We start from the raw sequence: 117716 nt of genomic DNA, 5'->3' as shown, positions 1-117716 counted from the left end.
ATTTACCCGACCATAGATATTTAGTGATGTGAAAACCTAGAACCTAGTCCAAAATCATTAATCTGTTCAGTAAATAGATTAATTTATTAATTGAATAGATCAAAGTATTTTGTCTATTTTATTATTTATAATACTTGATTTAATTCCAAGACTGTTTATTCAATTATAAAATCAGTAACTATTTTTTATTTTAACGTAAGTAAATAAAAGTCGCTTATTAATTACAGCATTCATCGATTTTTAATATGTCAAATTTTTCACCATCTCTACGTTAGTCTGTGCTACTACAGATTATATTTACCTCTGTTTCATTCCAGAAATAACGTCAGATTTTGACGAAGATTTTTCAAATGAAAATGAAATATCGAAATCAAGTGAATTTTGGTGTAAAAAGTAATTATATGTCTAGTTTAAAGACACGAATTACTGATGAATGTGTTATTGATGCGATCCACTGGGTTACAAGAATGTTGATAAAATCGATTTGTTTACACTTTATATAAATTGGATTGATATAAACCATAATACGCTCTAAGTCCCTAGTTTTGTAATTATAATTTTGAGATGCTTTCTAATTACGAGTATATTGCTTTTCGCTTATAACTGCTGAAACTCCCGGGATCTCATTACGTATTCGAGGTAATTGTAAAGCCCAATTTACACCGCGAGCGAGTTTAACTTACATCGACCAACTTCATAGAGGTCAGGTGTACTTAAGCACTTTCATGCACCCCATCGATCGTTAAACTAAATCATTAATGAGTCCGCTCCACTCGCGATGGAAACCAGGCTTAACAGTATTTCATTATTAATACTCATTCTTTCATTTATTGAGATTCTTATTTCATCATGTCAGCCGAAACACGTCCACTGCTGGACATAGGCCTCCCCCAAGGCTCTCCACTCAGACCGGTCTTGTGCTTCCCGGTTTTGAGGTTCTCGAATGCCGTCCGCGGACCGGGAGACGAGCTGTCGGTAGGCCTCCAACAAGATGGAGCGACGACTTGGTTAAGATCGCGGGATCGCGGTGGATGCTGAGATTGTTATTTATAAATTATTTAATCTTGTTTATTAATGGAAAGCAAAGTTTAAATTAGTCAGAGACGTACGAGTACGGTGGGCGCAAAACTACTAGGAAGTCTGACTCCAAATAAACAGGCAATAAGGAAAGGAGAAAGTTAAAAAGAATAAACTTTTTCTAAAAATGTATTGACATTTAATTTTATTCCAATATTTTTTTATTCTTTACTTCCTTTTTTCATTAAAAAAAACTGCGGGTGTATTTTCCACCGAAAACACCACAAGCTATTTCAGACACAATAAAAAAAGTCCGGAGCTCCAACAAAATAACTGCAATACAAGCTATTTCAGTTGGCTGTATACGACTTGTGCCAATGCTTCATGATCATGCTCTTGAGCTTGAAACTCCCGTGAATAAATATTGGAATTTGATTTTTTCTCTAGCCTGTCTCTGCCTGTGTTTTCTGCACTAGGTACCTACTATTTTTTTTTATTGTAATTTACCTTTTACAGATTAAAGAACACTGTAGACTTGCAAGCATCTGCGAAGACAATAGTGTCAATAAAACTCGGAATTGGAACTACAAAGAGTACCAGATATAAAGGCAACAACAAAATGATGGCTACGAAACATTACCATGCCAAAGTGGTTATTTAACCGACTTCAGAAAAGGAGATTCTGTTTTCATCTGTGTGTATTTTTCATACACACACACAAACATCACGCCTGTATTCCCAAATGGGGTAGGCAGAGCACACGAAACGTTACCGCTTCGGAGCCATGTATTTTTCATAAATATAACATAATTTAATTATAGACTATCAGAAAATATTCCCTTGCAAATGCAACAAAAAAATATGAAGATATACACCTTGTTTTTTTTTGATATCCGTTAACTTAGGAAGACCACTCAGTTCATTGTTATGAACTACCTGAAAATTAACGCGTCAGTGTAGAGTGGTGGTGGTGATAGATGGGTTTGTGTGATTTGTGTGTGTTTTTACAGTGTGGAGGTGGAGGAACTGCATGAACACGCATATCATGCATAAAACTTAGCTACTATTTTTTAAACAGTAAGAGTTAGGCCACTAGTGTCTTAGAGAAATTAACTCCATTTGACCTGAAGATTGTCCCCTTCAAGTTAACGGATACCCAAAAATAACATTGTGTAGAAAGTTAAAGTTTCGCGTGACGTACGACGTCCGGCACTCCCGAACTTTGACGCGCTTTATTTTTATTTTGTTTTATTAACAAAATAATAAAATACGTATCCTATATTTATTTTATTTTGACTAAATAGAACAATATTTTTTTACTTAAGAAACTACCCTGCTGATTGACGACGAAGCATGTTGTGTATGTTGATGTTGAAATTTAGTGTGTAAGGCCATTTACCTCTAATTAGTTGTTCAATTGTTTTATTTTTATTGTACTTAGTGCTTTTGAAATAAATTAAAAGTTATTTGTCCCTACATTTGTCCTGATATTTGTACTGTGAAGTTACAAAATTGATTTGTTTAAAATAATATAATCTCTCCTGCGGGTTCCATATTCTATTCCTTTCACATTTGAAGTCGGTTAATGTACAAGGATAAAGTTATTTCTAATTATAGCATAAACGCTTTGTAAATTAACACAAAAAACTTACTGTGATTATTAACTTACTATAAAGAAAATATAAAGTTTAAAATAAGAATCAGGTAAGAAGTAAAACTTCATAAAAGATGAAGAGTTAAAGAAATTTGCAAATTGCAATATTACGAGTGATATTGTTAATGATAAAAGGAGGAAGTAGAATTAACTTTTAATTGCTTTTAATTACTTGTTACGAAATCATTTCTTTATAAATTTTAATTATTTATTTTTTACATGTGATAACTGTAAGTAATAAATTCTGTTAGGCACCTAAATTAAATATTTGATGCAAGTAGATCTGATGCTTAATGTTTTAAATACTTTTCTCTCTCGTGAATCAGATTGTACTTAGTTTTCAGAGTATTATATAGGTAAATAGAAATGCTGAGTTTGTATTAAAAATACGTTGTTTTAGAGTAAAGAAGAAAACAAATAATAATAAACAGGCAACCCTCGCGCCGGCAATAACGTTCAAGGCGGGAATGCTGCCTGCGTGATGGGCACCATGCCAAGAGGCCCACCTCTCTTTTTTAATTAAAGTTTTAGTTTTAGTTATTTTAATTTAATAGTAGTTTTAGTTCTATGGATATTTGGAACAGTAGGTAATACTAACTGCTAAAAACATTTTTCAGGATTTTACAAAATTCCCACGAGATACTGAATAAATAATAATAATAAAAAAATGTATCTAAATTTTAGTTTATTTTGAATGGGGCACTTGGTGACCTTAATGCATTGGAACTATTAGTTCTTGTTAGCGCTTTTTGCTCATACATTGTATAAGATACAACTTCTACTTAAGTAACAATTTACTGTCTAGATTAAGTCTTTGAGAATATTTCATATGTAATAATTGTTGAACTTCAAATGTCTATTACAAATAAACGGTTACAAGTTTGTTTATAAGTACAATCGTTAGAGTACGAACTAAATTTTGAATTAGACAAGATCGAAACATATAAATCATATAATGCGATCATTTATTTATTATTATTTTATAGGTAGTTTATTTATCGCAGTCCTGCGGGAAGTATGCAAATTCCGGGATAAAAAACTATCCTAATAGCCTTCCCTGGGACTCAAAATATCTGTATACCGAATATTATCAAAATCAGTTCAGCTATTTAAACTAAAAAGGTAACAAACATACTGACTTACAAACTTTCAAATTTATATGTATAACATTATTGTGATTTAAACTTTTTTAAGGCAGCTGGTGTTTTTGGTTTGTTTTATAGTTTTGTAAAATGTGCAAGTGGCAAATGGTCTTTGGGATTCCTTCAAGCCAAATGTTCGCATCATCAGTGTCGATCTTTGTATTAATAAATCACCATAATCAATTATGTAAAACACCCAAATGAGAAATCGGAATAAAATTCGTCTCCCTCAATGTTTTTTTTCTCGTGCAAATGTTAATTTAGGGTGAAATTGCGATATTTTATTGCCTTCGAGATTTTTGCGAAAATAAAAATGAGTAATTTTGAAATTTGTGATTCGATTATTCGTTTCGTCCAAAACAGTGACAGGCTACGAAGAGGAGTCGTCTTAATGAACTACAATAATTATACCTTTTTCCTTTCCTTTTCTTCTGTGGTAAACCCTGGACGCAATAATAGTTATGACCAGAGCAAGGAATTTTCGCGGCATTTTTGATCTATCATAGTGACTTCTCACCTCGACTCTCTAAATGATATCGTAAAATTATAAAGACACTAATGTATCGCTTATTAGCACTACAACAGACTTTGAATATGAAATTGAATTATTTTAATTAAAAATTGTTAACTATTCATTGTTTTCATTGCATAATGCATATTTTTGTCTATTTCAAGTTTCCTACTGCTCAAAAGTTAGTTGTAAGAGATCGCTCTTTAACGATAAAACTGTCTATTGTTGACCTAAACTTTTAATCTTTTTTAACATGTTGTGTAATCGATATATCCATATTGAATATCGGAAGTCGGTAAGGTGAGAAGTCACTATGATAGATCGAAAATGCCGTGAAAATTCCGGGCTTTGGATATGACTGAAGAAAGTTTATAACATTATATTTATAGGAACCAAAAAATTAGCTATTCAGAGAGGGAACGCTGCTAGTATCCTTGGAACCTTGCCAAATGAGACTACTTTAAACATTTTGTTTGGGTTCCGTAACCAAAGGATGCCAATGGAGCCCTATTACTGAGACTCCGCTGTCTGTCTGTCTGTCTGTCCGTCCGTCACAGGGCTCTATCCGCGCTATCTCTTGAGCCATAATAACTGGACGCTTGAAATTTTCACAGATTATGTACTTATTACCTACTGTGTGTGCCTATAAGCTGTGAAACCCCGGCTTCTGAGTTTTTCCAAATTCATGCATTTGAAATTTACCACGAGCTTTTCGGTGATCGTGACCTGCACTAACCTGCGAAGCAATGGTGCGTGTGGCAAACTAAAGCCATGTGCCAGCAGTAATAGTAAAAAAAACAAGTATTAAAAATAAAATAAAGTAAAAAAAAATTTAATCTTCGGGGGTCGTCAATCGTCATACTAGAAAAGTCTTTTTTTCAGTCTGCTTTTGTCGTTGCTTAGGTCATACGCTAGTTAAATCGTCACCAAGGGCAAAAAGTACAGTCAGCAAAAAAGCTTGTATCTAGGTACTAGAATTTTAAACAAAAACTCATTACTGAACTGTTTTTATTTAATTTATGTGGTATGTGGTAGAGCCTTACTGTAACCACTTGCTGGCTGCAGTACAAATGGACCGGCTCGACCGATACAACACTCCCACAGAATACCGGCGTGAAATAGTAGTTTTGCTACTGTGTTTTGTACAGTGAGTGGGAGATCCGGAGGCCCAACTCCCCACCCCCTCTCCCCCTCCCCTTTAGCACCACCTCCTTTAGGCCGGCAACGCACCCGCAGTCCTAATAATGCTGTAAGTGTTCATGGGCGGTAGTGATCACTTACAGGTGACCCGCTTGCACGGTTGCATATATTTGAAAAAAAATGATATACATGGTTTGAGCTTTTTTTACATAATACGATTATTTATCCTCCTAACGCCCAGAGGCCTTTATAAAGGACTTATTGTAATTTGAACTTCAAACTCTATCATAAATGACATAAAGTTTAATGTTCATATATCAAACATTTTACTTGGACGTTAGGATCCTATAACAATATCTAATATTGTCTTTGTCCAAAGCTCTTCCCTTTCCAATATCGAAAATACAAACTGAGACATGGATGCACAGAAAAACCAGAAAAAGAGACCAGCACTGGGAATCGAACCCAGGTCCTCAGCGTTCCGTGCTGCGTGCTATAACCCCTACACCACTGCTGGACAGGAATCTAGACACTAATTTTTCCTATGCATACATATCTCAGGTTGCTTATTTCTACTTTGCTACTTAAGCAGCAGCACTAGCGACATCTATGTGGCGTCGGAACCAACCGCTCACCCAGACAAGAGATGTCGCTACTAAGCAATCAAATTAGGATTGGTTTTTTGGAGTATTTTTGTATTTTTTAGTCTTTTTGTATTCTTGTCTTTTTGTTGTCTTTTTGTGTGTTTTTGTATTTTTTGGAGTTGAAATAAAAAATACAAAAAGACTCTAAAAAACCATCCTTCCCATTTCAATCAAAAAGCGAAGCACTTATATTTCGCGCTTCCTCAATGCAGTCTCACCTGTTCCCCCCTTCCCCTTTCTCGACAGAGATTAATGACACCCCCACAGATAATTGAGTGCCGATATACCCTTGATTATTAAAACGCTTTCTCCACTAATGGACCCGTTTTAAATTTCCAAAAATTGATGATTGCTTTTTAAATGGAGTTAGACAAGTTGGAGTTGTTGAAGTTTGGGGCGTTACCCGACTGCGAAGAAGTATGGTTATTTTCTTACATAATTTATGAAAAACGGCGACGGTTGGTTAAGAAACGTGCTCGTGGGCATAGTCGCATAGTCTCACTTTTACATATACAGGTACAAAGAATATATTTCACATACAAAGATTTTTTTACAAGAATACAAAGAATATATTTCACATACAAGGAATAAAATGATATTGTGACGGATAACTCACGTCTTAAATCGAGTTTAGGTCGACATGTTTTGGTCTATTCCGTAGCCCTTCTTCACAGGAGCATACAAAAAAAAAGTAAATAAATAATATTTACATATAAAGAATATTATATTTCATACTATGTTAGTTAATCATAATCAATCATTCATTTAAATTACTTAGATAATAGGTCTGAACCATTAATAAAATTAAAAAATAAGTTGAATGTATAAAAATCACTTTTTTTAAGAAATAAGAAATGTATATATATATTACATATGTACTGATAAAGAAATTACTGAAATAATAGCTCTAAATGTTGTTTCTCTTTTCAGGTATGGTTTATTTTAGTTATTAATTATTGTTTAGCTTATGTTACGCCACATACTGTGTGAAGGAAAAGTTTATTTTTAATAAATTTCTTATCTCTTTTCAGAGCAATGCAATTTGACTTTTATTTCACCAAAGGTGCTTAATATTTGAAAACACATAATATATATATATAAGAGTTAAGGGTTTCATCAAAATGGCTAAACGGACTTCTAACTATTACATATATCTTTACTTTCCAGATTATAGCCTTCTGCAACATTACATCAAGTACTGCCCTGATATTTTATTTCCAAAAATATACAGCAAAAATATAACAAATTGTGCCCATAAATAATACATATTACGACACCTTGATTATTTATATTCAGTTGAACCCGTTCTGGTAATAAATTTGCCCGGATTATGCCATTTCACAGCTTCCGCACTATTTACCCGGTAAATGACTCATGAGGGAACATTTTTAACCCGAATGAAAAGGGTAAACTTTTAAGTTTTGCTTATTCGCCTTTAAGTATACCGTTTTATCTATCTGCATAAATCACATTTTCTTCTATTAAGTTGTTATGTAAATAAAATAATAAATTCATACAAATATCTGCCCCGGCTGGGAATCGAACACGGCACCTCAAGCTTCACATTTGCACTTCAAAGTTGAATAATTCGCGAGCAGATCACTGAATCGAAAAATCGTCTTGGAAGCCCCCCAATGGTTTAAAAAACCTATCCAACAATACCCCACACTATAGGGTTAGTCGAGAAAAAAAACACCCCCACTTTAGGTAGGTACGTCTGTCTATGGGAGGTAACGGTCACGAGCGTCAATTTGGGATCCATTTCTTCAAAAAGTCATACAAAAATACTTTGTAATATATTATATATTAAGATATTATACATTGAGATATTCAATCTTAAGTGTCGCTTGTGATTGAACCCAAAAAAATATATTTTTTATTTTAGCACTTTGTACTAGCGGTCTCTGAGCTTAGCCGCGGACAGACAGACAGACATGGCGAAACTATAGGGGTTCCTAGTTGACTACGGAACACTCAAAATGCCAGTGCAACCGTGCAGTCACCTGCAATAATATCTGCCACAGCGGAACATGCAAAAATATCTGACACATGACACTGCCCTAGAAATAGAGTCATATCAGATATTTATGCACGCTTGTTGTGTCAGGTATTGGTGCTGTACATACCTACTAAGTTTATAGACATGAAATTTGTAAATAATAAGTACCTAATAACTTGTTTTAATATAATAAAGAAAAATGTTGAAGAGTTAATAAGCTCGACCTAGCGACAAATTATGAATCAACGCCTGAAGTTCCGGAACAAATTATTTTTAATTGTTTCTTTAAATTTCATAATTTAAATGCTTTATTAGAACAAGTCAGGCCAATAAACGTGGCTTTGATTAAAAATATCGGAACACGACTCTATTGTTAACGGCGTAGAAGCGTGTTCAGATATTTTTGATCAAATTTTGCTCACAAGTTTATGAACTTGACTGTACAAAAAGCACAAGAAATTAACAAATAACAAGTAATAAACAATATTGCAAACAAGACACGCGCGAAAAACATATACCTCCTCGCAGCTGGGTAAATAATATGTTGAAACTTGAAATTATCTCTTAGAAGAAGGAAAAAAAATATTAATAACATCACATTACACAGGCAATAAAAATACATAACAAATTCTCAGATTTTCGGAGTTTTAGACATATTTCTTCCAGTAAATCTGTGAACAATTCACAAGAGACAGACACTTCAATGAGACGATAAAAAGCACTGAAAATTAAAAATTTAACTAAATAAAATAAACAGTGCATAATTTAATTCCGACTGAAAGCAGTGGGCATGGCTAGAGGTTTGGTCATCTTAGCCTATGCGTCCCACTGTTGGGCACAGGACTCTCTTACAAGTTTCAAACGGATATTAAAAATTAAGATGACCATATTTTTAAGTTAAAAACATTTCTTATTCAAATAAATTTCCGTAAATTTTATAGTTGCAAGCCCATGTTGGATCCCACAGTCTGTTTGAGAGGTAAACCACTAATTCACGAATATGTACACACGATGCATCTAAAATTCTATCTATCAACAAAAATGAAATTTAAAAATATCTAAAATTCTATGTATTCTATGACAGATGGATCCGAGACGTGGTGCTTCACTTGTAATATCGGGAGTTGAGTGAAACACAAGTGACGAGTAAATACTGCCTTTATTGTATGGCTTACAACTGTTATATAATACATAATAGGAGAGTGTGTGTGGCGCACACACTACGCCTCTCCCCTAGAAGAAAAAAACATTACTTGTTTTTTTTTGTTTAATAATAAGTGTCACAGAAAAAAATGACAAATATTTAATTAATTTGTTTTTGGAATAAGATTCAACGAAGGCGTATTATAAAGTTGATGATTATATCATGGACAGGGATATTTGGATATAATTCCGATCCGCATTAGCGATCCCTTCAAATAGCGAACCTACTGTGTTACAAATAAAGTTGTGTTGTGTTGTGGTTGACGACCGGATGGCTAAGTGGTTAGAGCACCTGACTACGAAGCTTGAGGTCCTGGGTTCGAATCCCGGCCGGGGCAGATATTTGTGTGAATAACACGAATGTTTGTTCTCGGGTCTTGGATGTTTAATATGTATTTAAGTATGTATTTATCTATATAAGTATGTTTATCCGTTGCCTAGTATCCATAGTACAAGCTTTGCTTAGTTTGGGACTAGGTCAATTAGTGTCAAGTGTCCCATGATATTTATTTATTTATTTATTTAAATACTTGTGATGCATAGATATCATTTAATAATATTGTAAATCTGTTTAAAAAAATATACCCCGTTGAGTTTCTTGCCGGATTATTCTCAACAGAGGTTTTTCCGAACCGGTGGTAGATTTTTTTGACATTCATGAGTGCTTGTTATAGCCTAAATTGAATAAAGATATTTTGACTTTGACTTTGAGCTCGTTGAAGTGGCAATGGGCAGGCCATATAGCACGGAGAACAGATGGTCGTTGGGGCCGAAAGGTTCTCGAGTGGAGACCGCGGATCGGCAAGCGCAGCGTAGGACGTCCACCAACAAGATGGACGGATGACCTGGTTAAAGCCGCGGGTTCACGGTGGATGCAGGCCGCTGCCAACCGAAGCGACTGAAGGTCTATGGAGGAGGCCTATGTCCAACAGTGGACGTCCTACGGCTGAGATGATGATGATGAAAATTCTATAACAATACAAAATACAAGTAAATTCAATAATACGATTCCTCGCAAATCACCAAGTTTTAATTGATCAATAACGCTATTAAATTTCAAGAGCCATTTTTAGAATAAATTAACTTCTCTTCACCTTTTCATTACCAATTCTCTGGGAATTAGTTCATTAAAATAACATTGTTTTAGTAAGGTACGTGTCTGACTATCCCAGCGATGCTAGAGCTTCCTAGATAGAAGATCCGACCAAGTGTCGAACTAGCGCACCGAGAGTTTCGTAATTTTTTTTAAGGTATTTTTGTGAATATCCAGTGTTAGCCAGAATCTTATTTCTAAGCAAATATAGCCTGGTCATTCTACAGTTTTTTTTGGAAATAATTCGATACAAGACAAACTTTTGGTATACGGCTTTTATGTGTAATTTTAAGAACCTATATTTTCGAATCCACCAAAATTTGGTTCCGGAAGGTGGTAAAAAAATTGTAGCTTAAAATAGGTAATTTTTAGAGCAAAAATGTTATCAGCAAAATTTACTGCCAAAATATGTTTGAATAATTCAGTTTTTAGACCCGCAATCTGAATCCACCAATACATCTAACAGGAAATTAAAAAAAAACACTTAAGTGATTATTTCGTAACACGTCTAATTTCTATTAGGAAAAAAATATAATAAGATTTTTAAGTCACATATAACTAACAATAAATATGATTACGTATTTTGTTAAACCGATATAACAATAGCAGCAAAAATAAGTACCTACAAAATGTCTCAAAGGACGTTTAAAAGACATACTAAACCTTAACTATACTTACCTTAAATGCCACTATCGTAATTAATTTTTAATTTTTACTTTTGAAAATATGAAGACTTTTTTTAAGTTCCTTAAAAAAATAGGTGGATTTTTCATGTGTTACAAAGAGCATAAATAAAACTAGTAAATTATGAAGTAAATAGGCTTATAGCAATTGGGATGTCCCAATTTTTGACAACGTATAATAAATCGACAACCGTTTGGAGAAATAGGCTTTGTGAAGCGTTTTCAGAAATCAGATTCCAAAAATATGATAAACTGAATTAAATAGACAAAATTTAAGTAACGACCTTCATTTGACCCCTGCAGTGTCCCGACACAAAGGCAGTTATAAAGCAGGTCTACACTCTAAAGCAAATTGACAGTTTGAAATGTTCCTGTCCTGCTTATAATATAATAGCAAAGAGTGACAAAGATAGAACTTTAATCACATGATAAGCACCCGGCTTTAAACAGTTGTCATTATCGTAAAGTCCGAAATGTATACGAGTATTTCCAATGTATTTTTACAAATTAATTTATTAAATTACTACGTTACAAGTAAATATAAAAGAATTGAAATATCAGATTTTAATAAAAAATATCTATTTAAGTAATATCACACCATTAAACAAACAGAAATAATCGAAGCTAAAAGAAGAGAAATAAATGTAACTATTTGTCATGGTTCATTTAGGACCCTAAGCCGTGCTTGTATTATTGACACATAAATAAATAAATAATAAATATCACCGGACAATTCACACCAATTGACCTAGTCCCAAAGTAAGCTTAGCAAAGCTGTGTTATGGGTACTAAGCAACGGATAAATATAATTATATAGATAGATACATACTTAAATACATATTAAACACCCAAGACCCGAGAACAAACATTCGTATTTTTCATACAAATATCTGCCCGACACGGGAATCGAACCCGGGACTCAAACTTCGTAGTCAGGTTCTCTAACCACTAGGCCATCTGGTCGTCATTGTAATGCCACAGATTATGTTATGTACGACCGGAATTTTTCTAGGCAATGGAACGTGGCTGTCTCACTGTGACGTCATCCAGCGTATTTCGTAAAAAATATATAAAAAATTAAATACTCATCCAAATTCAAAATCGATGAAAATGGTATCTTAAAATATCCTATTCTTTCCAAAAATAAAATAAAAACTATAGATTTTTTTTGGTGCATCCCAATGAGGGCTATCGCGAATGAATTCGCCGCTAGAGGCGCTAGTGTAGCGTGAGGTCTCCGAAATGTCAAATCTCATAGTTTTTGGGTGAGCTACGCGGGTTTATTTATAAATAGAATAATTTTGTGAATATTTTGCAATATCTGAAATTAATTATGGCAAATATGCGTTCCGGGGCAATGAATGTCTGTGTTTGAGACAGTTTGTCTTTCGGAACCTTTGTCCTCCCTTTTTCCGAATAAAACGGGACTTTGCAACACTGTGGCATGCTCGATATTTTTATGCTACGGTTTAAAGGTGTATTAAATATGATTTTAATCTAAACTTTGTATTCACGCCCGTAATAACAGACTTTGAAAGCCATACTTAAAAACCTCACGCAACAGTGCGCCATCTAGTGAGACAAAAAACGATAGCCCTCATTTCGCCTGATTTTTACAGACCTATTAAAGATTTTTTTTTTAATTTTACTGTCGCGGTCATAAATTTTGGTGGATTATTGAAGAATATATTTGCAAATTACCTGACTTAATTTTTAATGCGAAAAAAAATTGCTTCTTACCCGACTGCCCGAAGGAGGGTTATGTTTTTTGATTTAATGTTGATTGAAAATGTTAGGTGACTGGGGTAATACCTACTACGCAGTGTGATCTCTAAAATAAACATTATAAATGTACTGTCAATTTAGCATTGTATTAAATACATTTATTATGAAAAAAAAACAATAAATACATGTCATGATTTTAAAAAGGCGCAAAAAATCTAACCTTTATAATATAATAGCCTCCTTTATCCTAATATTATAAATGCGAAAGTACTCGTAGGTATGTCTGGTGACATAGGATAGATTTATCCTGGAGAATTGTACATTAATTTTCTGCGGGATAAAAATAACCGGATTAATACGGTATTTGACTATTTTGTATATGTTTTATAAATTAAAACTACACAATGCCTGTTAACGAATAGAAAAACAATTTTTAAGCTACCTTTACAAATAACAAAGTTATAAAGGTTTGAAATTCAAGATTCGACAGAGAAAGACATACTGGCATGTGACGTCACACGCCAGTACCGCCATACTTGCTGCATAGAGAAAAGCGTTTGAGAAAAAGACAGGTATATAGATTTTTCAAAAAAACACTATAAATACAATTTTCAACCGATTTAATTTTTCTCTTCGCTGAACACTATCTGTATATCTATATTTTCATAATAATATTAAGATATGGCAAAATCAGGAGTAGTCAAATACCGTATTGCAGACAAAGTCGCGATCAACATCTAAGTAGTAAGCTATAATATAAATATTACTTTAATGTATCTCAAAAAATAACGCTATATAAAATTTCATCGCCTTCTTTTGTATATTTATAAAGCCACAGCCTTAAGCAACTGTCTGAGGGGGTATCGAATAGCGACCAATTATACCTTGATACCTATTTAATTAAGTCCGTAGAACACTCAGCCTGAAGGGACGTAGTTTCAGGTTCAGGTGTAATTACATACACCAATTTGATTGGCCTACCCACTTGGTGATTAGTCGCTACGTAATTTTAATTTTTAACCCCCTACGCAAAAAAGGGGTGTTACAAGTTTGACCGCTATGTGTCTGTGTTTCTGTGTATCTGTCTGTGGCACCGTAGCTCTTAAACGGGTATTTTTTTATTTGAAAGCAGATTTTTTAGCGACGGTTCTTAGACAAGTTTCAACAAAATCGGTTTATCCGTTTTTGAGGTAATGAACTTTGAAGGGATAAATTCGGGGGTTTTTCAACTTTTTTTGTTGGTTAGGTTATTAATTCTTTGTTCTCTCATTTTTTTATAATATGTATTTATTTACAAAACAATGGAAACTTACAGTTTACTTATACCAAATGCGATGTTAATTTAAAAATAATCACATGTAAAAGGGTAATAGGTAACAATACAAAATAATCACAAATACGAGCAATACTAACATAAATAAAGGAAATTTTTAACAAAAACGTAAACCGACTCCAAAAAAATAAAAAAATAAAAAATGGAACCGACTACAAAACCCTTGAAAATATTTTTCTAGCACTAAGTAGGTACAGTCACCAGCATTAATATCTACCACAGCGGAGCGTGCAAAAATATCTGACACGTCCTTCCGGCCCTAGAAATAGAGTCGTATCAGATATTTATGCACGCTTGTTGTGTCAGATATTGGTGCTGGTGACTGTACCTACTAGCTCGAAGTCGGTGCCTCAGCACGAGCCAGCAGGAATCGAACAATAGTTGTCTTTGTCTACCTCACCTAAATACTATGCGTTTCAATCCATCCTGCTGGGTCGTGCTGAGGCCTAGTGGTTTGACCTATCGCCTCTCATCTCTCAGAGGGTCGTGGGTTCAAACCCCGGCTCGCACCTCTGAGTCTTTCGAAATTCATGTGCGGAATTACATTTGAAATTTACCACGAGCTTTGCGGTGAAGGAAAACATCGTGAGGAAACCTGCACATACCTGCGAAGCAATTCACCGGTGCATGTGAAGTTCCCAATCCGCACTGGGCCCGCGTGGGAAGTACGGCCCAAGCCCTCTCATTCTGAGAGGAGGCCTGTGCCCAGCAGTGGGACGTAGGCTGGGATGATGATGATGACTTAAACCTTAATTTGGGTTCAGTTATAAGTTAAAGAGTTATACTGAGATAGACTCAATTCGATCTTCAATAACAAACTTTGTACCAAAACATAGATATACTTTAAAAAGGAGATTACGTTAAATTATGCTAGTATTTTGTTCATGACAGATCTACAATGTCGTTTAATTATTTGAATCCAAATTATCTCGACGTTCCAAGAATTATATTTTCCTTTCACAACCATCCAACGTTTTCGAGTCCGCTATCAAACAGCGCGGGAGTCGCCCCGAGCAAATCACTTACAACTGGGGACTATAAATATTGAATTGATTTGTATCGCGACTGCCGACGGCGCGGGATTTGTGAGATACAACGGGGCCAGGAAAACGGCACAAAAGTAATAAGTAATGCTTTATTTACATAGGAAAGAAAATAGTAAATAACCATTAACTTAAAATAAAACTAACCTTAACTTAAAATACCTACATATATTATTATTATAACCTAACAACCTGACCAACACAAAGTTGGAAAACACCCGACTTTGTCACTTCAAATTTCAATATCTCAAAAACGCCTAAACCGATTTTGATAAAACATATCTAAAAACTAACGCTAGAAAACCTGCTTTCAAATAAAAAAATCGCATCCAAATCGGTCCATCCGTTTAAGTGCTACGGTGCACAGACAGACACACAGCGGTCAATCTTATAACACCCCTCTTTTTGGCGTCGGGGGTTAAAAAAGAACTAAATAAAAGTAAAACAAATTATAGGTTGGTATTTAGAGTAGGTATTTTGAGTTTGGGATAGTTTTATTTTTTAAGCTAGAATCTTAGGCAAGGTTTTATTTATTTATTCTGCTGGATAGCAAACGAGCAAGTGGGTCTCCTAATGGTAAGAGATCACCACCGCCCATAGACACCTGCAACACCAGGGTGATGCGCGCGCATGATGGCGGTGAGTCCCGCCGTAATTTTAATCCTGTTTGCTGTCGGTAGCTGATTAACGCTACATTGCCGCGCGCCTTGGCTCTTAAAAAAGAAGACTGTTAGCGACACTTTTATAACTAACTAGAGTTGCAGCGGGTAGCAGCTTCGCACGCGTAAACTATTCGATCTGGTAGTTACAATTTAATTAGTTACAAAATTCCTGTAGGAAATCCCAAAATTTACATCGTAATCTTCATTGAGGTGTTGCGTAACAACTATCCCGTAGGAATATTGGAATAAAAGTAGCCTATGTGTTATTTCAGACATCCAGCTATCTACATACCAAATTTCATGACTCTAAGCCTAGCGTAATCTGGCGCGCGGCAATGAATGGGTAAAGAGCTTTACAGACTGCAATGCAGGATAATGAGTAGATTTCTTTTTCCCTGTATGGCAACACTGGCATAGATATTGTAAATCTGAATAATATTGTAAATCTGTTTTAAAAAAAATATACCTCGTTGAGTTTCTTGCCGGATTCTTCTCAGCAGAGGTTTTTCCGAACCGGTGGTAGATTTTTTTTGATATTCATAAGTTATAGCCTGCTCGTTTTTGGCTCGAAATTCGAACTTGTGATTTTATTTTGCTTAACATACAAAATGTACACACCCAATATCTATTTTCGCAAGTTTTTCGCGATTCCCAAGGTCAAAGAATCGAATTGCTTTAAAATTCCAGAGAAATAATGCGTTGTTTGGGAGAAACGTGTCAAAATAGTGTTGTAGAGCGCCATCCTGCTCTGTCTCGTTTTTTTGTCCCGTTCTGGCGGTTCACTTTTATATTATAGACTCTCGCTAGACAAAAAAAATGGCACGGCTGCGCTCGGTTTTGTAAAACACGAGTTTAACTATATTAACTGTGATTATCGACATTGTAAATAATTTTGTGCGTAAATATTAACAGACTTTGTACTTACTTCTTTCAAGCCTTTCCTTGAAGTGGTGGTGCGGTCTACTGCCATGGACTTCATTCGAGTCGGCTTCATTGAGTTATGCATACGGGTACATAACATACCCACATAGATATATAGGTACGAGTATACGCTAGAAAAACATAACCCACCTTCGGGGCAGTCGGGTGAAAGTTATCTCTATCGCGTTTTCCGTAGCCCAACACTGACCTTTCGAATGACAAAAAACTCTTTGTCATATTCTTTATCAGGGAACTTCCTTACTCAAATAATGGATAATAATAATGGTATATTCGTGCTATTTCCGAGCCCATTATCCGTCTCTTTCGTGCCCAGCCGAAATTTCCATTTGTTTGGCTAGAACATCAGTCTGAAAGTCAGTGTAAAAAACTTGTATAAGATATCCCTTGATGAGAAAAAACCGGCCAAGAGCGTATCGGACACGCCCGAAATAGGGTTTCGTAGCCATTACGAAAAAAAATAAGTAATATTTTTCTAAGGATTTCGTACTTTATACGGAATCTTCCAAGTTTAGGTACATTTTATACCTTAGGCTGCTATTTACTCTTAAACTACTAATAATTCTCAAGCAAACTTAGCCGTTATAGTTTTTCTTTGAAAGTTTAATATATTAACTACCATCCTGAATTTTTACAAATTTTTCCACTTACCGGTTTAGATTTTAGAGGGGGGGGACGCTCGATTTTAATGAAAATTTGCACTTTAAAGTTGAATATTTCGCAAACAAATCACTGAATCGAAAAATCGTCTTAGCAAACTTTTTAGGGTAGGTACCTCTCATAGACGTAAAGTAGAGGTGATATTTTTTTTTCCCATCCAACCTTATAGTGTGGGGTATCGTTGGATAGGTCTTTTAAAATCATTAGGGGGTTGCTATAACGATTTTTCGATTCAGTGATTAGTTTGCAAAATATTCAACTTTAATATGGAAATTTTCATTAAAATCGAGCGTCCTTTAAAATCAAAACTATCGGGTGGTAAAATTTGCAAAAATTGAGAATGGTAGTAAGTATATCAAATTTACAAGGAATATTATAACGGCTAAGGTTGCTTGAGAATTATTAGTAGGTAGTTTAAGAGTAAATAGTAGCCTAAGGTATTAAATGTACCTAAACATAGAAGATTCCGTACACAATACGAAATCCTTAGAAAAATATTACTTGATTTTTTCGTAATGGCTACGGAACCTTATCTTGGACGTGTCCGACACGCTTTTGGCTGGTTTTTATTGACTGTAAACTACGTAAAAGGTTTCACATGTCTTGTGTTGCGAATAAATTTATTTCTTTCTTTACATAAGTACAAATTCGTTAGTGTTACGTTTTAAAGACTCTTTATTTTTCACCTCTTTTTTCAAATTCCTCGGTCGCTAGTTTTAAATAAAGTACAGTGAATATTTTCAGTACTTACAAACTGTCTCCATTTAAGAGACAAAGTCAGGTCTCAAAGCATCCCTCCAGGCGGCGACTGGGTCTCCGTTAGTTCATAAATTAGTTTCGTTATTCTAACAACGCAGCCCTTTCGACCATAGCCTAAAGTGAAACACAAAGAAGGCACTTGTCCCACCGCGGACGATGAGCGAGAAGCGAGCAGAGCGAGTAACTAGAAACGAGTGGGCGAGCAGTGAAAAGCGAGTGTTCGAGCACGACGGGCGATTACTCGCTCCACTTGCTCGAGCCGGGCGGCCGCCAAGCTAACAGCGCTGAGCGAGTTTTTATAGCTCTTGTCGCTGCGATAAAAGATGTAAGAGCGAGTTCTCGCCGGCAGTGTGAACCGCCAGCGATCAACTATTAATATATGTCTCTTTTACTCACACAGGATCTTATATCTTTTGTTCGTTTCTTGAGCGAGAAAATAGTCGATAGCCAATCGTTTCCTCGCCGGCGGTGAGACAACTGCCTAACTACGACGAGAATTGCCCCTGCCCACTATCCTTAACCCGCGGCTTCTCCCGCATTTGAAATAGCTTAACGCCGTCTTAATTCAACTATTGTAAATTATGCCAGTGCAATTTTTAGGGTTCCGGAGCCAAAATGGCAAAAACGGAACCCTTATAGTTTCGCCATGTCTGTCGGTCTGTCCGTCCGCGGCTTTGCTCAGGGACTATCAATGCTAGAAAGCTGTAATTTTGCACGGATATATAATGTAAACTATGCCGACAAAATGGTACAATAAAAACTTCAAAAAAAAATTTGTAGGGTACCTCCCATAGACAAAGTGGAGGTGATTTTTTTTCTCAGCCAACCCTATAGTGTGGGATATCGTGGGATAGGTCTTTTAAAACCATTAGGCGATTTTTCGATTCAGTGATTTGTTTACAAAATATTCAACTTTAAAGAGAAAATAATTTTCATTAAAATCGAGTGTCCCCCCCCCCACTTCTAAAATCTAAACCGGTGGGTGGAAAATTAAAAAAAAAATCAGAATTGTAGTAAGTTTATCAAACTTTCAAGGAAAACTGTAACGGCTAAGTTTGCTTGAGAATTATTAGTAGTTTAAGTAAGAGTAAATAGCAGCCTAAGGTATAAAATATACCTAAACTTGGAAGATTCCATATAAAATACGAAATCTTTAGAAAAATATTACTTATTTTTTTTCGTAATGGCTACGGAGCCCTATTTTGGGCGTGTCCGACACGCTCTTGGCCGGTTTTTAAATATACAACGACAACCGCTTACACTCCGTGACCTCTTAAAAAAACCTTCGGATTTTAGAAGCATTCTTCGAGTATTGACGATAACACGCGATCGTGATAATAATATACGGTTCTGTTCTGTTATCTACTTGCAAAACTTTTCAAAGTTACCGTAAAAAGTTATGTAAAGATTAACCATCAGTATTTAAACTATTTCAAACTAATTGGACTATGCATAATAAAATTAATTCAACCTTAATATAATTAAATATGATAATTTTCGTAATCATTAATCGTGTTTCACGAAATTAAATCTTTTCTTTTATATTTTTGCACAATTTTATTGTCATTTTGACAGATAGAGAGAGAGAGAGAGAGAGAGAGAGAGAGAGAGACGCCATCACAATCGTCTAATATGGCTGTGACTGGCTGTTTAAAGGTTTCGCTTACAAAAAAAATTTACTTACTTTAATCCCTAGAGATTAATAAGGAGCTTTTAGTCCCGATATATGCAGAGACTAAAATAACATTTTAAGAGCATGAGAAGTGGAAAATCCGTTGTTTGCTCGTCTCAATATGTATTAATAAAGCATAAAATTTAAATCACTTTTAATGATAAATTTTGAAATTATTCCAAAATACTACGAAGAATCGCCCAAAGTAGTAAACTGTTTCAACAATGGACCACAAGGAAAAGCCGACGAGCATGCCAGCCAGTCCTCCAACGTTGCCTGCAACAAATAAAACATATCTAAGAACCATCGCTAGAAAACCTGCTTTCAAATAAAAAAAACCGCAAACAAATCGGCCCACCCGTTTAAAAAACGCACAGTTTGGCGCAAGCGTGTATTGGAGGGTCGCAAGTATTGCGATGAAGCCTGGCTCAAGGCACTTGCTGACAAGAGACAGAAACGACACCAAGGCGGTTCTGCACCAACATCTACAAACTTCTCTTGTCAGGCCTGTGGGCGAACATGTCGCTCTCGCATCGGTCTAGTCAGCCATCAAAGACGTTGTGCACAGGCAATACGACAAAATTCGTCCGGATCAGACGTGTAGGCCTGATGATGGTGACCTTTTATCTCGATATTTTAATCTGATATTCAATGTACCTAAAGTCTCATAATTTTCACTCCTAAATCTAAACTTCCGTAGAGACATACAATTTTGTACTGATGTTGGTCAAAACGAAAAAGAAGACCACGTGTAATTTTTTGGGAATTCCATGAAAATTTGGTAATCATGTCAGCCGAAAGACGTCCACTGCTGGACATAGGCCTCCCCAAGGCTCTCCACTCAGACCGGTCTTGTGCTTTCCACATCCAACGCGATCCCGCGATCTTAACCAGGTCGTCGCTCCATCTTGTTGGAGGCCTACCGACAGCTCGTCTCCCTGTCCGCGGACGCCATTCGAGAACCTTCTGACCCCATCGGCCATCAGTCCTGCGAGCAATTTGGTAATATCCCGAACGAAATTTCAATCATTCTTCTGGGGTTGTATCCGGCTCTTATTATTATTATTTTTTTTTATTCGACTGGATGGAAAACGATCAAGTGGGTCTCCTGATGGTAAGAGATCACCACCGCCCATAAACACCTACAACACTAGGGGTATTGCAGATGCGTTGCCAACCTAGAGGCCTAAGATGGGATACCTCAAGTGCCAGTGCCAGTCTTTAAACTAACGCGTGAGACAGCGGAGGAGCAACGTAGTTTTATTTTGATTCATCAAAATATACAAGGCTTCTCCAGCAAAATAACTGAAATCGGTTTATTCCTAGATGCGTTAAATGTAGGAGTAATGTGTATTACTGAGCACTGGTTAAAACAACATGAACTATTATTGAATATTTGTAATTATAGAATCGCCAGCTCTTTTACTAGAAAATCGGCTATACATGGAGGCTCTATGATTATTGTTAAGGACGATTACAAGAGCAAAGAACTAAAAAATGTAGTTCTTTGCTCTTGTAATTTCGTGTGTTGAATTAGAGAATCACATCATATTATGTGTATATAGGCCGCCGTCCTCAGACTTTTTGTCAGTTCGAACCCGTGATGGAAGATGCTTTGAAACAAGTTTTTGCTAGTAGTAAATCTGTCATCGTATGTGGAGATTTTAATGTAAATTTACTAGACTCGGCAAATAGATATTCTGGAAGACTTTTGAATTTATTTAAATCATTTAACTTGTTTCATCTTTTTGAGGAACCAACGAGAGTGACGGCTAACACAGCTACATGTTTAGATAATATTTTCTGCAAGTGTGATGCTATGGACAAGGAAATAATAAACTGTTTTAATTCCGATCACAGCGGCCAAAAAGCCTGTTTTACAATACTTACAGACAATGATCGAGTAATACCTACAGACCCGTTACAGAAGCTCGTGTAGAAAAATTCAAGGAAAATATTATCAACAGCGTTCCTGAGCTTACATGGAGGGAAGTGATCCTAACGTCCTATATAAGAACCTGTCTACAGTAATTAATCGAGAGTTCGAAAAAGTTTTCACATTAAGAACTAAAATGAGAAACGGTAACAAGGCAAAGTTTAGTGACTGGGCCACGGTGGGAATACATAAGAGTAGAACTAGGCTTTACGAACTTTATGAAATGAAAAGTCACAGTCAAGACCCCTCCTTTATAGACTACGTTAGAAAATATTCCAAATTATTTAAAAAAGTATGTATTGCCCAAGGCTGATTATCTAGTAATAAAGTTTAAATCCGCTGAAAGTAAAGTAAAAGCTGTATGGAATGTAATAAATACAGAAACAGGTAAATCTAAGCCCCGTAATTGTCAATTCCAATTAAAAGTGGATGATAGAATATTGACTTCAGATTTAGAAGTGGCGGGTGCTTTTGAAAATTTTTCTCAGATATAGCTGTAAATACGACTCGCGATCTAAAGTCTTCCACTGTGCTGGCTAGTTATCTAAATGAAATTGCGAAGGATAAACGTCTGATTTTGATTTTCAACATACTAACTCTGAAGAGAAATATAAAGACTTTAAATCTTTAAAACTGAAGAATACGGAGGATCTTTGGGGTATTTCTGTTCGAGTTATGCAATCTGTCATCCATATTGTGGCACCCGTACCTAGCCGTCATATTTAATAAGTGCATTGATGATGGTGTGTTCCGGACTTAATGAAATATTAGCCAAAGTGATTCCATTGTTTAAAGCTGGGAGCTCATCTGATCCTGGCAACTTTCGTCCGATATCTGTGCTGCCTGTGCTGAGTAAAGTGTTTGAAAAGATCATGCTTAACCAGCTGCTTCGTCACTTCAATGTAAACAACCTACTACACAGTCAGCAATTCGGTTTCACAAAAGGCCGTTCGACAACAGATGCAGCCGCAAGTCTCATGAAGTACATTTATGATGCATGGAAAATTCGCAAGATGCAATAGGAATATTTGCGACCTCTCAAGGGCCTTCGATTGCGTGAGCATGAGACTTATCCGCAAACTGCAACACTATGGACTTTCAGCTAAAGCACTTAACCTGGTAAGTCTTATCTCAGCCAAAGAATTCAAAAAGTGGACATAAATAGAACGCAGTCAGCTGGCTCAGCGGTGAGCTTGGAGTTCCACAAGGCTCCATTTTGGTCCATTTCTCTTTCTAGTATATATAAATGACCTGCCCCACTTGCTAGAACAGAAATGTAACATAGTATTGTTTGCAGATGATACTTCTTTGATATTCAAAGTAAACAGCAACAAGAAAGATCCAACCCACATCAATGAGACTTTAGCAGAGGCGCTAAACTGGTTCACCGCTAACAATTTATTACTAAATGCAGCTAAAACTAAGTGTATAAAATTTTCGTTGCCTAATGTGAGACAGTTTGAAACAACTATTTCCTTAAACGGAGTGAATCTGAAACTTGTGCATGAGACTGTTTTCTTGGTCTTACGTTGATCGTAATTTACAATGGAGCCCGCATATTTCTGGTCTTGCTGGTAGATTGAGCTCTGCCGCCTATGCTGTACGAAGAATCAGACAATTTACCAACGTTGAAACTGCCCGGCTAGTTTATTTCAGTTATTTTCACAGCATAATGTCCTATGGTATGCTGATTTGGGGCAAGGCAGCCGACATAGAAACTATCTTCATTCTACAGAAGAGGGCTCCGGTCTATCTACAACCTTGGCTCCCGAGATTCACTAAGAAACGCTTCAAGGAGATAAACATCCTCACAGTACTTCACAGTATATACATGATGTAATTGTATACACAACAGAATATCGAGTCCTTTAAAAAAGTGTCAGACGTACATTGATATCAATACTCGTAATAAGCACAACTTGCCGTTCCAAAATCCGTTTACGGAAAGTAAGCAAATCTTTTGGGGAAACTGTGTGAGATTTTACAATAAAGTTCCTGTAGAAGCATGGAAATTGCCACACAACCTCTTTAAAGAATACATAAAGAGTGCACTTCTGAAGAAAGCTTACTATAAAAGTTGAGGAGTACTTATGTGATGAGCATGGCCTAAACTGAAAGCCGATGAAAATTAGGATGTTGATGTGTGATGTGAATGTATTCGTGTTTGTGTATGTGTGTGTGTTTATGTCGGTGTATAAATAAGTGTTGAAGTGTGACTTGGCAGTGTCCCGGCGCATTTCGTGTTCCTTTCTGGTTCTGTTGCCGTTGTCCACGTTGCAGAATTTAATTTAAAAAATTTATTGGTTTGACATTTGGAGACCTTATACATCTCCATTTCTTATTTTAATAATTATTTTAGTTTTGACATTGGAGGCTTTTTACACCTCTGAAGATTGTATAATTTGGTTAATTAAATTAGTTACTTTGACATTCAGAGACTATATACATCTCTGAATTATTTAGATTAGAATTTATTTATTGTTAACTCAGGACTTTCTACATCCCCTTGCTATATAGTAAATTTATTATTAACTCAGGGACTTTATACATCCCCTTGCTATATTTAAGGCTGTATATTGTTAAGCTTATGGATTTTAAACGTGTATTTTTAGTTTAATTTCTAGCACAGGCCCGCGACTCGAAGCTCCCAAGACGATCCCATAGAGCTTATGGGAACGGAAGCAATACCATGCACTCGGTACCGCTCTGCTTTCAAAGCATGACATGACGTGTGAGCTAACTTGGGGCGGCAGACGTGAGCTTGCCTTCGGAATCCAAAAGTTTAATGGTTACTTGACCTGAAATGTTAATTTCAGAATTAAATTATTTATTATTTTTTTTTTTAATTTATGACGGTGGAAGCATTCTACACTTCCACCAGAGATTATAGTTAGAGTTAGTTGTGTAACTAAGGGACCCCATACATCCTGTATTATTATATTATTATTTTGTATTTCTTTTACTGTATAGGTACTCTAGTTTTTAAGTATTTTATTGTAATATTTTATGTTGAAAAAATGACTTTCTGCCAAGTTTCTTGCGCGGCGCATTCTTCTGGCCAATGATGGTCTTTCCGAAAGCGCTGGTAGTTTTAAAAAATGACGTGTAAAAGTGCCCATTGCGGCCTATTTACTGATATAAATGATTTTGATTTTGATTTTGATTTTTTCCCAGTAATTTTACCGGTGTCTTACTTCCAGCCGAAACACCAACAGTGCAAGCACTGCTGCTTACGGCAGGATTAGCGAGCAAGATGGGTAGCAATCCGGGCGGACCTTGCACAAGGTCCCTACCACCTGCCATTTATTATTTCTCCCACACCAATTAGTCAGTCATTCCACAAAATTGACAATACTTACTGATAATATTACAAACTAAATATATTTTTAACTGACTTCAAAAAGGAGGTTCTATGTTCGACTGAATGTATTTTTTTTACTTTTTTATGTATGTTCACCGATTACTCCGCCAATTATTAAACCGATTTTAAAAAAGCTTTTTTTGTTTGAATGGTATGCTTTCAAAGTAGTCCCACCATTGGCACTACGTTAAGATCTGATGAAGGGATCTGAGAAAAATCGAGGGCAACCTTAAAATTTCAAGGCACACCTACGGCGGTTTTGGCATTTTAGCATCAAGTCAAGCATTTACATTCAGAAAGTATCATTTGGTGAATTGGACCTGATGAAGAAGACCGTAGATGTAGATGGCCAACGGAACTCGTCAAAGCTAAGTAATGCTCGCGCGTCTATGGATGAATGTATACCTAGATAAGCGACTAAAAAGAAGCTTTAAGTTAATGATTCTTTCGAACTAATCTGATGCTGAAGCCGGAAGGTAGGCAACGGAGCTCTGTTATAAAACAACTTAACTAAGCCGTGTTTGAGCTTAATGGAATCGTTATGAGAAGTATTTTGACTAAAAATAACTAAAAAGTGATAAATAAAGAAAATAAAAAAAAAGGAAAACGACTCCAAAATATATATTTTTTTGCAAAAATGAAAGCGACTACAAAAACCTTGAAAATAATTTTCTAGGTACCTACCTATACTAGCTTGAAGTCGGTGCCTCAGCACGAACCAGCAGGAGTGATTGAAGCCGAATATAATTATAGTTGAGGTAGACGACTATAGTTCCACTCCTGCTGGCTCGTGCTATGCACGACTTCAAGCTAGTAGTACCTATAAAATTATTTTCAAGGTTTTGTAATCGGTTCCATTTTTTGTTTTTTTTTCCCCTTCAGGAATCTACCCAATCCTTTGACGAATTGGAAACTTACTCAACATCTCGTACCAATAGGAGACCACGTCGAGCCTGTTGAGAACCCCGTCCAGCGTTGGGTGGTAAAGCATCACTACACATACGTTTTTCTTATTCAAGCCAGCCCTGTAGAAAGAACTTGAGTTTAAAAGATCGACCACACGGCACTAAATTCATTGTAGAATCATATTATTATATAACCGTTAGGGGTGATTTCTTAAAGTGGCGACTGAGGACATCCTGAAAGTTGCAGGCAAAGAAGAGAGGTAGAAGCGGCGGATCCAAGAGACGAGTTATCGTTCGTTGCAGCGTTTATAGGGGGAAACATTTGTTCCGCAGTGGAAGACTTCTGGCTGATGATCGTAAATAAAGCGACGTGCTTCATGCGTCAAAACGTATACTTCCAAACCGGTGCTTGAAATACGGATTGATTGAGCGTAAACGTTTTTGAGCAATGGTGTGGAAACCGATAGAAATGTGACACGTGAGAAACGTTATTGCGTTTACATGTCCACAGCGTATTTTGAGCAGTGGCGTAGGCGGTACGAATAGAAATGTGTCGCATGAGGCACGTCATTGCGTTTACATTTCCACAGAGTATTTTGAGCAGTTGTGTGGAGGGCACGCGATAAATATGTGACGCATCATAAGGCACGTCATTGCGCTTACATATATTTTGACCAGTGGTGTGGTCAGAACGCGATAGAAATGGGAACCATGAGGCACTGTCATTGCGTTTAGGTACATAACAACAGCGTATGTTTAAGCAGTAGTATAGACGGCACGCGTCAAAAATGTAACGCATGAGGCACGTCATTGCGTTTAAATCATCATCGGCCTATCTTTCCACTGCTGGAGATAGGTTATAGTTACTTCTTACTTACTGGTACTCGTATTCTATCGCCTTGTTTGGGTAGTGGGCGAACTCGACAGGAGTCCAAAAGGACTTGAGGTCGTAACGCGTGAACTCGCAGTCGGGCAAGCAGTCCGGGCAGTCCAGGGAATCCTGGAGTTCCTCCTCCAGCCCTCTTGAGGACTCTCTGTCACGCGGGAACAAGTAGAAAAATTTGTCTGGAAGATCAAACAAATTCTATTAATATTGGCTATAGTGGCGCGGGCAATATGATTTTGCCTCCTAAGTGTTGATCTATCGCTATTCCGTGGAAACTATGCAATTTTTTGGGATAAGTCGCAAACCCCAAAGGACGGCAGCAGGTCGGGAGTGGGTCGGGTCGGGAGTGCGCGGGCCTATTTATGTAGCTACATATATATGAACAATATCCAGCGACGGCGGGCGCGGGGCGGGTTGTGCACGGGCGCCACGGTATCATGTTGTTCATATACAGCCACATAAATAGGCCTGCCGCGAACCCGACCCGCACCCGTCCTGTGTGTGTTTTCCGCTTCAGTGAGGTTAACGGAGAAGGAGGAGTTAGACTTACCCCTAAACTTGTTAAGACAGTGCAGATTCTCAAGCGTGCAGTTTGGTGCTTGAATGTCAGTCGGCAGGAAGTACGGGACACATCTGCAGAGCTTCAGGAAGGTTTTGATACGGCACTGCACGAGGCAGGCGCTGTAGGAGTACATATCCTTGTATATCTCCGGTTTTTCGTCTTTGAAAAGACATTTTCTCTGAAAAAAGTTGACAGATGAACCAGTTTGTTGAGGTTCATAGGTCAGCCGAAAGCTTGCTTTTAAACAAAGCCCTCTCCTTAAGAACGCCCTACACGGCGTGAATTGAGTTAGCAGCAGGGTAGACAACGCTAGTGCTGGTGGCGCGCTGCTGCGGCGCAATCTACCAAGTGCCTACACTCTGGAATCGACCCATCATCATCATCACCATCATCAGCCTATAGCAGTCCACTGCTGGACATAGGCCTCCCCCAAAGAGCGCCATTGCGCCCTGTCCTCGGCTAGACGCATCCAGCTTCTGCCAACAACCTTTGGCAAATCGTCACTCCACCTGGCCGGAGGGCGCCCTACACTACGTTTGCCAAGACGCGGTCCGGTTGTCGGTTCTTCAACAGATATGACCAGCCCACTGCCACTTCAACTTGCTAATTCTCTGAGCTATGTCGATGATTTCTGTGTCGGATAGCCTCGTTGCGGATTCTATCTTTCAGAAACTCCGAGCATAGCTCGTTCCATAGCTCGCTGAGCGACCTTTTTCTTTGGTTTTTGTTTTTAGCTTGAAATAAACAGCTTATTTTTTTTTTTTTTACCTTGATGTGGTGGATTAGCCGTGCTGTGAGTGTCCACGTTTCAGCTCCGACCCAATGCACACCAATGAGAAAGCCATTATGAACAACTCGCCACTTCTATAAAAACGTTACCTCTCACTTCGCTAGACATCCACTCACTCACTAAGACTTATTTTTCTTTTTAGTTTTTATTAAGGCAATCGAAGTTTTGATTTTTATAAATTTAGTACCTGGGCGAACGAGCTATGCTCGAGCTAAAACTCTACAATCGGCGTTTTCCTAGAGATAAGACCAAGCTAGGTCGATTTGTCATCACCGAAAGCCCCCACATACAAAATTTCATTGAAATAGTTGGAGCCGTTTCCGAGAATATATAATTGCTCGTATAAAGGTATTAGATAGATAGATTATTATAAATTTGACATTGATTCGATGATGAAGGCTACTTACGATGTGAGCTGGATACTTCCTGACCTCCGGGGCAGCTTCCTGCTTCGTCGAGTGTAACTGAAAGTAACAAATTTCGTTCGCCTGCACCGTTCGGTGCGCGATACGCCCAGTGCTCGGATCCGGATAATACGATGGATCAAATATAAAAAGCTAAAAAAACTTTGCCGATTAATGCTCAAGAACTGTCATTGGTGTCAATTTATTAACCCCCGACGCAAAAAGAGGAGTGATATAAGTTTGACCGCTACGTGTGTCTGTGTGTCTGTCTGTGGCACCGTAGATCTTAAACGGATAGACCGATTTGAATGCGTTTTTTTCATTTGAAATCAGATTTTCTAGCAATGGTTCTTAGACATGTTTCATCAAAATCGGTTTAGCCGTTTATGAGATATTGAACTTTGAAGTGACAAAGTTGGGGGGGGTTTCCAACTTTTTGTTGGTTAGGTTATATAAATGTGTCTAGTAAATAGTATTTTTTCTGTCTTATTTTGTCGGAAAGTTCGTACTTATTTATCTTGTTTTCTATCAATTTCGGGTACGGAACCCTGAAAAGGAGGTTCCGTTTCTGATACTTACTTCAAAACCTTCAAGACTGCGTACAGGGTAAGCATAGTCGTTGACTATAGGATCCAGGACTAAACCCAGACCATAGTGAGGGCCTGCGAGAGCCTGCTTCTTTACAAAACCTACGGTGTTTGAAGATTCTTTACTGAAAAAAAAATGCTATCAAGCCACTTACACCCTTAGAGCGATTTCAGATTTTCCGATCTGATATCGATATCGGACGCCGATACGATATCGGGGCAAGTAAAATGTGTGTATTTAATATGTACACTTTCATGTCCGACCCAATATCGGATATCGGAGCCGACACCGATTGTCTCGGAAAGATTTTGTCGGAAATATGTGAAAACAGCACATGGTGTTGGCTATCGGGTGTCGACCATCGTCATCTATATCAGATCGGATACCTATATCAGATCGGATAATCTGAAAATGCTCTTATTCCATCAGTTTTCTGTTAAGGCCCTGATCGACGGGCAAGTAAAACCGCGGTTTTGCGGCTCGTCACTCAAGCTCGCCGGTGTATCCATACAATACCGTGGTTTTATATGCCGACGAGCGCGAACGCGTGGAGGTATCAAGCTGAATATAATATCAAAATTACTTAAGTTGGCTAGTTGAGGCCTGCCAATGCTTCATCTTCCGATGCATGGTCGCCATTCGAAAACCCATCAGCCCCAACAGCCATCTGTTCTCCATAGCTCAGTGGTCCAATGATATTATTATTGGTAAAATGGCACTAGTGAGGTATTGGTTGGCAATGCAATGTGTAATTTTCATTACGAAATAAATCAATCTAATCTAAAGCTGGGATTGAAAGAAGGCTGAAGATTGAAGCCCGTGTGGGAGAGTCTTATGGCCATCAGTCGGCTAATGCAAGATGATGATGATAATTATGTCAGGCGTACCTGCCAGCAGAGTTTCGCTCAAGTACATAGTTGAAAACACAGCAGTGCCCGCGCGCGGTTCGACGTATTGTGAACAACTCGTTGCAATTTATAGAGAACGTTGCCCATGAGCATTTCTGTATTAACATACTGCAGTTTGGAGCTAGCTGGAAAAATAATTAATTTCGATACTAAGAACGCACTGGTATAAGCTGAGTCACTTAAAGTTTTAATAGTTTGTTCTTTTGAAAGATAGAAAAAAACAGTTAACATTTTAAATTGGAACTTAAGTTTTATTGAAAGTATACCTGTTCCATGCGTCCGATGACACGATCGGAGTCAAACGTCGCGTGATTGGGGCTATTGATAAGATACTCGAAATGGTTAATGAAATAGTCATCGTAACTAAAATCCAGTAACCTGCCAGTTTGCTTGACGAACTCTTCGATGTCTTCTAATAAAGCGTTGCGGAAGTATGGTGACGATCCTTGGCTGCAAAATGAACATTTTGTAATTCACCGTTCATAGGGTGTCTCGGCAGTTTTTGTGGGAACCATTTACTTTTTTACAATATAGTGGATAAGAGGGCACTGAGTTTTTAGCGCTGATCAATATAGAGGGGGAAGGAATGGGAGGGGAGGATAGAAGAGAAAGGAATTAGATAGACAGATCCTCAAATTATCTTACATTTTATGAGTTTAAAAACTAACTAGTAATGATACAGCAAGAGATTAAATGCAATAAATGCGCTAAAAGCTCGGCGCGTCTCATGCTAAAAGAAAAAAAAACGAGGTATGAATTATCTGACAATCTAAGCTAGACTTACATATCACGCGCTACAATTTTGACAGCCTCCTTGCTAATTCGGTTAATGCTGCAGACCGCGACAGCAGGGAAGTCGATCTCCGAGATAGGATAATTAGTGGAGGCCAAGGAGACGATCAAAGGGTTCGAGATGTTGTCAATGGCGAGGTATGCCACGTAAAAGCCAAAGAGAATGCACGAGAGAGAAAAAAGAACAGCCCACATCAATCTAAGAGACAGAAGAGAAACAAGTAACATAATAACAAATGTAATGCATAATGGATTTGCATTGTATTTTATCAGAAAAGTTCTTATTTATTCATCATCATTGTATCAGCCGCAAGACATCTACTGTTGGACATAGGCCTCCCCCATAGACCTCCGGTTGTCTCGATTGGAAGCGGCTTGCAGCCACTGTGAACCCGCGGCTTTAACCAAGTCATCCGTCCATCTCGTTGGTGGACGTCCTACGCTGCGCTTGCCGATCCGCGGTCTCCACTCGAGAACCTTTCAGCCCCAATCCGTGCTCCGTGCCTGCCCATTGCCACTTCAACGAGCTAATTCGTATTTATTGTGCTCTCTCGCTTAGATTCAGCACCCATAGTACCCGTAGACACATCATTACACCTCTCCATTTCTTCCATGGATATCGTAAGAGGCGACAAAGGATATAGGTTAAGGTATACCGTAGGCGACAGGCTAACAACCCGTCACTATTGTACCGTTTTTGTCAAACTTTAAACCTGAAATTGCTAAAAGTGGCTCCGAAGCTGTAACGTTTCGTGTGCTCTGCCTACCCCATTTGGGAATACAGGCGTGATGTTGGTATGTGTGTATTTAAATATTCGAGGAAACTGAACTACGTACCAGAGTGGGACCTTTTCATAATCAATTTCGCTATGATTTCTTTGGCAGATGTAGGGATGTCAACATGACTTAACAGCACAAAGGTTCCACCCTGATTCGTCATTCAGTTTCCTCCACTGTACATACTAACCGTTCTGTCATACGGATACCATCCCCAAATAACTTGCTTATGATTGACAATGACGGTTGCTTCACGTACTCTCTCATATTGTCCTTGAAGCTCTTCCACAATATTGCATCCAGGTGCAACTGGAGCCTAGCCTTGTGTTTTACGTATCTATACTTCTTCCACCATATTTCTTTGTTATTCATAGTTTCTATAGTCATCATTGTTATCCAAACACTGAACTGTGATTCATATATTCACTTTTTTATTACACTTTATATATACCTACGACTCCAATTAATTTTCGTATGACAAGGATGCGTAAATATTACACTTCCACTGAAGGTACTTAAATATATTTTATTTAAATGATATCATGATCGGCAATATCCTCTCTGAAGATGTTTAGAGTTCTTCCAGGTACCAGTTAGGTAAGAGTTAGGGGAACTAAAAGAATTTCTTTGCTCTTATGATGCAGTTCCTCCACCCAGCCCATCTATCACCAGAATACACTGACGCTTTTCGAATTCAACCAGAGCTCATCTTCAGAGCAACACAACCGTACACCATACTACCAGATGTTAGACTTAAAAATTATTTTAGTTCATTGATATGAGCCTCCGCAAAGTAACGCCTGATTAAATAAATTAGGAGTTAGGTTACCAAAGAACCCCCAACGTCCGTTCTAATAAAAAATATTTCTAATTTTCTTTATTTGTTAGTTAAAAGAATTGTAAACTTTATGTCAATCCAACTATGTGTATTCTATGTGTATTTGTTTACAGAAAATAAATTTTCACTTAAACCATTTAGCTGGGTTATTGACATTTTATTTTCCTTAAAATTAAAAAATAGTTACTGCTTTAATAATTGAATAAACAGTCTTTGGAATTAAATCAAGTATTATATATTATAATAAAATAGACAGAAATACTTTAATCTATTCAGTTGATAAATTAATCGATTTACTGAACAGATTAATTATTTTGCAATGTTCTAGGTTTTCACATCATTAAATGGCTGTGGCCGGGTTAATGGCGTCTTTGTTTACCCTTTCTATAAATTGGATTGACATAACGTATAATCCATTTTTTTAATTATATTCTGCCAAGTTTCTTGCGGCGCAGCTTCTTGACTTTGACAATGATGGTCTTACCGAGAGCGCTGATAGTACAAAAAAGTTATAGTTACTTGTCTTAAAAGAGCCTTTTGTGGTCTACTTACAAAATAAAATTAACAGAGTGAGTCTCTGGTATGGGAACTATAAATTTTACCGTCTTAACATAGATTGGGGAATAAGATAATGATAGCAATTCAGATAGACACAATATCCTACAACCCGCTAAATTCATGTTTAATAGGTTTTTCAATATTATTGAAAACAATAATAAATGTCAATGTCAGTATTCGACTGGAAGGCAAATATTATTGAAAACAATAATAAATGTCAATGTCAGTATTCCGACTGGACACATAATGTCTGCAGTACATTGCTGGCTCGATTACTTTTGTTAGGAACTTAGAAAAAAAAACATTTTCATTTATTGAAACCATTTAGACCTAATTACTGATTAATTAAAGGCTGTATATTTTAATTTTTTGCTTATATAACAGGCCACACCCTGTTTATTTAAAAGGTAATCTTGCGAAGAACTGACTGCAATGCACAGTAGGTCACCACCACAGACTAACAAGCGATAAGAATATCATAACAACCCTACATGAGTAAATAATAAGACTATTTATAAATAAATGGTCAATAGTGAAACGAAATGGTATTCGAAGGGTTCCGCTCCACTGTGCATACATTTAAAGATACACATTGATAGACACTCCATAAAAACAAAAGTTTTGTTAATATAGATAACTAATTGGTTAATTAGAATTTATTAATCTAAAGATACAGCCACATAGCTAAAAATGCAACCGCGCATAATATGACTAATAAGCCATTTTCAGTAAGAAAAGAGGAAAAGAGAGAGAGAGATTTACACATGTTTGATACACAGGGTAAACTACATTGAGAAGGAAAACATTATAAAAAACATTGGGCCCTAATTAGCATAATGTTGCAGCAAGCCGACACAGGTTTTCACCGTTAAAAACCTACGAAGATATGAAAAAAAATTGCCTTTCATAAAAAATGCTTCTTATAATTATAACAGATACAGATGATCACACAAACGGACAGAGTAACAGTTAAACCTTTGTAGCAAGATACCGATAATATTCTTATAAACTCATGAAGACAAAGTATTTATTGTTTAATATATCTTGGCATGGATCCCTAAAAATGATTAGCAATCTAGCGTTAAAACAATGGACTGGTAATTAGCCTATTGAGCGTCGCGTGTTTTATCTAGTGATAAGTATAAAGTACCTTTCGAATCGTGACCGTTTGCGGAACGTTTACATCAATACATACATTTCACCACTAAATAACCACGTTCAACTAACGACAAAGAACTAACAATGAAACCATATTTCCTAAATAAATAAATAAAGGAAGAAATAGTTCAAAAGTTCACATACAAAAATCATAGGAATCGGAATCTAAAGGGTACTTTTACTTTACTTTACTTACTTACTTTTACTTTTTCTTGTATTGACACACAATTATGATGTTCGTCAAAAATTGTACATGTAGTGTATACACTACTCTTGTGTCTGTTGTCCTTTCAATCGTTCAAAGTTTAACTGGAAGAGATCCCTTTAAGGGATAAGTTCGCCTTTGTACATCTTATTATCATATGTTCTGTTATTTTCATGTGTTTTATGTACAATAAAGTGTTTTACAATGCTATACAATACTCGTACAAAATATAGCTCCTGCCTAAAATAGCATTTATATTTTTCAATATACCTCCTTACTATGTCAAGAGTATAACGTCTTAGAATATTTGTACAACCAAAGGTTCAACAAGTTAAAGGAAAAAAGCGAAAATATCAGATTCGCAAAAGTTACTATTTTTCAAAAAAACACTATGAAACACGAACTTATTATTTGCCGTCTTCTAAAGTGCGCGAGTCTATAAACATTTGATAGTTTTTTTTTCCACAAAATAATAAAGCAAATACACTTATAACACAACCTTCTTGTAACCCTAAAGATGTGTCCACATTTGCAACTATTTTAGCGTGTTATATATCCAACGCTTAGCACCGAGAGTATCGTGATCGTTTTCGCGTAAAAACTAATTTACGCGAAAACATATACGTTATCATGAGAATGAGAATTAGCTAGAATACTTAATATAAATACGTGTGTGTGGAATATATGCAAGATATATTAAATACAAATGAAAGCAGAATAAATGCAGTTGAGATGAGGGCGTTAAGAAGTATGATAGGAGTTAAACTGAGTGACGGGATAAGAAATAGTGAGATAAGGAAACGTTGTGGTTGAGAAAATTGAGAAAGGTATGCTGAGATGGTTTGGCCATGTCGAGAGAATGTGAATGAAGCGAGTGTGAATGAAAGTGTTGGAAGGGGTAGACCTAGGAGGACGTTTCGAGATCAAATCAGGGACTTCTTGAAAAAAGGCCAGGTCAAGAGTACCCTAAACCGAAGAGCATGTATGAAGGGAATAATGAAAGTGGACGAAGCGAAAACAGTATGTAATCATCGTAGCAAGTAGAAAGAAGTGGTATCTGCCTACCCCTACGGGAAAGAGGCGCGATTATATGTATGTATGTATGTATATAGTAAATACTACACACCGAAATACGTAGGTATCATAATCGTTATAACCAAAGTAAACATTAGTATTGAGGATACGTGCCCACAATCAATACGTCTGATCTTCGATACGCTGCTGAAATGACACAAATGTGGACCCACCCTTACCGAACATATGTCCCGTGTAGGTCCATTCTGCGTCGATGGCATCCTTTCATGGAACCATTCGCATGATAACTGCGGCATTGTTAGCGAATGTCCCTTTGTGGCAATAATGGCAGCCATTTTGCTTTCTCGAACTTTCTAAGGTTTGATGGAAGATATCGTTCGGTTTTATTGACCTGAACTCTCTACTAGGTTTAAATATAAAATCTTTGAAGCGTGTAGTATTTAGGGTCCCGTATACAAAGAAACACAAATCATAGTAATCTAGTTGTTTGATTTATGAACTTTTGTGTATGTGAAGTTTCATATCCGCACCGGGCCCGCGTTTAAACCGCATCCCAAGCCATCTCATTTGGAGAGGAGGCCTGCTGTCCAGCAATGAACTGAGTGAACAGACAACTATTTAGACAATACATTTATTTGGAAATAATTGACTTACATACATGTTACGTATAGACTAAATAATATTATTACGAGTATACTGACTTTTTTTTTATTGTATTGTATTATGGTATCCAAATGGTTGTGTGGAAGAGATCGCTTTTAAGCGATAAGACCGCCTATTGTCTACCCTGAAATTATGTGTCTATATATTTTTTTTGTACTGATCTGTTACTCTTAATGAATGGATCCCTAATGCCGTCGTGCAATGTATAGTGAAGTTGTGCTAATCCTTTACTTTACAAGGCCAATAACAGAGGAAGTCTCAATCGACAGCGACAACGAGGAACTTATGGGAACTGCGAGATCACTTTTGACGCACTGTGGTTAAGATAGCAGCGGTTTTTGGATCAATAATCCAGTGTAACTTTTATTTTCTGTAGCAGTATTTTTGGATTACTAATTCATGAAAAAAAAATTTTTCCCAAAATACTCTGTCACATAGCAAACTATTTTACTCAAATTTTAATTTCGCAGAGAAATATTTGTCAAAACAACTAATCGAAATTTTAGCAAAAATCTTTTTTGACTAGTTATTGTTTAAGAATTAAGTTACTTGTTCATATTTCCTTACCTATATCAAGTTTTATTTAGTCAATTGTATCATCTGGCATAAGTTAGATAGTTAATAGTAGATTGATAAACAAGGGTTGTAATTGATAATTTACACTCGAGTTGAACACTACTTTTCATTACAAATGCGAGGAAATAAAGGAAAACCGTTATAACAGATTTGTTTATTCAAGAAACAACACCGGTACAATACGGTATTTGACTATTTTGTATATGTTTTATAAATTAAAACTACACAATGCCTGTTATCGTATAGAAAAAAAATTTTTAAGCTACCTTTACAAATAACAAAGTTATACAGTTTTGAAATTCAAGATTAGACAGAGAAACAAATACTGGCATGTGACGTCACACGCCAGTACCGCCATACTTGCTGCATAGACAAAAGCATTTAAGAAAGAGACAGGTATATAGATTTTTCAAAAAATCACTATAAATCCAATTTTCAACCGATTTAAATTTTCTCTTCGCTAAACACTATCTGTATATCTATATTTTCATTATAATATTAAGATATGGCAAAATCAGGAGTTGTCAAATACCGTATTTATAATAAAAATTAATTAAAATGGGAACAATTCGCAAGCGATAAAGTTACCGGTTTCCCTGGTATGTGAATATTTCCCTCCGGCGTCTTACGTCAAAGTCGTAAAATGTCCAGGTGTCCAGGTTGTAGAATGACCAGGTAGTACAATGTCAAGATCGTAAAATAACCAGGTGGTAGAATGTCAAGATCGTAAAATAACCAGGTGGTAGAATGTCAAGATCGTAAAATAACCAGGTTTCTGACAGTGCAGCTTGATTGCCTTGCATGTTGGATTTACCAGATTCTTCAGTAACACGCATTATTATCTGCGACACAGTTTTTAACTTCTGCAGGTGACATTGTTTTGCATTTTTGTAATGTACCAAATTGTTACTGTTCCAAATAAAAGTTTTATTTATTTTTTATTATTTTTGGCTGCTTGATAAGCTTAACGTCGTCACCTGCACCGTTGGATGAGCATGGGCGCGGCTGACTTGGACTACAACTTTAATAGTTTCCGTTATTTTGCTGGATATTGTGTTCTTATTTTCGAAGGAATCTTCTATATGACTCTCAGCAACGCCGCTGGATTTCCACCCCCCGTGGTTAGGTCCGCTCCCGAATCGGCCAACAAAGTTGCCGACGTTCTATGGAAACTGTGCCCCGTGTACTGTGGGTTTGGCAGATGTAGGTAATTTGCTATTAATTTGGGGACACTTGCCAACTTATTTTTTCCAATAACCTGTTTTATCCACTTTCCCTTATTATAATTCAGAAAAAATCTGTTGGATAGCATTTTGTCTGCTGGCAAAATTTTATATTTGTTTACAAACTGTGCAAACTCCTTTTTAACCACGAAGGTTCGGTTAATCTTTGTTTTGGTGTTAGGTAATTTTATTAATAGCAAATTGCCATGGCTTTCCACATCTGTTGTAGTCAAAGTCAGTTCGATTGTTCTACACGCACCGCTTATGCCGAAAACCATACAAACCTGAAAAAAATAAGTCATAATCAATTGTTTATTATTATATGTGGATAATATAATTGTTTTTTTTACGAACGTACCTTTGCTGCCAAATATATTTCATCAGGGGCCTCATTCAAGAATGTTTCTATTTGTTCTGCAGTAAAAACCTTAGATTTTTTGCATTTATAGCCAGCGGACTGTCTCTTTGAAAAAACCGTTCGAGGTCATGTCAAACACGTCCGAAATAGGATTCCGTAGCCATTACGAATAAATTAAGTAATATTTTTCTAAGGGTGTCGTATTTTGAACGGAATATTCCAAGTTTAGGTATATTTTATACTTTAGGCTGCTATTTACTCTTTAACTATTAATAATTCTCAAGCAAACTTAACCGTTATAGTTTTCCTTGTAAGTTTGATATACTTACTACCATCCTGAATTTTTTCAAATTTTTCCAACCACCGGTTTAGATTTTAGGGGGGGGGACGCTCGATTTTAATGTTTTTTTTTATTTTAAACTTGAATATTTCGCAAACACATCACTGAATCGTAAAATCGTCTTAGCAACCCCCTAATGGTTTTAAAAGGCCTATCTAACTATACCCCACACTATAGGGTTGGATGAGAAAAAAATCACCCCCATTTTACGTATAATATAAAAAAAATGAAATTTTCAATACAAACAAATACAAATACAAATATTTTATTCATATAACATTGTACACGGTAATTATTATTTAAATATACAATAGGAAATACTAGGACATATAAACGTGTGCCTGAACTAGGATTCCCTGTGTTTCAGGCTAAACAGATCAAAAAGTTTTATCTTAATTATTCACAATGCAGAATTTAAAACAAATTAGGTTCATAATAACTAGTAGTAGTCAATATACCTTTTTGTCGGCATAGTTTTCATATATACCCGTGCAAAATAACAGATTTCTATCATTGATAGTCCCTGAGGAAAGCCGCGGACGGACAGACAGACAGACAGACATGCCGAAACTATAAGGGTTCCCTTTTGGCAATTTTGGCTCCGGAAGCCTAAAAACGATATCAATTTGGCGTAATTTTTCAAATCTATGTCATGTTTCGTGGATTTTAACATTGAATAAATACTCCACAAAAAAGAGAGCTTTAGTTTCTTCGATAATTCATTGAAATACGTGATCAATACATTTTCCGACATAGATTTTATTTTCTTTTCCATGCGCCACTTAATAAAATCGTCATAAGCTTTTAAATATCTTTCCTTTCAAATCGGAGGTATTTAGTAAGTTTTTGTGACTGCCTTTGCCTCTAGTTTTATCGATTCAGGCGTCTAATCCAAATCGTCAGTTGAACTCGCCATTTTTGTTAAAAATGTATTCGCAGTTTGTAACAGAGGAAGAAAATTTATCGCACCATACCGTCTTTTGTTTTTCTTTAATGGCCTCGCGCTCTTTGGCTTTTGCACATTCAGCCAGCACTGGCCAGCAGCATTATGCCAGCATGAAGGTTTGGAGGAAAGTATTACGCATTACAATCTCCTTGTTTACCAGTTTGTGAATACAAAGGAGCATCCATTCGATTTTTAAATTTACTTACATCCCTAAAGATGTAAATCGAATTTACAACACGAATTTCAAGTTGAATGCAACCTACTTTCAGAGCTTAAGATGATGATATAAAATAAAAAAATATCATGATGACTTAAACAGAGTATACTCTTCCCGAAATATTGTATGGCATACGACTTACATCCTAATTTAGTACATACGTTATTGAAGAGCATCGAAAATCACAGAAACCTATAAGGGGACTTTATCCATAACATGGAAAGATTACTGAGTCGCAGAGATTTTATTTCAGGGCTGTTGAAATAGTTATTTGTGTCACAAGGGAGCAAAATGGTGTATTTACGGCGAGGGCGTACATTGAATCCGGAATGTAGCGAAGGATTCTACAATAGAATCCTGAGCGTAGCGAGGGATTCTAAAGTAGAATCGTGAGCGTAAAGAGGGATTCAAGTGTTAACGCCCAAGATGAAAATAATTTTGCTCCCGAGTCGCTCATACAACTTTTCACACCGAGCATTGAGAAACTTGAAAAAAAAAATTCTATATATTATTAAAGAACAACCAACATAGAAAATGGCGTGGCTTTCCAATTATCAACTTCAAAAAATGGCATTTGCAATAAAACACTTAGAAAAGCCTTGAACAGAAAAGTTGCACTTTGCTCCCTCTCGTCAGGGAGGAAAAGTTACTTTTCTGAAGGAGAGGTGTGAAAAACGTATAAGTAGCTGTTTAAAACGCAGCTTTTCACCCCTCAATACGTTAGATTAATTGAAGCCAACTTGTCGAGTGGCAAGTTGGGCTGTCCCAACTACTTACTTAGTGGCTAAAGGTTCCCAACTGGATGTTCATTACTTCATTTCCTCATGCAACGGATTCGGTTGTGACATGCTGCTATTGAATCGGCGATGAAGTTTCCCGTTTGAAGTGGCTCTATTCTAAGATTGGGTTGTTTACTGTAGAGGGGTCATTTGCAAAGTTAAATTATCAAAATCCTACTAATATTGTAAATGCGAAAGTTTGTCGGTGTGTTAATGTATCATCAAAAAGTTCTGAGCCTAAGGTTGAATATAATAAAAATAAAAAAACCGGCCAAGAGCGTGTCGGACACGCCCAAGATAGGGTTCCGTAGCCATTACGAAAAAAAACAAGTAATATTATGTGCGGTATAACACAATTAAAACACTTACTACATTCTTAAAATCTATTACCAAAAAAAGAGCGTATTTTCACGGCACTTACGTCCTTTTGTTGATTTGCGCAGTTTTTCGGAAATAACTCAAAAACGGTATATCCGATCATGTTGAAACCAATTTCCAACGTCCAGCAGTGGACTAAGATAGGCCGATGATGATGATGATGTTGAGTTAAGGTTAACTGAAAACGATCCTTTGAACATGAAGCTACCGGTTATTCACTCATTCATTCACTCTCGCTCTCATAGTGAAGGAAACCCGGATAACTCACGTCTTAAATCGAGTTTAGCGCGCGCAGTGCGCGTTTTGCAGCAGCCACCGTGGCGTGTGCTCCGGGAGGAAGTTCTATAAATTAGCCCGAAACATGTTGAGCTAAACTGAATTAAAAACGTTAGTTATCCGGTATTATTTCACTATAGAAGCCATCCCTTTATGGTGTATTGGCCAGTAAACCATTACCCCCCTAGCCGCCGTCGGTTCCACATGTTGGCAATAGTGTCGAAACATATGCACACTGGCGAGTGGAATTGCGCAGCGGATTTGGAATGATTTGAATTGCTCAAAAGGCCAGTCTAGCAGCGAGCCACATTCCTTCCAGCGACCTTCCCTGTCCTTTACGTGAAACTTATATTAATAACCTTCCGTTTTCTTACATTTCACATTTACTTAATTGTAAATACTTCCCCTTTTGATATTATTTTATTATACGTTTGTGTGCCTCAAACTTCTTCCTATTTAATCTTCGAAGCCTCAGGAGGCGAACCTACAATGGGATAAGTTCGCCTTTATTCATCTCTTTCTCGTGTTAACTATTAATTTCATTTTTCTTATGTACAATATAGAGTTATACAATAAATGTCTAAATAAATTTATTTCATCATCAGCACACTGACATATACCGGGTAATTTTCAAAACGTCGTTAATCATCGATATTCAACTGTTCAAAAGTGAACCAGAACAATACTCGCAGTGCAAGCGAGACAGGCCAACTTCGAAGCACCCTTTAATATTCTAGAATATTCCTCGACTCCAGCGCATTAGAGAAACTTAGAGCAGCTTGCTTTACACCGGCCAAATTAAATAAAACAAGTGTTCCAACTCTGCCCGCGCTCCCCAACTTTGCGCATAATGGGACCGTTCTTTAAGCTATGCGCAAGAATTTGTAGTTGGAGGAAGTTGGGGTGAGTTGGGTATGATTTGATGTTTGAGGGTAAAGGTGATAAGGCTTGTAAACTGACGTGCAGAAATAACTCATGATTTCACGTAGTAAATTGTATAAAAAGGATCCATTTGTTTTCATAAATAAATAAATAATTAAATAAATAAATATCACGGGACAATTCACACCAATTGACCTAGTCCCAAAGTAAGCTTAGCAAAGCTTGTGTTATGGGTACTAAGCAACGGATAAATATAATTATATAGATAGATACATACTTAAATACATAGTAAACACCCAAGACCCGAGAACAAACATTCGTATTTTTCATACAAATATCTGCCCGACACGGGAATCGAACCCGGGACCTCAAGCTTCGTAGTCAGGTTCTCTAACCACTAGGCCATCTGGTCGTCTGGTTTCATAGATAGAAAAAACTTTTATTTGGTATTAATGCAAACACACTGTAGTCAATAATAAAGAAATACAGAATTTGTTGTTTGTGTACGCCACTTCCAACCGAGGCAACTGGAGGTCTATGGGGGAGGCCTATGTCCAACAGTGGACGTCCTACGGCTGAGATGATGATGTTGATGATGATGTAGTAAGAAAAGTGAATGCAATTGTGTTTACAGTGAAGGAAAATACGGTGTGTGCTCTGGAGCTGCTTGAGAACTACAGCCTAAGTAGTGGGATGATGATTAATGATGAGCAGTATTGTAAATATCAATAAAACAGCTACAGTTTTATATTCGGCATTTAATTATTATTCATAAATATTATTATTGTGTCCAGTCCAACGGTTATTATGGACGTCATCTTTTGCACCGACATATTCTTTTTAACGCACGTTTGATGGCCGCGAAGTAGTGTCTCACTTGTTCCTGAAAGAGAAAAAAATCAGGTGTTACTATTACGTATTTCCATACTAGGACTTACACGTGGCTTCGCACGCGTCAAGTCATTAGATCCACTATTTTAATTAAAACTCCTTGATTTTATTAAATTCCCGTGGGAGTTACTAAAAGCCATATTGTAGTCTTTATTGACGTTGCATTATTAACAGTGCCAAATTTCATCTCACTTGTCACTTGCATCCAACTCTCACGATGTCGTCAGCCACCTAGTGGGAGGCCTGCCAACGCTTCGCCTTCCGGTGCGTCGTCTCCACTCGAGGACTTTTCCTCCCCCAATTTATCTGTCCTTCGAGCGATGTGGCCCGCCCATTCAAATTCAAATTCAAATTAAAATAATTTATTCAGTAAATAGGCCACAATGGGCACTTTTACACGTCATTTTTTAAACTACCAGCGCTTTCGGTAAGACCATCATTGCCAAGAAGAACGCGCCGCATGAAACTAGGCAGACTTTCAAAATAAAATAATTACAAATAAAATACTTGAAACTACAGTATAAAATTAATGAAAAAATTACAAAAAAAGAATAATAATACAAAGATGTATGGGGTCCCTTAGTTACAAAACTAAACACTAACTATATCTACCACTTGCCGCTTCAACTTGCATATTTTAACAGCTATGTCGGTAACCTTGACTTACCTGCATCAAATTGAAGCACATGGCGACCAATGCCATACCAAGCATGAGGTACATCGAGCACACGATGAAGGACGTCTCTATGCGCTGAGTGTACACTCGCTCACCAGGTACGAAGTCACCAAACCCGATGCTAGAAAGAAAAAGATTTTGTAAAAATCTCATTTTCATCATAAGCTTTTTAGCTGAGAATCGAAATACAGTCATGTATTTGCAATGCCGTGGTGGCCTAGTGACCCATCGCCTCTCAAGCAGAGGGTCGTGGGTTCAAACCCCGGCTCGCACCTCTGAGTTTTTCGAAATTCATGTGCGGAGTTACATTTGAAATTTACCACGAGCTTTGCGGTGAAGGAAAACATCGTGAGGAAACCTGCACAAACCTGCGAAGCAATTCAATGGTGTGTGTGAAGTTCCCAATCCGCACTGGGCCCGCGTGGGAACTATGGCCCAAGCCCTCTCATTCTGAGGGGAGGCCTGTGCCCTGCAGTGGGACGTATATAGGCTGGGATGATGATGATGATGATTTGCAATGTCATCTGTATTGCTTTTGCTTGCGATATAGTTACTTCGTTTATCGCTACCCCGCTAGATCACAATGCTGGCTTAATAGCTTTGCAATTTTTCGAACAGAAACTATTTCACTTCCTTATCAAGGTTTCAAGCTAAGTCCAAAGATATCAAATTGTGATTGGTTTTTTGGAATCTTTTTGTATTTTTTATTTCAATTCCAAATTTTTACTTTTACGGTCATCCCGTAAAACCTAAATTGAAAAGAAAAAACAGAAAAATAAGACCATCACTGGGAATCGAACCCAGGTCATCGGTAATCCGTACCGCGTGCTATACCGCTACACCACTGATGGACCTGGGTTCGATTCCCAGTGATGGTCTTATTTTTCTGTTTTTTCTGTGCATCTTTATTTCAGTTTGTATTTTCAATATCAAATTGTATTTATTTTTCTTCGATGGTTTAAGCGTGAAGAGGTAGCATACAGACAGACAGAGTTTAGATAGATGGTATGAAATTTTAAATCGTAGTCGTAGTCAATTGCTAGAAGAAGATAATAATGGACTCGCATGATTTGACCTCAACGAATATACAAATAAATACTCCAGGTAAATAAAGACTTGTAAAGTACAGTCTTTTGGTAAGTTTAACTACTACTTTCGATGTATAGGAGTAGTTATTGGTAATAAAGCTAAAATAAAGGAGAAAAAAAATATTGAAGAAGAGAACAAGTAAGGTTAAACGCAAACGTGACACTTAAGTTTGGCGTGATCAAATGGAAAACAAGGGTTCGTTAAAAGCGGAAAATACAGTCACAACAAAAGCTAAATGCAAGAGACAAGATGTAATCAAAAACAATAGTAAGGAAGAAAGTAACGGTAAAGGTGAGAGTTAAGACGTAGATGTAGCCAAAGGTCAATCATCTGTTGGTATAAAGATGAAAACAAAGTCAGATGTCAAAGAACTTTTGGAATAATTCAATACCCACCTACTGAGCGAGATGAAGCAGAAGTAAGCCCCGTCGAGCTGATCCCAGTTCTCCCACAACCCAAAAATCATCGAGCCGAACATGATGTATCTGGAAACACATAATTTAAGAAAATAAATACGATTTAGAGGTAAACAATAAGAAGCACTTGCACGGTCCAAGGATAAGTAGTTTTTACTAATATGCTGTGGAATTTATTAAAATAAGTAAATAATCTAAGCACGGTTAAGGTCAAAGGTATGTTTACACTTTACTACCTTGTCGCATTTACTTCGTGTTTGAACTCTTGTATAAAATTATTAAAAGGATCACGTGACAAGGTACTAAAGTGTAGAGAGAACTTTGAACTCCACTGTACAAAATAACATTAAACTTGGATATAATCGACTATCTCTCTAAGCACACTCCGTCAGTCACGTACAAGACAGTCTCTGCGAAACAGAATAAACAACAGATACAAAAAAAACTAATATCCAACCAATTTTGTAGGTGACAAAGGTGACTAGCAACGCGACACAGACTCCACTAGCACAGCATATTCATTATAATAATGATAGAATATCCTATGGCCATGATATTTTTCTTTAACAAATACAAATCATTTTATTTCAGACTTCGAATCCATTAGTATTAGTAGTTACAAATTGCAATCTTATCGCTATGAATGCTATAGTTAGTATTATAACGACGAAGGCACAAATATAATGAGTATCTATTAAAAGATAATAACAAAAAATATTTGAAAAAATCACATGACCACAGGGCTGGGGTTTTTCTCGCCTAGTGTCACAATCCAGAGCAGAAATGCAGCCAGCCTTATGTGCACTCTTCCACAGGGACAAGCCTAAGGCATGTGCATAAAGTATGGTTGTTTTTGAGATAGTTTTTACTTCAAAAATAAAACAAAACTCATAAGACTTAGACATGTGTCTCACAAATGTGTGTGGGTCAAATGACCTAAACCCAAAATAACCAATCAAACCAACTCCATGCACGGCAGTTATTCATCTTATTGCGCACGAAAGAATAACATATGAAAGCCCAAAAACACGCGTTTTCTCAGAGGTGAGACCAAAACTAAATCGATTGTTTAACCCCAAAAACAATCACAGAGCAAGTTTAATCTAAATCATTGGAGCCATTTACGAAATTTCCAAAATAAATATACAAGAATCGTTTCTTTAGATATATATTTTATAATACACAGTTTGCCATTTTTAACGTGATAAAAAATAAGTGTTTCAAGCTAATAATGCTGGACGATTATAATGCTTTATTGAATCAGGCCAGGCGTTACTTTGCGGAGGTCCCTATCAATGAACTAAAAGTTAGTTCATAACCCCAAAAACAATCACAGAGCAAGTTTAATCTAAATCATTAGAGCCATTTATGAAACTTCCAAAATAAATATACAAGAATCGTTCCTTTAGATATATATTTTATAATACACAGTTTGCCATTTTTAACGTGATAAAAAATAAGTGTTTCAAGCTAAGTTAATGCTGGACGATTATAATGCTTTATTGAATCAGGCCAGGCGTTACTTTGCGGAGGTATCAATGAACTAAAAGTTAGTTCATAACCCCAAAAACAATCACAGAGCAAGTTTAATCTAAATCATTAGAGCCATTTATGAAATTTCCAAAATAAATATACAAGAATCGTTTCTTTAGATACTTGTATTATTTTATTATACACAGTTTGCCATTTTTAACGTGATACAAAATAAGTGTTTCAAGCTAAGTTAATGCTGGACGATTATAATGCTTTATTGAATCAGGCCAGGCGTTACTTTGCGGAGGTCCATATCAATGAAGTAAAAGTTAGTTCATTGATATTAAATATTGTTATTGGTAGCTAGTAAGTTTTCTTTTAATCCATTGATAATGCTCTAACTCATTTATTGAAATAAGTCTCTCTCCGCAGATCCAACGTTGCTCCTAAGCAAAATTGCAACGACATAGAAGTACGCATTTTAGCAGAATGTAAAAGTGAACAGTAAAACGGAAATTAAGCAGGAATTTTGAGGCAAATATATATCAGATTTTACTTCTTTTGATCAACTATTAACAAAATAAAGGAGCAAATATCGAGCGTTTCTCCCCAGTGACAGAGCAGCACCCTCTGGCAAATGCTAGAAATCCAATAAGTCTTTTACGGTTGAATGCATTCGTTTTTACAATAGCATTGAGCTTACGGAAAGTTCAAATGGCTAGCCTGAGAGCAAGGCATCGATTTAAAGAAGCTTTGCATTGTTCTCTAAATGGTTGTAAAAAAACTAACGACTTAAGAACTCGTTTCCTTTGAGGATATCTGCGGTTAAGTCTTTTGACTAGATTTGTTTGATAGTTTTAAACGATTGAAGCTATTTTGATAAAGATTGTTATAGTTAAGTAAGTAAAAGCTTTATTTGATGTAAAACATGGTGTTTGCAGACATTGTGATAGTTTATCGCTCATAATAATTATGTTTAGTCATGTCCTTTCCGCAGATACAAAGTCAAATTCAAAATAATTTTATTCAATTTAGGAAGCACATATGAATGTCAAAAAATACATTTATTTTATTTACAATAATATTGTATATACATACAATACGAGCCGTGGTGGCCTAGAGGTTTGACCTATAGCCTCCCAAGCAGAGAATCGTGGGTTCAAACCTCGGCTCGCACCTCTGAGTTTTTCAAAATTCATGTGCAAAAGTACTTTGAAATTTACCACGAGCTTCACGATGCAGAAAAACATCTTGAGAAAACCTGCACAAACCTGTGAAGGAATTCAATAGTGTGTGTGACATTCCCAATCCGCACTCGACCCGCGTTAGCCCAAGCTCTCATTTTGAGAGGTCAGTGTCCAGCAGTGGGATGGTGGGGCCTAAAAATACTCACCCAACCATGATAGCCACACATACGCTGATAGGCACGGTGATGGTTTGAGCGTCAAACGTGACGTAGCTGAAGTCGCTTAAATCGCTCTCGCTTCGCGGTTCGGACCAGCCCCGCCGGTGGGGGGGCAGCGCGCGAGGGGGGAGCGGCATGGACAAGCTGCGAAGATACTCTGGTCTTCTGAAATAAATATCACGGTACGATTGACCTAGCCACAGCATTCAACAGCAACATTGACAGCAGGTGGTAGGACCTTGTGCAAGGTCCGCCCGGATTGCTACCACCATCTTGCTCGCTAATCCTGCCGTGAAACAGCAGTGCTTGCACTGTTGTGTTTCGGCGTGGAGAGTAAGACAGCCGGTGAAATTACTGGCACTTGAGGTATTCCATCTTAGGCCTCTAGGTTGGCAACGCATCTGCAATCCCCCTGGTGTTGCAGGTGTCTATGGGCGGTGGTGAAGTCTTATCATCAGGAGACCCACTTGCTCGTTTGCCATCCAGTTGAATAAAAAAAAAACCATACTAGGTAACGGATAAACATACTTATGTAGATAAATATATACTTAAATACATATTAAACATTCAAGAACCGAGAACAAACATTCGTATTATTTATACAAATATCTGCCCCGGCCGGGAATCGAACCCGGGACCTCAAGCTTCGTAGTCAGGTAAATACAGCAACAAACTGTTTAACTGTTCAAGTTCAACAAAACTGCTCACTACCGTCTGCCCATAATATATTATAGGTCGTGATATTAAGCACTTTGATCGATTATTGTTACTTTTACTTGTACAAAAAATAAGATATTGAACAAAATCTTAGTTTCGTAAATATCTTCATAACATAAATTAGAAATTTAAATTCTTTCAATTCGCTATTCATTCGCTTTCAAAGCAAGCAAAAGTTTTAAGTAAGAATCAGCCAAAATACTAGAAACAATGAATGCTAGCTTTATCGCCTCAAAAGTTAAATGCTGAAGCCAGGTTTCATTTATAAAAGATAAATTTTGAATAGAACAATCTATCATTGAATAAACTTTGAAATTATTGTGGATAAAGGAGTAAAACAGTTGAAAGATAAGCAAATAAGTTCACGTATTTTTAACAATTAAGTGGCTTTATTCAAATTCAAAGATTAACTTAAAATGTTTAGATTTGAATTGGCTTTTAAAGCTATCTTACTTTCTATCTTAATCATTTATGCTAGACTAAAAGCGTAAATAAATTATGCGAACATACGAGTATTTCATCATTTTCATTATAACTGTCAAATGTAGGGTAGCACACAACCCTAACAACATCGCTCTGTAAAGGTACGTTCACATGACGGGCATGTCGGGCTACAATCGATTTCATAACTTGAGTTATCCGGGTCGATATATTTAATATGAGTGAGTTCAAGGTATACCCTGTTTTGAATTACAAACAGATAGAAGCAAAATGTGTTTGTAAGTACGACATTAAATTAATTGTAGCTACAGTTTCCCAGAACGTCGTCTACACGTAAGCCTATTGTGCTAATATTTAATTAAGCGAGTCCCTCCAACTAAGATAAGGCCATCCCTTATGCTAATTTTGCTGTGTTAAACAGTTACCAAAGAAGATTAAGTTTCAGGAACGTTCTAATGACATTAAACTTTAATTTAATTTAATTTAATTCAGTTTGTTATGAATTAGTTTAAAATCAATTTTCTATTGTACAAAATGTACAGATATGGATAGCGGAATGAATTTTGAAAAGCAAGTTGGTTCAAATTAATAGATAAGTACATAATTTAAAGGCCTATTTATTAACAATATTCAAATGAGATTTATTAAAATGAAAAGCGCACACTTTCTGTGGTTTTACGTGACAAACCAAACTGGACCACCATAGAATTCAATGGGTCGACTCGAAAATCCAAATCACGACTACTACGTTCTTAATTAGTTGAAAAGAGGTAAAAAATGACGTACCACGACTATTTTTTTTAAATATTATTGTAAGAATATGTAATTGTAATAATGCTGACATATTGCAGTTTTGGAGGTACAGACAGAAAGACTGACAGATGGACAGTATAGCTTTATTGTTAAGATTCCGTTTCATATCCTAACTATTGCCACCAAAATTTGAAACATCTTTTAAACCCACCCACCAAACCCACCGGGCTTAAACTCTCCAAAAATTACACTTATCCAAGTCATATAAAACACATTAGATCATTTAACGGATTCTATTGTCACGTTAAAGTGGTTTGAATCGTCCATTAGGGGCCCTTAGCCGATTAGTCCCAACCCTTCTAAGGGCTTGAGACTTCACAAGTTTCGATTGTATGCGGTCTTTTGTGTTAAAAGGTCGAGGCTAATTTGCTGGGACATAGTTCCTGAACAGATAGAAAGTTAGAGAGGCTATTGGTTAATGAACTATAAATAACTAGCTGTTGCCCGCAACTCCGTCAGCGTAGAATTCGTTTGCACGTAGGTAATGATTAAGTATGCCTAAGTAAAGGTCAAAGTCGAAGTCAAAATATCTTTATTCAATTTAGGCTATAACAAGCACTTATGAATGTCAAAAAAAATCTACCACCGTTTCGGAAAAAACCTCTGTTGAGAATAATAAATAAGAAACTCAACGAAGTATATTTTTTTTGTACTGAGTTCACAGTTATTTAAAAAGAATAAATTAAAGTTTATCAACTTGTAGTTATATTATAACAAACTAGTAGTTTTATTTCTTGGCTTTTTTTTATCAATCAATCAATCAATATTTATTTGAATAAACAAGGGTGTAAATAGGTGTAACATTTTTGTTAGCATTTCATTTCCTTAATATTATTTTACCATAACATGGCGTACAAATATTTCATTTATTTATTACAAACAATGTTAAAAAAAATAGAAATCTGTGTTCGAGTCATTAACAGTAAGAAATTAATTTTATTTAAGCTAGTTTATAATAAAAGTGAAAAGAAAAACAAGTATTTTAATGAACTTTTATTTATTACTTAGTACCTATCAAAAGACACATTCTTTCGTTAATTTTAGCTCATCGTTCTCGAAAGTTCTCGAATGGAGACCGCAGATTGGCAAGTGCAGCGTAAGACGTCCACCAACGAGATAGACGGATAAACGGTTCGCGGTCGAAACAACTGGAGGTCTATGGGGGAGGCCTATGTCTAACAGTGGACGTCCTGCGTCTGATATAACGATGAGTTCATCGATAGACTTACCTCTGAAACCGAGGGTACGGAGGCCGGTAGTCCGGTGTCTCATCCGACTCCCATTCTGGACTCCTGGGCCTCCTCCTCCAATGCTCTGGGCACTCTATGCTCTCTGCATCGCTAAGCTCTAGCTGAAATATTGTTTTTATGAAAATAAATGCAAGCTTTGGTGACGGCACTTCTTGTACTACGTTATCAAATGACTTCTACACGTTTATGACACATACTACGAATGTCTGTCCTTTTTGGTGACTGTATTTGCATTTTCATCCAAACCAAACTATACGAGTCAATTCAAGTCGATGCCATTAATCGTTGAGAAGTTCCGTCCTGCAGGGACGATCTCTTGGGAGGACCACCAAAATTTTACCACCAAATATATTGTCACCAAAATATTATCAAGAGTATACCAAATTTCACGTTAGTCCAATCCACATGATGTGGGTCAAATCTGCCTTTTAAGATTTGATTACACGCAGACAACGTTAAAGATGAAGTAAATAAAAGCCTGAGAAAAGTATCTGTTACTACTTGTATTTTTTCTGTGGCAAATAAAATACTTTAAGAGTTTCCAAGGTAAGGCTAGTAGTGTTTGTCAATCATTCAATTTTAGATAACTTAACAAATGATGCAAATAAAATAACAGCAAACTTTTATAACCTGTGAGAATATCTGAAACAATGCGACAAGTTAAAATTCAAAAGCGGATAAATGGTTACAAAAACGCCCCGAAAACAGAAATACTTTCCGAGCCAATAGTGTCAGTAGCTGATATATATTCAAGCCCGTGGCGACAAATTGTGGACCACGAATTTATTCAATTCGCTTGTTCGCGGGCATTTTTCACAATTTGTTCTGATCCGGGTCACTATTTGTTTGTTGGGAATTCGATTCGTTTTAAGTTTTTCATCCTAACAATTTGCTAAACGACGACGATATTTCTAAAGTAAATTAAGCTAGAATTTGCAAGTTGAAGTATAGCACTGTGGGCAGACAGCTTGTACGTTGTTTTAATAGACAACAGTTTTACAGAATTTCGTTTGACGTATTTTTTTCACATTATTATCACTTCATAAGTTTATAAAAAAGAATTGACCTAAAATTTGGAATAGGTACATATGTAAGCCTGCCCGATGGTCCGATGACATTGTGGAGACAGCAGGACCGGCCTGGAAGAGAGAGACAGATAGTCCATCTGGGTGGAGAAAGGTTGGAGAGGCGAATGCCCAACGGTGGGCGAAAACGCGCTGATGAAGAAGAAGAGAGACATATGTAAGCTGGATGACAATGTAAGTACAGTCACCAAAACTTACCTAACATCAGCAAAAAACCTTGTATTAATAACCATTTCTTTAATAAGCACTTATTACAAGCTTATAATTAAATGCGGCGTTCATATTCGTATGTTTGAAGGCCGTGGTTCTAAAATATGCGAACTATACGGAGCAGCAAAAAATCTGGCCCTCGAATGTATGTAGTATGTAGTAATAGTGGTAATAGGTAATTTTGTATGTAGAGTGGGCCAAATTTTATGACGCTGAGTATATTTTTCGACCTCTAATATTCGATCGAGCTGAAAGTTGGCATATATACTTAAAATAGCCGTTACCTGCGACTCCGTCTGCGCAGAATTCGTTTATCGCTATTCCGCGAGAACTATGCGATTTTCCGGGATGAAAACCTATGTATTTCTCTGGGACTCAAGCTATCTGTATAGTTTGAGTTACTGGGAAGGACATAAATAATTCCCGCGGGATAGGGATAAACGAATACTAGGCGGACGGAATCGCGGGTAACAGGCTAGTTTAAAATATTACTAATCGCTTTTCTGCGGGAACTACCTATGGAGTTTTCCGTGATAAAAACTATCCTATGTCCTTCCCCGGGACTCAAACTATCTGTATACCGAATTTCATCTAAATCAGTTCAGTGGTTTAGACGTGATGAAGTAACAAACAAACAAATAAACAAACAAACAGACTTACAAACATCGCATTTATAATATTAGTGGGATAAATCCGGTGACAACACGATAACCTGGTACTTAGTGAAACTCTGGTGGTCCGACCAGGATCGTCTCCACACGACGGAACTCTTCAACGATTAATTGCATCGACTTGAAACTTGGTACGAAAATGAAGTTTAGATGACCACTCAAGTACAGTCAGCTAGAAAGTTTGTATCATTTTTTTTAACAAAAACTTGCTAAACTAAGTACCTGTGTCCTAAGCCTCACCACGCGTCTCCGGCTGAACCCTGGACACCCTCGGCAGAGGCAGACTAGCGCGTAGATGCATTTGAACCACCTCGCCAGCAGCTCACCTGCCCATCAAGATAAATCTAGAACTTTCCTCCCAACGATCAAGGCAATTAATATCACCGAGGACTGTTGAGCTGTTTCCACTAGAGCTGTTCTGAGCGAGGACAGGTGAAGCGTTCATGATGAACACATTCGCAACGTATCCTTGCACCTCTAGTGGAAACGTAGCCTTAATAAAAGAAGAAAAATTAAAAATCCAACTGCCTTAGAAATACTTTGAATTAATTAGAAAACTTGGAAACCCCAGACATGGCCATTTCCAAGTTCAATATCTCATAAATGGCTGAAGCGATTTTAATGAAACATAGCTAAAAACCACTGCATGTAAATTCACTTTCACGTAGAAAAAACCGCATAGAAATCGGTTCATCCTTTGAGAGATACGATACCACAGATAGACAGACAGACGGATATTGGCGTTAAACGTATAAAACTTTTCGCGTCGGAGGTTAAAAATTAAGAAGAAAAAACTAGGCAACTAGCCCACTAAGATCTATCAAAGAGACTCAGAGATACCACAGGAGACCGAAGAGCTGGCAGTTTCCTCGCTCAACGCATCAGTCTTGCGATCCAGCGGGGAAATGCTGCCAGCATCTTTGGTACCATGCCGCAGGGTCCATTTTTAGATTTATTATAGTTTTAGTTTATTTTATTTTATTGTACCTAATATACCTTTTTTATAGTTGAACCTGTATTGTTCTGGAAATAAATTCTTAACGTTAAGTAACTTAAATTTTGATGAATAGTAAAAATAATCTTACCAACATTGGCGAGATATAGAAGAAAGAGAGGCATCCCGAGCAGCGTGTACAAGATTGTGGCAATCTTGCCCCAGCTCGTCCGAGGAGACAGGTGGCCATAACCTAAAAATGACAAAAAAAAACTTTCTATTAATTTCAGCCTGATGTAGTCACTATCAAAAGTAGCTATACACTTTCGTACTTTGTCGTTTTACAGCCACGTACTAAACGCCATGCAAGATTGTCAATGTGTCAATGCGACAGAGTAAAAAAGATCACTTACTTTTGACGCATTTCTAGGAAAAAGTATCTTGACAGACAGACAAATATATGGATAACATATTGATCCTAGGAAGGTGTCGGTCTTATTTATTTTTTAGTTACAGAACCCTAAAAATCAGAGCTGTACCAATTAGGGTCTTCAATGGCCGCTCTACTTAATACACAGACATCGTCTTTGCCATAGCAAAAGTAGTAGGTAAGTAGGTATTACTTCCAATAGTTTTTTACAAGGTTTTATTTAATTTCACCTGTCCTGTTGTCTGTATGTCTGTAATCAAATCTTGGAAGTTAAATTCGACCAACTTCCAGTAACTAGTTGGATCGACTTGAAATTTAATATACTTATATAAATTGCGTGAAATACAATAATCTAGTTGTGACATTATAGTAGTCCAGCCAGGATCGTCTCCACAGGACGGAACGCTTCAACGGTTAATGGCATGGACATGAAATTTGGTATGCAAATGTAGTTTGGGTAACAAGTACAGCCAGCAAAAAAAGCTTGTATAAGAAATGAAATTTTACCAAAAACTTATTTTAATTAATATGATACCTTGTATGGCTTGAAGAACGCAACCATTGATTGAGAAAGATCCTCAAGTGGCAACTACGAACCAGGAGACGAAGCGTTGACATGCCTTCCACGGTGGTCGAACGACATCGCGAGAGCTGCGGCACAATACAAGTAATAGGCAGTAGATTGACTCAGCCGTAGTCTTGAAATTTATATATATCTTATATGTATATATCCGCCCAGCTACGGCTGGGCCCTACAGGGCGGAGCGCTAGGGTTGACGTCTTCAAAAAGTAAAACAGAGGTGTGTAGATTTTTATTGTATTTGTGTAGTTTTAGGTGTAGGAATAAAACCGAGTACTGCCTTTTCGCAAGGTAACGTTTGGCAACCTGTTTCATTTTGCAACTTTTCATTTCGCAAACTCTAAAACTGTAAATATTTCAGGATTTATTTCAGGGCTATCGTGTAGAACTCTTTAGGTTAGGTTAGGTTAGTTCTATAAAAATTCTGAAATATTCACTGTTTCAGAAATATGAAACGGTTGGGAAATGAATAGTTGCGAAATGAAACAGGTTGCCAAACGTTATTCACCGAAACATTAGTAAACCGAATAAAAAGTTATGTTAATTTTATGATTATTTCTTTATTAATTAAATTACACGTTGGTAATAGAAAAAAATTGCGTCTATTGCACTCGACCAGCGACCGGACTGCGCGGCGCTCGGCGTGGCACTGCGTAGTTTTGTCTTGCGAAGATTGGTTAGCGGCCGTGTAAATGACGCTTGACTGTGTGCGTGGATCGATTCGGGCGCTAGTATGAAGTCGAACTACTGCCTATTACTTGTATTGTGGCTGCGGGTAACCGTGAACGCAAGTGGCGAGTTGTCATTTGTGACGTTCTAAAGGGGGAAAGCCTCAACAGTGAACGTCTTCCAGCTGATGATGAATAGACTAGAGAAGAAGAGAAAGCTAGTCGTCCCCCTCTCACCTATAGTGGTGATGACTGTGAGAGAGTAGAGGAAGGCCGATGAGAAGCTCCACTGCTGGGAAGTGCGGGTGCCGCCCCAGCCCCTTCGAACTGCAACCACTACCTTGCTCTGGTAGTCTTGCATCTTTAAACTTATCCTGGAATTGAATAGGAAATATTTATTTTTGAACAACAAATAAATCAAATAAAATTAACCAAACCTTAAAAATATTCATGGTGCTGTTGTCACAAAAGGGAGACAGTAGTGATACGATACGATGCTGCAGGGCTACTACGAAACTTGAAATTCGAAGTTCGTGTCGTGCGGCCCCTGTCGCTCTCGTATGAAATAGTATACTCGTAAGTATCAGAGGGACCGCACGACACCAACTTCGAGTTTCGAGTTTCGTAGTAGCCCTGCTGATTTTCAGTGGGTCTACAGTAACTTAAAACTAAACATAGAATGGATGGACTAGACTGGATAAAAACACAAACGTCTAAATCTTCAACAATTCTTAATTTTTCACTAGCTGTTGACCGCGACTCTGCGAAGATTTCGTGGGATAAAAACTATCCTTTGTACTTCCCAGGGTTCCAAACTATCTGTTTTTGTGTAATAGCAGACAAACGAGCAGGTGGACCCTGATGTTAAGTGATTACCGTCGCCTATAGACATCCGTAGCACCATCAGTACTGCAGATGCGGTGCCTGCCTTGCAAGAATATCTCCATACCAAATTGGATCAAAGCCGGTGAAACGCGTTAAGTGTGAAGATGACAGGCAGAATGTATCCGTTCATTTCGCAACAAACGTTTGCCAACCTGATTCATTTCGCAACTTTTCATTTCGCAAACTCTAAAACTGTTAATATTTCAGGATTTATTTTAGGGCCATCGTGTAGAACCCTTTAGGTTAGGTTCGTTTTATAACAATAACAAATAAATAAATATTATGGGATACTTGACACCAATACTGAAATAATTACACTTACAGAAATAATAAACGGTTGCGAAATGAATCAGGTTGCCAAAAGTTAGTTACGAAACATTAGTGAACCTGGTTAGTAATATTAAATCTTAGTGAGTGTTATTAGATTTTTAAATAAATCCATAACATTAAATACCTACTTTAAATACAATTACGATCATTCAAATAAAATATTGCCCATTATTCAATGTTTGAAAAAAAAAATTGTCCGTCAGTCCTTGACTATCTGTCTGGGTTAATTTAATATTACTAACCATATATGGGCATGTGTTTGAAATAAATGGATTATTATTATTACATATCCAGGAAACTACCTTCTCAACACGGTTCATGCTTACGGGACCCTAAAAATCTTATTGTACGATACTCCATTAAAACCTTTTAGGTATGCGGAAATTCCAGTGCTCGCAATCAGTACCCACCCAACAATGCTTCGGCTGTTCATCCTTGCTTCGTCTATGGACGGCTTGCAAGGAATGTTTTGAAATATCTTTCCATATTGATTTTATACACCGCTTAATACTAGCACTCCGTGACTTGCCCGATTCAAAACCCAATTCATACCATCTTCACTCACTTTTTACAAGCTTTTATTTAGTTTCACCTGCCCCGTTGTCTGTCTGTAATCAAATCTTGCAAGTTAAATTCGACCAATTTCCAGTAGTTGGATTGACTTTAAATTTGGTATACCTACCTACTTATGTAAACCGGTAGTGGTCTGGTAGTCCGGCCAGGATTATGTCCACAAGTCACAGGACGGAACTCTTCAACCGTTAATAGTATCGACTTGAAATATGGTATGCAAGTGTGGGTGACAATATAAGTACAGTCAACAAAACCGGCCAAGAGCGTGTCGGCCACGCCCAAAATAGGGTTCCGTAGCCATTACGGAGAAATTAAGAAATATTTTTCTAAGGGTCTCGTATTTTATACGGAATCTTACAAGATTAGGTATATTTTATACTTTAGGCTGATATTTAAGAGTAAAACTACTAATAATTCTCATGCAAACTTAGCCGTTATAGTTTTCCTTGAAAGTTATACTTACTACCATCTTGAATTTTTTCAAATTTTTACACCCACCGGTTCAGACTCTAGAGGGGGGGGGCGCTCTATTTTTAATGAAAATTTGCACTTTATAGATGAATATTTCGCAAAAAAAACAATGAAACGAAAAATCGTCTTAGCAAACCCCTAATGGTTTTAAAAGACCTATCCAACGATATCCCACACTATAGAATTAGATGAGAAAAATAAAATAACCCCCACTTTACGTCTATGGGTGGGTACCCTAAAAAAATTTTTTTTTTGTTTTTTATTGTACCATTTTGTCGGCATAGTTTTCATATATATTCGTGCAAAATTACAGCTTTCTAGCATTGATAGTCCCTGAGAAAATCCGCGGACGGACGGACAGACAGACAGACATGGCGAAACTATAAGGGTCCCGTTTTTGCCATTTTGGCTCTGGAACCCTAAAAAGTACAGTCAGTAAAAAAATCTTGTATTTTTTTTACCAAAAACGAATTGACGGTTATTACGGTGTTGACACAAAATGTATAGTTCTGATGGCAATTCTTACTAATATTATACATCTAAATGTAAATTCGAGTGTTTGTTTGTAACGTTTTCACACCTAAAGTACTCAACTAGTTATGTAGACATAACGTTTTAAACTTTCGTGATTTTCACTCATAGTCAAAATCTCGACGTTTCGACCACATTATAGTGGCCGTGGTCACGAGTAGGCAATTGTTTTGTTTTCTAAATATTATAATTATTCATGTATGTCTAAACTGAGTTCATAACTGAGTGGGACTCAACGTCATTTGTCTCACCTATGTTTTAGTCCGGAATTGTTGAAAACATTCAACTCTAGCGCATACCGCCACAGGCACTGCGCTGTTTTGTCTCGCTCCAACGTCATGTTGTGCACGCGCTCCATCTCGCTCGCTCCCTCTATGGCTTGGAACATAAATGCACCTGTAAACATTGCATAACTTATGAGTTTAGTTGAATAAAAAATATACATAAAGTAAACGATAGGCTAAAGTCTCAAAATTTCTGATTAATCTGTCAGTATTCTTTTATTTATTGAAAACTATACATAAAACCGAGTAGGTACTGCCTTTTCGCAACGTAACGTTGGGCATCCTGTTTCATTTCGCAAACTCAAAAACAGTAAACATTTCAGGATTTATTTCAGGGCCATCGTGTAGAACCCTTTGGGTTAGGTTAGGTTAGCTTTATAAAAATCCTGAAATATTTACAGTTTCAGAAATATTAAACAGTTGGGAAATGAAAAGTTGCGAAATGAAACAGGTTGCCAAACGTTATTCGCCGAAACATTAGTAAACCACATAAAACACATGAAATTAACAGTTATAACCGCTAACCTACAAAAATTTTGAAACCCCCGACTTTTTCACTTCAAAGCTCAATATTTTAAAAACGCCTAAACCGATTTTGATGAAACTTGCCTAACAACCATCGCTAAAAAACTTTATTAAAAAAACCGCATTCAAATCGGTCGACCCGTTTGAGAGCTAAGGTGCCACAGACAGACAGACACACATAGCGGTCAAACTTATAACCCCTCTTTTTGCGCCGGGGGTTAAAAAGAAAACTGATCTTTTGTTTTGAGTTTCGATTCGAATCGAATAAATCGATCCAGTAGATCAGAACAAAATGGCTGCAAAACCTGTCGGAACATATGACATAATGAGTGTGTGATTTTCCCACTAACGTCGATAAGCCAAAGGCTACTAGAAATACAGGGAAGCTTAAAGTTCCATCTTACAGACTGGCTAAAAACAAAAAGTCGTTTCTGGGAAATTGCAGACGTTTTTATAATAAAATTCCAAAGGATATTACCAATGAAACAGATACAAAATTCAGATCTATTGTCAAGAAGACATTAATATCTAAGGCGTATTATAAAGTTAATGATTATGTAATGGACAGGGATATTTGGAAATAATTTCGTTCTGCATTAGCGATCCCTTCAAATAGCGAACCTACTGTGTTAAAAATAAAGTTTATAAATACTTGTGATGTATACTCGTAGATATCATTTAATAATATTGTAAAACTGTTTACAAAAAAAATATACCTCGTTGAGTTTCTTGCCGGATTCTTCTCAACGGAGGTTTTTTCGAACCGGTGGTAGATTTTTTTTGACATTCATAAGTGCTTGTTATAGCTTAAATTGAATAAAGATATTTTGACTTTGACTTTGACTATGATAAAGGGTTAACTTTTTTTCTTATGGGTATAGGTGGACAACAAATATTCTCAAAGGCTATCGAAGATTGAAATATCTCGTTCGGAATTTCCCTTGGTACACGGCCAATTGGTTCTTCGAGAGAAGCCTTCGTCGACCCTTTGTGAGTCGTGTGTCTAGTGAACGGTGTCGCCGTGTACAGTAGACGTTATACTGGTAGTATGTTAACCTATTAAGCGTATGTACAGCCCAGTGCAAAGATAATAGAGAGAGAGAGAGAGAGAGAGAGAGAGAGAAAGAAACATTTATTTACACATATTCGATACACATAAAAATACATTAGATGGAGAACAAAAAAAATAACATCGAATAGTATAAAGTGGACCCCACTCAGCATAATGTTACGGCAAGCCGCAACGCTGTTTTTCAGTGGGACCCATTTAAAAACTAAAACATACAACACACTATGACGACACGAACGCCAGCGGAAGGAAGTTCGCAACCGGAAATAATGGCAACACTCGATCAGTTTAACCATTTTCGAAACAGTTAAACCTCAACAAGTCAAACCAGGATTGTAGTGTAATATTTACATTAATTTCAATAATAATGATATTGTGATGCATTACAATAACTCTCGATAAACTATAAAAACAGTGCAAAAATAAAAGAAACATTCCTGATTAAAGACTGGGTGGGAACACAGCCCGGCCCATCGCAAACCCATTCACAATAATAAGTGAAGGTACCGTCATTCTTTGCAAAAACAATTCAAAGAAAAAAACATGAACGAATATTCATAGGGATAGGGTAGTGGTAGTGTAGTAGAGAGAGTAGATAGTCTGATACTGGGATGTGTCCCTGGTGACAGCCACCTATGTAACTATAACTGGCGTCACTGAAAATCAGCGTTGCGAAATAATCTTCAGATCTTTTCGCGATACAATGGCTGAGTGGCGGCCATTTTGGCTGGTAGGAATAGGCATGGATGTGTATATTTCAGTGTTACTGTATGTGTATCTATTTTTATCAGCCAATAAACCATTCTTATTCTTATTCTTATTCTTATAAAAAGTATCTGTTCGAACCACTAAAAATAATGTTACTATGTCCTTATTTCGTCGAAAGAAGAGTCTGTGGTACTTATTTTTGAAACTTTGAATAAGTTAATTATTGTTACCTTTGACTGTACAACACTGTCTCACTGATTGGTATTATAAACTAGCGACTCGCTCCGGCTTTGCACGGGTGGAACTTTGAAACCTGACCAACTTAAGAAACCGACCAAGTGCGAGTGGGACTCGCGCACGAAGGGTCCCATACCATTATCTATACAACATTAGACATTAGCAAAAAAACGGCAAAGAAATCGAGTTGGTTGTATGGGAGCCCCCCTTAAATATTTAGTTTATTTTAATTTCATTATTTATTTTTAAAGTGATTATACAACCAAAGATTACACAATCTTACACAATATTTCAAGCGTCTACCTGTTGCCGTTATTAATATCAAGCAAAAAACGGAAAAACGAACACGTTTGTTGTATGGGAGCCCCCTTAAATATTTATTTTGTTCTGTTTTTAGTATTTGTTGTTATAGCGGCCACAGTACATAATCTGTGAAATTCGACAGACAGACAGCGGAGTCTCAGTAATAGGGTTCCGTTGGCACCCTTTGGGTACGGAATATAGTTGTTTCTATAGTAGACATAAAACACAAAGTTACACGCTCAAACCAGCGGATAGACACTACTTTTCACCCCCGCACTGAATAACGACATCATACGGGGTTCAAAAGTCCCCGTAACGCAGTGACCGTGCTAACCAATAGGAACGCTTCATTTACCTCGCCACGCTCCGCTCAGCTGTTTCCACTAGAGATGTGCTGTGCGAGGATGTGTACACGAAGCGTTTCTATTGGTTAATGAAAAACACATCCAACTATTTTCGCACATTTTTGGTGGAAACGCTACTTTATAAAAAAGATTTGAAAGTTTATCAGTAAGTTTCTTTTTCATGGAAAAACGGCAACGAAAAAATCTCATTTAACTTTGTATTTACACGGCGCGTGCTCAAATCATCTGTTATACTTAAGGACAACGTTTTATCATCATTAAACATGTCCGAGCTAGGGCCACGACTGTGGTTTTCCATTCCTTCTGTCACCTCGGTGACAGATTTGCTAACTCACCGTCGTCATAAAAGTTATAAACCTTACAGTAACAAATATGTTTTGTAAGTGAAGAAAATATAGTACACTAGCGTTTACTCGCGGCTTCGCACGCGTAAATCATTAGATACAGCAGTTGAATTGAAATTCCGGGATTTTATTAAATTCTCGTGGGAATTCCCTAAAATTAGATCGTGGTTTTAATTAACGTTAAATTAAAACACCCATGCCAAATTTCATGACTCTAAGCCCAGCGGTTATTAGTTCCAGGTTTTATCCCTATCCCGTGGGAACATCGGGATAAAAAATAGCCTATGTATTACTCCAGACTTCCAGCTACCTACATACCAAATTTCATGGCTCTAAGCCTAGCGGTTGTTATTTAGAGATTTTATTCCTATCTCGTGGGAATATCGAGATAAAAATTATCCTATGTTTTACTCCAGGTTATAAACTAACTTTTGCCAAATTTCATTTAAATCCGTCCTGCCGTTTCAGCGTGAAGAAGTAACAAACATACTCGCTCACAAACTTACTCACTCACTTACAAACTTTCACGTTTATAATATTAAGTAGGATAATCCCGTTATTGGGTCAACTTTTTAATGTAGCTGGTTGCCATGGTAACGTCTTCCCCGGGTCTCTTCTTAAAAGCATGAATTTATGGGGTAAGTACAAATCCACAAAAAGTTAGGATTTATTGAAGTTTTAAGGCAATTTCTTCATGAGTCATCTCCAAAGCATGCTTTTAGTATACATTGCAAGCATTGTTCTAAGCATTAGTGTATGACTGATTTCTCCTGGGTTACGGGGACAAAATAACAACACTAAAAAGAAAGTCTAGTTCGTATCAGCGTACAGACATGCAGTGGGCATTTCGAACTATATAGATTCCATTTTTGGCATTTTTTTGCATTTTCGGCGGTTTAGGACTACAATGAGTAATGACCACTTTTTGAAATGACTACTTCTTGAAATGGAACACTTCTCGAAAAATTAACACTTCTTGAAATGATCACTTCTTGATCACTGCTGGGTACAGACCTTCTCTCAGAATAGTTCCCACTAGGGCCAAATGCGGATCGGGAACTTCTTACACACCATTAAATTGCTTCTTAGGTTTGTACATAATTATTTTCTAAAGGAATTTCGCACGTATTTACATAATTTAAAAACTAAAGGGGCGAGCCCAGGTTTGAACCCACTATCCTCTGCTTGCCATTTTGTATACGGAACTAGACACATTCATTTTAAAAATAAAGCATTGTTTTGGTATCAAACTATACGCCGGCTTCGTGAATGCCTTTGCCCATTTCTGTTCACAAAACTAAACAACCCTTGAAATTCCTCTTTAATGACATGAAAGAGCAGTTCTGACTCCATGAATATTTTGCTGACATTATTGCCTTCCACCCAATTAATTATAAATCTGTTTAAAACATAACTCGTTGAGTTTCTAGCCGAATTCTGTTCAACAGAGGTTTTTCCGAACCGGTAGATTTCTTGACATTCATAAGTGGTTGGTCGTCGATTTATAAGTTAAAATACTGTATGGATTCATGTGTTACTTTGTGTGCGGACAATTTATGCAATATATGCAAAAAAAATTAGGAAAACCCCGACTTTGTCACTTCAAAGTTCAATATCTCAAAAACAACTAAACCGATTTTGATGAAATATTTCTAAGAACCATCGCTTTCAAATAAAAAAAAACTCATTCAAATCGTTCTACCCGTAGCATACGGGCATACTATGTGTAAAAACACCCCTCTTTTTACGTCGGGGGTTAAAAATCTCATCCGATTGGTGTAGTCATCTTTGGCACTGTTATTTGTAATGCAACGTCAACGAAAACCATTATTTAATTTATGGGAATTCTAACGGGACCTTGGTGAAAATCTGGAATTTACAAGTGCGAAGCCGCGAGCAAACGCTACTGTCACATAAAAGCAAATTCACGCTTCAAAAGCCGCTAAATTGGAATTCGGTTAAGTAATTTCCTTCCAAAAATCACAATATCAAACCAACAATAACAGCCAATAGGTTTTTAAGTTAGGGCATCGTTAGCCCAATGAATAGATTTGCGGTCGAATGGGTCCATTGGGAGTTATTGTCCCGTGTTAGATCGATTCCTTTTAATGTCTAAAATCGATTAATTTGGTATTTCTATTGTCTGAAGTTTGTTTAGAAACAAAGAGTCCTGATTTGGAAATTTGATCCTCGACTCTGTCAAGTCATCTAGGCCTACACGAGTATACAGGGTGGAAAGTTGAGATGGGGCAGTAATACGGGTTGAGACACTAACTTTAGTTAAAATGTTCAGTTTTTAGTTGTCTACATACTGTTTAATTTTCTAAGCATAATGGATTCATATTCGTAAAAAAACAACATGCGAAAGTTTCACTTCGCAAACTAGTACCCTACGAACTGTATGGAAAAAGTATTCTTTGATTTGTGCTTGTTTGTGTGGTACTCTAAACTTAGTTTGCCTCAAAGAGTGTTTTAATCCTTGATAGAAATGGGACCGATTGGCATTAACAAAAAAAGCCAAATCTGTCGATTTTCTCGAGTTTTGAACAAAAACAGTTGCTGTTAAGACGTCTTGCTACTTAGACCACTTGGTACTCAGACCATTGCTTCTTATGCCGCCTCCACATGCTTGGTGTTTGCCACAAATACCAAACACTCACATACTAAAACACTCAAATACTAAATCCTGCCGTGAAGCAGCAGTGCTTGCACTGTTGTGTTTCGGCGTGGAGAGTAAGACAGCCGGTGAAATTACTGGCACTTGAGGTATCCCATCTTAGGCCTCTAGGTTGGCAACGCATCTGCAATACCCCTGGTGTTACAGATGTTTATGGGCGGTGTCGATCTCTTACCATCAAGAGACCCACTTGCTGGTTTTCCATCTGAATCGGTCTAATAAAAAAAAAACTTGCCAAACACTGACCACAATCACCCAACACAAACACGGTATCCCCAGGCTTGGCGAACATGGCCGGATTGGCAAACATGGCGGACGACGAGCTTGTTGTGGCAACGATTACTTTCGGAATGATTATAAAAAAAAATTAAATTAAATTGTTGCATGATCAATTCAATCATTCACAGAAATCGTACAAGGTTTAGATACATCGCCTCGTCTCGTCTCGCCAGGCCGGTGGAAGGCCCCAGGGTGGCAACCGAATGCGACCGTTTATTTGTGTGCGCGTATATGTGACTGTGGCTGTGTGCAAACAGTTGTTTATAACCCTCACAATTCTGAGTAGACATTAGATATTTTTATATCCATTGTTAGTTTAGTGACGAGGCTGTTCGCAATGGTAATTAATTCAGTACGGCAGCCAAATTCAGCTGTTCATGCATGAGTGAGAGCAATCAAGATGCATTGAATGCATTCAACCAGATATCATAATTCAACTCAAATTTATTCTCGAACATCATGGAAGTATACAAAGCATGGTCGTTCAACACATTCAGTATCGAGAAATCGAAAGTCGGTAAGGTATGATGAATGATTTTAAAATACTTAGCAAAAAAAATATCTTTACAGTTTCATCATCATCATCATCATCATCCCAACTTTATACGTCCCACAGCTGGGCACAGGCCTTCTCTTAGAATAACACGACAATGCAAGAATGCCCTTACAGTTTGTCTAAAATATATCTGATGTTCTTTGTTTCTCGTTTTCTGTTCAAAATATTTTGTATTTTATCAAATTTTTATGATTTTGTCAACTAAAATCCAAGTTAATTGTTGAACATATTATATACTATTGAGCGTATTATTGCATGGTTTCTAAATGATAAATGCTCTACTTGGAATTGAAAATATTAATTTTAGTAGGTATTCTAAAGAAACTCGAGAGGAAATTATCAAGAAATTAAATTAAATCAAATTACACAGAAATTAAACTGAACTTAATAGGCTTTCAAAATGTATTTAATTTTATTTAAAAACAATGTTAACTTAATAGGTATATAATTAAATTATTATCCTTATCGGTTTTTCTAATAAACGTAAAATAATTTCTTAGGTAGGTATCTAAAGTAAACATTTTCTCTGAATTTTTAATTAAGCTTGTCATAACAGTTTCGAGTATGATGCCGTAGGTAAAATATAGAACTTTTTATATTTTACCTACTACGCGTATTTTTTCTTAATAATTAGAAACAAACTACTCGTTACTCATTATGACGTTTATTTATTTTAGGCTACTACGCTTAAAAATAGCAAATTCAAAACGAAAAAATATTTTAACAGTGATGAGAAAATACTTTCCAAACGTCAGTTCTTTAAGTAAGTACTTAATTTAGGAACCGTGGCACAAGCAGGTAAGCAAAATTAGAGTGACCATGAATAACATGTTTTATTGACATTCTAAGAGAGAAGAAAGAAAGAAAGAAAGGTTTATTTTGGCTCCAAAAGTACCACCTAAAACTAAGACTAGAACTAGCACTAAAACTATGTTACTAGGTGACACGGCAGGATACCAAAAAGGGTCTCCACTCAGCATGTGTTGCCGCACATTATGTGCAGTAACGCTGGTTTTCTGTGGAGCCCAAACGTTAGATAAACATATATGCATGAGCCAGTTCCTTTGCCCCAGTCAGACGGAGAAAAAAAAATTAAAACCATAGACAAAGATTCGAGTGTATTATTCTATTAGCTTGCCACCACCCCTGATGTGACGACCATGATCACTTTGCCAAGAGTGTGATGACGAAAGAGAAGAAGAAGAGAAGTAATATTTTATTGGTAGGCAATAGATGAATATTGTGTGTTGGTAAAAAAAAACATTAATAAGTGTGTTTTCCGACACAATTTGACCCGAACAAACAAACTATATCAAATAAAAGCCTGCTTTCAAATATAAAAGAAACCGCATTCAAATCGGTCCACCCGTTTAAGAGCTACGGTGCGACAGACAGACACAGACACACAGTCATACAGACACACAGACACACAAAGCGGTCAAACTTATAACACCCCTGTTTTTGCGTCGGGGGTTAAAAAGGAAATTTGATAGCGTACTTAAACGAACTTAAATTAAGGTAAGTTACTATTGTTGCAACATATGAATATGATTTTATTAATTTTGAAATTTCTCAACAGCAAAAACCTACTAAAACTCGCCAACGCAACCCCAAAGCGTCGCTTAATAACCACCCATAAATCAAAATCCTGAACAATAAAAGATTCAAAACACTTTTCGCAGCCATCGTTCTTTGCGTCAAATTGAAAGAACTTGGCCTGCATTATAAGCATTGTTTGTGCCCATTAATTTCACAAGGAGTGATTAATTGAGCTTTCTTGGTAAGTAAATTATGTTAGGGAATAACGATCAGTATCTTGTCTTCTTAAATTGGTCGTAAAACATCGCTTTCGTAGTCGCACAGGTTTTTAAACAGAATTGAGAGGTATTTTTGGTGCTCTAATTTATCGCCGAAAACACGTTTATCAAATGATTAATTTTCCAACTGTTTCATAATATAGATGAACGTTTTTTTTTAAACTGTATAAGTACTTCAGGTTTGTTATAAATCTAACCTAACCTATAGGGTTCTACAGGATAGTCCTGAAATATGACCTGAATAGTTTACAGTTTCAGCAAAAGAATCGTTTGTCCTTATGAAAGAGTTGAGAAATTAACCATTTGGGAATAATATTCTCGGCAAATACCCAGGATAGAGTTATACTAGTAACTACTAGTTTAATTTTTAGGGTTCCGGAGCCAAAATGGCAAAAACGGAACCCTTAAAGTTTCGCCATGTCTGTCTGTCTGTCCGTCCGTCCGCGGCTTTGCTCAGGGACTATCAATGCTAGAAAGCTGTAATTTTGCAGGGATATATATGTAAACTATGCCGACAAAATAGTACAATTAAAAACTAAAAAAAAAATTGTTTACGGTACCTTCCATAGACGAAAAGGGGGGCTTTTTTTTCTCATCCAACCCAACCCTATAATGAACCCCTCATTATATCATTGGATAGGTCTTTTAAAACCATTAGCGGCGCTACCTAGAGCACAGCATAAGGTATCGCCAATATTTGGAAGAATTATATTTTTTCTTTTACAAATATAAAATTTACTCGCAAATGTGATGAAAAACATTGTATGTCGCACGGGCGGTACTAGAATTACGAACATCGACTCATTAAAGCCCTCAGTCTTCGACTTCGGGCTTCTAATGGACTCTCGTTCGTAAATCCTTATTTACCGCCCTTAAGACACAATGTACTATTACGTTGTGTTGTATAATGTATCTTAATTTTTGATTATTGGTAAAAAAAAATCTTTTAAATTAATGCTTGATCGCCCAAGACACAGGCTCTGCCTAGTTTGGGGGTCTCTGTTGATTCTTGTTAACGCCATGTGTGCACGATTTCTACATTGTACTTATACCGATTGTTACCTAATTACTTAGTGTGTGAAATAATAGTACATTGTGTCTTAAGGGCGGTAAATAAGGAATTACGAACGAGAGTTTATTAGACTGAGGGTTTTAATGAGTCGATGTTTGTAATTCAGTACCGCCCTGACATACAATGGTTTTTCATCACATTTGCGAGTAAAATTTTATATTTGTAAAAGAAAAAATATAATTCTTCCAAATATTGGCGATACCTAAGGCTGCGCTCTTGGCAGCAATGTAAAGTAAAATGCTTGACGTTTGTAGCGTGACAGGCGACGTCAGTTGGGTTCTAGGATGCCGTTCATTGATAGCAGTATTTATATAATTTGTATGAAAAAAGGAAAATTCAAAGACTCCATTATTTTTAAAAGTCGCTGAACTAATGTTGTTCAGTTTGACGAGGACGATCTATGTTTTAATTTTTTGCTCGTATTACAGGCCACACCCGGTATATTAACCTTAGGTATATCCTTACTTACCAGCTATAGTATAAGCGACGACGAGCACCACTACGCCAACATTGCTAAACAGGAACGCCAACAAATTGCGAAGGAAGTCCCGAACCCGCGACGCGAATCTGCGTTTTCGTCTCGGCATGCTATCATCCTGTATATAGCGTCACCATCTTGGTTCGACATGGCGCGGTTTAACTGGCATGGCAAATGTCTATGGTTTCAGCGGTGGTTGCGAGTGGCTCGGCGGTTGAGCTACCGTCATTTTGACAGTTTTTCATTTAACGCTTTTCTTGTCTTGGCTCTGAAACAAATAATAGTGTTTGGTTATTTTTAAGCTGAGGATGGTAAAAGGTTTATTTTGTGCGAGAAAATATACAATAGAATAGAGTAGAAAAAAAATATTTGGTGCACAAAAGTTTTTTACATGAAAAATGAATGTTTGAAATGAATGTTTGTTTTGTTTGAATGTGTGTGTTTTTTTTTATTCGACTGGATGGCAAACGAGAAGGCGGGTCTCCTGATGGTAAGAGATCACCAACGCCCATAAACATCTGCAACACCAGGGGTATTGCAGATGCGTTGCCAACCTAGAGGCCTAAGATGTTGAAGATGTTGGTGTAGAATGTTTGTTTGTTGATGAATATGACGATAATCACAGTCGTATCGTTATATATTGACTGTAGAATCGCGTACCAAGCTAGAACCTTTCTATATTCAATTTCAGGGCGATTTCTTTGGCAGATGTATGAAATGTCAACATAATATTGGCAGCGAAAAGTAACTTGCTTTTTTTTCTTTCCCAGTGATAAAACCGGGAGCATAAAACTAGTTAGCAATATAAAAATATTAACAAGAAAATAATATAAAGGGGACGTATCTGAATATCGAAAATTAATACTTATATCTAAAGTTAAAAAGTCGACGGTCCAAATGTCGAAAGTAGGTTAGGTTAGGTTAGGTTCGATATTTTGACCGTCGATATTTTAGCTATCGATATTTAAATTATCGATATTCAGATACTTGACCTAATACAACTAAATAGTACAAAGATTTTTTTAATATCTCCGAGCAGTAAAAAGTTAAAATCTGTTTAACCGGTTTGCTGAACCGTGGACGTGGAATGACTGAAACAATTGTTTGTTTATCTGTCCGTCTGCTTAGGTACCTGTCCATTCGTTTGTTAGACACGTGCTTTACACCCGTTGAGGGCTAAACGTTTAAACGATTTAGAATAAATAGACAAGTATGAATTAAGTGTAGAACTTTTGCTTAATTAATATGTTAGGGGCGTTCAGACAAACTAACAAAATGACCTCCTAAAATATACCAGGGAATTAGAAAACAGGCTGTATAATCCTTGATGAAACATAAAAATCCGACCGCCGTCTTAAAGACGACATCAAAGACAGTTTTTTAGGGTTCCGTAGCCAAAACGGCAAAAACGGAACCCTTATAGTTTCGCCATGTCTGTCTGTCTGTTTGTCCGTCCGCGGCTTTGCTCAGGGACTATCAATGCTAGAAAGCTGTAATTTTGCACGAATATATAATGTAAGCTATGCCGACAAAATGGTACAATAAAAAATTCAAACAAATTTTTTTTATAGAGTACCTCCTCCCATAGACGTAATGTGGGGGTGATTTTCTTTTTCTCAACCAACCTTGTAGTTTGGGGTATCGTTGGTTAGGTCTTTTAACCATTAGGGGTTGCTAAAACGATTTTTCGATTCGTGATGCAGTGCAAATTTTCATTAAAATCGAGCGTCCCCCCCCCTCTTAAATCTAAACCGGTGGGTGGAAAAATTTGAAAAAATTCAGGATGGTAGTAAGTATATCAAACTTACAAGGACAACTATAAAGGTTAAGTTTTCTTGATAATTATTAGTAGTTTAAGAGTAAATAGCAGCCTAAGGTATAAAATATACCTAAACTTGGAATATTCCGTACAAAATAGGAAATCCTTAGAAAAATATTACTTAATTTTTTCGTATTAGCTACGGAACCCTATTTCGGGCGTGTCTGACACGCTCTTGGCCGGTTTTTTCTATAATTTCCAATAACCAACAAGCAGCGTTACGAAACTCGCGGATCACTGTCACTTAACCTGAAGGTTCTATGTCATTTTTGAAACCATTCCAAATTGTGCTAAAACTGAGTGGGATAAAGTAGACGTTGGTATGTGTCGGTTGGAACATGGAACCTTTTCGCGCGTGTGATCTGTCGCCGTGACAGCCCGCGGTGACAAATTGACGTCTCTATTTATACGCAGGTGCTGCTGAGGCGTAGATTAAAATAGCAGTAGATTCGTCAGTCTAACCTTCTGTGGCCCACCATATAGAACCAGCTTCCTGAGACAGCATTCCCGGAGCCGTACAACTCAGGAATCTTTAAATAATAGGAAAAAACCGGCCAAGAGCGTGTCGTACACGCCCAGGATAGGGTTCCGTAGCCATTACGAAAAAATCAAATGATATTTTTCTAAGGATTTCGTATCATGTACTGAATCTTCCAAGTTTAGGTATATTTTATACCTTAGGCTGCTATTTACTCTTAAAATACTAATAATTCTCAAGCAATCTTAGCCGCTATAATTTTCCTTGTATTGGTATATTTACTACCATTTTTTACTTTTTATTTGTCTTTTTTAGCGGCGTTTTTTTCGGGCGTTTTTATTTTTATTTTTGCTGGCGTTTTTTATGTCGGGGGTTTTGAACATACCGTGAGACTCACTCATATTAAATATATTGACCCCGGATAACTCACGTCTTAAATCGAGTTTAGCTCTTAGAGTTTAGCTAATTTAGTTTAGTTTAGCTAATCCGTAGCCCTTCGTCTCAATCGAGTCGAGTTCGAGTCGTCGTTGTCAGTTGTAATGATGATGAAAACGCGGGTAGTTGTGTGCCGGTGTCAGTTTCGTCGGGTAGTCGCGCGAGCAGAGCGGCGGCGCGCAGTGCGCGTGTTGCGGCTGCCGCTGAGTCGCGTTGCTCCGAAGACGAAGGGTATACCCGGATTAGCCGGATTCTCGAGCAGCGGTTTTAAGACCGGTGGTGGTTTTTTTTGATATTTAAGTGCTTGTTATATTTTAAATTAAAAAGTTTTTTATTTGACTTTTTTAAATCAACAGCTCATCTTGTTGCCACCATGTCGAGCTAAACTCGAATAAGACGTGAGTTATCCACGACTTTAATTATCTGCTATTTTTTTTCAAGAGTTTAAATACTGGTGTGCTGGATATCCTGGCTGCAGCATCAGCTCGTCTTGTTGCCACCACTGCATTGTATGTAGAATCAAATACTGATCAAAACGAATCAAACACGACATATGTGCTATTATTTTTTCAAGAGTAGGTATACTGGTGTGCTCGATATCTTGGCTGCAGCATCAGCTCATCCTGTTGCCACCATTGCATTGTATGTAGAATCAAATACTGATCGAAACGAATCCAAACACGATATATCTGCTATAGTTTTATCAAGAGTTTACCTACTAGTGTTCTGGATATCCTGGCTGCAGCATCAGGCCGAGAATTCCATAATCTTGCATAGCACACATGGGTGTTTCAAATTTTAGGTCCCAAATGTGTTTGAAAGTAAAGTAAATACCCATTATGCGTCTAAGATTCCTACCGCAGCGAACAAAAGAGCTGATGATCTTGAAACGGCTGAATCGATTTTGATAAAACATGTCTAAGAACCATCGCTAGAAAACCAGCTTTCAAATAAAAAAAACGCATTCAAATCGGTCTACCCGTTTAAGAGCTACGGTGCCACAGACAGACACACAGACACACATAGCGGTCAAATTTATAACACCCCTCTTTTTGCGTCGGGGGTTAAAAAAATGTGTAGCCGAATCTATCTCTCGCTCTAATCTAAACAGTAAAGTGAGACAGGAATGACAAATGAAGTGCGTACAGCTTAGCGTCAGACAAGTGATGGGTATCGGCGTACGGTTAGCGATGTAACGAATTTGAGACGTTAAATATTTGAACTTTGAAAAAATATATCTGTGTCACTCTGCTCGCTGTCAACGGGAGATTCATTCTGCAATGGCATCGTACTGAACCATTAAAAACCGGCCAAGAGCGTGTCGGACACGCCCGAAATAGGGTTCCGTAGCCATTACGAAAAATTAAGTAATATTTTTGTAAAGATTTCGTATTTTGTACGGAATATTCCAAGTTTAGGTATATTTTATAGCTTAGGCTGCTATTTACTCTTAAACTACTAATAATTCTCAAGAAAACTTAACCATTATAGTTTTTCTTGTAAGTTTGATATACTTACTACCATCATGAATTTTTTCAAAGTTTTCCACCCACCGGTTTAGATTTTAGACGGGGGGGACGCTCGATTTAAATGAAAATTTGCACTTTAAAGTTGAATAATTTGCAAAATAATCACTGAATCAAAAAATCGTTGTAGCAACCCCCTAATGGTTTTAAGAGACCTATCCTATTGTACCGATCATTACATACCCCCTAAAATAAATCCTGAAATATTTACAGTTTTTAGAGTTTACGAAATGAAACAGGTCGCCAAAAGTTACGTTCCAAAAAGGCAGTATTTTGAACATGAAACTAACGTGAGACTCACTCATATTATCCCGGCTAACTCACGTCTTAAATCTGGTTTAGCTCGACATGTTTCGGGCTAATCCATAGCCCTTTACGAGCAACGCGACTCGGCGGCTGCTGCAACACGCGCTACTACCGCCCGCGGATTAGCCCGAAACATATCGAGCTAAACTCGATATAAGACGAGGGTTATCCGGGAAAATATAATTTTATATGAAAAGGCAGTACCCGATAATAAGACCGTACTCAAAATTGAGCCCATCTCTTCCCGTATCGTAAAAGTCTACTAAGGGACGTGAGGCTTTGTCTAACACAATTGGTATCATAATCGTTTTCACTACTTCTTTCTGTCACACGGTATAAGACGAGGGTAGAAAGGGATGGTAATACGATCGCAAACGTCAGCGCTTTAGACAATACAGCCTCTGATGTGATATTAAGCAGCAGTCTCTACTGCCAAATACGAACTCCAAACTCCAGCTCTGTCTGTCTGTAGTCAAATCTTGCAAGTTAAATTCGACCAACTTCTAGTAGTCGGATTGAGTTGAAACTTGGCATACTTATGTGAATTATGTGACAATACTAAAATCGGGTAGTGACATCCTGGTAGTCCTGCCAGGATCGTCTCCGCAGGATGGAACTCTTCAACGGTTAATGGCATCGACTTGAAATTTGGTATGCAAGTGGTGGTTGTTTGTTGTTGTTGTAGTTTGGGTGACAATGCAAGTGAAGTTGAAAAAAAGTACAGTCAGCAAAAAAAGCTTGTACTAAAAAATATTTTTTTAGCAAAAATCCTCAACCACAACCACTCTGTCAAGTGCTATACGAAGCTAACGAAAATGAATATGTTATTTGAAATGCTCTAAATATTTATTAAATATAGAATAGAGACGGGAAATCGCTGTCAATGGCTATAATTTGGATCTACGCACGCATTAATCTACTTTATAAATGTATTTGATGAACTAATTTATAGGTCGCGATGATAGCCGGGATTGTACCAACCACACAGGCGAATCTAAATCAAAGTCATGTTACACAACCACGCAAGGCCGAAGCAAATGAAAAACTCTTGTAAGCAGCCCGTGTTTCTAATGAGGGATAAGAGTAAATCATCAATAGTTAGAGAGAGATTGAAGAAAATGGGCTCGCAGATCACTTTTTCATTTGGTTCGATCTTATACTGCTTCTTTCAGCACTATACACACAACGTATTACTTGACAAATAATTTCTTCCCTCTAAGGGATACTGGTACTAAAGGTGGCAATCGTCAGAAGTGTTAATGAAACCAATTAACTAGTATAAATTAAAAGTCTTTTAAGTTAGTTTTAAATAGAAACTTGACCAAAATTATCAGCCAAATGCCTCCAACGTTAACATTATCTCAGCCTATGTAGGTACGTCCCACCACAGAGCACAGGGACTCTGGAGGGGACTTGGGCCTTAGTTTCTAACCGCAATAATAATCGTAGATAAATTCCGAAATACGTAGAGATCTATAATACCCCTGGTGTTGCAGATGTTTATGGGCAGTGGTGATCTCTTACCATCAGGAGACCCACTTGCTCGTTTGCCATCCAGTCGAATAAAAAAAAAAGATGGTCCGTGGCGATACGATCCTCAGCGATGAGGGATCTAATTTGAAGGAGGAATTAGGTCATTTTATGACAAAAAGTATGTCTTCTTATCATAGAAAATCTATTGAAATCACGTATTGTTATGACATCATCAGTTTTGCTCGCACTTTACGAACCGTGCTTCTTATGTGGTTTACAGCTAATACTGATCGACAGCGAACACGCCTATCACGTTACAATGCGGTTGGTGGGAACCCAGTTATTAACGAAAATAATTGGAAAGCGTGTCAACACAGAGACGAAGTTTTGGTTCAATTAGCCTCGTTTGAAGATTTAATTAGGATCTCAATTTATTTTTTATTCATAAAAGTAGTAAATAAGGTGCTATTAATAACTGCTGGGCTTTACTTTATACCATCCGTTCTATTTTACTTAAGTATTATACTTACTTATGTATGTCAGCGGCCGATCGTGAAATCCGCCAGATCACGAAATTCCTAGGCATATCGTGAAACGGCGTAATTTCCAGGCATATCACGATGTCAGATCGATTAGAGCAACGCATTCGTCGATATTCTTAGCTATATACCGGGCACGTCGTGATATGCCGAAAAAAATAAAAATTTAGGTACGACGAGCGAAGCGAGGAGTGGTTAGTATGAATTGCGACCACAACGCACGAGCCGAGCAAGCGAAGCGAGCGTGCTGCGGCAGCGGCCGGCGAAAAGCCAGAACCGATATGGCAGCATTTCATAATATGCCTAGGAATTTAATGATCTGTCTAAACTTCAGCAGGCAGTTGTTCGGGCCGAAACACGTCGTGTTTCGACGAGTATTAGTTATGCCAATAAAAAACATAAGTTGTAAAAAAAAACAAGTCTCGCAACTCAGTTGTGAGATCCATGCCGTACCTGAGAAGCATAACACTGCAAGTGCCACTTTATTCGATTTTCGGTTTTACCACCCTTATTATTGTCGTGGATGCTGCAATTTGACACAAAAATGCTTCTTCTGTAAAATTTTGGAAATGGCACTTACAGTGTTATGCTTCTCAGGTACGGCATGTAATACCAAGTCGGTTAATTTATTCAGTCCCTAAAGGTACTTAAGGGACCTTCTGTCTTATGTTATTCCGTAATTAGCTAACCTAGCCACATCTTAGTGACCATAAAAAAATCTTTTTTGTTTGAAATAAACAAATTGACTTGGCCATCGCACGAAAACACAACATATCTCACAAGTAATACATATTATATTAAATTAGATTGTTTAGTGCGATTTCCAAGTCACTCTTTTTATTAAAAACATAAAAGATTTATAATATTGATATCCATGTTCACTATTAAGATGCTGTTATGTTAGCTGCAGTCGCGCGTTTACGTGCACTTCCGCTTTGTTCTGGCCGAAAGACGTCCTGTTTCGACCGGTATTAGTTATTTAACAAGTTACAAATGAGACAACTGGCCTTATTGTCAAACGGACCTCTAGCGCCAAAGAGCCTGTCACATAAAACCTCATTGAGGCACACCCTTGCAATCAGAAGCGAAGGAGCGGAGCTAGTTTTAGATATACCGCAGACTGTTTACAGCAAACTATCACACGTTTCATCGTCTTCATCGCCTTGCCAAAATACGGAATCCGGAGCACTTCGTACCTACCACAAGAGAGCTAGGGTTGTCAGAACATTCAAACTTTTGAACATTCGTATGCAGGAACTAAAAAATACAATAGGTATGCGTGAATTAGTTCCACATCGCAAAAAATGCCTTTTTTATAAAATAGTAGCTTATGCCCGCGACTTCATCTGCGCGGATTTAGGTTATCGTGCAGCGGTGCCCTCTACCGGAATAAAAGGTATCCTATGTTGATCCTTGGGGTTCAAACTATCTCTACACCAAATTTTATCAAAATCGGTTCAGTGGTTTCAACGTGAAACAAGAAGACAGACTATCGCATTTATATCTCAAGGGGCTACTGCATAATTTGAAAATCGAAGTTCGTATCGTACTCAGTCTCGTATTAAATAATATTAGCGTCAGCGAGACGACAAGATTCGAACTTCGAATTTTGCACTTCGTAGCCCGGAGATCCGAAAATCTTTTCCGTTTTTAAAAAATAACAAAAATAAAGAATAATAAAATCATAATTTAATTTTACATTTAGTGACAACCCTAGAGCTAGTATTTACACAACCCTGACAGCTTATCTGGTATGTATGTGCCCGAGACTCAACTGCTAATTTGTATTGATCTAACACAAGGTAAATGCTGTGGGATTCATATAGGTAAGATGCTTTTGCTGCCATCTGTATTTGCTTAGAGCCAAAACCTTGCCTTTGCAGGTGGTAGGACCTTGTGCAAGGTCCGCCCGGATTGCTACCACCATCTTACTCGCTAATCCTGCCGTGAAGCAGCAGTGCTTGCACTGTTGTGTTTCGGCGTGGAGAGTAAGACAGCCGGTGAAATTACTGGCACTTGAGGTATCCCATCTTAGGCCTCTAGGTTGGCAACGCATCTGCAATACCCCTGGTGTTGCAGATGTTTATGGGCGGTGGTGATCTCTTACCATCAGGAGACCCACTTGCTCGTTTGCCATCCAGTCGAATAAAAAAAAAATCAATAAACAATTTGTACTTTATAAAGTACATTCGGCCGTTATTTTAAGCGTTATTTAAAGTACGCGGGGACTTAGGAGGTTAAAATAATAAATTAAACTTCCTTCAAAACAAGAAAGAAAATAATTTTCCACCAATTTGAAGTCGGCGCCAGCAACGAATAACGAATCAATGTAAAAACCGGGGCCTAATATTAATGCAATGGTTCTCAAACTACTGTGCTCTATATTGATTGTGGCGGCCGACGATCAAACTATTAATAAGTATCTGGGCATATTAAATTCTTGTACGACGTAAAGGCGTGGTCACACATTAAGCTAGTTTTAGTACAACCGTAATATGTAGATAATATAAAAACCTTTAATTATTGTTTGATTTACATGACAAGATTGACAAGTGGTGGTGGTGGATTGGCAGGTGGTAGGACCTTGTGCGAGGTCCGCCCGGACTGCTACCACCATCTTGCTCGCTAATCCTGCCGTGAAACAGCAGTGCTTGCACTGTTGTGTTTCGGCGTGGAGAGTAAGACAGCCGGTGAAATTACTGGCACTTGAGGTATCCCATCTTAGGCCTCTAGGTTGGCAATGCATCTGCAATCCCCCTGGTGTTGCAGGTGTCTATGGGCGGTGGTGATCTCTTATCATAAGGAGATCCACTTGCTCGTTTGCCATCCAGTTGAATAAAAAAAAAAAAGTGACCGTTGACATTTCGTTTTTTAGAGTTACGTTATCCTACAAGAAACCTTTATAGTTTTGCCCTGTCCGTCTGTGACTTATCTTAGAGACTATTTTCGTTAGTGTTAGTACCTACTGTATTCTATTGTGGCAGGCTGTAAAGTACTAATTTTTGTTAAAAACTTGAAAAATCAGATGAAAATCCTGATGGTAACTCCACTCCACGAAGGAATAAAACATAAAGAGCTGTCGTTCCTCGCTCTTTAGGACTTAAGATAAAAATATAATCGGCACCTCTTCGAAAAATTTTACTCAGCTGATTTCAGAATCAACGCCTCTAATTTATCACCTACCTTGATGTATATTCACGCGAAATAACCTCTTTTTGAGCAATCAACGCGAGCGGCGAGGTACGTTACAGTTTTTACGTCTCGCACTTTAATATGATGGCGTTGGCAGTATAACCTATACGGAGTTTGACAATATTCTTGCTAGTCAAAATATTTTTTTTTCATAGTCTAGCATTTTTGAATCGCTAAACGCTATATTATAATGCCTAAGTGCATGTATGTACGACATGAATACACTATATTCAAATATTCAAATCAAACCATTTAAATTTCATATTTTTTATATAAAAACCCAACAAAGCAAACGTACTGATTGTGAAAATAAAAATTAATAAAAATAGAAGAAGTACCTACTACGTCATATACGTTTATGACGATAGTTTGACGAAAGATGGCTTGTTTGGGAACGGGGACGGTGCGGGTTCAATTCCCGTGTGGCACACCCAAAACCCTATTTCGTTTAAAAACCGGCCAAGAGCATGTCGGACACGCCCAAAATAGGGTTCCGTAGCCATTCCGAAAAAATTAAGTAATATTTTCATGAAAATTTGCACTTTAAAGTTGAATATTTCGCAAACAGATCACTGAATCGAAAAATCGTCTATGAAACCTTAAAAGACCTATCCAACGATACCCCAGACTGTAGGGTTGGATGAGGAAAAAAAATCACACCCACTTTACGTCCATGGGAGGTACCCCAAAAAAAATTATTTAGAATTTTCTATTGTACTATTTTGTCGGCATAGTTTACATATATATCCGTGCAAAATTACAGCTTTCTAGCATTGATAGTCCCTGAGCAAAGCCGCGGACGGACAGACAGACAGACAGACATGGCGAAACTATAAGGGTTCCATTTTTGCCATTTTGGCTCCGGAACCCTAAACATCACGAATACACATTTCCCAAATTTTTAAATCGAATAAATTCAAATTTGACTGCGACTTTACAATTTGAAACCTCATAAAAAGCGCCGTATTTTATCGACGCTCCCAACAATAAAAGTTTTTGGCACAGGTGAGTTGATTTTCGAACGTAAAATGAGTAAAACGGCGCTTCGAATCTGAACCTTTTTCCGCAGCCACAAAGTTTACATTGAATTGTTTTTTAAACCAATCTGTTTACGGGACACGTTAAAAATATGTATTACGTTGTGACAGGGTTTCAGATCGCGTTTCGAGGGATCGGTTTCAGAATGTTTTTTCGGTCGGCAAAGTTTGGGAATTTTCTGTTTGTTTATTATTTAATGGTAAGACTTTGACAGATTTCAATTTTATTTTTTTTTCAAATATATAAGTAATAATAATGTTATGGTACAGCTGATACCTGCCTTATTCCAAACTAAGCAAAGCTTGTACGATGGGTAGAGCTTGTCTTAGCTAAAATGAGGCGTCCTTCGCTCAACTAAATCAGTTTATTATGACTAGTTAGATATACCTATCAATCAATCAATCAATATAATTTATTTGTGAACATAGGTCATTAGTGTTATAGGTGTTACATAGAAAAGGTACCTAGCACAGGTAAAATAAGACTAAATAAGACAGTTTGGCGGCAAAACATGTAAGTATATTAATAAAACTTTGTTATAACTTTTATCTTAGTACTAGAAATGAGGATCTGCCGAGTCCTACCAAAATTTAGGCGTCCTACCCTCTCCCAGGTGGTAAGGGCAGGGGCCAACGTTTAAAAAAATGCAAATTTTACAGACTAAGCGAGTGGGGTGTCATTTTATATGTATTTTTTTGCGCTGAATCGAATGAGATCATACCCATACTCATAGGACCAATATTTTGCGAGATATGAAGGGTTTTTGTTGAAGTGATCCTGAGAAGCCTATATCAAAATTGGTTTTTTGGAATCTTTTTGTATTTTTTATTTCAATTCCAAATTTTTTGTTACTTTTACGGTCATCCCGTACGTCCGTTTTTTTACGTTTTGGCTACGGAACCCTATTTTGCCTATATTGAAGCCTATCAAAAAAAACGAAATCCTTAGAAAAATATTACTTAATTTTTTCGTAATGGCTACGGAACCCTATTTTGCCTATTTAGAAGCGTATATTGTTGCTTAAACCCACAATTGGTCGAGTCGACTAGGTAACACGGTAATTCAGTCGTGTTGTACTGACCCAGAATGAGTATGTAACCGAAGTCTAAAGCTACGCTTCCATCAAAGACGTAACCAATAACTTTATTTACCTATCCTCGCACAGCACATCTCTGGTGGAAACAGCTGAGCGCAACGAGACGAGATAAATGAAGCGTTTCTATTGGTTAATTAAAAACTCATTCCTCGCAACACATCCTCGCACATCTCTGGTGGAATCGGAACCTTAGACAGTACAATACTTATATTAGTGATGATTGATGATTGATGATCAAAGTGCATTAAATGATATTGTACTGGATAACTCACGCCTTAATCCAAGTTTAGCTCGACATGTTTCGGGCTAATTCGTAGCCCTTCTTAGGAGCAACGCTACTTAATATGAGTAAGTCTCACGGTAGTTTCATGTTCAATATCAAAGCGATTCTCCGTCCAACCATTATTGCAATAAATCGTAAACAAAAGAACCCTTCACAAATACTCGTTCAGCTAAACAGTCGTTAGGAGTGAGGGCGATAAAGCCGACGCATCAAAGCGCGTATTGAAGTGAGACGTCATGCGCCCACGCAGCCGGCGGGGCCACTAGGTAGTCTGTGAACAAGGCTTGTGATATATCATCATCCCAGCCTTTATAAAAAAAAATCGTTCAAAGGTTAACTGGAAGAGATCCCTTTAAGGGATAAGTTCGCCTTTGTACATCTTATTATCCTGTGTTATGTTATTTGTGTATGATGTACAATAAAGAGTTTTACAATACAATACAATATACTTCCCACTGCGCACAAGCGGGTGAAGACCAAAAAGTTGCACACCTTAACTTAGAACAGGTAGTTAGAATTACTAGTATTTTTTTTTTTTTACCACTTTGTCGGCGAGACTGATATTCATGCCAAATTACAGCTTTCAGTCCTAACGGTATCTGAGCTTAGCCGCGGACAGACAGACGGACAGCCATGGCGAAACTATAAGGGTTCCTAGTTGACTAGCGAACCCTAAAAATTAAAAAAAAAATAACCCCAGACTGCGTATATTTTCTTTAGGAGAGATGCGTACAAAGTAGGCACGGTACCCTCGGTGCACGCATGTCTTTCTCACCCTTGATCTTTATAAACCTTTATAGGAGAATTCATTGATGGACCCCTGTAAAATAATGGCTGATTCATTTACTTAATTCTAATGTCATGTCCAAGGAGCGGAATTTTCATAGCAAAAATCAAATGTCAAGAGGGATTGACCATTGTGTTTTATCGACTGTCGATGTTTAATTGTCAGTTAGCACGATATGTTTTAGGTAATGAAATTAGACCTGTAATGGGGGAGGCCTTTGTCCTGCAGTGGGACACTATAGGCGACCAAAAAAAAATAGACCTGTGTGTTTGTTACAATTTAAACAAAACCGAAACGGAATTGTTAAACAGTGTAACTGACGATAATCTAACTTTCATTCAAAATAGCAGAATCGAAATCTATATATATACTAATTTATTATATATTCTTCATCTTGTCTGTAGTAACAAAGAATTGTCATTATTTTCTCTACATTGTCACCATTTAAACTAACAGAAGTAAGAGAACATTTTAAAATTAAGAGAAAGATATTACTATATCCATTTGTTAATCGTTTTTCTTTTACGATTAACCACTTTGATTAACACGGGAACCTAATAAAATAATACTTATGAAAACTCAAGCGACATCAAATGTGAAATGTGACGTGACGTAATTTATTTTAATAAAGAAATGCTAGTGGCTTATCAAAGAGGGTTCATCATCATCATCCCAGCCTATATACGTCCCACTGCTGGGCACAGGCCTCCTCTCAGAACAAGAGGGCTTGGGCCATAGTTCCCACGCGGACCCAGTGCGGATTAAAGAGGGTTAATGTTACTGAATAATGTTAAAAGTCAGTAACATGCGAAAAATCGATAACTGGAATAGTCGATAAAACACAATGGTCAATCCCTCGTGACATTTTGATTTTTGCTATGAGAATTACGCTCCTTGGTCATGGTGCTGGCCCCACAACAAGCACCACTAGCATCCCGCCCTGGCAACAATGACGTGCGCCGGCGACGTTCATGACGTTAATGTTATCGTAATACATGTACTAAATGAACTAAATGAACGTAAAACAATTTATGTGCCAGGCGTCATACCAAATTCTAAATCTTATCCATACTATCCTATTCCTAATACCTAAACATTTCTACGCAAGCATGATACTAAGTATAATGTTAATGTATAAATTATACGCACAATTATTACAAATCTTGTATTTTTTCTGTACATTGTGAATTCTCAAGAGGAAGTAAATGTCTTTAAACCTAAATAGTTATTTGAATCAGGAGAGACTAACTTATGCCCGCGACTTTTTCCGTGCAGAAATAAATAAAAATCGACCCCCGCCTTTGTCTTCAAACCACTGCACCGACGTTTCATCTTTTATTTCACTTTAACTGGATGCTTTTCAAAAAAGAGCGCTAAATAAGGCTATACTATAATATGTAAACCTTACAGTATGACATTGTATTGTCTTTCGATATTGACTGTAATTTTGATTTTTTTATTGGTTTAATATTTTCATTTTTAAATTTAATGTTTTATTTTGAATTATTTTAATTTCTTTCTATTAAATGATTTTTTATGAAAATCCGTTTATTTATGCGTTATTTCAACTTCTGTGTAAAAAAATCAGTTAAGCAGACGCAGAAGATAATTTATACATTCACCGCATCATTACATACCTTATAATTATTATAAATTGTGAAATTTTTTATTGTATCTAGATAGAAAGAATAAAAACATTTATTCACATTCACAAAGACAAAATTTAAAAATAACAATAAACAACAAAAACAAAAAAACACAAAAATGAAAATACATTAAGTACAAGATTTTGTGTGTCCCCGCAAAAGTGAAATGGCCGCTGACTCAGCATTATGCTGAGGCGTTAGACGACTGCGCTGATTTTCTGTCAAAACCGTCTGTGACTCGGAATGATACACAAATATACTAAACTTATACATACGTAAATAAAATTAAGAAATAGAAAGAGATTTAATTATAAATAAACAACAAATAAATAGATTACAATAAATAATAAGTAAAAACAAGGGAAAAATAAGATTCAAAATACAATAGGCTGACCTATGACTATAGTAAAAAAACATACGCAGTTTTGAAAATTTAATTGCAACTAACATAGTTTGATATGGAACAAGTTTCCTGAAATATATTATTTCATTCATACATTCATAAAAAACCACGTCCTAGGTATTTTACTCCTTGTAAAGGATTAATTTTCAAAAAGCAAAAGGCGGTTTACAAACCTAATTAAATTTAAATAAATTTAACATGTACTATACTAATAATTTAAATTAAATTAAACAACACTGAACTATGCGTAGGTAATATTTTAGTTCAGCACAATTTATTATGATTTATTAGACGTTAACGACTACGGCCGAGAAGAATCTCTCCAAAGAAGATGAATTATGGCTAGCTATGTTTAGTAGGACGGTTTGTCGTCCAAAATTAAGCTTTTAAATCATATTAAAAGCATTTTAAAGAATAATGGGCCAATTAATTTTTATGTTGAAGATGAAAAAAATTGAAGAATGATTTATAGTAGCTTGAAGGTAAGGATGTTTTCTGTGATGTGACAAAAGACAGAGACGAAAGAAAAACTGTCGTGGTAAGCTGTCCCACAAAAGATTGAAATGACCTAGATTAAATAATCGTACGAAAAAGAAATATAAATTTACAAGCACAAATTCGGCTCATATGCAAATGATAAAATAACACAAGAATAACGTTTGCATTGTACAAGCTATAGTTTTAAAAAATAAAAAAATAAATAACGAAATAGTCAAAGAGCGTAAATAATTAGTGTCAATATTATCAAAAGGAGCAAACAGAAAACCAATGAACTTATTTGTATAAATTAATAATTTTATGTTTTCAATTATACCATGAAAGTTATTGAAGAGGTTAAACACGTGTTAATAAGTAAATCCCACAGCAATTTTGATAGAATTTAATGTCATCTAAATAAAAAAAAATGTCGCAGTAAAATCTCTACTGAAAAGTCAAACTAACATGAAAATCATGTAAAAAAAGGGCAAAAGCAAGATACTTCATATTTTTGGAAACTATGTGTTTCATTTCAAACTCAATTATGCTCTAAATTGTACTGAAGCAACAACAAATCAAATGCTTACATCAATAACTCCAGGTTTCTAATTGCACACACTTTCTATCCAGTTGAGAACACTGCTATCGCACACAATACAAACAAACTCCAAACAAACAAACTTAAACTTGTAAACTAACAGATTTGTCACTAACTACAAAATTCTTTAACCAATCCCATATTTAATCAAATAACCCCAACAAACTTCAGAAATGATATTCTTCAATGAACTACAAAAATATAAAGCGATTATGACCAATTCTCAAATCTAATTATCTATCTCTTCACAAACATCGTGTTAAGCTTTTCTATCACTTTCAGAGTTTGTCGTTCGCGTTAGCCGAAGTGTTGGTCTGGCGAAGGAATGTTGTCGGTCGGCGGCTGAAGCCGACTAACCGCGGTCGGCCGGCGGTTTATGACTGCGTGGACGAAGAATATCATGCGCAGACGCTTAATTTTTTACTACTGCTACCTACTGCTAGAAGTGTTACTCTTAAGCAGGCCACTGACAAACCTTCCAAACGGATACCGTTACAATTATTTAATACACTGACGATAGATCCATTTCATACGTCATAGGTGCTCCAAGAGTGCAGTGCTTCAGTTGCTTGTGTGTGCTTTATAATATCGGTACCGTATGCATATGGATTTGTTACTACTGGGAACTGTGGTAGCCATTTATGTGAAAAGGCTTAAAAAACCAAAAAGGACATGGACGAAGAAATGGTTAAGAATAAGGCAATCCTACTCTCATACCAACTCAATGAAAGAATTATTATTAGACCCCGCTGATTGGAGAAAGTACTTTAGAATGGACGAGCCAACCTACTTTAAATTACTAGAACTTGTGACTCCCTTGATTAAAAAACAAGACACTAATATGAGACAAGCTATAACATATCTTTGTTGTGGTAGTCGTCGTTTGTGACTTGCCATAAACATGGATGATTCCGATACTCCTCTATTACCGACAAAACAAAGTCTCGGCCTGACAATAAAGTCATTTTTACGATGAATTCGTTGTCGCGTCGTTACTTGGTGGCAGCGCGATGCAGACTGATTAAAAATGAACGTAGTTTTGCACATTCACGGAGCGTTTGGAGTGCGTCCAGATGGCGTGTCGCACGTTTGGTGTACGTTTCTAGCAGTGACGGTCACTCTACAGTCGCCAGGCCGATACGTCCAAATGGAGTGGCGTGCTGAATTTTGTGCTGGGCCTACGCTAGCTGACGCAGTTTGCACGAAGCAGGTGGACGCCTGTTGAAAAGTAGTTTATGAGCAGCGTGGCAGCGTTAACTGCGCGCATTGCGTGCGTCGGATTTTACCTGTACCAGCACCCGCAGGCGTGCGCCCGCTCCGTACACCCGCGCCAGCTAACGTTAGCGTATATCTTCGGTTGTCGCTATGGTTTTCACAGAGATATGCTTAAGTGACGAAATAAGAAACAAACAGGCTGAGATTATGTGGTGCATAGGAGAAATTCTTGTCTGTACCGTTGTCCAGCGGTAGTGTAGCGGTATAGCACGCGGCACGGAATGCCGAGGACCTGGGTTCGATTCCCAGCGCTGGTCTTATTTTTCTGGTTTTTCTGTGCATCTATATTTCAGTTTGTATTTTCGATAGAGATATGCTGGTATTTGTTATGTGCTCTAAAATCATAGAACGCTAAATAATATTGCAACTTTTCATGCCTTTGCCTTCAGCATCATCATCATCATCATCATCAGCCTACAGTAGTCCACTGCTGGACATAGGCCTCTTCCATGGCGCGCCACAACACTCTGTCTTCAGCCCCTCGCATCCATCCGCCGCCAGCGATCCTCTTAAGGTCATCCGTCCACCGTGCCTCAGGACGTCCTACACTACGTTCATCAGCATCATCATCGTCAGTAGAAAGACGTCCACTACTTGATTCAGTGGCCTATAGGCCTCCCTAATGCAAATGCAAATAATGAAACATTAACCGGTTCTACGCCGCCGGCCGGCATCCATCGGATTCCTGTATCTTTCACCAGGTCATCTGTCTTCTTTGTGACAAACTTAGAGCGCAAGGTCTAAGGCGTCTTTTGGTACTTGGTGTCAGTCAAGAATACAGTGGCCCTAACAATTATTGCTTCTTCGAGCAATGTACAGTCACCAGCATTAATATCTGCCACAGCGGAGCGTGCAAAAATATCTGACACGTCCTTCCGGCCCTATAAATAGAGTCGTATCAGATATTTATGCACGCTTGTTGTGTCAGATATTGGTGCTGGTGACTGTACCCAGGCTTCTGCCACTTAAGTTAAACAATACTTCGGGCTACGTCGTCGATCTTCTCATTTCTGATTCGACTTCACCCCCAAATATTTTTATAACCATTTTTTTTTCGTGGACGTGGACGCTGCTGCTTTATCAGAATTGTATATGAAAACCCTCCATCATTTAGACTATAGAGATAGTCAAAGAAATAGACACACATAAATACATGCGCTTGAAAAACATACCCCGCTTCGGGCAGTCGGGTGAAAACAGGATATCTAAAAAAAAAAGTTAATTCAGCAAGTACCTAGGCCGCAAAGGGCTTTTTTACATGTCACTTTTTATACTACCACCGCTTTAGGAAAGACATTGCCAGGAAGATTGCGCCGCCAGAAACTTGGCAGAGAGTCATTTTTTCCAAACAAAATATGCATAGTTTTCATTACATAGTTATCTAGTTGGCATAGATTATTTTATCTAACTCGAGTGTCGCCTCTATTCTACTCTTTGCCAGTCTCGTCTAATAATAGAGGCGCACGCGACGCCCGAGTTGCGTATCAGTTTTAGTTTTTATTGTGCGCGGTATTTCGGGAGCACTCGCGACCGGGTTGTGCCGCGAGTTTACTGCCTCCGGTTAAGTCGCCTGAATAATTAATGTATTTGCAGAAGGACGGGCTTATGAATCAATGGAAATCAGGAGTGGATTGAGTCGACTGTAGAATCCATACTCCGTGACTACATCGTCAAACAGTTCAAATTCAAATAATTTATTCAGTAAATAGGCCGCAATGGGCACTTTTACACGTCATTTTTTAAACTACCAGCGCTTTCGGAAAGATCATCATTGCCAAGAAGAATGCGCCGCAAGAAACAGTAGCGCTGCTGGTCCAGAAAAAAAACGTTTATTCATCATCATCATCAGCCGGAAGACGTCCAACAAAGGCTTGGCAGGCGGCTTTGGGATCGCTGTATTACATTGATGGTATACGCAGAAGACGCTGCTGCCCGTCTTCTGGATTTTCCCTTAGTCGCCTTCTACGACACCCAACGGGATGAAATGGGGGGAGAGCTATTCTTGTCCGGACACCCCACGGATCACGGACCCCACCCCCCACGGACGGAAAAACTTTTATTCTGTGTTTATTCTGCTGGAGTAGAAGCTGGATGCGTGTAGCCGTGGACAGGGCGCAATGGCGCTCATTGGGAGAGGCTTATGACCAGCAGTGGCCTGCTGTAGGCTGATGATAATGGTGATGATTCTGTAGAAACGTTGCAAAGAGCTGTTGCCTGTTTGACTTATATTTATGTATATCCCTGGTGGCTTCTCTGTCCCTGGACTTGGTAGGGGGCCAAGCAAAGGAGGAGCAAGGGGTTCTAAGACTGTTCGATGCAAATGGCAAATTGAATGTGGCGTTTCAAGGGCAGATTTTTATTCAACAGTGGACGTTCTACGGCTGATGTGATGATGATGATGAAATTTGTAAAATTCTTGTTCTCAATTTTTTTTACCCGACTGCGAAGGTAAACAGTATACAGTACACAAATATATTGGCTTATAACTTATGCTCCCAAGGGCACAAAAACAAAACAGTACTAAGCCGATACATAAATCTGATAAAATGTCTTCATGCATATTATTCGTCGTACGCGTGCCGAATACCCTTTCTAGTCCGAGAGCTAGGTAGCAGAAATTTATTTTAAAGTAGGCATTTGAGGCTACTAAGCATGTTTATTTTTAATACATACAATATAATATATAATTTAGGGCTCATAAATTAAACTTACTTCCGGTACATTTTTAGCCTAAATAATTGGATGTTTTTAAGAACTCCAGAATGTTTTTATGTTTGAATAAGTACATTTTAACGCTGCCCATTTTTTTCTATATACCTAACAGTAATAGCGAACTGCTGCAAAGCGGAGAACGCGCCTAAGTCAGCTCGACTTCTATGACATAACGCGGTGTAAAACTTTTTTGGGGCAATGAAATTAAATTAAATTAAATATTTTATAAATACGCCTCAGCCTTAAATATTAATTCTTAAATGTCTACCAGCTCTCAGACTACACAGTTCACGACAAAATATGTTGACTATTTTTGCCTTCGATTTCAGCCGTTCACTTCGAAGCTTTCATGTTTACTAATATTATTAAGGGAATATCGTGGAACCTCATTATAAGAGTGTCCTTTCATAGAAGAGATTGTATAATTAATCATTTAATAACTTTATGGTAAAAATTTCATTAAAAAAAAAACGTTTTTTGCTGACTGTACTTTTTGTCAACTTCACTTGCATTGTCACCCAAACTGCATTTATTTGCATACCAAATCTCAAGTCGATGCCATTAACCGTTGAAGAGTTATTGTATTGTATTGTCACTACCAGACTATTGTATTGTCACGCAATTTACATAGTAGGTATGCCAAATTTCAAGTCAATCCGACTGTTGGAAGTTGGTCATATTTTACTTGCAAGATTTGACTGAAAATGGAACGGTGAAACTAAATAAAAGTGTGTAAAAATACAATTGAAAACATTACAAGAAAACGACGACGGACAATCTTCAATCTTGGGGTTACTTGGGGCACGGTCATAGGCGTATATAAATAGGGGAGGGGCGGGGGGTTCACCAGGTCGTCGCTCAATCTTGCTGAAGGCCTACCGACAACTCGTCTCCTGGTCCGCGGACGCCACTCGAGAACCTTCTGACCCCATCGGCCATCAGTCCTGCGAGCAAATATGCCCCGCCCACTGCCACTTCAGTTTCTCAATTCTTGGGGCTTTTTAAGTAAGTACTTGGCCCTAATAATTGACAAGATTTCATTTTTTTAACACCTGTAAATTACTACAGGAATCGAAAGAGTTTTGCCTCCTGAACATGGGAAAATATTTATTATAATTGATTTCTCCACATTTAAAAAAATACAAAAAATGAAAAAATATAGCTGAATTTGCCAACACTACGACAGTATAGATATGTTTCCTTTGCCTTTTTCACCAGAAAAAGGAGCTGTCATAATTTTGACAACGTCTCTATGCAACGTCTACGTCAGATTTACGTGATCTTTTTTTTAACAGACTAGACAAAAGTAATGGATCTATTGTGTCGTAGTTTTGGAGTTATGCCCTTTTAGAATAAGCACATCTTAAAAAAATTGTAATAAATTAATTAATAGTTGTAGCGAAATTTTAAAAATATCAGCGTTTTTCTCTTTCCAAACAGAATACAGAGAATAGTCCAGTGCAGTCAGAGGCAGTGCATCAAAAATATGAAAAGCTAACAGCCACAGCCTCTCAAAGCAAACGCTTCAGAGTGTTTTAAATAAATTAAATTGCGAATTGAAACTGCTGGCTTGTTTAATTCTGTTTGATGTTCAGAATGAGAATTCTGCATTATTAGTATAAAGGTAGGCTTTACTCGCGACTTCGTTCATCGGGACCCTTAAGGTCTCTACCTAATACACCGTATCATACCATGACCGTAATAGATGAGACTACTAACTGTTGCCGGCGACTCCGTCCGCGTATTCGTTTATCGCTATCCCGCGGGAACTGTGCGATTTTCCAGGATAAAAACTATCCCATGTGTAATTTCAAATTTAAATTCAAATTAATTTATTTCATTTGATTTCAGATACAAAAAATGCTATCATTTGTAATCGAATCGATCGAGAGCAACTACCTTAAATCCTTTAGTTTGCTAATTGTAATGAAATTAAACATTCCTTTATTTTTAAAATTAAACAAAACTGCATTCAAAGATCTTTTAAACTTCGCTTGTCTCACCCGGGAATCGAACAAACAAAAATTAAAAAATATATACTCGCTATTTTACTATACGAATCGATGGTATCATTGTTCAGGATTAAATTTGTCTAATAAATTGAGATACCATGAAATAGAATATTTATTAACATTACCTACTTAGTACTATTTACTTGTAACAAGAAAATTATACCTACTTTATAATGTTCTTATCTTAAACACATCCAAAGACATCATAATTATGAAGTACAAGCTTGCTTTATTAAAGACTTCGATAAGAAAATCGTTAAATGGTAATAATCAATCTATGCATAATTCCTTCTTAATACAAAGCGTTCTGACGAAAAATTTGAAAATAAAACTATTTTTATGCAACGTGGAGCAAACAATCACCAAATGTTTATTAGACAAATTTTTATCCAGAACAATAATCCTATCGATTCGTATAGTAAAATGGCGAGTGTTTCTTTTTTTTATTTTTAGTTGGTTCGATTCCCGGGTGAGACAAGCGAAGTTTAGAAGGTCTTTGAATGCAGTTTTGTTTCATTTTAAAAATGAAGGTATGTTTCCTTTCAGTACAATTAGCTAACTAGAGGATTTAAGGTAGTTGTCCTCCAGGGCCATAGACTTTTTCCACCCTGTATATTGGGCTTCAATCACTCCTGCTGCCAAGTGCTGAGACACCGACTTCAAACTCGTACCTAGATTAAGGTTAAATAAAAAATAAGTTTATTATTGTTTGTTTTTCAGTTTTTTCGGCAGTTTAATTTTTTTGTTAAAAACAAGTGCTCCCCTTGGTCCGAGATGGAACGCACGACCTTCTAATTGAGAGTCTATTAGCTCAAACGACTAGGCCACTTCAATGGAACCAAACTATACTTATGTATGTATTGTGTGGTGGTCAGAAGATCTAATCGGCTCAGTTGCTCCTAAACATTGTAAGAACTAGTCGCGTTTGAGTGCATGCGCGTAACCATCCGTGACGTAAAATTTCTTAACATTGTTTTTTTGGAGTCTTTTGTATTTTATATTTCAATTCCAAAATTTTTCAGTTATATTTCACTTTGAATTTTCGATGTAAAATTTCTTATCAAATTACAAATATAGCGCGCAAACTAAACATACCTATCACTTTAAAACCAAGAGATTGTAAAAACATGTTTTAGTTTTGATGCCCTTCAAATTTAGATACAAAACAAGGTCACTAAGATAAGTTTTTTTCCTAACATCATTTAAACCAGTTTATAAGTTAGATCTTCGCGACTGATTTTAGACCGTGAGATGATATCCAGGAATCTATTTTATTATCCAGTTGTTCATTATTTGTTTTGAGTATGTCAAATTCAGTGGTTTCAAAGGATCTATCACCAGAGGTGATTGCGCGATTGCAATCGTTGTACAATGGTAAGTCCACAGTTTCTTTAGTCTACTTGTGATCATAATGTATGCAACTGCATCGAATGATCGGGAGCTCATAAAGGGTTTTTAGGGTTCCGTAGTCAACTAGGAATCCTTATAGTTTCGCCATGTCTGTCTGTCTGTCTCTCTGGCTGTCCGCGGCTTAGCTCAGACACCGTTTGTACTAGAAAGCTGTAAATTGGCATTAATATACATATCAGTCACGCCAACAAAGTGGTAAAATAAAAAAAACTAATAAAATTTTTTTAGGGTACCTCCCATAGACGTAAAGTGGGTTGTTTTTTTGTTCTCATGTAACCCTATAGTGTGGGATATCGTTGGATAGGTATTTTAAAACCATTAGGGGTTTGCTAAGACAATTTTTCGATTCAGTGATTCGTTTGCGAAATATTCAACTTTAAAGTGCAAATATTCATTAAAATCGAGCGTCTCCCCCCCTCTAAAATCTAAACCGGTGGGTGGAAAAATTTGGAAAAATTCAGGATGGTAGTAAGTACATCAAACTTTCAAGATAAACTATAACGGTTAAGTTTGCTTGAGAATTATTAGTAGTTTAAGAGTAAATAGCAGCCTAAGGTATAAAATATACTTAAACTATGGAAGATTCCGTATAAAATACGAAATCCTTAGAAAAATATTACTTATTTTTTTCGTAATGGCTACGGCGTGTCCGACACGCTCTTGGCTGGTTTTCTGTACTGTGCCAACATTTCCCAGAGAAATTCGAGGACATCAGCCGTTTTGGCGACGCAGGCTACTTGCTGCCGTCGCGGTACAAGCCGCACGCTGCAGCCGTGCGCGACATGCCACTGCGCAGCTCTGACGTGTGGATCGCCACTTTCCCGAGATCAGGTATCACAAGGTTTTTTTTTATTCGACTGGATGGCAAACGAGCAAGTGGGTCTCGTACCTCAAAAGGAAAAAAACGGAGTTATAGGATCACTTTGTTGTCCGTCTGTCGGTCTGTCAGGACCCTTTTTCTCAAGAACACGTGGAAGTATGAAGCTGAAATTCATATCAAATAGTCAGGTCTACTGTCCCTTGGAGCTGTGAAAAAATCAAACCTCTAAGCCAACGCAATCAAAAGATACAGCCGTTTATGCTGCAAATTTTCGACACTCGCAAGGGAATCAAAACCTACAGGGTACTTCCCTTGAAATTTGGTACGAAGCAACGTCATATAGCACAGATAAAGGAAAAATTGCGAAAAAGCATAATTTTTTAGTGACATCATATAATAAAAATATTTGTACGGAACCCTCGGCAAGTCCGACTCGAACTTGCTCGGTTTTTTTTTACTAACCAATATAAATGCCTAGACTTACACAACGCTGGCACAGCGCACATATAATGGAAACAGCTGAGCGAAGCAAGGATTGGTAAATGAAGCGTTTCTATGGTTTAATACGAACTCATCCCTCGCTACACATCCTCGCACATCTCAGCTGGAAACACAGCCTAAAAGGGATTATACGAGATTTATGCCAATATTGTTTCTTCCTTTTCGCGATTCTGCACAAAATAAATTCCACACAACTGAATTTAATCACATGCGTTATACTTCACGATACTATCTTAATCTCTATCTTTATCTTTTATTCTATCTATCTTCTATACTATCTTGTTTCTTCCTAGTCGCATTTAGTGAGTTCACATAACTTAAAGCTCGCGACCATGATAATTTTTACCGCGGGAAAAGCGACTCACGCAGTCTGTTTTTTTTTAAATTTCTAAACGCGACTAGGAAGAAACAAGATAGTATAGAAGATAGATAGAATAAAAGATAAAGATAGAGATTAAGATAGTATCGTGAAGTATAACGCATGTGATTAAATTCACTTGTGTGGAATTCATATTGTGCAGAATCGCGAAAAGAAAGAGACACTAATGGCATAAACCTCGTATAATCCCCTAAAATCGGTCTTTTGAATTTTGATATTATGATACGAGTCTCGTTTACAGGTACTCACATGACTGCGGAGATGCTGTGGCTGTTGATAAACAATTTAGATTACAAAAAAGCCGCTGAGATACCGCTGTCTGAGCGCCACACTTTTATAGAGTAAGTTTACCTAAAATATGAAAAAAGACATGTATTTCTTTTATCATTTTTGTCAGAAACATTAATATTTGTTAAAAGAATACCAGAGGCAGTGCTGTAAGAATTTAATTCCTACTGGGTGGCCAAAGAATGGCTTATCTTGTGTACCAAACTTGTGGTCTGCAGCAACCTACTACGAAGACATATCAAACTTCCCTAACTCTTAGTTATTTCTTTTATAGAGACATTAATGGAACAGTTGTCAACATTTACAACAGAAGAATTTCAACATTAAAATTGAAAAAACTGAGCTGAAATTATTAAATTAGAAATTGTTATCCATTCATTATTCATTGCATATGTCTATTCACATGTTCAACTGCTCGAAATTTTTTTTTTATTCAACTGGATGGTAAACGAGCAAGTGGGTCTCCTGATGATAAGAGATCACCACCGCCCATAGACACCTGCAACACCAGTGGGATTGCAGATGCGTTGCCAACCTAGAGGCCTAAGATGGGATACCTCAAGTGCCAGTAATTTCACCGGCTGTCTTACTCTCCACGCCGAAACACAACAGTGCAAGCACTGCTGTTTCACGGCAGGATTAGCGAGCAAGATGGTGGTAGTAATCCGGGCGGACCTTGCACAAGGTCTTACCACCTGCAAAATTGGTAGAGATCGCTCTTTAACGTAAGGCGCCGCCTATTGTTTACCTCTACTTTTAATGTTCTTTAGTACCTATGTTGTGTATCGATATATGTATATATATCGGAAATATAAGTGAGAAGTCGCTGTGACAGGTCAAAAAATGCTATGAACATTCCGCTCTCTGTTCATCACCAGACCAACACAACCGTTCACCATGATACTATAATGCACGCTATGTTGTGTAACTTAACCAGAGTTCACAACGCGTCAGCGTAGTGTGGTGGTTGGGTTTGTGTGTTCTTACAGCGAGGAGGCGGAGGAGCTGCGTGGACACACATTTGTTGCATAAACGCTATCGTAAGGTCACGGGTGAGCAGTGATTTTATTGTTCACAGTTCAATAATATGGACCTCTGCAAAATAACGAAACGACTGATTCAATAAATTACGTTTAGTTTCTCTTTTTAACCCCCGACACAAAAAGAAGGGTGTTATAAGTTTGACCACTATGTGTGTCTGTGGGTGTGTGTCTGTCTGTATGTGGCACCGTAGCTCTTGAACGGGTGGACCGATTTGAATACGGTTTTTTATTTGAAAGCAGGTTTTCTAGCCATGGTTCTTGGACTCGTTTCATCAAAATCGGTTCAGCCGCTTTTGAGATATTGAACTTTGAAGTGACAAAGTCGGGTGTTTTCCAACTTTTCGTTGGTTAGGTTATTACTTATTAATTCTTAATGTTCTCTCGTCTCCATGTTTCTGCAATAATTCTGATCAGCTTTTACTTCTTCCAGGATATTCTCCCTCCACAGCGGTGACGTTCCGATAGGCTACCAAGTCCTGGCAGACCAGCCATCCCCCCGGCTCATCACCACCCATCTGGCCTTCTCCCTTCTCCCGCCTGCTCTCCTCGACACCGCCAAAGTCGTGTACGTCGCAAGAGATCCAAGAGACGTCGCAGTCTCCTACTTCAATTTCTACAAACGTCTTAAGAATTTTGGTCGCTTTGAGACTCTTGAACAGTTCTGGGAGCTGTTTGTTGATGATTTGGGTAAGTTTTGTATTTATAAAGGTTGCTTTAATTTTCTTCAAAACGTATGCAAAAAAACGGCCAAGAGCGTGTCGGACACGCCTAGGGCCTAGGATAGGGTTCCGTAGCCATTGCGATAAAAATCAAGTAATATTTTTCTGAGGATTTCGAATTGTGTACGGAATCTTCCAAGTTTAGGTATGTTTTATATCTTAGGCTGCTATTTACTCTTAAACTACTAACAATTCTCAAGCAATCTTAGCCGCCAAAATTTTCCTTGTAAATTTGATATATTTACTACCATTCTGAATTTTTACAAATTTTTCTACCCTACAGTTTAGATTTTAGATGGGGGGAGGGCTTGATTTAAATGAAAATTTGCACTTTATACCTATCCAACAATACCCCACACTATAGTTAGTCGAGAAAAAAAATCGCCCCCACTTTGTGTATACCCTAAAAAAAAAAATTTATATTTCTTTTATTTTATCACTCTGTCGGCGTGACTGATATGTATATTCATGCCAAATAGCAGCTTTCTAGTACTAACGGTGTCTGAGCTTAGCCGCGACAGACAGACAGACAGACGGACAGACATGGCGAAACTATAAGGGTTCCTAGTTGACTACGGATCCCTAAAAACTGTTACACATTTAATTAATTCTATCACTTGTTTTCCTTTTAATGCACATTATACCTACTTTATTAATTTAATGGGGCCTTTGGATATTATAGTGGACTAATAACCAATACGAGACAGGGTCTATTGCGTAACGTTTCTGACGCTCGCGATCTCAATCAAATGACAGATTTCGCATATAAAAACTGTCATCTGATTGCGATCGAGAGCATCAGAAACGTTACGCAATACGAGACCTGCTTACAAGTAAACGGTCATTAATAACTTTTTTCTTTATTTCAGTTGTATTTACCCCGTTCTTCGCACATCTAAAGGAGGCTTGGTCTCTACGGAACCACCCAAATATGCTGTTCATATTTTACGAAGACATTATCAATGTTAGTATCATCCATCACTATTAACATATTCGGCCTATACACCATAGGTATACAGGATGGCTTTAGGCACTTGTCTCACCGCCAGCGAGGAAACGATTGGCTATCGACTATTTTCTCGCTCAAGAAACGAACAAAAGGTATAAGATCCTGTGTGAGTAAAAGAGACACATATATTAATAGTTGATCGCTGGCTGTTCACACTGTCGGCGAGAACTCGCTCTTACATCTTTTGTGCAGCGACAAGAGCTATAAAACTCGCTGAGCTATAGATACTCGCTCAGCGATGTCAGCTTGGCGGCCGCCCCGCACGAGCGAGTCGAGTGGAGCGAGTAATCGCCCGTCGCACGCGAACACTCGCTTACTACAGCCGAGCGACAAAACTACACTATCGCTTCTCGCTGCTCGCCCACTCGTTTCTAGTTACTCGCTCTACTCGCTTCTCGCTCATCGTCGGCGGTGGGACAAGTGCCTTAAATTCAAGGTTTGATTCTACTCACGAAACTAAGCTACTTTTCGCTGCTTAAATACAAAAGGGCCACAAATCAAAAATAAATAATAGTGGCACGTTAAATAGCATTTATAATGCAATTATTAGGATTGAAAAAAAAAACTTTATTTGTGGCCCTTTTGTATTTAAGCAACGTTTTGTTTTGTAACATTTTCAAAAACTTAAATTTAGTTCATTTATTGATCCTCAAAGTTTAATTGTTAAATCAGTGTATCGAACATGGCGGTGTTATCATTCTCTTGGTACGGGGGCCTTGAAATAATTTTTGACACTTATTTGACATCTCTAAGATAAACATTTATCAATGTGCCGTCAATTTAGTATTGTATCGCATACATTTAAAATAACATTTAATTTGTATTAAAACAATACGGTATTTGACTATTTTGTATATGTTTTATAAATTAAAACTACACAATGCCTGTTATCGAATTGAAAAACAATTTTTAAGCTACCTTCACAAATAACAAAGTTATAAAGGTTTGAAATTCAAGATTAGACAGAGAAAGACATACTGGCATGTGACGTCACACGCCAGTACCACCATACTTGCTGCATAGAGAAAAGCTTTTGAGAAAGAGACAGCTATATAGATTTTTCAAAAAATCACTATAAATCCAATTTTCAACCGATTTTAATTTTCTCTTCGCTAAACACTATCTGTTTATCTATATTTTCATAATAATATTAAGATATGGAAAAATCAGGAGTTGTCAAATACCGTATTAAATTACCAGTGGTCATATTTTTAAAATGTAGAAGCCCCATGGTCAGACTCCCTGTATTTTTGTTACAACCGCGAACTTTTAGGATAAAGACACTAATAATAATAATCATCATCATCCCATCATCCCAGCCTATATACGTCCCACTGCTGGGCACAGGCCTCCTCTCAGAACAAGAGGGCTTGGGCCATAGTTCCCACGCGGGCCCAGTGCGGATTGGGAACTTCGCACGCACCATTGAATAGCTTCGCAGGTTTGTGCAGGTTTCCTCACGATGTTTTCCTTCACCACAAAGCTCGTGGTAAATTTCAAATGTAACTCCGCACATGAATTTCGAAAAACTCATAGGTGCGAGCCGGGGTTCGAACCAACGACCCTCTGCTTGAGAGGCGATAGGTCAAACCACTAGGCCACCACGGCGTTTTATGTTTTATTAAAAAAAAAACTTTTGCCTTATAAAATAATTTAACACGCAATGTATGAATCTTTGTTTTTATTCAAAACGTCGCATTTGCTGACGTGACCTGGCTTCTCTCTCTCTCTCTCTCTCTCTCTCTCTAAAAACAAATTCAACAATTACTTACGATCTGATAGTCAATGCGTTCCTTGAATTCTGATGATATCCTTTTTCGAATTCCAGGACATGCCCTCCGCAGTGCGCCGTGTCGGGCGGTTTGTTGGAAAGGAATGTTCAGAGGATGAAGTGGCAAAGCTGTGTGACCACATGGACATAGACAACATGAGAAACAACACATCCGTGCAACCCAACATTGGCTCCAGCGAGGCCCATGTGTTTGTGAGACAAGGTAGAAGCTAAAAAAAAGTACAAAGTACCTGGGTGACCGAACTTTGCTCAGGCTAAAACTCGAAGACGCGCGTTGTCTATTTGACTATTTGCCCGAAATGTCTATTTGCTAGAACACAGTTATAAAAGATGTTATAGTTTTGACGACCGGATGCCTAAGTGGTTAGAGAACCTGACTACGAAGCTTGAGGTCCCGGGTTCGAATCCCGGCCGGTGCAGATATTTGTATGAATAATACGAATGTTTGATCTCGGGTCTTGGATGTTTAATATGTATTTAAGTATGTATTTATCTATATAAGTATGTTTATCCGTTGCCTAGTATCCATAGTACAAGCTTTGCTTAGTTTGGGACTAGGTCAATTGGTGTCAAGTGTCCCATGATATTTATTTATTATCTATTTATAGTTTTTTATCCAATATATTCAGCCTGCATACAGGCGTGCAAATTATTTAGAGTTATAGTTAGTTAGTTACTATCTTATCTTTTACCTATAAGATCAGAAAAAATATAACGGCAATGGATTAATTTGTGTTAGTTATTTAGGTCTAACAGAGGTTATAGGTACCTCTAAGATAAGATAAATAAATTATAGAAAAAAAACAGATAACCTCTATTAGACCTAAATAACTTTAACACCAATAAATCCATTGCCGTTATATTTTTTCTTATCTTATCTTTCCAGAATTGGGTAAATTCGACCCTTTTTGTTTCCCAGGCCAGGCAGGTGGTTGGCGCGATCACTTCAACGAAGCAATGCGCACGAGTGCCCGAAACTGGATGGATCGACACCTTGCCGATACAGATATTTCTTTCCCTGAAAACTAAGTTACCTTAAAAAAAAATTCTTTGTTTATTGTTTAATTTATAGTGCTTTGTAATAAATTTGTCATATTTTCTAACATTCGATTTTTAAATATTATATGCGCCTAGATTTATTTGACTAGCAATTCGTGTAATAATTTTTTTGCTATATTTTTTGTGACAAAATACAAGGTGTTAATCATTAATTTAAAAGTGAAAGCCACACAGCACAATTCCAACAGTTTTTTTTTTATTTCAAGTTAGCTAATTTCTAATATTCATTATACTCATCTACTATCGTCTTCAATTTTAATTATAGGTAACTTAAGTTATTTAGTACGGAAATGTAGTTTGGGTGACAATGCAAGTACCTACCATCAACGAATGGTAACAGTTGGCTAAAAAGTTTTTATATTGAAAAATAATAACGGAACCCTTATAGATTCACTCATAATGTGTCTGTCACAAAAAATTTGCTCCGAAATTGTTGAGTTTAAAACTATCATCATTATTAATAATAATACCTTGGGACAAATTGTACCAATCGACCTAGCTATGGGTGCTAGAAAACGGATAGACATACATATATAGATAAATATATACTTATTATACAAACAAACATCCAAGACTCAATACGGTATTTGACAACTCCTGATTTTGCCATATCTTAATATTATTATGATAATATAAATAAACAGATAGTGTTTAGCGAAGAGAAACTGAAATCGGTTGAAAATTGGATTTATAGTGATTTTTTGAAAAACCTATATACCTGTCTCTTTCTCAAACGCTTTTCTCTATGCAGCAAGTATACTGGCATGTGACGTCACATGCCAGTATGTCTTTCTCTGTCTAATTTTGAATTTTAAACCTTTATAACTTTGTTATTTGTAAAGGTAGCTTAAAAATTGTTTCTCTATTCGATAACAGGCATTGTGTAGTTTTAATTTATAAAACGTAAACAAAATAGTCAAATACCGTATTGGCGTAGGTATACCGGGTGTGGCCTGTAATACGAGCAAAAAATTAAAACATAGATCGTCCTCGTCAAACTGAACAACATTAGTTCAGCGACTTTTAAAAATAATGGAGTCTTTGAATTTTCCTTTTTAGAACACAACTGACGTCGCCTGTCACGCTACAAACATCAAGCATTTTGCTTTACATTGCTTCTTCGAATAAAATCAAGTGTGAATAAAATTAAAAAACGAATTATTTTTAAAAGTCGCTGAACTAATGTTGTTCAGTTTGAGGAGTATGATCTATGTTTTAATTATTTGCTCATATAACAAGTCAAGTCAGTGATCCGAAGACTGACGTGTAACGGAAATAAATGAATTTTAACCATGGAAGCCACTTATGGGTGGAAACTAGATTTTACTTAAAAACTTTCACAAACTATATCTGTCAACTAAATACCTACTAAATTACAGGGCTTGTTGGGAGCATCTCAATTATTTTTGCACAATTTTAAAATAATTAATTTTGAAATTATTTAAAAAATAGACGAAAACCATTAACCATTTCCTTGACTTATCTCGAAAACCGCGGGGCCTAAAACATATATATAAAAAAATGTATATTGAAACTCGCCGCGCTGCTACCCGCCCTGCTTCCCGCCTCGCTGCCCGCTGGTGTGCATACCGCGGCCTAAGGCTGCCTGTCAACTGGAGCGGAGCAAGGCAGCGGAGTGGAGAGCTAGATTTATTTAGATCTTTAAATCCATCAATAGAATTGCATAAAGACTCCTCTGCTCTTCAGTAGACAGGGAGTTGGTATTACCGTAAACTGCTTCAACTTTGCCCTCTGGCCCCAACATTGCCTGATTCGATTTAGAGTCGATAACTCAGCACCCTTTAGGTTTTTAAACTTTTATCCCTCTGTAATAATAATTCCCTTGTAGATAAAAGTTTAAAACCTATAAAAGAGCTAAGTTATCGACTCTAAATCTACTCAGGCAATGTTGGGGCCAGAGGGCAAAGTTAAAGTAGTTTACGGTATAGAACTATTATAACAAGCCTAAAAATTCATACGAAACCAGGAAGCGTGAGGAGGACGCAGAGCGAGAAAGAGGAGCGGGGAACTGGGGAAGTTCTGCGAATGGAGGAACAGTCTGCAACTCCGCTTCTGGTAATTTATTAAATGAGGCGTTACTTTGCGGAGGTCTACATCAATGAACTAAAAGAACTTTGCTCACCCGCGACCTTTATGATAGCAAAGTTTAAGCGAGATATGCGTGTTCATGCAGTTCCTCCACCTCCACACTGTAAGAACACACACAAATCACGCAAACCCATCTATCACCACCACCACACTACACTGACACGTTTTGAACTCAACCAGAGCTCATCTTCAGAGCAACACAACCGTACACCATGCTACCAGATGCTAGAGTCTAGTGCAGGTGTTTGCTTTTAACGGCATACTTTTCATTTATCAAAGTTTTACGACTCACCAGTAAAAATAGCCAAATGCGAGTTGGACTGGCGCGTAGACTAGGTATCTGAAGGGTTCCATACAGTATAACTATAATATGTAAATAATAATAAATAAATAAATATCACGGGACAATTCACACCAATTGACCTAGTCCCAAAGTAAGCTTAGCAAAGCTTGTGTTATGGGTACTAAGCAATGGATAAATATAATTATATAGATATAGATACATACTTAAATACATATTAAACACCCAAGACCCGAGAACAAACATTCGTATTTTTCATACAAATATCTGCCCCGACACGGGAATCGAACCCGGGACCTCAAGCTTCGTAGTCAGGTTCTTTAACCACTAGGCCATCTGGTCGTCTAAACTAAATCGTCGTCGTCTAAATATGTATAAGATAACGGACAGTGGAGGCTTATTAAAAGGGTCTCGTTGACACCTTTTGTATGAATCGCATAATATCTACACTTCGCGGCGATCGCGGCACACTAACTAAACCTCTGGTGTAGTGTCTATGGACACACAATCAACAACTCCACTCCGCATTAAGCTCTCTACACGTTACACCGTGTCATGCCATGACCGTGACCGTATAGGAACGGTCAGTGTCAAACGGAATGTCGAACGCATACATGATACGCAACGGCGACGGTTGGTTACTGAAACCATAGTAAAAGAGGACAAGTAAGTCCACTCTGACCCTTTAGCAGACCTAACTGCCTACTCCTGCGCAGACGCTTAGAATTGTCGACGTCTAAAATAATTTTAGTACGAAAGTTAACTTAAAATTGTCTAATGTCTGTGTCTAGAGAAACCAGACAAATTATATGCCTATAATTATTACTAAATTTAAAAATATTAGTTATAAATTCGCCGGGTTGGTGATGGCGACTGTATAAGTACATACTACTCATGTTTACCTACACATAATACTATACCTATATTGTTTATAGGTAGGTAGGTATCTATTATTTTTTATGTGTCCTTGCACGAAACTATAACACTACACTTATATACCACTAATTTACAACTATACGTACGTTTAGACGACCAGATGGCCTAGTGGTTAGAGAACCTGACTACGAAGCTTGAGGTCCCGGGTTCGATTCCCGTGTCGGGGCAGATATTTGTATGAAAAATACGAATGTTTGTTCTCGGGTCTTGGGTGTTTACTATGTATTTAAGTATGTATCTATCTATATAATTATATTTATCCGTTGCTTAGTACCCATAACACAAGCTTTGCTAAGCTTACTTTGGGACTAGGTCAATTGGTGTGAATTGTCCCGTGATATTTATATTTATATTTATACGTAATACAAAAAATACGTAAAAGGTGATATCTAAAAAAGGCGAGCGCAAAATCGAAACGAATGGCGGCGACGGCAGCGCAGCCTTGACTACAGAAAACTTAATCCTCCTTTAATTATCAGTGTGTGCGTGCGCCAGGTGCGTGCGTACCGACGCCAACCGGCGCGCACACATTTAAGCCTCGCGATGTACTGTTGCTCGTAGTGAGCCTACTTGTCCTCTTCTACTATGCCGAAACGTGCTAGTGGATATAGTCTCTTAATTTTCGATACAAAGAATATATTTTTGCCTGACACATTGCTATTACGGTAATAATACGATACCGTGTATTGTGTAGATACCTTTACTTTCTCCCTCCGCTCCGCTGCCTCGTTCCACTCCAGTGGACAGGTAGCTTTAAACCCGAACCTAAGATTAATCTTTACCAACATGAGACTCTGTATCATGTTATGCAAGCGGTATGGTAATGAGCACGAGCCTCGTGCATGGCCCCGTTCTGTCTCGAAGGTCACCATGCCATGGCCCTTGGTTAAAGTTTGCGGTCAAATTAGTCTAGCAAAAAATAAAAATAAAAACGCCCGGAAAAAAAAACGCCGCCAAAAAGGCAACTAATAACCTAACCAAAAAAAAGTTGAAACTTTGTCACTTCAAAGTTCAATATCTCAAAAACGGCTGGACCATCGCTAGAAAACCTGCTTTCAAACAAAAAACTGCATTCAAATCGGTTCACCCGTTTAAGAGCTACGATGCCACAGACAGACACACATAGCGGTCAAACTTATAACACCCCTCTTTGCGTCGGGGGTTAAAAATGCCGGCCAACGCTAGCCACGTGCAGTGTCATCATCATCATCCTAGCAGCCATAGGACGTCCACTGTTGAACAAAGGCCTCCCCCATACACCTTCAGTGGCTTATGTTGGAAGCCTGCATCCACCGTGAACCCTCGGCTTTAACCAGGCCATCCGCCCATCTCGTTGGTGGACGTCTTACGCTGCGCTTGCCGATCCGCGGCTATTGGCATCCTAGCCTAAATACGTTCCACTGCTAGGCACGAACCAGCTCAGTGCGGATTGGCAACTTTACACACACCGTTGTATTTTTTATTTTTTATTCTACTGGATGGCAAACGAGCAAGTGGGTCTCCTGATGGCAAGAGATCACCACCGCCCATAGACACCTGCAACACCAGGGAAACTAAGGGACCCCATACATCCCTGTATTTCTTTTATTATTATTTTTTGTATTTTTTTTTTCTTTAATTGTATAATATCGTTTTTAAGTATTTTATTTGTAATTATATTTTTATGAAAAAATGACTTTCTGCCAAGTTTCTTGCGGCGCATTCTTCTTGGCAATGATGGTCTTTCCGAAAGCGCTGGTAGTTTAAAAAAATGACGTGTAAAAGTGCCCATTGCGGCCTATTTACTGAATAAATCATTTGAATTTTTGAATTTGAATTTTTTTTGAATTTGAATTTGGATTGCAGATGCGTTGCCAACCTAGAGGCCTAAGATGGGATACCTCAAGTGCCAGTAATTTCACCGGCTGTCTTACTCTCCACGCCCAAACACAACAGTGCAAGCACTGCTGCTTCACGGCAGGATTAGCGAGCAAGATGGTGGTAGCAATCCGGGCGGACCTTGCACAAGGTCTTACCACCTGCAAAGGCACCTGCTACCTGCACCTGTATGGGCCAAGTTGCCCGAATGAATTTATTATTATTATTATTATCCGACGAAACACGACGGAAAAACATTATTTCAATAGATCTGTACTCTCGTTCTGATCGCCTCGCTCCGCTCAGCTGTTTCCACCAGAGCGGTGCTGTGCGAGGATGTGTAAATGAAGCGTTTCTATTGGTTAATGAAAAACAACCCTCGCACACTCTGGTAACGCAGCCATAGGCTGGAATAGTAATGGTCGACTCGAGTTACTAACTCGAGTTAACTCGAGTTAGGCTTAACTCGAATCAGCTCAAGCTGAATTCTCGCCAAATCGAGTTTAAATAATTTCCTTTTTTACTTTAGCTAGTATAACTCACCCAATACATTATAAATAAATAATTTAAAATGTAAGAATTGAAAACTAAAAAAATCATTTGTTGGCTCCATTTTTTTTAAAACTATTATTGCGATTGTGAGGGAATAAATTGGTAAAATCTTTGAAAAATCTCTCTGTTTCATCCAGCTAACTCGAGTTACGTAACTCGAGTTCAACCCGAGTTACGTAAATTTCAACTCGAGTTAAATCGATTTTTGTTTTTCCCGAGTTGGCACATCAATAGGCTAGAATGAAGATGATGATATTGCAAGTTCCCGCTCAATGACTTGTAGCAGTTAGCGTAAGTTATGTTTTGAAATAACTCTTGTCAAGGCAACCATTTACGTGTGACAATCATTATGCCATTGAATAATGGGAAAAGGGAAAACCAGTTTGTTTAGAGTCAAGGAAAACTATAACTTCAATATTTAGTTTAGCTAGTAAAGCATGTGTGAATGTAAGGTTGCCAGGTCCTGAAACGTAATAGCCGGAAAAAGGCCGGACGCCCCATCATTAAGGACTAGCCCGAAGCTAAGTTCGCGTCAAAAAAAAATATATTTTTTTTTTCATTATAAATGGTAGCCTATGTACTTCCCAAAGTTATAAACTCTATACCAAATTTCATCATAATCGGTTCAGTAGTTTAAGCCTGAAGAAGTAACAGGCAGGCAGGCCAGCAGACAGACAGACAGACTGAGTTACTTTTTGCATTTATAACATTAAGTAGGGATTGTGTGTCTAAGTAAAGTATACCTATATGCCATAAATTGTGTATGTAATATCTACGGTAATTATAATTTTTATTTCTATGAACTTATAGTCACTGGTCAGTTGCAAAAAGCCTAACAAAAGCCGGACAGGCCAGACACCGTTTAATTTGGCCGGACAAGCATTGAAAAAGCCTAACTACCGTAAACTACTTCAACTTTGCCCTCTGGCCCCAACATTGCCTAATTTGATTTAGAATCGATAACTTAGCACTCTTATAGGTTTTAAACTTTTATCTACACGGAATTTTTATTACGAGGGATAAAACTTTAAAAACCTAAAGGGTGCTAACCCTTGGAGTGGCAAGCGTCCGGGTCCCGGCACACCCTTGTTTGGCAGGCGACCGTCTCCCGGCACGTTGTCAAAAACCCTTGAGTGGCAAGCGACCGGCTCCCGGTCGTTGGCGGGTGACGTATTTCACTAACAAATATAAACTGGTAGACCTATATCTCGCTTGCTTATTCTTGCAGAATGCGTTCATAAATAGACAAGGATGGCATTTATTAACGGCCGCGGCAACATTACGGAAGAAATTTCGTTCTTATCGTTTACTCAAGTTTCACTGTGTGGCCGCTGCCGTGCGCTGGTATTTTTGGAAACCTCGTATTATACTATTATTTGATATTGAAAGACTATAAAAGGCTTTGTTTCGTAAATAAATTAATATTTTACGAAATAAATCAGTGTTTCCTACAGGTAATTGTTTTATTTTGTAATTATAGTTATTTAATACATGACTGAGAAAAATTTGGTTATCAGATATTTGATAATGAATAATAAAGTTCACAGAAATTGAAGGTCATTCATTGTTATTTAATTAGATATGCCATTTTATGCTAAACTATCACTGTAAGGCTTATCTATAAAATTAAAGTAGTTTTTTTTTGGTGATATTTTTAATAAAATTCGCGAATTCGCGAAATTAATTCGTAGCTGTCACTGCAGTCAAGAAAGATTTTTTTCAAAATGGCCGCGCCGCTTGACAGTAAATTTTAAATATGGCGCTGCCATTCCACAGGATATGTTATCGACTCTAAATCGAATCAGGCAATGTTGGGGCCAGAGGGCAAAGTTGAAGCAGTTAACGGTATGTCCGGCTTTATCCGGACGCCTGGCAACCCTATGTGAATGTGATGCCCTCGCCAGATTAGCCTCTAGCCCCCTACCTATACCACAAAAGTGACAAGTGCTACACAATCCCACTAGTATTTTAAATGCGAAAGTTTGTAAGTCTGTTTGATTGTTTGTTGCCTCATCACGTCTAAACCGCTGAACTGATTTAGATTCAATTCGGTGTATACAGATAGTTTGAGTCCTGGGGAGGGAAATAGGATAGTTTTTATTCCCGAAAATGGCACAGTTCCCACGGGATAGCGATAAATGAATTTTACACGGACGGAGTCGCGGGCAACAGCTGGTACTACATAATTGTTAATTTTTTGTAAGAAAAAGTTAACGATTACATATACCGGGTGTGGCCTGTAATACGAGCAAATAATTAAAACTTGATGATACTCGTCAAACTGAACAACATTAGTTCAGCGACTTTTAAAAATAATTAGTTTTTTTTTTATTACACTTTTAAGTACACATTTTTGTTAGTGTGATATTTAGTTGTAATTTTAAAGAAATACTTGAAAACTGCGGTTATATGTTGCATTTCTTGTATTTCTTAGATAGTACTTTTTTGGAAACTATAGGTCTGTAATAGTTGCATATAAATATTTGTAACCTTGCCTTTGTGTGACTGTTTGTTTCACAATAAATAAATAAATAAATAAATAAAAGTTTATTCGAATTTGATGTTTCTAGCGTGAAAGGCGACGTCAGTTGTATTCTAGCAGTATTTAATTTGTATGAAGAAGGAAAAAAACAAATATTCCATTATTTTTAAAAGTCGCTGAACTAATGTTGTTCAGTTTGACGAGGACGATCTATGTTTAAATTATTTGTTCGTATTACAGGCCACACCTGGTAGAAATTTCATTTAGTAAGATTTGTTTTTTTTTTTTAATTTTGCAACCGAAAAGTATTAAACTATTTACTAATTGTGAGGATTTTACTTAAATACGATTGTTAACGATTCATTACCAATTACTAAGGGGTAGAGTTGGTCCTGCTCACGTCTTCTGAATCAGCCTGCAGACTTTTTTTATCAGCCCGTTAAACTGTCTCACTGCTTTTTTTTTATTCGACTGGATGGCAAACGAGCAAGTGGGTCTCCTGATGGTAATAGATCACCACCGCCCATAAACATCTGCAACACCAGGGGTATTGCAGACGCGTTGCCAACCTAGAGGCCAAAGATGGGATACCTCACGTGCCAGTTATTTCACCGGCTGTCTTACTCTCCACGCCGAAACACAACAGTGCAAGCACTGCTGCTTCACGGGAGGATTAGCGAGCAAGATGGTGGTAGCAATCCGGGCGGACCACCTGCTTGTCAAAGGGCTCCCGTTGTTTCTGCCATGCGGCCCTATCTAGACTCATTTATCCGATTTAATTTGTGTCATCCACCTAAACCAATCTTAGGCCATGACTCATATATGATTCTGCAAGTATTTTACAAGTTCTGGGCTACGTTTTCGCTTTGCAACCTGTTTGGCCAGTCGTTATGTTTCTGCAGACAAACAACCTTGCGTCAGGAACACGCGAAACCAGTTGCGACATTCTTTAATTCGCAACTTCGTAAGAATGCAGCCCAAAAATCATCATCATCAGCCAGAAGATGTCCACTGTTGAACAAAAGCCTCCCCCTTAGAACACCACAATCAAAGTCAAAGTCAAAGTCAAAAATATCTTTATTCAATTTAGGCTATAACAAGCACTTATGAATGTCATAAAAATCTACCACCGGTTCGGAAAAACCTCTGCTGAGAAGAATCCGGCAAGAAACTCAACGAGGTATATATATATTATTTTTTTTTTAAACTGATTTACAATATTATTAAATGATATGTATACATCACAAGTATTTAACACAACTTTATTTTTAACACAGCTTTATTTTTAACACAGTAGGTTCGCTATTTGAAGGGATCGCTAATGTACCTAAATTTCATCATAATAATCATCACTAAATTTTCTGTCTATATCTGAGTATTAGGTTGGAAAAAAAATAGCTAGTAAAAGTGGAAACTGTTTTGGCTTATGTACTTGCTTAACTATGTTAACTTGCTTTGTATGTACTTATCTATTTATAAATGTATGTGCGGGTCAAATCTTGCAAGTTGAATTTGACCCACTTCCAGATAGTTTGACTTGAAATTTGGCATCCTTATGTAAATCTGGTGACAATGCCTCTGATCTGGCAGTGACATCCTGGTGGTCCAGCCAGGATCGTCTCTGCAGGATGGAACTCCTAATCGGTAAATGGCATCGACTTGAAAATAGTATGACAATGCAAATACAGTCACAAAAACTACAGTTAGCATAAAACGCTTGATTTAAAAATGATTTTTTTTTACAAAAAACTTATTTTTGTTATTTTAAGCTGTTTGTTTCCCAATACAAAAAAAAATGTTGTCATCAGTTGAAGACGACACCCTTTTTTTTATACGACTGGATGGCAAACGAGCAAGTGGGTCTCCTGATGGTAAGAGATCACCACCGCCCATAAACATCTGCAAACCAGGGGAATTGCAGATGCGTTGCCAACCTAGAGGCCTAAGATGGGATACCTCAAGTGCCAGTAATTTCACCGGCTGTCTTACTCTCCACGCCGAATGACAACAGTGCAAGCACTGCTGCTTCACGGCAGGACACTTGTAGAGTTCCCTCTCAGAACGCCACAATGGACGACATCTTGCATCTACAAAAATCGTTTGCCGCAACTCTCGCAATGTCATCTATCCACTTAGACCTAGGAGGCTTGCCACCTTACAAAGAAAAATATTTCTAGTCCGTCCGTTATTACTATCAAAAAAAACTTTTTAAATAAAAATGGAACCGACTGTTGATGAAGGAAACAGCGCAACTTCTCGAGTTATATTATTAATTTCGTACCTATTATTTCTGAGAACAATTTGGCTTTCAAAAAGAAGTCGGGAAAATAATTATACAAATCAAAAGAGAACCCCTCCCAACACACAAAAATGTCAAGTAAGTAGGTATAAAATCAAAACAAAATCCTACAAACATTTAACTTAGTCGAAGGTTTCTAGATATATCATCGTTTCTTATTTTTTTTTTTCTTTCTTCTTCAATTTATCCCCAAAGTCATAAATTCAACATTCCTCCAGTTCTTGGGTAGCATGAGATTCTGTTCACTCCGGACTGTTAGTGCTGAAACCGTCTGTCTGTGCCTACTCAGTGCTTTTCGTACCACCATCTCGTTGAATACATTCTTGACTTGAAGTCTTGTCATAATTATAGTTACTTCAAGTCCAAGATGAGGTTATGTTTTTCACTGCTGGCAAAACTTCTTGACTGGCCTCTTGCATTAATTGTTCATACATTAATCGAAGCGCCATCCACCTTCGTTTCTAATTCTCCGCTTCATCAAAGTGCTTTTAAATTCCTTCTCATCGTATTCCTCTTTGGGCTCTAGCGTAAGATTTTGTATGGCACTATCGTTTCAGAACATCCTTTCGGTCACATCAATAAGTTACTCAAAATCCGTCTTCACCTGGATTGATAACACTCCTCCTTGAATCTCTGCTAGCTTTAGTTCGAGTGTGTTTGCAGCTTGCGTGAATTTCCGCCGCAACTGTTTCCTTGTCCGAAGATGTTGTTCCATATTCACGGTCGCCACAAATGTTGATGAAGGAAACAGCGCAGCTTCTCGGATTATAATTATTTATTTCGTACCTATTATTTTTGAGAACAATTTGGCTTTCAATACTGACGTGTTCTAAATCAAAATCATATTTTTCATTAAAAAACTAATATTCTATCTAATTGGCTGCCAGTCAGCCAACACCGACTTCAAAAACCTTCAAACTAGTACAAAATTGTTTTCAAGGTTTTTGAAGTCAGTTCATTTTTTTGTAAAAAAAATTTTGCATAGTTTTTAGTTATTTGTAGCCAAAGTGCATCTCACAACGATTAAGCTCAGACACGGCATAGTTATATTATTTTATAACAGAGTACCGGTACCTACAGTCTTCTTTATCAGGTCCAGTTCACCAAATAATAATTCGTCACTACTTTAAAAAAACCCGTAACTCAAAATAGATAATTTTTCCAAGTGAACTTTATGCACATTATGCCAAGGTAAAATTTTGATGACATTTTGATATTAGATACGAGTTTTTTTTTAAAGTAGTGTCGACGTTCTGAATTTAATTAATACTTGACTGGCATTAAAAATGGCAAAATCGCTAAAGGTGTGCTTTAAAGATTCGATGGTTGCCCTCAATTTCTCTAAGATCCCATCATTAGATCTTGACTTGGTGTTAATGGGACCACCTCGGTAGTATTTTCTTTAGAACAAAACATAACATACAAACAAAAAAACTTACTACAGACGAATTGAGAACCTTTTTTGAAGTCGGTTGAAAAATGGGTTCGTTTTGTACGGCCAGAACGTGTTCGTCATTCTAAGTTAGAAACCGGCATTTTGGGGTCAAAATTCTAATTTCAAGGTGAGGTACGAGTGCATAGCAAGGTGAGGTACAAGTACAGTCAACGTCATAAATAAGTGATCACTTTTGTCACCTTGTCACTTTAAAGTCATGTTTGAAAAGCCATACGAAAATGTGTAACGACTGAAAGCGACAAGGTACAGAAATGATCACTTATTTATGTCGTTGACTGTACCTATCCCTAAAGAATTTTGAGGCCCATATTCTTGCAAGCATTTTTAATGCCTTTGTGTTTAATTTCAATAAACATTTCTTCTGTTTTTTCACCATTTACTTCCATCATCATCATCATCCCAGCCTATACACGTCCCCTTGCTGGGCACAGGCCTCGTCTCAGAATGAGAGGGCTTGGGCCGTAGTGCATACGCGGACCCATACTTTAGCCTATCTGTATTAATTTGTTTCGTTTCCCGGTATAATTAAATAGTTCTATAGATAGTAGGATGTTTAGCTTAAAAATATCAGATAATTAGAATCATTATGCTAATTATTTCAATGCACAATAGTACATTGTGTCTTAAGGGCGGTAAATAAGGAATTACGAACGAGAGTCTATTAGAAGCCCGAAGTCGAAGACTGAGGGCTTTAATGAGTCGATGTTCGTAATTCTAGTACCGCCCGTGCGACATACAATGTTTTTCATCACATTTGCGAGTAAAATTTTATATTTGTAAAAGAAAAATATAATTGTTCCAAATATTGGCGATACCTTAGGCTGCGCTCTTGGCAGTGCCGCCCTCCGCCTCCTCCATGTAGTCCTGCAGCAGCGCGCGCAGCACCATCAGTACGGGCCCTGACTCATTTACCGTCCTTGGGCTTCATGACAAGAAAATTAGTACGCGCAATGACTCATTTACCGACCACGGGTTTCATGACAAGCACATTAAGGTCGAGGGTTTTATTTGGGGGGTTGCAACCAAGGTAGCCTGCATGTTACGACACTGTTTACGAGCAAGTGTGATGAAAAATTACCTACTACGTTTCCAAAAACATGCGGAAACGATCTCTACCTAATAATACCTAAAAAATACGCGTTGACGCAAATCATGTTTTTTGTTTAAAAATAATCATAATTATATTATGTTTTCAATAAACGGCCAAGTGCGAGTCGGACTCGTGCACCGGGGGTTTTGTATCTCTAAATAAAAAATGACTTAATTGATAACCCTGATGTATGCTTTGTTTAGTAATCCTAGTTATAAACACTAGGTAGGTATCACCTAATTCCCAGTTTATATAAATGCGAACACACTCTTTAAAAAAATCTTTGTATCATATTTTTGGGAAAATAAAAAATAAAATTTGGCTTCTTACCTTTGTTTTCCAAAATGACCTGAAAGAATGAGTGTTTAATGTCTTAAAAGCGGCTAAAGTAAACATTTTTATGTATGTATGTATAAGTGTATGTAAATAGGTACTTTATCTATCTATATATATAAAAGAAGAAACTGACTGACTGACTTATAGATCAACGCACAGCCCAAACCGCTAGGCCTAGAAACTTGAAATTTGGAATATATATTGCTTGATAGGTGTAGACACGCACTAAGAAAGGATTTTTCGAAATTCCCACGGGATAGGGAAATAATGGGATTTATATTTTCACTTCAAAATGACCCTATTTCCGTAACTGTAATTATTAGAAACTTCAAATTTGGAATGCAAATAGATAATACTAACAACTATAAACTGTTTTCAGGATTTTTCAAAATTCCCACGGGATAGTGAATAAATGGGATTTGTATTTTCACTTTTAAATAATGACCCTATTTCCGTAACTATAATTATTAGAGACTTCAAATTTGGTAAACAAGTAGGTAATACTAGCTAAAAACTATTTTCAGGATTTATCAAAATTCCCACGGAATAGGAAATAAAATGGGATTTATATTTTCACTTCAAAATGGCCCTATTTGCGTAACTATAATTATTAGAAACTTTAAATTTGACATGCAAGTAGGTAATACTAACAGCTAAAAACGCTTTTAAGGATTTCTCCAAATTCCCACGGGATAGTGAATAAATAGGATTTGTATTTTCACTTTCAATTATTGACCCTTTTACCGTAACTATAATTATTAGAGACTTCGAATTTGGTAAACAAGTAGGTAATACTAACAGCTAAAAACTATTTTCAGGATTTATCAAATGTCCCACGGGATAGGGAATAAAATGGGATTTATATTTTCACTTCAAAATGGCCCTATTTGCGTAACTGTAATTATTAGAAACATCAAATTTGGCATGCAGGTAGGTAAAAACTGTTTCAAAGATTTTCCGAATATCCCACGGGATAAAACGAATAAAGAGGATTTTATATACTTACCAACCGAATCAAAAAACGCATAAGCTAAACCAAGCCAACCAAAAACTGGGGACTGGAGATTTGGCAAACTGATGTAAATTTGGTAACAATTATTTAGCAGTGACATCCTGCTCATCCTGGCGAGGATCGTCTCCGTAGAAGGGAACTCCTCAAAAGTTGATGGCACACGCTAAATACTTTACATGATTGTTAAATTTCAATTACAATGCGTTTATATGATATATACCACCTGATGCTGCAGCCAGGTTCGTCTGCTGATGACGGAACTCCTCAAGGGCTGATAGCATAGATACGAAATTTTACATGTACGTTCAACGAGCTGACACAATTACTTTGCCCACCCGCGACCTTTATGATAGCTACTTTTGTGCCCATGCAATGTGTGTTCATGCAGTTTCTCCACCTCTACACTGTAAGAACACACAAATGACACAAATCCATCTATCACCACCACCACTTTACAATGACGCGTTTCGAACTCAACCAGAGCGCATCTTCAGAGCAACACAACCGTTCAGCATGCTACGATGAGAAATTTGGCATAGATGGACCTAAAGTAATGCAGAGGTGCACTAGGGCAAAGATTAGAGAAATAGAAAGAATAGGAAAATATCTCAACTTTGTTTGTTTCTCTGAAACTATTGAGCTGATTTAAATAATTCTTTTATCAATATAAAGATACACTATCCTATCCCTGATTGACATTAGACTACTTACTTTAAAAAAAATTGCAAACTTTCCGCAGAATAAAAATAAGTTTCAATTTTGAGGCAGATTTTCAAAATTATTTCAATAATAGAAAGCTACAATGTGTCTCTAATCGACAATTAAGAATATTAAAATAGATCATAACAGTAATTCATGTCCCGCGGGAACTTAACAATTTCTCGGGATATAATCCTATATCATGTATGTACTTTAACGTTTTCTAAAATTCCAACCCTGAATCAGCGAAGCAGGGTTTCAAAGTTGGTAAGAATCATAATTAATTACGTATGTAGGTCGATTTTTGTATTACAAAATATCCACCATCTGTCTAAAAGAAAATCTGTCTGTATTCGTATTTCCATATAATCCTCCGAAAAAAATCACACAAAAAGGATCGCAGAAAGTAAATGTACGTTACTCCCAAATTTAACGCGAGCGAAGCCGCGGGCAAAAGCTAGTTGTACATAAAACACAAAAATAATACAAAAAGAAAACAACAAAACAAATGAAATTAAATGAAATTATTTTTTTATTTTCGCAGGAGACATACGCAGGTGTTACAATAGGTATTACATATGTCAGAAGAATATTATAGGTACATGTCATGTATGCTCTGCCACATTTTGGCATCAAAATCTTAATCTAAATGCAAATCAATACTATTAGGTAGCATACAATTCAAAAAACAATCCTTCATTATCTTATTTATAGGTGGTACATGTCGGAATCACTTGTCAACCTTAAATGTGAGGCAGATAAAGCAGATAGGATTTGACTTTCTTTATTTGATTTAAATTGTGGAAATATTCTACATCTGCCTTTTTTTGTTTATTTTGGTTTACAATCATTCATGTTCATGTATGTGTTTACAAAAAGACTACAAAGGCGACCTTATCCTTTAAAGGGATCTTTTCAAGCTAACCTAACTAGAAAGGGAAACTCGAGGCGAACAGTAATTTATGCACTGTGAGAAGAAAGGATAATATAACATATAAATAAATGCACTCGATAAACAACAATTAGTATTATAACCTATGGGGATCTCTGAATAGTAATTTTAAATTACGAAAACCTTCCGTGGCGTGCGCTGGCGTTTCCTCGCCAGTAGCGACTCTCGTGCCGACCCAGCGGCAGAGTTTAGTTGCAGAGTTTAAAAATAATGGTGATATTGTGAATTAATTTGAAAAGATATCTTTTTGGTTTTATTTTGTGTTAAGGACTTTTTTGTGTTTTTGTTTAACAGTAGTAAGTACTTATTTTAAACGTCAATTAATGTATTTTTTTATATAAACGACGAAAGTAGTTACTTACTACTTACAAAATTCTTATTATTTAGGAATGCACAAGCTAAATATTACAATAAATCAAAATTGTCACTGCTTTCTTAATAGTATAAAAACTAAATATAGTAAAAAACAAGCCTACTTGTAGTCCAGAAGTTATTATAATAGATATAGTCGGGACTGATTCATCCAAAATCGTAACAGCTTCTTAAATTCACTGAAATTGTATTAAATATCTTATATGTTCTTAAAGCTACGAAACATAAACTCTCTAGTTTAGTTTTTTTATATACCTTTTGATGTTCCTGAGAAATTGATAGCTTTAAAGTGTTCAAATTCAATTTATTTTTTTGCGGCACTTGCGGTCGAAACCTTTGGCCTTGGTCGTCCGACACAAAAAAAAATTATGAAAGAAGTGTCGGACAAACTAATCGGCATATCTGGCGACCATAGAGCAGGCTTTTTCTTCGCCCTAAGACTGAGCCTTGCAGTGCAACGAGGCAACACCGCTAGCGTCTTAGGCACAATGCCCCGCGCTGCGCTTGCCTTTGGAAGAGGATGCCCGTTTTAGTTAATTTTATATTTTTTTATTTTTTATTTTTATGTAAAAATTCAGACACGATTCCCGTTTATTTATTCTATTGTATAGTTTTGGACTAAGTTAGTCAAAATGATGACGAGAGACTGTCAAATTCAAATTTTTCAAAATTCTA

The 117716-nt window shown here is 37.3% G+C and overlaps 3 protein-coding genes across 7 annotated transcripts; 1 reads left to right on the top strand and 2 right to left on the bottom strand.

Moving 5' to 3' along the window:
• Positions 1 to 20018: 20018 nt before the first annotated feature.
• Positions 20019 to 33634, bottom strand: LOC141430867 (sodium channel protein Nach-like). 2 transcript variants are annotated; one of them, XM_074091728.1, is made up of 11 exons: positions 33613 to 33634; positions 31979 to 32239; positions 31004 to 31210; positions 30486 to 30669; positions 30199 to 30344; positions 29303 to 29435; positions 28727 to 28876; positions 27518 to 27707; positions 26960 to 27146; positions 26095 to 26201; positions 20019 to 20155 (listed from the first exon to the last, which is right to left on the bottom strand). In XM_074091728.1, exons 2-11 carry the CDS (start codon positions 32176 to 32178, stop codon positions 20034 to 20036), a joined length of 1626 nt encoding a protein of 541 aa, XP_073947829.1. In that variant the 5' UTR covers positions 32179 to 32239; positions 33613 to 33634; the 3' UTR covers positions 20019 to 20033. The 2 variants fall into 2 exon arrangements, with proteins under 2 accessions (XP_073947829.1, XP_073947828.1); XM_074091727.1 differs by having other exon boundaries at positions 31979 to 32588; positions 33613 to 33625.
• A 9342-nt stretch (positions 33635 to 42976) lies between these two features.
• sand (potassium two pore domain channel sandman) lies at positions 42977 to 85930 on the bottom strand. Of its 2 annotated transcripts, none has more exons than XM_074092614.1 (11): positions 85559 to 85930; positions 69465 to 69741; positions 59011 to 59155; positions 56207 to 56343; positions 54443 to 54544; positions 53580 to 53683; positions 51371 to 51492; positions 48159 to 48335; positions 45272 to 45361; positions 43779 to 43908; positions 42977 to 43103 (listed from the first exon to the last, which is right to left on the bottom strand). In XM_074092614.1, exons 2-11 carry the CDS (start codon positions 69580 to 69582, stop codon positions 43035 to 43037), a joined length of 1194 nt encoding a protein of 397 aa, XP_073948715.1. In that variant the 5' UTR covers positions 69583 to 69741; positions 85559 to 85930; the 3' UTR covers positions 42977 to 43034. The 2 variants fall into 2 exon arrangements, with proteins under 2 accessions (XP_073948715.1, XP_073948716.1); XM_074092615.1 differs by having other exon boundaries at positions 48159 to 48332.
• Positions 85931 to 92441: 6511 nt separating this feature from the next.
• Positions 92442 to 100775, top strand: LOC141431434 (sulfotransferase 1A1-like). Of its 3 annotated transcripts, none has more exons than XM_074092610.1 (8): positions 92442 to 92522; positions 92812 to 92942; positions 93675 to 93809; positions 94920 to 95019; positions 96440 to 96696; positions 97598 to 97692; positions 99566 to 99731; positions 100449 to 100775. In XM_074092610.1, the coding sequence occupies exons 2-8, from the start codon at positions 92873 to 92875 to the stop codon at positions 100556 to 100558; spliced, it is 933 nt and encodes a 310-aa protein (XP_073948711.1). In that variant the 5' UTR covers positions 92442 to 92522; positions 92812 to 92872; the 3' UTR covers positions 100559 to 100775. The 3 variants fall into 3 exon arrangements, with proteins under 3 accessions (XP_073948711.1, XP_073948712.1, XP_073948710.1); XM_074092611.1 differs by having other exon boundaries at positions 92477 to 92507; XM_074092609.1 differs by lacking the exon at positions 92442 to 92522 and having other exon boundaries at positions 92562 to 92942.
• Positions 100776 to 117716: the final 16941 nt, after the last annotated feature.

The sequence above is a fragment of the Choristoneura fumiferana genome, chromosome 9, assembly GCF_025370935.1.
Source record: "Choristoneura fumiferana chromosome 9, NRCan_CFum_1, whole genome shotgun sequence".
Lineage (NCBI taxonomy): Eukaryota > Metazoa > Arthropoda > Insecta > Lepidoptera > Tortricidae > Choristoneura > Choristoneura fumiferana.
This window is presented reverse-complemented; position numbering and strand designations above follow the sequence as displayed.

Excerpts from the sequence above, each read along its gene's own strand:
- LOC141430867 (XM_074091728.1), bottom strand. The coding sequence starts at position 32,178 with ATGATGACTATAGAAACTATGAATAACAAAGAAATATGGTGGAAGAAG. Across the intron at positions 30,345-30,485 it reads TCATCGGACGCATGGAACAG|CTAGCTCCAAACTGCAGTAT; the intron begins GTATACTTTCAA and ends TTATTTTTCCAG. Across the intron at positions 26,202-26,959 it reads GCGATAGAATACGAGTACCA|GGCTGGCTTGAATAAGAAAA; the intron begins GTAAGTAAGAAG and ends TTCTTTCTACAG.
- sand (XM_074092614.1), bottom strand. The coding sequence starts at position 69,582 with ATGCCGAGACGAAAACGCAGATTCGCGTCGCGGGTTCGGGACTTCCTT. Across the intron at positions 54,545-56,206 it reads CACAGTCATCACCACTATAG|GTTATGGCCACCTGTCTCCT; the intron begins GTGAGAGGGGGA and ends TGTCATTTTTAG. Across the intron at positions 53,684-54,442 it reads TCTATATCTCGCCAATGTTG|GTGAGCTGCTGGCGAGGTGG; the intron begins GTAAGATTATTT and ends CTTGATGGGCAG.
- LOC141431434 (XM_074092610.1), top strand. The coding sequence starts at position 92,873 with ATGTCAAATTCAGTGGTTTCAAAGGATCTATCACCAGAGGTGATTGCG. Across the intron at positions 96,697-97,597 it reads GCTGTTTGTTGATGATTTGG|TTGTATTTACCCCGTTCTTC; the intron begins GTAAGTTTTGTA and ends TCTTTATTTCAG. Across the intron at positions 97,693-99,565 it reads TTTACGAAGACATTATCAAT|GACATGCCCTCCGCAGTGCG; the intron begins GTTAGTATCATC and ends TTCGAATTCCAG.